This window comes from Adiantum capillus-veneris, chromosome 22, assembly GCF_014529385.1.
Source record: "Adiantum capillus-veneris isolate H3 chromosome 22, ASM1452938v2, whole genome shotgun sequence".
NCBI classification, from domain to species: Eukaryota; Viridiplantae; Streptophyta; class Polypodiopsida; order Polypodiales; family Pteridaceae; genus Adiantum; species Adiantum capillus-veneris.
In genome coordinates, this window is record NC_140952.1 from 108,560,317 (window position 1) to 108,704,495 (window position 144,179).

General features: G+C 42.0%; 1 protein-coding gene across 1 annotated transcript; it reads left to right on the plus strand.

Annotated features, from left to right (window-relative positions):
- Positions 1 to 10,409: 10,409 nt before the first annotated feature.
- LOC147429999 (uncharacterized) lies at positions 10,410 to 81,604 on the plus strand. The gene is made up of 6 exons (XM_086496276.1): positions 10,410 to 10,830; positions 36,129 to 36,200; positions 37,015 to 37,204; positions 80,820 to 80,866; positions 80,938 to 81,006; positions 81,458 to 81,604. The coding sequence occupies exons 1-6, from the start codon at positions 10,513 to 10,515 to the stop codon at positions 81,602 to 81,604; spliced, it is 843 nt and encodes a 280-aa protein (XP_086352402.1). The 5' UTR covers positions 10,410 to 10,512.
- Positions 81,605 to 144,179: the final 62,575 nt, after the last annotated feature.

A 144,179-nucleotide genomic window follows, 5' to 3' on the forward strand; every position in this document is an offset into this window, starting at 1 on the left:
CCCAAGCAACGAAAGAGGGAAAGAGAGGTGAGGGATACAAAGGATGGGAGTGGTAGACATCGGCACTGTGGGTGAACAGAGCGAGGAGAAAGAGAAGCACCACAGGAGGTGCAACTCGCATGCATCACCTGTTCTCTTAGTTAGTGCACCAGCCTAGGCAACCTTGAGTTGACGGCCATCCTCTTGTCTCTCCAGCTAGTCCACCCCCTCTATCAAACTTTATCTTCCTTGAGTTGGTGACATAAGGAGCTTCTTTCCCGTGACATAATGGTAAATTGCACACACGGAGAGAGAGAGAGAGAGAGAGAGAGAGAGAGAGAGAGAGAGAGAGAGAGAGAGAGAGAGAGAGAGAGAGAGAGAGAGAGAGAGAGAGAAGCAGGTTAAAGAGAGGGACAATCATTGCTGAGGGTTTGTTTCTTATTCTTCTCTCTCCCTCTCTCTAAACTCAAAATGACTGCAATATTGGGTTTGGGGTGGGGGGTGGGGAGATATGTATAGAGCAGACTGCAGACTGTAGAGAGAGAGAGAGAAAGAGAGAGAGAGAGAGAGAGAGAGAGAGAGAGATGTAGCCATTTGGTTGTGAGAGGGAGAAAGTGGGGAGAGACAGTGAGAAGAATCCCGACTGAGGTGGCTCCCATAGTAAGTGAATGATTGGGCTACCCAATTTATTTCTGTTAGGCCTCTTGTAGCCTGATCTAGCAAGGTTTGCCATGTCGACAATCTGAAAACCGTTTGCCCTTATAGTATCAAATAGATTGTGGTCTAGTGTTCGCAAAAAAAAAGGATTCAATGGCTAAAATTGGAAAATTTTATAGGATTGATTGAAAATGCAGGCACCTCCTCCAAGTTTTAACCTAAAAACTGGACTTTAAGTGTGTCCTCACATGCTCTTTGGTTAGAAAAGCCAAACTGTTATTGGTGGACCCTATTGCGATGCCCTACCCGAGCAGCGAAAGAGGGAGAGAGAGGTAAGGGATGCAAAGGATGGGAGAGGTAGACATCAGTGCTGTGGGTGAGCAGAGCGAGGAGAAAGAGAAGCACCATAGGAGGTGCAATTCGCATGCATCACATATTGTCTCAGTCGGTGCACCAACATAGTCAATCTTGAGTTGATGGCCATCCTCTGGTCTCTCAGCTAGTCCACCCCCTCTATCAAACTTGCTCTTCCTTGAGTTGGCGACATAAGGAGCTGCTTTGCCGTGACATTTTGGTGGGTTGCAACGGGGGGGCAGAGAGAGAGAGAGAGAGAGAGAGAGAGAGAGAGAGAGAGAGAGAGAGAGAGAGAGAGAGAGAGAGAGAGAGAGAGAGAGAGAGAGACATATAAAATTTCTTTCCTTGATTTTGTTAAGAGGAATTTTTAGAAAATTAGGTTATTTTTTGGGTTTCTACGCTATTTTCTCTATTTTGGCTGTAATTTTTCCTTTTCCCCTTGCCCTCAATCGACATTTGTGATATTGAAAACGACACGATATTAAGTTGAGACACATTTTTCCCGAGCACTGCTCCCATATGCCCGACAAGGCTTCGGCACGTGGCTAGAAAGAGAAAGAGAGAGAGAGAGAGAGAGAGAGAGAGAGAGAGAGAGAGAGAGAGAGAGAGAGAGAGAGAGAGAGAGAGAGAGAGAGAGAGAGAGAGAGAGAGAGAAGAAGAAGAAGAAGAAGAAGAAGAAGAAGAAGAAGAAGAAGAAGACACGAGGTGGTGGATAGCCTTGCATGTAGTTGATTTGGTAGTGGAACTCACAGGCATTGAGGCATGAAGATTGTCTGAGGAGTCGAGCTCGCCCAACCCCACCCAAGACTTACATCACTAGCAAGAGCACATTTGTAGTTCATATCTGAAGTAGAAAACGCGTCACTACTCGTTGAGCCGTTGCCCAATCAATGCCATGTTATCATTGTCCATTGCCTATTGTGACATGGGTCTAAATGGTGGCCCCCAATTCCAGTGATGCCTTACCCTGATAAGGTTGCATGTTGGCCTCATCTCAACGTGAAGCAAAGTGGCAACTTGGTTTACGTGGTGATTATAGAATGCGAGCGTGGTGAGTTCAAGTCTGTGCGGGTTCTGGCCCTCCAGTATCACATTACGTTTTCAATTTTGGACTGGAGCTTCAAATAGGAAGCATGAGCTTGCATACACACTCTTCCTCTTGGATGGTCTCCAACTGAGCGAAGAAGGATCTGTTGGCAAAAACAAGATCAATGTTTTGAGCTGATAAAGTGATGCACGTTTAGTTTGGTGCCGTATTGGCCCCGATAAAGTGATGCACGTTTAGTTTGGTGCCATATTGGCCCCCTCACCTTAACCATCGAAGGCATTTTCTACTATTGTTCCTATGCTCTTCCACCCCTAGTCTCTTACGGCTCGAACCTTAATACCTTCTTCCATCAGCCTGATGGAACCCAAACTAATTTCATCGGGAATTCTTTTTCCCATATCAACATCTTGCATTTGTGGGTTTTCCTTCTCATAAAGGCTTCATGACACTTGTTGGGGCAGTTCGCACTAGGCAAAGTAGTATTCCCCCCCCCCCTTTCTCTCAAGATTAATCTACTCCCATTTGGGATTTTAACTTTGTCAAAATTGACATAGTTCTCTTCAACCCCGCCAAAAAGACAATGTAACGGATCGATAGCTCTACCTACTTGTGTGTGAGAATTGTACTTGTGTACAATTCTCGAACTTTTAAGGGTGAATGTACTTTTCAGTTTGAAGGGTTTGAAGAAATTCCCTTTTTCTTTATACACAAATTACAAGAGTTACAAGTATTTTTTTAAATTTCTTAGGATTCTATTTTTGAAGGCTAGTGATCTAGAGGTAAAACGTCCTTGGAAGGATATCAAGTTCAAACATTTAGTGGCTCTTAGTATGGGTTCAGTGTGGACGGCGACAACAAACGGGACCTTACTAGCAGCCAATCACGGAAGCGCATGTCAATTGACCCGTTCACAGTGCACGGCGGAAAAGAAGCCTGCAAGCTGTCAGTGCATGGAAGAAAAACAATGCACAGCTTCCGAAACCCCCCCCCCCCGGCAACACCACTTCCACCCTCCACGTTGGCAACCCACCCTTCTATTTTCACCACTTAGCCTTAATCCCTACCGTTGGAAAAAATAAAAAAGGCATCTAACCCCTCCCAAAATACCCTCAATATTTTCTCATAAATTCCCTTAATGCCTTAAAATTTTTCAAAATTCCGATAGCTAGTTTGGCATCAAGGATGTGGTCTCAATAAGGAATATAGAGTTTTAGAAGACTTAAAGCTACCTAGGAGGAAAAAGAGGTCTGCGAGAAGCTCGCGCGAGATGCTTCACTTCTGTCTTTAACGAAGCGACTGAGAGAGCAGCGATGGAGAAGGGTTAACACAACGTGCAGGCTTCTGCTCAAGTGCTCACACCATCGAGCTGGCTTAGCTGAGAACCTTTCTTCTTTTGTTCCTTGGTTTTTGTTCTTGTGCAAGTGCTCACGCCCTCTTTCCTGCTTATCTTAGCCTCATAAGATCTTAGCTTCCTCGAGCGAGTGTAAGGCATTTTGGTTGTCTGCTTTTTGTGTCCTGCTCGCAAGCTTTGGAGCGATTATTTTCTAAGGGGGAAGGCCCGTTTGATAGCGCGAATATTATCTAAGAGGGAAGGTCTGTTTGATAGAGCGAATATCTCCTTAAGCCCTTGTGCCCTTAAGGTCTTGAATTTATCAGGTTTTGTAAGAAAGCCTCTTCCAGCCTTAAGTTTATATCAAACAAGCTATTATTAACCTTTTGTCTCCTTGCCATTTTTGTTTAAAAGGAGATCACTACTTGCTTATAGAGCTTATGTGCCTTTAAGGTCTTCTGCTTAATCAAGTGGTGTAAGTCTGCGACACTTGATAATGGAGCTCGACGTTCAAATTTTCACAAATATTAGTGGCGGGGAAAATATTCGAAATGGAACTAGCCGTGCCGATGGATGTAGGTGGGGGCTCGGTCTTGAGACCGATGCATGATACAGAAATGTCAAGCCCCAACTCGCCAAAGGCTTCAACCATGAAAGAGGACAAAACTGTCCCGACTGAAAAAGTTCCCTCTGAGGAAACAAGAGAGAAAATGGGCTCAGCGCAAGGGTTCAAATTTGAGGTAAAAACCCTGAAAGACGGGGTTCCTCTGGGTCCCATCTTTGCGAACGTAAATAAAGCGTCAAGTGCATTTGCTACTTGCAGGCCATGTATTTTGTTTGCTAGCATACTCAAGCGGCGTAACTCTAAGGATTATGGAAAAGGCTCAGCAGACGGATGTCAAGTGAAGGAGATATCAAAACCTGTAGAATACAAAAGCTAGACTTCAACAAGAGCTCATGGAAGTCAACAAAATGATTGAGTCCGGCCCTAACAACAATAAAAGAACTTGCTCCCATACAGAATACAGTGGGCTGGTAGAAGACGGTTGGCAGATTGAGCTTTCTCTGCTTTAAAAAAGTCTTTGCCACAGCAGGAGGAGGTTACCGAGGCTATTACTGTAGCGATTTCACCAACACTTATAAAAAAACAGCTAGCCAGGCAAGCTAAGCTAACGCTTGTATTTGGGTTCAGTGGAAGAATCCCGAAAAGGTTTGAGATGATTCAATGGCTTCAGGGCCCTTAAATTCTTGGACATGGAGGAGCAGTTGAAAGTACTTTTTACCAAGTTAAAGGTTTTTGTTCAGTGAGATTCAAAGAGGCCTCCGATGTGGAAGAGATCCTTGACAAAGGATCCCTAGTATTTAATAGGACTACGGTGTGTGTGGTGCCTTGGGAGCTAGTGTTTGACTCAACTAAATCTCTACAAGAGTTTCATCCGGTTTGGGTTGAGTTTGTGGGACTGCCTAGCTGGCTGTGGGAAAATCTCAGGATGCTTGCTAGCCAACTGGGCACCCCCTTATTTATACCTAGTAAGAGAGGGTTTGACAGAACCTCAAACAGGGTTTGTATAGGATGGGATACGTCTAAAATGCCATTTAAGAGCATGGTTATCAATGTTGGAGCTGGGCTTGTTACTATTCTGCTAAACTTTGGAACATACTTTGGGGCATGTTTTAAATGCAGCAACTTTGGACACTTCGCCAAGGATTTCCCCTTGAAGTCTAATGATACTGTAGCTCCGGCAGTACAGGCCCCCATTAAAATGGAATCCCCGATGGAAGGGTTGGACAAGCAAGGAGGCAGTAACGAAGGGACAAATGCAAGGAAGGATAAATGAGATATGGTATGTGAGAAAATGGATATTAAGATGCAGGAAAAGATTGTGGAGGAATCGATTCCCATACAACAAACTTCCGAAGGTGCAGGTAATAATAATAGGATCATTACTCCCGCTGCTACCCCCAAATTTATGAAAATGGCAACGGCGACGACTGTCCAAGTCCCTGGTCTGAAAAGAGCCAAAAGAATGAAGGCAATGGCAAGAGACTCCAAAGTGCTTCAAGCCGTGAGAACACTTGAGGTGAAAGGATCTAATTCATCCTCCACCCCTTCGAAAGGAAGTGGCTTCATTGTCCCAGTGCACAATCCATTTGCAGCACTGCAAGAAAAGAAATCCCCTGAATTGGAACCCTCGGATTATCCTAAGACCAAGGAGAGGGGGGGGGGGGGGGGGATGATTCAGATGCTGAAGAATTCGTTCCTCTATCCCAATGAAACCCTCATTAATGATGGAGTCTCTCACTATCCAATCTTGGAATGTAAAGGGGTTCAAAACCCGTAAGAAGAGTACCCTATTCTGGGAGGAAGTAAAAAAGGAGAAGACAATCAACTGCTGGGCCATCCAGGAACACCACTTAGATGCCCATAGCAAGAGAAATCAGGTGCTAGGAAAGAAACTGGTATTCTATGGAGAAGGAAGTAACGGTTTCAATGACGTCCTCAGCATTGTGGACAGAGAATTGGAGCCGAAGTTGGTTCTTAACCATCCATCCCGACAGAATCCCGGGGATTAGAATCAGATGTGAAGTGCATCCCTACACCATTGTGAATGTGTACGGCCCTTGCAATGCAAAAGATAGAGCTAAACTATGGATGCATCTTAGAGATACTCCTATTGAAGGGGAGTGGCTGTTGGTTGGCGACTTTAATATGGTAGAAAAGAGCAGGGATAGAACAGGATCCTTCAATATGCTGACTGGCTCAGAAAGGTCTAAATGGCAAAGTTTGTGCGAAAAGTGGGCAATGATCGACTTATGGGAAGTTGGCCCATGGAACAGCACACCTGGTTTCACCTACACAAGCCTTTAGTATGCCCGCACTGCCTCCAGGTTGGACAGATGCTATTGCTCGCACCAAGCTGACTGGATACCGGCGTTGATGGAGATGAAGATAGTCCCAACAAAAAGCCTTTCGGATCACATTCCTCTGCACATACATTTTAAGAAGAATAAAGAGGAGGAGCATACCCCAAGAGGTGAGAAAAAACTGTTAGGAACAGGGGCACACCTATTCAAAGACCCTCTTTTCAGGAATATAACCAAGAAAGCACTGGGTAAGCTCAAAAAAGATGTCGGCCTCAACAAACAAAATGCGTGGGACCTCTTTGCTCGGAGCATCCAGAAAGCAATCAAAACCTCGGGCCCCCGAATCAAGAAAGTTAGGGAGGTACACCTTTTGCATCTTACAGCGGAGGTACGATTGCTTACCTTCATAAAAGCCAATGGGCATGCTATTGAGGAGGGCACAAACGATGGCTCGAAGCCAAATCTAACCTTGCTAATGAGCAGTTAGAAGATATAAAAAAGGGTAGACTTCTCTCCAGGGAGACTTTTATTCAACCTGAAGCCTCCAATCAAGCTCAGTTTTTTAGGGCTTAAAAAATCAAGAAGAGCCGGGGCCACGTCTGCTCGCTCAATGATGAGAAAGGGACATCAGTTCATAACCAGGATGAAATGGCTGGTCTGATGTTGAGCTATCTTAGTCAAATCGTTGTCCACGGCCGGAGACCCAGTCCCAAGAAGTGGAAGAAGCCAGAGGGATCTTACTTCAGAGTGTCAAGAAGGAAATTTCCCGCTCAGAAGCTAATAGCTTGGAACGTGCATTCTCCGAAGACGAATGTTCACTAGCATTGCAAGCCCTTGGCAAGGAAAAGTCCCCTACTTGGGATGGGATGACGGTGGAATGCTATAGAGAATTTCGGGATGATCTCAAGGCCCCAATCACAAGATTGGCCAATAAAGCCATGGTCAAAGTGTCGTTGGAGATAAGTGTAAAGAGAGGGCTTATCAAACCCATCCCAAAACAGATCTGCTGTTCTGAACTGAAACATTGGCGCCCTATAACGATGATGTCGGTGGCCTACAAAATTATATCTAAAGCAGTAGCCCTCAGACTGGCCCCCTTACTAACCAAGATCATCTCTCCGCATCAACATGGGTTCATCAAAGGAAGGTCCATTTACGATAACATCTTGGCAACAATGGTGGGCATCGAATACGCAACTGTCACAAAGCAGGAGTGCATTCTGCTATAGTTGGACCTGGACAAGGCTTATGACAGAATAACATGGACATATATAGAAGCCGTCATGGAAGCTCTGGGCTTTGGGCCTCGCCTATGTCGGCTGGTACGTGTGATGGGGGCTGGAAGCCAGTCAGAGCTCCTATTCAACGATAGAATTGTGGGCTCTTTTGAGGTCAAAAGGTCTATTAAGCAGGGATGCCCTCTGGTCCTCTACTTTTCGCCATAGGATCACATCCTCTAATCACGACGCTCAAAGCTAGTGCGGAACGAGGGGAGTTGCAAGGCCTTGCCTTACCAGGAAATAGCCAACTTCTGGCAAAACTTTTTGTAGACGATTCGCTCCTCTTCTTGAAGGCGTGCCCCCAGGTCATCAGAAAAGCTCTAGAGATTGTACAAACATTCTCAGTAGCTTCAAGGTCCCAATGTAATATAGACAAGTCAAGGCTGATCTCCCTATCGGAAAATGACTCATTTTCAACCCTTCTATCTGGTCGGGGGAGATTGTCACAAAAGGGAATATCTTTAGACATCTGGGAGCCCCCTTGGGGGTGGACGTAACTCACAAGCAAAGATTTGAGTGGCTGCTTGAAAAAATCAAAACAAAAATGCGTAGGTGGGAGCATGCTCTTCTCCCATTCCCAAGTTGGATAAAAGTGATGAATGCCTTTACGATTCCTTATATTGCCTTCACTAGCCTGCTTCTCAAGATGGCCAAGTGTCACTGGAAAGAGTTCTTAAAACCAGTAAAAAGGTTTTTATGGAAAAGTAACACGAAATCATCCAGGCCATGGCAATGGGCCCGTTGGGAATCAGTTGCTCGATCGGGGAATCAAGGAGGCTTAGGAATTCTCAACCCTGTGGCCCATGTAGAATCTTGTTGCACCAAATTTGTTGTTTCCTTGGCTAAACAGGATCAAGTTTGGGCTGTCATGATCAAAGATATGATAGAAGCAACTAAACTTGGCTCGAAGGGTGGGAAGTAGAGAGTGGTGGAGGTTCATGACAAACTGTTAGCCCCGACGTGGTCTACCTTAAGACTGGGGGCATCTCAGGAGAATTGATTAAAAAATGCAATAGAGTAGCAGGAGTCTTAAAGTGGGGGGAAGAAGCCAGATACTTCAAGAACTCCATTTTGCATTGGTCCCCCTGGCTTTCCAAAGTTGTAGATCCACCACAAACTCCCTATTGGATTGAGACAGCCAGGAAGCTAAATAATAAGGGTCTGAAGCAACTTGGGAACTTCTGGGACAGTGGCAACAAGAGTTGGAAAACCATTGACCTTATGGTTACCCAGTACCAACTTAATAGCTTGGAGGTCTTGCTTGTCCACAAAGTGATGAAAGAGCTTGACAATCTAGTGATGCCAATCTGTGATTCAGAGTTGGAATGGAATGCCTAGAAATGGCCCGGAAGCAGTCTCTTGTGGAAACCCCATACTAAAAGCATTTATCAGACAATGATGCAAAAGAAGAATTGGTCTAGCCCCCTTAACAAGCTATGAAAAAAGCAATGGCAGGAGGAAAGGTGGGAGCATGTAATGGAGAACATATGGAAGCCAAAGGTTCTACCGCACATGAAGGTTTTCTTCTGGAAGGTTATTTGGGGTGCTCTACCGACGGGGGTGAAGATTCAAGAGAGAGGGATTGGGTCAAATCGATGCTTGGGGTGCAGGTTGGCTAGTGAAGATCTGGCCCACCTATTCATGGACTGCCCAACTATCAAAGGCCTTGCAGGAAAAATATGCAAGTGGGTCTAAAGAACATGGAAAATTAGTTTTTTCAAGACTGACCTATTCCTTGGAGGTAAGGATTCAGGTAGTTCTGCACTCCTCATCAGCACTCAGATCGTCAGATACTTCTTCTTAGATAATGTATGGCAGACAAGGAACCGTCGTGTGCTTGAAGGAGGTTTTGAGGTGGCAAGCTTCGCAGAAATTATAAAAGAAAGCAAAGTGCTAATATGGACACTCGGATGCAAGCAACACTCGGAGGATTGGTCTAGGACTGCTTGTGCCTTGTTGTCAGCAGATGGAATGCCTAAGATGGGGAAAAATCTTGGCCATCGGTAAATAAAAGATCTCAGAATGACAAGATTATGGACCTTGTGTATCAAGGATGAGGGGGTGGGTTGGTAGGGGTGGCTGCCCTGATAGCCGATGTAGTTATGGTCCTTGGATGTTGTCATGGCTTAACATGAGCATGACAAGACCTTGAAATTTTTTGGGCTGATCAATATAATTCACTCACAATTGTGAGTTTTGCTATAAAAAATATTTTTTTTTTCAAAATTCCCAAAACACCTCTAGATTAAATATTTTGAAAATACCCTCAAGATTTTCTCATAAATTTCCAAAATACCCTTCAAATTTTTCAAAATTCTCAAACCACCTCTAGTTGTGAGATTAAATATTTTTAAAAATAAAAAAATTATAGATGAATTGCCTCAATTTAAAAATATTTTATGCTATGGTTTATTGAAGCAATTGGTAAATACTTCTTCCTTTCACTCTTTGTTCTGCCGCCGCCCACTAGACGGCGGAAAAATCACTTTTTCTTCCACCCTCTATGTGAACAAATGGGTGACGAAAGTGTGCATTCCATAACTCTTCCACCCGGAAAGTCAGTTTTTGGAGCGTTTCTTTCGTCTCCTCGATGTGAACCCACCGTTAGCCATTTTGGTTAACTGGGAGGCCTCGCGATTTCATCACTTGTTAACCGAGAGAACACTTTTGGGTGAACGAAAAAAATTTAAATATTCTTTATAAGGGATGAGTATAGCACAACATTGCAATTTGCAACGTCTTTCTTGAATTGAGTCTCTCTCTCTATCTCTCTCGAGCAGCGCAAGAAGCAAACTGCATCAACCTGGTTCTTCTCTCTCTCTCTCTCTCTCTCTCTCTCTCTCTCTCTCTCTCTCACACACACACACACACACACACACACACACACACACTCGACTATCCCATCTCTGTCTCTTCTTTTACGTCTCTCTCTCTCTCTCTCTCTCTCTCTCTCTCTCTCTCTCGCTAACACATGCTGTCTCGCCTCTCTCGACGTGAGCATGCAAGCAGAGAGAAGAGGAAGTGCGCCAGCAACACTGAATGAAGAAGAAGGGGTTGATGGGCCCAGCTGCCCGAAGGGAGAGCTGCGAGCTGCCCGAAGGCTTCTTTCCATCAAGTCGCGCCTAAAGCATCACCATCACCATGCAGAGCTTAATACAGTCGATGCAGAACGCGCCATGCCTTGGATGGATAGCTTCTGCAGATATTCCCTTGGAGGCATGACGATGATGCAGGATGACGATGATCGCTTGCCCCCCAAACTGGTTTTCCAGGTCGTGGAGACTCTATACCGCGACCACCCTGGTGCCGTGTGGCGGGTACTCCCCTCTCTCTCTCTCTCTCTCTCTCTCTCTCTCTCTCTCACACACACACACACACAATGGAAAGCGCGCGCTCACACATCAGTGTTCGGGAAAAATCATTTTTTTCAAACATTCAAATTCTTTTCCTTGATTTTGTCAAGAAATTTCAAAAAATTAGGTTACTTTTCCAGTTTTAACGCTATTTTTCTCTATATTTGGGGCTGAATTTTTCCTTTTCCCCTTGCCTTCAACCGACACTTTTGAAATTGAAAACGGCACGATATTAAGCTGAGATACATTTTTCTCAAACACTATCACACATACAAATTGCACACACCCACACACACACAGAGAGAGAGAGAGAGCATAAAAAATGTTGAAACAATTAAGGCGGTTTAGCTATGATTGAAGAGAGTTCAAACTGTGTTGAGCACCACCGCTCCCCCGCCCCAAGGACCTCATGTTTTTTGCAGTAAAAAGAATTACATAGGAAGCCATGCTCAACATGAGCCATGACGTTAAACAGACTTGACTTAGACATCCATAACCAAAAGACCATACCCCATTACAATTCATCCAAACACAAGACATGGAATCCGATAGGTCTGGCACCCCAATGAAACCCCCCTCAAGATCTCCATGTAGCCTATCCATGTGGCAATGAACATCGTCTATTGCCGTGGCTTGCCTTTCCTAAAGCCTATTCATCATGAAAGGGTGAACTATTCCTATCATGTGATCATGTGCGCATTATCTTGTCCTATCATGTGATCATGTGCGCATTATCTTGGGAGACTGTTTTTGGTTCTACTGACATGGGTGGATAGTCACTTGTGGATATTCCAGCTTTCTTAGCTTTATCTATTATTAAGTATTGCTTTTGATGACTTTTGTGTGGGTTCAGTGTACTGTGCAAGAGGTGGCTGCATGTAGTGACACCCGCACATGCAGTTTTGGTTATGGCTTCCAAAAGCTACATGCATCGAGCACTTATGAATTGTTCGTCTTTCTCATATGTCCCTCATGGCTATATTGTCTTTGCATGAGGTTGGTTGTCCATTTTTTTCCTGCAATATATCGTCTTCCTATCTCTGAAGGTCACTATGTATAAATTGTGTATATCGTGTGCATTCAAAGAGTATTTATACAACTTTTTATTTGCGAATTTTTTGATAAATAAAATACACCTTTTTCTTGTTCAGTATGTAATTTTTGTTCCCAAGTCTATTTTACAGTACCCTTGTGCATGTGAAATGCAAAAAAAAGAAAAACCCTTCTATTGTACTCAATGCTGTTCAAAACCAAAACGTGGTTGCCTCTAGGTACTAGGGATAAATTTTGCAATAGCCTTGGTACTCAAAGACATCAACGACTTTGTTTTGAATCAACATTCTTGTTGATGTTTCATTACACCTGCTTAGAGTAATTCAAAATGCCTCTTAAGTTGTGTTCAATTGATTGTCCATACATTGTTGGCAAGAACAGCTCCAACACTCCCCCTTAAGGCATATCTGCATATAAGGGAGATGTATATCGATTAAGATAATTGCACAGTGGTGTTAAAACGTCGCAACATGCGCTTTATATGTTCAATGAGGCGCTTTCTGATTTTTGTACACTTTACCTTGCCTGATGATACTTATGAGGAGCTATTTGTAAAAAAATGGTGTTGTCTTCAAATTTGCAATCTTATGGTGCTGTTTTTTTTCTGTGCTATATGTGTGATGCCTAGGTTGAGTCTACAGTTAACAAGTGGCCATGTTCTCGGCATACTAAAATATTTTGGACTACACATACCTCTAATTTTCATGCATGGATAAGAACACAAGAAGTTTTGAATAAATTCTCACAATAATTCCCACATTGTGACTTACCTCAACATCACGAGTTTATGTGAGGGAGGCACCATATACCTAGATGGGAACGATTGGGGGCAAGGGACCGCCGGCCCGGTGGGGGGGCCGGTGGTCCCCTGTCCCAGTCGTACCTAGCTAGGTATGCGGTGCCTCTCGAGTAGAAGCTCATGATGTTATGCATTGTATGAAAAACATTGAAAATGTTTTCCTACATGAGAAAATTTCTAAATCTTCTTGTGGAAGATGGGAGTGTTTTTTCTTTGAGATAAATTAATGCAACAAGGCACAAAGACAGAGAGAGTGAAGATCCTTGCTGTAAAAGCAAGAATTAAACAGACCTTGCTCACAAACAGAGAGCCCAAACAAAGGTCAAATCCTAAAATAGATAGAAATATATTAACACTCTAAAGACAAAGCTAACCAAAGAAGAAAGTTTCTTGTTTCATGTTATCATGAGCATGTTTCTATAAATGGTAATTTGTGGGATTCCCACATATTCTAGCTTTCACATAGAGAAGGGCCAGGTGTAGTCACTAGTGAAACATAGAGAAGGACCAAGTGTAGTGAAATACTCTAAAATTTTAATTTTGGACTGCATAGGGCCGTAGTAAAGGGTTGCATTTTGGGTGCGATTATGGATCATTGGATAAAGTTTGTTAATTAGTGCCGCATGGCAACAAACTTTCTTTTTTACTATTTAGTGTTGCTTTTGTGAGAGGGTGTTAACATTTTTATACCCCTCTCTATAAAAAGGGGCATTGAATACTCTGTCACACGCAAACTTTCTTATTCCTTTTCACCTTTCATTTTCTTTAGTTTGCTACAATTCTTCCAAGTGTTTTTCAGTCATTATATTTTAAGCTTTTTAAATATATTGTAGTTCATTGTTACGCCTTGCTGTCAGCAAATGGAATGCCTAGGATGGGGGCAAATCTTGGCCATCGGTAAATAAAAGATCTCAGAATGGCAAGAGTATGGACCTTGTATACCTAAGATGAGGAGGTGGGTTGGTAGGGGTGGCTGCCCTGATAGCTGATGTAATTATGATCCTTGAATGACATCATGGTTAAACATGAGCATGACAAGACCTTGTAATTTTTTGGGCTGCTCAATATAATTCACTCACAATTGTGAGTTTTGCTTTAAAAAACAAAAACATAATATTTTATTACGATAACAAATGTTTTAAAATATTAGTGTTGCTTTCTTGTTTTTTCACTCAAAGTAACAACTTATTATTAAATTCCTCTCAATAGTCCTATTGGAATTAGGGTTGCAGAGACACACACAGCTTGGAGAAGACGAAGGAAGCTCAAGTCACACAATAGAGAGTGTATTACTTAGTGTGCAATGGAAAGATAGATAGCCCTAGAGTGATGGGCGTATATACAATGCTCGGGAGAAAAAACCTCCTAAAGAGGGAAAAAATGCCCCGGCGGTCCTAGTGTGTTCACACACATCACTACCACATGTATATGGTAACAAATCCCCCTTGGAGTGATACGGTGAACGAGAGTTGGCACATGAGTAAAGGGAAGTGCCATGCCCTGAGGACATGATCAGTCCACAAAGGGGAGTAAGCCCAAAGCTTTGTGGAAAGCTTCAAGCTTCTCACGAGACAATGCCTTTGTGAAAAGATCTGCAAGGTTGTCCTGTGTTGGCACATAAGCCAAGCTGATCTCTCCTGCTAAGAGCCTCTCCCTGACATAATGGTAATGCACCTCAATGTGCTTTGTGCGAGCATGAAAAACTGGGTTCCTCGCAACTGCCAATGCGCTTTGACTGTCAATGTAGATAGTGTTGGCAGTGTCCTGTCCAACACCCAAATCAGCCATAAGGCGTCTGAGCCATACACACTCAACCGTAGCTGTGAACACTGCCCTGTACTCAGCCTCACAACTCGAAGTGGCCATAGTAGGTTGCTTCTTGCTCAACCATGATATACATGAACTGCCAAGCATGAAACAAAAACCACTTGTGGACACTCGCGTGTCAAAACAACCAGCCCAATCTGAGTCCGAAAAAGCATGTAAGTCTGGCGGCAATGATCCCCCCTTGGGATAAAACAAGCCAAGATGTAAAGTGCCACTAAGGTAGCGGAAAATCCTCTTGACAGCCTGCCAATGCTTAGACCCTGGGTTGCATAAATCTGCTGACCTATGAGATTGCAAATTGAATATCCGGCCTCGTGTTGCATACATAAATGAGGCAGCCAACAATAGTTTGGTAAAGAGTGACATTAGCAGGATCGCCAGCTTCAAACCTATTTCCATGGGAGTGACAATAGGTTTGCAATGCTCAAGTCCAAACTTACATAGCAATGTCTCTATGTAACTTTTCTGACACAAGGCAATACCACCATCACACTGCTTAAACTGTATACCCAAGTAATGATGCAACAGCCCCAAATCTTTCATTTTGAAAGTAGCATTCAAACCAGCCTTAAATTCAGCAATATATCTCTCGTTTGGTCCAATGATCTGGAAATCATCAACATAAAGAACCACAATGAGAAGTACATCACCCTCACGCTTTACATACAATGTGCTTTCTGTTGGACTGTTACAAAAGCCTCGTTTAACCAAATGAGTGTCAGCTTTCTCATACCAAGCATGAGGAGATTGCTTCAACCCATACAAAGCCTTGTTACATTTGCACACTTTGTCCTCTTTTCCTTTTATGACAAAACCGCGAGGCTGTGTTACATAAACTTCCTCAAATATGTCACCATTCAAGAAAGCAGTAACAATGTATGATTGATGTACATCCCAACCAAAAAGAGCTGCCAATGCACATAGAAAACGCACGTTAGTCATACGACAAGTGGGAGTAAACGTCTCTTCATAATCTATGCCTTTTTGCTATGCATAACCCTTTGCAACAAGTCGAGCCTTATGGCGATCAATCTCACCATCCGGCTTGCGTTTCAACTTGTAAACCCACTTTGTACCAATGGCCTTTTTGCCAAGAGGCAAATCACATAAAGTCCATGTGTCATTTTCTATGAGTGCATCATATTCTGATTGCATGGCAGCCATCCAATTTTCTGAATTCTGTGCTTCATCAAAAGACAGAGGCTCCTCAACATCATGTAAGCTAGACACAACCAAAGCATAACAATCTGATGCATAAGATGCATGGCGAGAGCGTGAACGAGTACGACTAGACAAAGGTGCATCCAATTTACTGTCACGCAAAGTGTGCACCAGCCATTTTGGCATACCTCTAGCCTGCTCATTTTCAGCCCTTTCGTCATCAAGTACATCATGTACATCTGCATCAGTAATAGGCTAATCTAGAACATTTTCAGAAACCCCCATAGGCTATACATTTACCTCATTGGAACTTACATTCGTATTTCCACCACTGAAAAGAGGCAACAAAGTGTCATAAATGGCCTGTGAGCTTACATTACCGTCTCTAGTACATGACAGCAAGGGCTGAACAGAATCTTCCACAAACACTACATTTCGAGAAACCAGAATATGTTTTGTTTGCGGATGATACAACCTGTAACCTTTGCTTTCAGCACTATAACCAACAAAAATACATTTGACAGCCTTATCATCCAATTGTCTACGTTGCACTTGTGGCACCAAAGCATATGCCAAACAACCAAAAACACGCATGCGCTCAATAGAAGGCTTTCGATCATGCCATGCTTCATATGGAGTAATAGACTACAAAGCTTTCGTAGGACACCTGTTTAGTACATAAGTGGCACACATGATGGCCTCAAGCCAAAAAGAATGCGGCAAAGCTTGACTTTTGACCATACATCGTGCCATTTCCGTTAGTGACCTGTTTTTCCTCTCAGCAACACCATTTTGCTGAGGTGTATAAGGCACTGTACATTGGTGTTTTATCCCATGACTCACCAGAAATGCATTAAATTCATGAGACATATACTCCCCACCTCGATCGGAATGGAGGGTGTCCATAGTACATTTCAAGACATTTTCAGCCATAGCCAGAAATTGTTTGAAGCGCATAAAAACTTCGAACTTCGCTTTAAGCGGAAATACCCATGCATGCTTGGAGTAATCATCAATGAAATTCACGAAGTACAGGTAACTTCCCAAGGATAGAGTTTGCATGGGCCCAGAAACATCACTATGCACAAGCTGCAACCTACATGTGGCCCGAACTGAACCATCCTTTGGAAACTTAGAACGCTGCATCTTACCCAAAATACAGCCTTCACAAACATGTTTGACATGTGCTTCAAGAGGTGGCAAAGAAGCAACCATATCAGATTTCTGTAAACGCAGCAAACTGCCAAAATTCAGACGACCAAAACGTGCATGCCAAAGTTTTGTATCTGAAATAGCCCTTGAATCTGCAACAGCATTTGCAAAGTTTTTTCCACACTTGTCATACAAAGTGAGCTTATACAGCCCACGGCACAAAAGGCCAGATGCAACAATTTCATCACCAAAACTGAGATCATGAACTGTACATCTGTCATCCACAAATTTGACTACAAGTCCAAGTCTAGCAAGTGTGGATACAGACAAGAGATTCTTCTTGATCCCAGGTACATAAAGTGCATCAACAAGTGTGAAGGAGCTGCCATTAGCAGCAGTGAGCACAATCTTTCCAACTCCCTGAACTGGATAAGAGGCGTTGTTGGCACAAGTGACTGAATTTCCATGAGGGACAGACTCGAGAGAGGTAAACAATTCACGATGTGAGGTAATGTGCTTTGTAGCACCACCGTCGAAATACCACACATGTGAATTTGCAGCAACTGACAAGCATGCAGGGACAGACTCGAGAGAGGTAAACAATTCACGATGTGAGGTAATGTGCTTTGTAGCACCACCGTCGAAATACCACACATGTGAATTTGCAGCAACTCGCAAGCATGCATCATGTAGAGGAGGATTGTAAGTGCACTCTGTGCTAAAAGCCCATTCTGCATCAACATCAGCATTACAGTCTCCTTTCACAGAAGACTCAACAATGGCTGTATTTGTAGTGGAACCAGCATTTGCAGTGGAACCACCCTCTTTCTTCTTAGCCTCTTTGGCCTTCAACTTAGGACACGACTTGATCAAGTGATCATTAGCTTTACAATAATGGCAACACATCTTCTTTTTGCCCTTGTCACCAGAATTGCTAGACGAAGTGCTGCCAGCAGAAGCATTAGGAACAGTATTTTTGCCGCTCGCAGCAGAACCATAAGAAGTGGCTGCATTGTTGTTACCACCCTTTCTTTTAGAAGCAATAAAAGCCTGTTCAACTGCACGCTGCCTAGTCCTGTTTTTTTTGGAAAGTGACTCTTGCAACAGCAATGTGCATAATGCATCAAACTTGACAAATTCAGGATTTCCTTTGGTCATCAGTCTCCAAGTACTAACAAATGTCTGGTAAGAATCTGGTAAGGCATCAAGAACAGTCTGCACAAGGGAATTGTCTGAAATGACTTCACTTGCAGAAATAAGTTGCTCATTGATATCCTTGACACTAGCAAGGAAAGTGTCCATATCATCTTCCTCATGCATAATCTTCGACTCCAGTTCTTTACGCAGCAAAGCAATTTTAGCCTCATTGCGACTTGCATAAAGACCAGCCAAAATATCCCAAGCCTGTTTTGCAGATTTTGCTGAACGGATGTGAGGAACAATGGTGCGCTTCACAGATAACGAAATCAATGCATGAGCCTGCGCATCCTTAACATCCCAACGAGCTTGTTCTGTCGTAGGCAAAACAACTCTAACAACAGCAATCCTTGCAGCAAGACCTGCAACATCCTCAACATCCTCAGAACCAGGACGTAAATCAATGCCCTGCACAATGTTCCAGACGCCCTTTGACACAAGAACATGTTTCATCATATAAGCCCACATAAGGTAGTTGTACCCATCCAACCTGTCCTTAGCAGCAAACATCTTGAACACATCTGTGTTGTTGTTGTCAGCCATGGTAAATGTTGCACCCGATGTGAAAACTGCCCGAAAATAGGAGAAACGCAGCGGGAACAACCTGTGCTATATAGCACAAACCGTAGAAGACTATAAGGCAACTGTTATGCAGAAAACAGCACTCACAGAAATTTTGCACAAAATGTCGAAATAGCCTTTGCAGTACTGCCTATAGTGGAAACGGAGGCCGAAATGAGCCCAAATCAAAATTCTGAGTAGACCGAGCTCTTTGAGCCTTCCCAAAATTTTTGTCGACCTGCGAACGCTCGCCAAAGCTCACTGAAATCGGAGAAAGTGAACAGGCGTGTACTAGAGCAGCTGGCGACTAAGCCCGAGAGGACGCAACCTGTTCTGATACCAATTGTTGGAATTAGGGTTGCAAAGACACACACAGCTTGGAGAAGACAAAGGAAGCTCAAGGCACACAATAGAGAGTGTATTACTTAGTGTGCAATGGAAAGATAGATAGCCCTAGAGTGATGGGCGTATATACAATGCTCGGGGGAAAAAACCTCCTAAAGAGGGAAAAAATGCCCCGACGGTTGTAGTGTGTTCACACACATCACTACCATATATATATGGTAACAAGTCCTATGGAGGCCATAGTGACTTTCACCTTATTTGACTCTTCTTTTTTGGCTTTCTAAAAGAAACCCTTAGTGTTGTGTTGGGTTTGGGAGACTTTCATTGTTTTTAGTGCATGATGGAAACTTACCTTTCATTTCACATCGGGACATGTCTTTACTTTTCTTGCATTCTATTGTTTTAGAATGTTATAGTAAAGCTTCACTTTGCATAATTTTAGTAAATTTTACACACACACATATATGTTTTTTTTTGCATTCTATTGTTTTAGAATGCTTAAGTGAAGCTTCACCTTGCATAATTCTAATAAATTCTATACACACACACAATATATTAATTAGTTCTTTTTATTTCACCTTTCATTTCACAAATTTACATGGATTTACATTTCTTGCATTTTATAGCTTGATTCCAGTCAGTGTTAACGTTCGAGAAAGTCTCTTTTATTAAGCGGCTTCTGATCAAGTTTTGTTCTCATCACAAAGAAGAAAACCGAAAATACTATTTTTGGACAACTTTCTCACATATTTCATCAATTTTTCTTCCGTTTACCATGGTTTACAGTTAGCTAGTCTCGATTTTCAATCGGCTCAAGACTAAGCTGAGGCAATCCTTTTCCAAACACTGATACCAGTTTAATTCAACCTAACAATTTTATCACTTTCTTATTGTTTTTGAAAGCCGTCGTGACCCTTTCACTTGTTCTTTTGGGTAATGCTCAATTTTATAGAGAGCTAATGTATTAAGAAAGAAAAAACCCAAAAAGAATCACATCACTAGTCCATGCAGACACACTGCCATGGAGCTCTACAATCATCAGAGTCCCCAGGCTTTTACACTTGGAGCTCCAAATTTCAACATTAGCATAACCATAGAGACTACTACCGATACATTGTCTAACAAGAAGAGACACCCACAAACATACCAGAGAAACTATGTGGACCTTGAGTCAGATGCCACCATTGGATGGGGCTAACACCTTGCCATCCAACATCCACCACACCATATGCCAAGCTAACGTAAGTAGAGATGATCTACTGGTAGCACCAAATAGTCTGAACTGAAAGCGATAACATCACCAAAAGCAGTCCAAAGAAGGGAGTGTTTGGAGAGCCAAGCACCAATATGAGATCGACTCGCCAAAGCCACCATTACGAAGCATGGCTTGCCACACACAACCCACATGCAGGAGAGCACCAAAGCTCTGGACTTCAACTTCCTCACGAACACGAGGTGGGAGGAAGCCCACTCCCACTCACCTTGTTTGACTTATTTTAATGATATAGATTAATTGTTGCATGGGTAGTAGTGAAGTAGGACTATCCATCTTGGCATCCTATGCTGGTGTCAATAAATTTGAAATATCATTTTTAATTCAGGCATTGTATTTGCCCTAGTTAGGCAAGTAAACAAAAGCAAGAAGCTTGCAATGCTTATTCCCAAAGAGGCATAAAGGTCCTTAGAAGCCATACAACGAGTAGGACCTGCCAATTTTTGAAAGCGATTGTTTTAAATAGAATCTAGGCAGATCCTTTTTATGCCTTGGAGGAGAAAAAAGTGAGGTGAGGCCACATGGAGGCAAGAGAGAGAGAGAAAGGGGGAGAGAGAGAGAGACCTGTCATGTGTAGCCCAATGGCCGAGCGACAAAGAGGGATTTTTTCCTGCAGTCATGAGGCGTGCGAGGCGAGACGTCTCTCTCTCTCTCTCTCTCTCTCTCTCTCTCTCTCTCGTCTGCAGGGAGGGGCCCGAGCGTTGGACGTGATGGTCATAAGGAAAGGTGAGATTTTCCAGGCGCAGCTGCAATCGGGAGCGGGGGATGAGGCGATGCTGGGAGGGCGCCATGCTATACAACAAGGTGGAAATAACAAGGTCGTCCAGTGCGTGCTGATGCACAGGAGAACAACCCACAGGGGGAGGACTTTACGGGGTGGAGGAGTGCACAATTTGGGGGTAGGTGGGTGCGAAGAGCAAGGTGGATGATGGCAAGCCAGGGCACGGTGTGCTTCTCTCTCTCTCTCTCTCTCTCACTCAGTGTGTCCACATGAGTATGTATACAGTCTTGGTCTCTGATCTGTCTGTCGTCAATGGAGAGTGTAACAAGTTTTTCTTGCAGGGCATAATTAATGGGTAAGCGGAGGTGGGTGCGGGGAAATCTTTTGTTTCACTACGTGTGCTATAGTTGCCATGCGCAGGGCGGAGATGCAAAAACAATAGGAGGAGGGGAATCCATGCCTTTGAGGGGAAGGGCATGCTGCCTGGTGGATAGAGGTGCGCGGAAAGGACCAAATGGTGAGAAACGGGATAGTGGGCGGACAAACACAGAGACATGGCAATGCGCGAAGGCATGTGCAAGCATAAGGGCACGAGAGAGGAGACATCCTAGGTCCAGATTGGGTTGTTGCAGAGGTAGGGGAGTAGAAACGGCCGACAACGGCGACGGGATGGGCCGCGCCTGCACAACAATGATGCGCACAGGGAGTTGGGACTGAAGTGGCGCACGCGACGGATGCTTTTGCTTTGAATTGAAAATATTAGTTCGGAATCTTTGATACAAATTAATCGGTTTCTTAAAAGTAGACCCAATAGTACAAGGCTGCTTCTTAGGTAAAATTTTCCCAATGAGGCATAAAAGTCTACAGAGGCCATATATTGATATATAGTCCTTTTCCTTACGTCTATTATTGAACTATTTCATAATCTGTTTGAGAACTTAGAGGCAAAATTCAAAATAGGAAAGATATATTGATAATAATTTAAGTAAAGCATAAACCTTTCACATTGTGGATAGCTAGAACATTCACATGACCTTACAATAAAGCAAAAGCAGGGTTGAATAGTCTCGAGTTTAATAGTCTCTGGCTCACCGTAGAAAGGTCTTGAGAAATTGTATACCAAACACTATAATAAAGGGTTTTTAAGACATTTAAAGACATTAATTCTATCGAATAAATTGATACTTAAGTAATCTTCTTTTTATTATCTGTGACCTCTCACCATAAAGGGAGAACATCTGATCAAGGTTAAGAGATTCAAAAGTATCAAGAACAAATATATGGTCTCAACATCATCTCTAGACATAAATTGAATGAAGATATATTTATTAGGACAAGTGTTTTTTTTGTGTGGCAAAACTCACAATTGTGAGTGGATAGTATTAAGAACATCAGAACTATACACCAACCTTGAGCTCAGACCGAGCCTTGAGGATCAAAGGATTACAAGATTTCTGCTTCACAGAGAAACCACAACTACTCCTAGGCTTTACTTATTACAAGATGTCATCATGACATGTATTGTTCTGGACCACTCCTCTGATGCTTGTTTGCCTCCGATAATGTGGATCAGCATTCTGCTCTCTTGTATAATTTCACAAAAGCTTGCCACAGGCAAATCCCCCTCAAACACGTGACGGTGCCTTGCTTGCCAAATATGGGGAAAGAAGTACTACTTGATTATTTGAGTGTGGACAAGAATAGCAGGACTTCCCAACCTGTTACTACCAAAGAACAGATCAGTCTTGAAGAACTTAATTTGCCATGTCCTTTGAATCCACTTGCTGTTGGAATTAGGGTTACAGAGAAACGCACACAGCTTGGAGAAGACGAAGGAAGCTCAAGGCACACAATAGAGAGTGTGTTACTTAGTGTGCAATGGAAAGATAGATAGCCCTAGAGTGATGGGCGTATATACAATGCACGGGGGAAAAAACCTCCTAAAGAGGGAAAAAATGCCCCGGCGGTCCTAGTCTGTTCACACACATCACTACCACATGTATATGGTAACAAATCCCCCTTGGAGTGATACGGTGAACGAGAGTTGGCACATGAGTAAAGGGAAGTGCCATGCCCTGAGGACAAGATCAGTCTACAAAGGGGAGTAAGCCCAAAGCTTTGCGGAAAGCTTCAAGCTTCTCACGAGACAATGCCTTTGTGAAAAGATTTGCAAGGTTGTCCTGTGTTGGCACATAAGCCAAGCTGATCTCTCCTGCTGAGAGCCTCTCCCTGACATAGTGGTAATGCACCTCAATGTGCTTTGTGCGAGCATGAAAAACTGGGTTCCTCGCAACTGCCAATGCGCTCTAACTGTTAGTGTAGATAGTGTTGGCAGTGTCCTATCCAACACCCAAATCAGCCATAAGGCGTCTGAGCCATACACACTCAACCGTAGCTGTGAACACTACCCTGTACTCAGCCTCACAACTCGAAGTGGCCATAGTAGGTTGCTTCTTGCTCAACCATGATATACATGAACTGCCAAGCATGAAACAAAAAACACTTGTGGACACTCGCGTGTCAAAACAACCAGCCCAATCTAAGTCCGAAAAAGCATGTAAGTCTGGCGGCAATGATCCCCCCTTGGGATAAAACAAGACAAGATGTAAAGTGCCACTAAGGTAGCGGAAAATCCTCTTGACAGCCTGCCAATGCTTAGACCCTGGGCTATGCATAAATCTGCTGACCTGTGAGACTGCAAACTAAATATCCGGCCTCGTGTTGCATACATAAATGAGGCAGCCAACAGCAGTTTGGTAAAGAGTGACATCAGTAGGATCACCAGCATCATGTAGACTCAACTTCAAACCTGTTTCCATGGAAGTGGCAATAGGTTTGCAATTCTCAAGTCCAAACTTACATAGCAATGTCTTTATGTAACTTTTCTGACACAAGGCAATACCACCATCACAGGTGCTTCAAGAGGTGGCAAAGAAGCAACCATATCAGATTTCTGCAAACGCAGCAAACTGGCGGTGAAGGAAGTGACGGTTTCAGTGGCGTCTTGTTCATTGCTGACGTAGATTTGGAGCCAAAGATGGTTCTAAACCACCCCTCCGGAAGAGTCCTTGGTGCTAGAATCAGATGGGATGATCAACCTATCACCATAGTAAATGTTTATGACCCTTTCAACGCAAAGGATAGAGCTAAACTGTGGATGCAGCTCAGGGATACTCCGATCGAAGGGGAGTGGTTGATGGTTGGAGATTTCAATATGGTCGAGAAATCAAGGACACAACAGGCTCTGCCAGCATACTGGCTGGCTCTGAAAAGTTTGAATGGCTGAGCTTATGTGAGAAGTGGGCTATGATTGACTTGTGGGAAGTGGGCCCATGGAACGGCATGCCTAAATTCACCTACACAAGTTTTCAGTATGCTTGCACTGCCTCCAGGCTGGACAGATGCTACTGCTCTCATCAAGCTAACTGGATCTCATCAACGTTAGAGATGAAGGTAATCTCAACAAAAAGCCTCTCCGATCACATGCCATTACACTTACAACTCAAGAAAGATAAAGAGGGGGGGCGGGGGGGGGGCAATCCCCAAGTTGGGAGAAAAAGCTTCTAGTTACAGGGACACACCTGTTCAAAGACCCTCTCTTCAAAAGCATCACCAAGAAAGCGTTGGGAAAGCTCAAGAAAGATGTGGGGATGAATAAACCTAGTGCTTGGAATATATTTGTTCGGAGTGTACAAAAAGCTATCAAAACTTCGGGTCCTCGTGTTAAAAAAGCCAATGAGGCACATATCACATCTCATAGAGGAGGCAGGGCGATTAGCCTCTAGGAAGGATGCCGGACTGGCTACCGAGGATGAGCACAAGCGATGGCTTGAACCTAAATCTCACCTAGCCAACGAACAACTAGAGGAAATCAAGAAGGCGAGATTGCGCACTAGGGAAACTTTCCTTCAACCAGAGCCTTCTAACCAAGCACACTTTTTTAGGGCTTTGAAAGTGAGAAAGAGTCGAGGCCTCATGCAAGTGCTTGATGATGAGAAAGGGAATACAATTCAAAACCAAGATAAAATGGCTGGACTTATGCTCAATTATCTCAACCATATTATCGGCCAGCCAGATAGCCAATCTCAGGAAGTGAAAGAAGCCCGAACGTCTTTATTTGGGAGTGTTGAAAAGAAGGTTCCCCAGGAGGAAGCCAACCGCATGGAAATGGCCTTCTCTGAGGAAGAATGCTCAGTGGCACTAAAAGCTCTTGGCAATGAAAAGTCCCCTGGTTGGGATGGAATGATGGTTGAATTATTCAGGGAATTTTGGGATGATCTCAAGGGTCCAGGCACACGGATGGCCAATCAAGCTGTTTTCAAAGAGTCATTGGATGCAAGTGTTCAGAGAGGGCTTATCAAGCCCATCCCCAAATAGATCTGCTGCTCTCAACTTAAACATTGGCGTCCCGTTATGATGATGTCAGTAGCATACAAAATTATTGCCAAGGCGATAGCTCTCAAACCTCCCCCCCTCTCCTGAGTCGGATCATTTCTCCCCATCAACGTGGGTTCATTAAAGGGAGATCTATATATGACAATATCTTGGTAGCAATGGTAGGAATAGAGTATGCATCCTTCTCCAAGCAAGAGTGCATCTTGCTGCAACTGGACCTCGACAAAGCCTACGATAGAATAGAATGGTCCTATATAGAAGAAGTCATGGGAGCTCTGGGCTTTGGGCCTAGCCTTTGTCGCCTCTCATACGCACACTAGGTGTTGGCAGCCAATCAAAGCTCCTGTTTAATGACAAAATTGTGGGCTCCTTTGAGGTTAAAAGATCTATCAAGCAAGGATGCCCCCTTGCTTTTTGCCATCGGGTCACATCCTCTCATTATGATGCTCAAAGCCAGTGCTGCACGGGGAGAGGTTCAAGGTCTGGCATTACCGGGCAACGACCAGCTATTGGCCAAAATGTTCGTAGATGATTCGCTCCTATTCTTGAAGGCGTGCCCTCAAGTTGTCAGAAGAGCTCTGGAGATTGTGCAAACATTTGCCGTGGCCTTGGGATTAGGACAAGTGTTTTTAATCATTATCATTTAAAGTCCATAATGAATTAGGAGGTGTAATCGAATGAATTAGGAGGTGTAATCGTCGTCTTGAGTTTTGATCTCTTCATGAAGCATAAATAAGAAATAATCTCCTTCATGTCACCAAATTTGAAGGACCCTAAGTCCAAAGTCTAGTCTCTAATCTCAAAGGTAATTAGGATAGGTGTCAGACATTGCAAGTAGAAACGTCACCTTTGCACTCTGACTTTTTGTGTTTAAACAATAAGAATGTAGACATAGAAAAAGGAAGGAAGAGATTCACGAAGATGGTAGATGACATTGACATCATATCATGGCTTGATTTTTTTGGATTATTTATATATATATTTTTGTGACTCTCTTTCAAACAATAGATTGGTATACCTATGGGCATCAATTGTGATGGTTTTTTTTCTAGTTTTTGTGGACTACATTAGATTTTGGGTGCATCTCTAGACCATTGGATAAAGCTTGTGTATTAATGCCACACGACAAGCTAATAATGACAAACTTTCTTTTTTATTATTTTTTGTAGGTCATTATCTTTTTTAATGACATCATTAATATGTTCTTTTGTTTTAGTTTTTAATGTGTTTTTTATTTTATTTCTTCTATTTTATTTTTAAATAATAATGTGTAATATGCATCCTTTACTTTATTAATTAAGTGGAGCTTTTTGATATATGAACCATTTGAGATTATGATTGGGTTCACGAGAGCCGATGAAAGACATTCAAAAAGGAATGTGCCTTCACCATGGAGGCTATCCATTGGCACAAAAAGAAATTATACTTCTCTAGACTCACAAAAAAATTAGCAAGTCTTCTCCCCCTCGAAAGAGCAGCTCTATAGTTCGCTTTTCAGCACAAAACATGGATCATTGTGATTAAATTGAATTCTACAGCTACGTACTCAACAACATTACAGCTCATTGGATGTCAAAATTGTACATAATAAATTTTAATGAAGCTACCTCCATCCCTTGTGAATGAAGAGAGAGGTGGAAGAAGAGTATAAGGTTTTTGTCGCCAACACTTGTGAATTTAGCTTGTGTATGTATAATGAATAATATAATGTATATTTTTTTATTTTTTATTTCTTTATTTTGTTTTCAAATGATAATATGCAATGTGCATCTTGCACCTCAGTATTTAAGTGGTGCCTTTTCTAATATATAAACCGTTTGTGATTATATATGTATAATGGATAGTATAATTATATATTAAAACACAATAAAAATTTCATGTGATTGTAGAGAATCATTTAAACTTACTTTCCATAAATCTCATTCCTCCCTTAGCTTAGCGGGCCTTGTGCCTCTTCACCTTGTTTCAATTTTTTACGACACCTTCAAGTGTTTTTCCATCCATCATTTTTAATCTTTTGGAATATATTATAATCTAAATGGTTCATTGTTACATTTCTTTTCAATAATCTAACACTTTCTTGTGACAACAAACGTTTATCTAACATTAGTGATGGTGTGAGCAAATTCAGGAGGACGACGTGAGCAAGTGTTTGTTGGCAACGAGTGTATGATTTGTGAGTGGGGGTCCAACCCCCCGTAGTGTGCTTTAGGCTTTCTTTGCAAAGCTAATGGGTTTCTCTTTGAAGTTCTTTACAGTTGATATTTCTTGCTTTTTAGAAGAGGTGGCGGTGCTCTGAGACCGAGCTTGTACCCTTTGATGTCTGCTCATGACACTCGCTGCTCCGCTTAGTACCTAGGCTTTGCATGGCATTTTGAGCGCGCCTGAGATAATTTGTCTTTGGCGCTCTGTTGGTGTTTATTCACGCTAGTCTTGTCATCTTCCAAAGCCAACAATAGCTACCCACTCGCCTTCCCTTTAGCTCTATGAGCACTCGCTATCTTCGGTGCTCCTTCTAGTATATAGTATATTCCATGCTAACTATGCGAAAGGACAGGACGCCAGGAAAGTGGGCACAATAGGAGTGTCTTAGGAGGTGGAGGAGTTTGTTCCCCTATCTCAGTAATAGAGGAGTTGATTATCCAGTCATGAAAGGTGAAGGGGTGCAAGACCCAGAAGAAGAGCTCCCTCTTCTGGGAGGAAGTTAGAAAAGGAAAGGAAGTTAACTATTGGGATGTCCAAGAACATCACCTCGATTGCACAAGTAAAAGAAAACAACCACTGGGGAAGAATCTTGTATTTTATAGAGAGGGTGGTGATGGATACACTGGTGTAATGACGGCTGTGGACAGGGACCTAGAACCCATGGTAGTGCTCAATCATCCCTCTAGGAGAGATTTGGGTGTAAAGATCAAGTGGGGGGACCAACATATCATCATTGTCAACATATATGGCCCTTGCGTGGTGAAGGAAAGAGCAAAGCTCTGGGATCACCTGAAAGGCATGCACGTGGAAGGGGAATGGATTCTAATGGGAAACTTTAATATAGTGGAGAAGAGAAAGAATAGAACAGGTTCCTCGAGCATGCTTGTGGGATTATAGAGATCCAAATCGCAATGATTGTGTGAGAAGTAGGCTTTAACATACTTGTGTGAGGTGGGTCCATGGAATAACATGCTAGGATTTACGTAGACCAGCCTGCAATATGCTGGCACATCATCTCAATTGGATAGATGCTATTGTTTCCATCAAACCGACTAGCTGTCGCCTTTGCTTGATATGAAGGTGGTAACTTCACAATGCCTGTCAGATCACCTACCATTTAAGCATGATGTTCCAAAAAAATAGAGAAGAAGGTTATTGACTTCAAGGAATGAAGAAGTTACCAACAACAAGGGCACATCTCTTTAAAGACCCACTCTTCAGAAGCCTGGTTATAAAAGCTATAAGAAAGATTTGTAAAGATGTGAATCTGGCAAGCCCTAAGGCCTGGGATATCTTCGCTAAGAATATCCAAAAATCATTCAAGACAGCAGGCCCTAGAAGGAAGAAACATCACGAGGAGCAATTTAAAGCAACTCGAAGATGAAGTAGAGCTGTTAAACACCAAAAAACAAGAAGGGTTGGCTTCCAAAGCCGAGCACAAATGGTAGCTTGAAGCAAAATGAAAACTGATTGAATAACAACTCGAGGAGGTGAAGAAGATGAGGATTCTATCCAGAGAAACTTTCCTCCAGTCGGAGGAGGCTAATCAGTCTCACTTCTTCAGGGCCCTCAAAGTCAAGAGAAATCGGGGCATCATCCAGACGTTCTCCGCAGATGGGGAAGGAAAGGAGATTAAGGACCCGGATGAAATGGCTTACATGATGCTTAACCACTTGCAACAAATTATTGGCTAGCCTAAGGCTCGTGCCTCGAAAGTGGATGGAGCCAGAGACGCTCTTCTGGGAAGTGTCAAAAAAATCGTATCACACTCAGACACCAACATTTTGGAGAAGGCATTCTCCAAGGAGGAATGCTCTCACGCATTGCAAACTTTGAGTAAAGAGAAGTCTCCTGGATGGAACGGCATGACTACGGAGTTCTTCAAAGAATTATGGAAGGAGCTTAAGTTTTCGATCACGTGAATGGATAACCAAGCCCTAGTCAATGGAGCTCTCGACTTGAGCGTCAAAAGAGGCCTTATCAAACCGATCCCTAAACAAGTTTGTTGCTCCCAGTTGAAGTATTGGCGCCCTATAACTATGATGTCACTGGAATACAAAATAATCACCAAAAATGTTGCTTTCAGGCTCTCGCCTCTTCTTTAAGGTCATCACCCCCCACCAACATGGATTTATAAAAGGAAGATCTATCTACAACATTGGTAGCAATGGTCGGTATAGAGTATGCATCATTCACTAAGCAAAAGTGTGTATTACTTCAATTGGATTTAGATAAAGCGTATGATAGGATCACATGGTCTTTCATCAAAGAGGTCATGAAATCACTCGGTTTTGGAATGAGGATGTGTCGATTGGTTAGCACATTGGGCGTTGGTAGCCAATGTGAGCTCTTATTCAATGAGTGGATTGTGGGGGTTTTTGAGATAAAAAGATCAATCGAGAACGACTACCCACTTGCTCCCCTTTTGTTTGCCATTGGATCTCATCCCCTAGTGACAATGCTTGAAGATAGTGCTTCAAGAGGAGAGATTCAAGGGTTATCCCTCTCGAATAACGACCAACTATTGGCGAAACTGTTTGCGGATGATTCACTACTCTTCCTCAAAGATTGTCGTCAAGTGATTAGGAAGGCTCTAGAGATTGTGCAAACGTATGCCATTCCATCAAGGTTGAAGAGCAATATTGAAAAATCTAGATTGATATCCCTCTCAGAAGATGACTCGTTCAATCCGGCAATGTGGTATGGGGAGATTGTGTCCAGAGGGAGGGGAGGCCCTCTAGGGGTGGATATAACCCACAATCAAAGATTCTAATGGGTGTTGGATAAGATTAGGAGCAAGTTGCATAGGTGGGAGTTTGTGCTTGTCCCTTTTGCAAGCAGATTAAAAGTGATCAATTTGTTTATGTTCCCATATTTAGCATTTACTAGCCCACTGCTTAATATAGCCAAATGCAGGTGAAAGCAGTTCTTAAAGCCGATGCAAAGATTCCTATGGAAAAATAACAATAAAGACTTGTTGCCTTGGTAGTGGACAAGCTGGGAGACCATAGCGAGGCCGGTGGGGCAAGGCGGTCTCGGAATCCTAAACCTTAGTACTCACGTGGAGGCCCAATGCGCCAAGTTTGTGGTTGCAATCATGAAGCAAGATCAAGCCTGGGATGTTATGACAAAGGCCATGATAAACAATGCCAAACTGTACTCACAATATGGTTAGTGGAAAGGGCTGGATCTACAAGAAAAGTTGCTTGTCCCTTGGTGGTCTAACTTGAAGCTTGGGGGCTTAACTGACGAGCTGGCACAAAAGTGCAAAAGGGCATCATAGACCTTGGAATGGGGAGAGGTAACTAGATGCTTTCACAATTCGATGTCTCATTGGTCCCCTTTGATTTCTAAGGCAAGAAGCGTCCTGTTGAACCCTTCTTGGAGGGAGGTGGCCTGAAAGATGAATAACAAAGGTCTCCTTTGACTAGGTCAGTTTTGGGACTTCAGTACCAGTGAACTGGAAAGGATCGAACCAACTAGCCTCCCAGTTCAATCTTAATGGGACTGAAAGATTGCTGGTAAATAGAGTCTTAGAACGACTCGTCGGTTGCTGCCTACTGACCTACGAGTCTAGGTTTGATTGGAAAGCATGGTGGTGGCCTATATATAGACACTTCAATAAACCACACACCAAGGAGGTGTACAACATCCTCATGGTCTTGCTAGATTGGTTCTCCCCCTTGAACAAGTAATGGGACAAGCAATGGCCGAAGGCAAGATGGGTGGCAATTGTAAAGAACATCTGGTGCCCACAATGGCCACTTAGGATGAAGGTCTTTGTTTGGAAGGTACTTTGGGAGGGCTTGCTGATTGGGGTGAAGGTACTAGCTAGAGGTATTGGTCTAGATAGATGTCTGCAATGTAGAGCTCCAAGCGAGAACCTCCCCCACCTTTTCAAGGATTGTCCGAGGATCTGTGGCCTGGTAGAAAAGATATGCAAGCGGGTTCAAATGACATGGAAGATTGGGTTATGCAAGAATGATCTTTTCGTGGGTGGGAAGCTGATCATGAGCCAATCGCTTCTAGCCAGTACACAAATTGTCAGTTTCTGTTTCTTTAAACACGTCTGGAAGGCCAGGAACTGTCAACTCTTCGAGAACTTCATTGAAATAGCAAGGTTAAAAGAGATCGTTCAAGAAAGCAAGGAAGCGATTATTGCCATTGGAAAACGGATGAACTTTGAAGAGTGGGACAAGGTTGTGATTGCAGCTATATTAGAACTGCATGGGTAAGAATCTAGTGTTTTACCTCTACCACAAAGTGCCCCCCCTATTAGCAGATGTACTAATATTTGTTGGAAGACGTCATGGCTCGACACACGAGTATGACTAGTATTTGTAATTCTTGTGGGTTGCTAATATATTTTACTCACGATTGTGAGTTTCGAAAAAAAAGAAGTCAAATGGTCATGGTGGCTTTCTAAAAAAATAAGAAAGTGATAAATTCATTAGGTTGAGTTTAATTGGAATCAGTGTTTTGGAAAGGATCACCTCAGCTTAGCCTTGAGCCAATTGAAAATCAAGAATAACCGGTTGCAAACCATGGTAAAGGGAAGAAAAATGGCGAAATATGTGAGACAAAAGTTCAAAAATCTTGCAAATTTATGCTAGTATTTTTTATTCATTTCTTTGTGAGGAGGAAGTTCAGCGGACGGCCACTTAATAAAAGAGGCTTTCTCAAATATTGACTTGAATTAATTTATAGACTACAAGAAAAGTCAAGTCATGTGAGGGTGTGAAATAAAAATGAAGGCATGCTAGCCTATGTTACAACGGGGAGGATAAGATTTATGGAGAGTAAGTTTCAATGAGTGCCTATCTTTGCACCACAATTCAAAGATGCCTCAAGCATGTGCTCTTTCTCCCTCTATCGATTGTTTTTTTTTTTAAAATTCGGATGGCGTACCCTTGGCAGCTACTAAATGTGGGAGCCTCGCTGGCAACATGTGTGAAGGGCTAGTTGGGGGCGTACAGTCTGTGTGTGTGTGTGTTGTGTGTGAGAGAGACGTACGAGCTATTGCCTCTCTCTATCTTGATCTGCAGATAATTGCATTTCCATGTGTGTGTGTGTGAGTGTTGCAAAGCAGCTCCTGCATCCCTCCCCCTCCTTTTCCTATTGGCCCTCGGACATTCAAGCCACGCCCTCGCTCGCATGACCCTCGTCTCCTCCCAAGCGCTATGTGCAAAAGATCCCGGAAGGACTCGTCGACCTTTGAATTCATACAGCTTGAAAACCCCCTTGATTTCTTGCAAAGATTCCATGCTCCCTTCCTTTACACTAAGAATGTGGATTTGAGATTCTCAAGAATCTCTTCCTTTACACTAAGGATGTGGATTTGAGATTCTCAAGAATCTCTTGCTTAATGAATTTGTTTAAATCACATGGAATTTTTGTATGGAATTTTTGTTGTCTTTTAATATAAGATTATATTATCCAGTAGGACCTGCCAATTTTTGAAAGCGATTGTTTTAAGCAGAATCTAGGCAGATCCTCTTATGCCTTGGAGGAGAAAAAAGTGAGGTGAGGCCACATGGAGGCAAGAGATGGAGGAGAGAGAGAAAGGGGGGAGAGAGAGAGAGACTTGTCATGTGTAGCCCAATGGCCGAGCGACAAAGAGGGATTTTTTCCTACAGTCATGAGGCGTGCGAGGTGAGACGACTCTCTCTCTCTCTCTCTCTCTCTCTCTCTCTCTCTCTCTCGTCCGCAAGGAGGGGCCCGAGCGCTGGACGTGATGGTCATAAGGAAAGGTGAGATTTTCTAGGCGCAGCTGCAACCAAGAGCGGGGGATGAGGTGATGCTGGGAGGGCGCCATGCTATACAACAAGGTGGAAATAACAAGGTCGTCCAATGCGTGCTGATGCACAGGAGAACAACCCACATGGGGAGGACTTTATGGGGTGGAGGAGTGCACAATTTGGGGGTGGGTGGGTGCGAAGAGCAAGGTGGATGATGGCAAGCCAGGGCACGGTGTGCCTCTCTCTCTCTCTCTCTCTCTCTCTCTCTCAAATGATGCAAGCCAAAAGGAACTCATCAATATATGTGTGTGTGTGTGTGTGTGTGTGTGTATCTATAGAATTTACTAAAATTATGCAAGGTGAAGCTTCCCTTTAACATTCTAAAACAATGGCCACAATGTATGAAGATATTTATGTGGAAAGTACTTTGGGGGGCCTTGCCTACAAGAGTCAAGATTCAAGTGCGTGGTATCAGACCCGATAGATGTTTAGGGTGCAAATAGGCTAGCAAAGACCTTGGCCACCTTTTTTCATGGAATGCTCGTCTATTAGAGGCCTCGCATGAAAGCTCTGCAGGATTCAAAGGACGTGGAAAATATGTTTTTTCAAGAGCAATTTATGCCTTGGTGGCAAAGAGTTTAGAAGTTTAGCATTGTTAATTTATATTCAAATTGTCAGATATTATTTCTTCAATAATATATGGATAGCCATGAATTGTCGTGTTTTTTATAGCGACCTCTTTGGGACTAGCTTCTTAGAGATTGTACAAGAAAGCAAGGAGATTATATTTGTGGTAGGAAAAGAGAAAAACTCGGATGACTGGATTAGGGTGACTCTCGCCATCCGTTCGAATTAAATTCGAATTAGTTTGATTTTATGGAGCTTCTTGTCCTTGCTAAACTCTTGCCCAGCATTTTTGCACGACTTATGCAATTCAAAATAGTATATAAATGCACTCCTTGTTCCTAATGCTCCTTTATTTCAAGATTTTATGTACTTAAATTCAAGTTTTCTAGATAGAGGAATTTATCCTAAGGAACTTTGTGAATTTGATTCTACCATGAATAGTGTTCTTGTGCTTTTTTAGACCTAAAGATATTTCAAACTCCCCTTGGGTATGGAAGTAGATATCTATGATAAACACCTTGAACACGCATATGCCCATCTAAATATTATTTGTTTTCCTCATACTTCTTTGAGCATCTTTGTTTTTGCTAAATTATGGCGTTATTTATTTTGGTCTTTTTTGTGCTCACAAATCTACATTTGTTGTTCAATCGTGCCGTCTTATTTCTTTACTTATGCTGAGAAAAGATCATCTGTCAAAAGAATCACAAAAAATATTCGTTCAGTTTTGCAACGTAGTATGTAGATTTTCAATGTTTCTCCTTTTGGAATGTTCGAGAAGATTAGTAATAAATTCAATAAAAGTGGGAAGTTTAAAATCCCACTTATCATTTAGCTTAGCAACACACTAATTTGTTGCTTAGTTTTCTCCACAGTGTGATAGAATCTCAGTTCATTGGTTTTATATCACCACCTACTCTAGAATCTCAGTTCATTGGTTTTATATCACCACCTACTCTTGGGCATTGATGACGCTAGTCAGGATGTCATAGTTGTTGTTGAGGCTATACATGCTTAGCCTTAACTAATAATTCATGTTTGGACAAGTTTTGAACTCTATACTAGTTATATTTTGCCTCTTCTTAGTAGCACAAGAAGTTTTGGACAAATTCTCACAATAATTCCCACATTGTGGCTTACCTCAACATCATGAGCTTTTGTGAGGGAGGCACTGCATACCTAGCTAGGTACGATTGGCAGCATGGGACCGCCGGCCCGGTGGGGGGTTGGTGGTCCCCTACTCCCAATCGTACCTAGCTAGGTATGCGGTGCCTCTCGAGCAGAAGCTCATGATGTTATGCATTGTATGAAAAACACTAAAAAAGACTCTGCTTTCCTAGACGAGAAAATTTCTAAATCTTCTTGTGTAGGTACATGGTAGTTTCTAATTATCCTTTGGATAATGCAATTATTCCTGTTTGAACAAGTAGATATTGTCAAGTTTTCAACTCTATACTAATTTGGTTATATTTTGCCTCTTCTTAGTTTCTCATTGTAGTATTTAGATTACATTAGGATTAATATTTTGTCGACTCTTAGTCCGTTTTTTGTAGTGTCAAAATTCTAGGATCAAGTCTAGTGATGTCTTTAAAAAAAAAAAAAAAAAGCAAAACTCACAATTGTGAGTGAATTATATTGAGCAGGCCCAAAAATTACAAGGTCTTGTCATGCTCATGTTCAACCATGACGTCATCCAGGGATCATAATTACATCGACTATCAGGGCAACCACCCCTACCAACCCACGCCCTCATCCTAGATACACAAGGTCCATGCTCTTGCCATTCTGAGATCTTTTATTTATCGATGGCCAAGATTTGCCCCCATCCTAGGCATTCCATCTACTGACTAGTCTAGTGATGTCTTATCCTTGTTTGAGTAATTGTTTCAAAGTTTTAGTCAGATTTTTTCTTATGCCTTTCTAAAAGCATTTTCAATTGAACAATGGTTTGCTTTTATGTATTTTGTTTTTCATTATTAGTTTTCTTCTGTCCCTTGCTTTCATGTTATGGTGATTGTTTAAGCCTCATAAGAACATACCTTCTTGATGTTACGAAGACCGCATATCATTATTAAAGTTCTAATCTGCACTGTAGGTCTCTCGGGATTCCTACAATGCTAACAATCTTCTTCTTCATCTCTTCCCTTGTCGTAATGTTGATTTATCACTGTAATGTTCATGTGAAGCTTATTCACGAGATTTGTGTAGGCGGCAAGCAGAAAGGCATTTGATGGAAAAATAAATCAAGAGAATGGGGCAAAGCACCTTGTCTATGGAGAGGTGAACATGTCTTCTCCTTACTTATGTGAGCTAAAACAAGTAGCAATAATTTTTTCTTATCAATATTTGAAATGGTCCAATGTCTTCACAAGAACTTTTGGACAAATTCTGACAATAATTCCCACATTGTGACTTTACCTCAACATCATGAGCTTCTGTGAGGGAGGCACCACATACCTAGCTAGGTACGACTGGGGGCACGGGACCGCCGGCCCGGTGCGGGGGCCGGTGGTCCCCTGCCCCCAATCATACCTAGCTAGGTATGCGGTGCCTCTCGAGCAGAAGCTCATGATGTTATGCATTGTATGAAAAACACTGAAAAAGACTATGTTTTCCTACATGAGAAAATTTCTAAATCTTCTTGTGCTTGTGTGGGGGCCGGTGGTCCCCTGCCCCCAATCGTACCTAGCTAGGTATGCGATGCCTCTGGAGCAGAAGCTCATGATGTTATGCATTGTATGAAAAACACTGAAAAAGACTGTTTTCCTGCATGAGAAAATTTCTAAATCTTCTTGTGCTTGTGTGGGGTACTCTAAAGGTCCTGTTTTCATTATATCATTGGACTCATTTTAATATAATCATCATCACGAAGATCATATGTGACCATTAAATCAAGCGAAACGAGTTCAAAATAGCATAGTTTAAATTGTGAGTTTTACAATGTTTTTTTTATAAAAAAAAGGAGCTATATGTCTAGGCATTCTTCATCTTTAATAATAAAGATGAGTGCCATATTATGATTATTTTTAAATAAAATGTATGTGGTTGTATTATGGCAAAACCACATTTAATGCTCCTTTATAAACTATAGCAGATTAGCTTTATAGCTTTGGAGAGTCTTTTGTCCAAGTACGTGCCTTCAGCAAATTTTGAAAGAAAAAATAGAGGGCTAAGTGATGGCATCACCTTCTATGATCTTGGTTGTGGAGCCGGTCGAGTTGTCTTCTCGGCCTCTCTGCTACATTCCAACATAACAAAAGCATGTGGAGTCGAGATTTTGCCAAGTATGTGTGGCCTTGTTCCTTATCTTGCTTATCTACATGTAAATAAGTAGATTTTCATTTCTCCCTTTCTATAAGATCATAAAAGAGTGGAGAGTTGTATTAAATGTTGGGGGAAAACTGACATGAAGTTTCCCTTGTCCATGTGTAACATGTGGTTGGATAATTTTTTTTGGTTGTTAACATCATCATAAAGTTGTTAAACCCATTGACGCCAAAGATTTTCGATAATAAAACTTGCCACCTTTTGTGTGCTTGATTGCAATGCTTGTCTGTTGATGTAGCCTTTTCAAATTCACGCCCTTTATTCACCTACTACTATTTGCTCCACTTTTGTTTTTCATTAGATAGAATCTCCCTAAGATCCTTTAACATCTTCAATTAGCATGTCCATGCACGTCGCCACTTAAAACCAATATTAATGAGTAGCACTTGAACTCATCACCTACATAGTATGAAACTCAACGTAAACCACTAGGCCATATGCCTACGTTGGTCCTTGAGCTCCCTTTGAGCCATAAAAAAAAAGGATACATCCCCCCCCCCCCCCCTCCTTTCCCTTTTTTTCCCCCACCCTTCCCTTTTCCTTTCTTCCCCCTCCCCAAACTAATTAATGCATTTGTGAAAAAGTAGTTTTTGCTGCCTACTTGCTTACTCTCGATTGGAACCCTTTTATGCCCACAATATCACTTGCTTAATACAGTGTGCACCATAATGATTACATATTAAGCACTTTCGTAAGAGAGAGAGAGAGAGAGAGAGAGAGAGAGAGAGAGAGAGCATTCAATGCAAAAAGGTAAGTTGTCTTAGCAAATAGGCATACATATATACCATCTCCTCACCTCAGGCCCCAGGGGTATGCCTTGCATGTGGCAGGTTGAGACAAGCTCACTGGTAGTGAAAGCCTGCTATTCAGTGGTACACCCTGGCTTGTTAGGTTATGGTCACGCGAGGCTTAGTTATCGAAAACTGCTGACAAGCGCTCAGAGCAAGAACCGGGAGCAACATGTAGAGAGAGGCAGAACCGGACGCATAAGGAGAGAGAAGCAGGGCAGTGAGACAGGCAGTGGAACCGCTTAGTTTTGTAACTATGCTTGAAAAGGCATAGTTGCAAAACTATGCCGGTGAAAAGCTGCAACTTGTCAGACAGTTTGGGCGCAACTAAGCCTCGCGTGACCATAGCCTTAGCTACTGTTGTTTGCTTGTGGGCACGAGTGGAAGGGACAATGATGTTTGTCTTGCTTCGCTTCTTGGCGTTTAATACTCATGTGGCTGCTACTTGGGGTTGTTGTAAGTTTCTCTATATCTAGTTGTCTATTTTCAATGTAGTCACTAGTGGGCTATTGGCTTCGCTGTGTTTTGTCCTCCTTGTTCTCGATCGATGCCCTGGCTTCGTTCGAGCAAGGTTGTGTTTGTAATTCTTTTTAGGTTTTCATCTAATCTTTCTTTTTTTGTAAAACTCACAATATTAGCAAAACCGAAAAATACATCGATAAGCCATGCTACAAATTGAGCCATGACATCATAAATTGGCTTAAGTGGGAGCCACCCATCAAAGACAAACCAGTCCCTGCATGAGTGCCACAAGAAGTATATCCTCTGCCACCGACGGATATACCCTTCCCAAGCATGAACGACCCCACACCGAAGTAGATAGATGTTGCGGGAGCCACCCTCCAAAAAAGAAGATATCATATAGAGGCAAAACGAGGGGAGCCTTGTACTCCATCACCTTGAGTCACCACACACAAAAGGAAATCTTGCCACCAACAAAGAAGCATCCCACTGAACTTCACGTTTTTATGGAGAGGCTTGCACCGTCCAAGAGCCTTGGGAAGCCGAACCACCACCGAGGACAAGCAGGCCAAATGAACAGGGGGGCCAAGCCCCAACCCTTGCGAAGATCCGATGCCACCAGAGTGAAGGGCCTACCATGCACCAATGCGGAGAGAAGACCAGCCGGGCATGGTGCATAGGGTTTAACACCGGATGAGGGAGGGGTTGCTGCCATACCTCGAAGAAAAAAAGAAACTTATACAATGAGATTGCGCATGGCAGGAGGCAAAGAATGACTAGGCTCCCCAACTTGGGGAGATCCCCCAGTCATCTGTCCCATAGAACCTCCCTATGCACGAAATGATGCCACCATGCCTGGCGTCCCCTAACGCATTCCATTGCATCTATCGCCTACAACGATTGTTCGCGAACCCTTTCTTAACTTGCATTAAAATATAGAGCTATAAAAAAATAAATATAGAGCTATGAAGGATTCAAGAATGAAGACATGATAATTAGTGATATATTGCAAACAACCTTGAGGGGTCCACCTCAAAACATGCAAGTGTCTCACTTGAGTTCATTGGAGGGTTTTTTAATATTTCAAAGAGTTAGAGAATTACATGCACAAGAGGCAGGCCTTAAATTTGGAGGCCATTTTGGGCGTCATTGGCATTTTGGGCATCAAATGAAGGCTAGAATGGTCCACAAAGGCTTCACCGTGAAGCTTTCTTACTAGGGGCAAGGTGTCATTAGACTCCCAAGTATAAGGAGTAGGGTGTCATATATATATATATATATATATATAAAATGTGTTGTAACTTGTGTATTTTTATTATCTCAAGGTTAGATACTTCAAAATACTATGCAATTTTGAATATGAGCTCTCTCATGTTTCAAATGTTTATTATGAATGCATGCATGTGTAGAGGTGTCACTTGTTAGATTGTAGTGACATAGTATCGTACAATGTTAAGCGTCATTTGAATTGCACAACTCAAAAATCGAATGACGCCCAACTTTTATAAGCTGAGTGTAATTTGAAGCTCGATAAATGTAAACTAGGAGTCATATATATTTAACCAAAATCTAAGGGAGGGAGTGAACTTTAAGGCCTGACAAGAGGGGTTAGAAATGAAAGCTAAAAAAAAAAGACGTTGAAGTTTGTGTGTAAGGGGGTTTTATAAACACCTTTTGAATGCACGTGCTATAGATATTTTTGACAGGTGGACCTCTTTAGAAAACAGCACGGGCAAACAACAAGAAGTAGAACATTAAATCAAAGACAACCTTATGCTCTACATGAGCGAAGAGAAAGAGAGCTTTGGTAATGTATGCGACCTTGCAACTCTAAAACTCTTCAATATACCAAATGTGAAAGTAAAGCTAGTGGGAGAGTTGCCACAAGAGAAAAATATAGCTATATGGAAGTCCCCCTCCCTTCCCCCTTATCTATATATCAATATAGACACAACCAGACATGCATGCATGCACGCACGCACACATTTTTCCCTTTAAAAAAATGTTTTACTCTTTATTGGTGGGCATGTGGGTTCGGAGTGGTAGTCCTCTCGCCATGGTGGCACCCCCCTGTGCAATTCTCTCCTATAGTATGCTTTAGTTTCCTTATGGCATGCACTTGATTCTCTCATTTGATATGTTTCGGTGTGTCTTTGGTTATTGCCTCCTTGTAAAAGGCAGCACATGAAGAAATTTCGTATCAGTTGGATTATTCGAATCTATTAACATAATATGACGGAAGGGGGAGCCCTTTACACCTGTCGCAATCTGCGACCTGAAGGCTAAAGTTCAAAACAAAAACAAGCCCCTTTGCACGCGATAAAGAGGGAGAGAGGGGTAGAGAGAGAGGCCGCCGTACTAGTAAAAGGGTATGTAACTACATCAGCCTCCATGATCTAAAAAGACATGGCCTCTACCCACAAATTGTAAGCGACCATGTTTTCTTTAGCCTTCTATTTCATTTCTTTCAACAAATACATGTGCGCTTGTAAAACCTTATTCATTTTATTGCTCCTTGTTTGCCACTTCTGTGATTTTCTTCATATACTTGCTTTACTATTTTGTCCTCTGTGATTCAAGTTTGATGTACTCTCTGGCATGCTTTTAGATTACTCTATCTACCTCCTATATGTAGTACTTGACTAGCACTTGCAGGTCCATTGGCTACTATGAACCTTGTTCAGCATGCTTCATGCATCCCTATTGATGTGCTGATCCTTCGATTGGTTAATATCATTGCCAAGGGTTCTATGTGCCAGTATTTGCTTGTTTGGCTATACTACTTCTTCCGAAAACAAATACCTTATGCAAAGTAGTGCACAAGAAGATTTGGAAATTTTCTCATGTAGGAAAATGGAGTCTTTTTCAATGTTTTTCATACAATGCATAACATCATGAGCTTCTGCTCGAGAGGCACCGCATACCTAGCTAGGTACGATTGGGGGCAGGGGACCCGGCGGTCCCCTACCCCCAATCGTACCTAGCTAGGTATACGGTGCCTCCCTCACCGAAGCTCATGATGTTGAGGTAAGTAGCAATGTTGGAATTATTGTGAGAATTTGCTTCTTGTGGTGCTGTCGCTAATGCCTTTCAAGAAGAAGATGTGCAATAAACACTGTAGAAGTTGTTAGGTGATGCCCTAGCTGCCTCTCTACATGGATAGCATCATTTCATTACACAAAAAGGAGCACAAGTGTAGTTTATTTGCATCAGAGCGATGGCCTTGTAGCAACGATTAACCCTCCCTTTCCACCCAAAAAGAAATGGCGCTCTCCTCACCAATAAGGGGCTCCTTGCCTTCCCAATGCTCCTGGAATAGCACTCCATCTCCCTCAGAAACCTCTTTCTTTGATCACAAGAAGATTTAGAAATTTTCTCATGTAAGAAAACAGAGTCTTTTTAAGTGTTTTTCATACAATGCATAACATCATGAGCTTCTGCTCTAGAGGCACCACATACCTAGCTAGATACGATTGGGGGCAGGGGACCACCGACCCCCCAACCGGGGCGGCGGTCCCCTGCCCCCAATCGTACCTAGCTAGGTATGAGATGCCTCCCTCACAGAAGCTCATGATGTTGAAGTAAATCACATTGTGGGAATTATTGTGAGAATTTGTCCAAAACTTCTTGTGGATGTACTTTTAGCATGGTGCATTGAGTTCTTTGCCAACAAGACATCCAACGTTAACAATGTTGTAGAGAAGCAACTTTATAGCTTCCTAAAAGTTGACAAAAGCAGTTCAAAAAGAGCAAGAATTGATGTAAAAAATGGAGCCAAATTTCTCAAAAGGATCCTGGGCAAATCTACATCTCAACAACCCTCATATGGTGATATTAATGTAAGTTACCTCTTTAGTAATGCATTAACACTTCCAATTCATGAAGATCCTAAACATCACCTTCAACCTCCAACAGTGTGCCTCAGGCACCCTACTCTCCTTGAAAGGGGAACAACTTTAGCTAGTGCAAGTTTGAGCATGGTGCTCAAAGCCTCGAGTCAAGATGAAGCAAAAACCTTGGATGAAGCAGCTCGCCCCCACAAAGAAAAGGACAGCCGAGTGGGTACTCCAAGAAGCTCACTTCCTCGACCTAGTCTAGCAACCTTTCCATGAAGAATTTATCCTATTTCTCATACACATCACGGCTATCATTGGATGGCACAAAAAAAGATATCTGCACATAGGCACCACTTCTCGCTCTCTTTATGTCTATCTTTCTATCTCTGTCTCTACCCACTTCTTTTTCTTTACCTCTGTGACTTTATGGTTCTTTATTTTTGTCTCTTCATGGAATCGGAGCAGCGTTCATGTTGGCCTGCTCAGTCTCCTCTTTTTGCTTGCTATGTTGTCTTCCTACCTCATCCTTTTGCTTGTTTTGCTTGCTATGCTAGCCTCCTACATGCTCTATCCATTGGCTATCCAAGGAGGAATCTTCCTACTTTGAAGGCTAATTGTCGTTAGGCAGTAACATCACATCATGTCAACCTCCATAGGGATGAATTATACTAGCCATAAGAAAGATCATTTAACTAATATGAATTATGACACATGGTCTATTTGTATGCACGTGCTCTTAGTCCACCTTGAGCTATGGACTTATGTTAATGGCACAATGCCATGGCCTACCCTCGTATATGTCGCTAATGCTGGCCCCGATGACCCTCTAACAAACTAGATTGACATAAGTGGATGGAAGAAAGTAGATGCTGAGACTATGGATGATACATTATTAAGTGTAGGAGATCGAAAAGTAGAGTTAGTTCACCATCTCACTACATCTCAAGCAATTGAAAATAGGTTAAAATTGCTATATGATTGCTCAGACACAGTCTCAACGCACCGTCATCTAGTAAAATTATCTCCTATAATTAATTATATATGGCCATACATAGCTTTATAATTTGCTTTTTTCCAAGCACTTATGTTGGCTTGGTTTGTTAGGGGGGTTATCAAGGCCGACATTAACGTACACAGAGATGGAACATGGTATTGTTCCATTAACCAAAAACCATAGCTCAAGGTAGACAAAGAGCATGTGCATATGGATCATAGACCATGTGCAACAATGAATATAAATGAGGTGATATTTCTTATGGTTAGTATAATCATTCTCTCTAGAGGCTGACATGATGTGATGTTAGTGCCTAATGATGAATAACCTTCAAAGTAAGTAGATTCGTCCTTGGATAGTCGTTAAAGTAGGTCCAAATACAAGCAATGTATGCATATGATGACTTACATTTTTTTCCTTTGTAAATTAATCTATTCAATTATCTCGGTGAAGGATTTTTTTTTCGGCAAAACTCACAATTGTGAGTGGATAGTATTAAGAACATCTGCAATATACAACAATCTCGAGCTCAGACCGAGCCTCGAAGGTCCCAGGATTGCACGTTATCTGCTTAGCAAAAAAATCACTACCACTCCTAGACTTTCCCTATTACAAGATGTTATGTATTGTTCTAGACCAATCCTCTGAGGCTTGTTTGCCTCCGATCATGTGAATCATCACTCTGCTCTCTTGTACGATTTCACAAAAGCTTGCCACAGCCATATCCCCCTCAAACACGCGGCAGTTCCTTGCTTGCCAGATATGGTGCAAGAAGTAGTACCTGATTATTTGAGTGCAGACCAGAAGAGCAAGACTTCCCAACTTATTACTACCAAAAAAACAGATCATTCTTGAAGAACTTAATTTGCCATGTCCTTTGAATCCACTTGCATAATAAATTATCTCGGTGAAGTTAATAAGCAATATAAGTATAGGATTGAGAAGCTTAGCTAATTTCTCGTCGTATGTTTTGGGCAACATGAAGAAGTGGAAACTAATTTATGATGTCCATAGCGATGTAATGTGAAAACAATTCCTTATCAAAGTAATAAGGTAGGAGGCTTTTCATTTTAGGCGCAAGCATAAGGAGGAAGTAGGAGGCTAGTATTTCAAGCAAAACAAGTGCGTGACTTTTTTGGATATGTAAACGTTATGCTACTGGCCGGTGTGGGCACAAATTGCCTTGTGTAAGGGGGTTCTCTATGGTGCCACCTTGTGTAACCATGCTCGGTTGTGTTTGTTTGATCTAGTGGGTTATTGACTTCCCTGTAAAAAGCCAATCATTATGGACTCATTTATGCTATGTTTTGTCCTCCTTGTGCTCGATTGACGCCCTAGCTCAATTTGAACAGGCTCTGTTTGAGTATTGGAAAACATTAAAATATAGAGCTATAAAGCATTCAAGAATGAAGATATGAAAATCAATTATATATTTGCAAACAACCCCGGGTCCATCTCAAAACATTAAGTGTCACGTGAGTTCACCGGAGGGGGTTTTTAATAGTTCAAAGAGTTCCATAATTACATGTATAAGAGGGCTTAAACAATGAAAGGTTTAACAAAGGTTACATCCCTGTGAAAGAAAAGGGGTCTTTTAATCCATAGTGCACAATGAAGTGTGTGTAGAACTCTGTACAAAGAGAGGTTGCACATGGAGAAACCCTGAAATCAATTGGATCATTTGAATAAAGAAGAGAGAACCCCTACAAAATTGAACCCTAGGGGCATGTAAACTACACCAACGGACATGCTCCATGATCTAAAAATAAGGCCTCTACCCACATAGGGTAACTACTTATTGCTGGTTAATGGACATACCCATTAACACCCCTTGGCACATCAGGGGGGTCCAAAGGAAATTTTGATAGCTTTGAACAAAAGACATAAGGTGTAATGGAATTGGCCTATTTAATTTGAGAGTAGCAGAAATTAATGAGAGTACTTTTGAGAAATGACTTTGTGAGCATAGCGGGTGAACATAATTGAAGATAGCAACATAATCATAGCAATTAGCTAACTTGGCATGAACAATACTTTTGCAAGAGAGAGCATTTAGAGAACATGACAACAGTTGTGGACTAGATTATGCGGAGCCGGTCCCCCCTCCAATAGGCATTTGTATTATGATTTCTCCCATTAAGAGAGACTTATTACAATACAATCTTTGTGTTCCTTGTGACCTAGGTGATGCAATGAAGATGGAAAGCTTCATGCATCACAAACATAACATAAACTTGAAGAAAGCTTTAACTATCCCAAGCCTCAATCCCAAGACCTCAAACACCTTCGAATGTGGAGAGAGCTAGTAGGGAATGAGGGTAGGGAAGAGGAAGAAGAAACATTTCGTAGGAGAAAGAATTAGTTCCTCACTTATCATAACTCTTGTTTCTAGCATACATAATAGCATAGTAATGAAGAAGAAGGAGATGGCAAGCTTAAGCATTGAAGCATGGCTCTTGGTTGGATTTGCACTCCATATCCAAGAGTGTTGGTGTAGGCTCTCAACCTCTACTTGCTTGGAGAAGGAGAGGGAGCTCTTGCACTTTGCATAGCACACAATGAGAGTGTTTGTGAGTGTGTGTGGGTGAGTATACCCCCTAAGAAGCCCCCTAGATTGCTTGGGTCGACCCCCCCTTGCAGCTCATGCTTGAAGCTCATTGGATCCCTCCAGGCCTAGCCAATCACAAGCAGGAGGCATTACAAGCAGCAAGGGTAGCCTTGAGACAAGTGTCCCCCTTTCCCCTTTGAGAGAGAGGGCTAGATAAATGCTAAATCATTTAATTAAATCTCCTAAATTATTATTGGACCCCTTGGGTGGCCAACCAATAGGCTTCAGGCACACCATGAGGGCAACATGAGGAGGAATTTGTCAAGTGTCCCTTTTGCTTTCTTTGTACCATGCATGCCTTGTGTGAGTGTGTGGGTGTTCTCTCTCATCCCCCCTCATGTAGGGCTCGCCCCCTCCTTGTAGGGATTGAATCTTTGACTTTTTGACACCTCAAGCCCCTCATGCATAGGCCCAGTTCCCACCACAAGCTTGGCTCATAAGCACTTTAACCTTGGGCTGGGTTCTCACCTCAAGTGCAACCCTAGCATCTCAAGCATGTCAAGCACCTTAAGCATCTCAATAATTAAGCACCTCAAGCACCTTAGTCATCAAGCATGACAAGCAGGACAAGCACCTCGAGCTGGGTCGGGTTCCCGCGCCTCAAGCTCAGCCCTAGCTTACCTAAGGTCAAATGACTTTTACACACATTATTGGAGGTCTTCAATGAAGCTAACCGTAAGCTCTTATGCTCCATTTGTTAGCCTTGCTCTTTGATAGACCATCTCTCATTTGGGACTGGCCTCGTGTTGAGATAGATCTATAAGCACATGTCTATATCTTAACACTTGTTCCCGTTTATTCTCCCATATTAAGTGATCAATTTAATATGAGAAAATCATTTGGGTTGGGTAGATATTAGATATTAGATTTTATGACATTACCTCTCTCTTGAAATCATAGTCGTCCTCGACTATGAGGTAGAAGAGATAAAGCCTCAGTCATTAGTCAATTTTACTTAGCGGGTAGAGGATCCCTTTTTACCCTACGACATCTTTCCAAGATGGATGACTAATCCATTTGGTGCTTGGGAGACATAGCTGCTGCAAGCATGTCTTCTCTTTAGTCCATTTCATTCTCCCAAAGTAGAGTGACAGATTCTACTTGGTGTTTGAGAGACATCGTCATCACAAACATGATTCTAAGCATGCATACTAGTTAAATTTGTGCACAATTAAAAAGAGGACTAGTCTTATAAAACAAAAACATGAGTCATTTAAAAGAAATTTGTACATTTGCTTACTCTAATGTAGCATTCTAAGCATTGACAAGGTTCATATTGTCCTTAAGCTATATTCCTTGCATCCATCTAGCATCTTCAAAAGGATAATTTTTAAACTTAATAAGATACCGTCGGATAATCTTACCATGTCGTAGTACCTTGTCTTCATGCCGAAGGACAGCTTCGGGTTGTAGCACCTCTTCTTGGTCTTCAACTTCGGGAGGGTCTTCAATAATTGGTTCAGTTGGTGGCTCTCCTTTGTAGGGCTTAAGTAGGCTTACATGAAAGGCATTGTGTATGAGCCAATGGTTGGGCAACTTGAGTTGATAAGCCGTCTCATTGATGGGCTTCAAGATTTGGAAAGGACCATAGTATCTTTTTGCTAGTTTAGCATAATACTTTTAATGGCCCGTAGGATTTTTGCCCGTCGTTTGCCTTAATCGAGCCTTAGGAAACTTGAGTAAGACCCAATCATTTTCTTTGAACATTAAGGCTCTTCTATGCTTATCAGCAGCAACTTTTTGCCTTTGTTGAGAGATGGATATAGCCTCCTTAATCTTTTGAAAAGATTCTTGTAGGTCACGGCTATACTCATCGGCGGCGAAGATCTTCCCATGTACTTTGAGTGGCAAGGGACTTTTAGGTCTTCCCTCAATGATCTCAAAAGGTGCTTTTTCCATAGAAGTATGTACAATATTATTGTAGGCATACTCTACAAGAGGTAAGTACTTTTCCCATTGTGAGCGTTGATCTACTTCGGTAACATAAGTCTTGAGTAGATCGAGTATCGTAAGATTGGCTATCTCACTTTGGCCATCCGTTTATGGGTGATAGGCCAAAGAGGAATTCAATCTTGTTCCTAGATTTTCAAAGAGACCTTTCTAGAAATTACTGGTCATTCTAGGATCTCTATCTGACATGATGGATGTGGGTAATCCATGGTGCTTGAAAATCTGAGATATGAAGAGAGTTGCCATTTGATGTGCCTTAATAGTTTTTTTGACAGGAATAAAATGTGCTTGCTTGCTAAACCTGTCAACTATTGTCCATATTCCTGTATTCCCATGGATAGACTTGGGTAATCCAAAGATGAAATCCATGGATATACTCTCCCATGGTGAATTTGGGATAGGCAATGGTTGGAGTAATCCAGGTTGCTTCCCTCTATCATACTTGGTCTTTTGGCATACTACACATTTTGAAACATACTCTTGTATGTCTGCTTTCATGGTAGGCCAATAGAAGTACGTCTCTACTCCTCGGAGAGTCGGTTGAATACCTCTATGCCCCGCATATGGAGGAGCATGGGATTCATACATAACTTTTGAAGGGAATGGGTAACACATAGCCTATTGCCGTGGAGAAGATAACCATCCTGCAAGGTGAATGGTTCCTCTTTCTTCCCCAAAGCAAGGGCTGACATTATGTCTCTAAAGTCAGGGTCAGTAGCATACTCATCTATCATAGAGGATAGATCATTGTGAGTAGCTATAGACACCGCATTAACTTTGGGTCGTCGTGAAAGTGCATCGGCCACTTGATTGTGCTTACCAGCTATGTGAGCAATATGGAAATTGGAAATTAAATTGCGAAAGAAAATTTTCCCACCTCATTTGTTTGCCGGAAAGCTTGGTTTGCATCATGAAATACTTGAGACTTTGGTGGTCGGTTCGTAGGATAAATGGAGTCCCCAATAGGTAGTGCTTCCATGTGTCTAGGGCATGTAGAACAGCTAAAAGCTCTTTCTCATAAATGCCCAAGACTTGTTCATCAATATTGAGCCTTCGGCTCTCATATGCTATGGCATGCCCTTCTTGAAGCAAAACTGCTCCAAGGCAATCACCACAAGCATCACATTGGACCTCAAATGGCTTTGAGAGATCCGGAAGCACGAGGACTGGTTGGGAAGTAAGCTTCTCTTTGAGATTTTTAAAAGCATTTTTCTCCTTAGCAGTCCATACAAACTTAACGTTCTTCTTAGTTAAGTTGTGTAGTGGTCCTGCTACTTGAGAGAATTTTTCTATGAAGCATCTATAGTATGCGCACATACCAACAAAGCTTCTTAGCTCATGTAGATTTTTTCGGTTAGGCCATGCTTTTATTACCTCTAACTTTGATGGATCCATTCGGATACCATCTTTAGAGATAATATGACCTAGGTATTGAATCTCTTGAAGGAAGAATTCGCTTTTTTTTTGGTTGAGAAAATGCTTGTTCTCCCTCAATGCTTAAAAAATCACTTGGAGATGTTGCTTATGTTCCTCCATAGAGTTGGAGTAGATGATGATATCATCAAAGAACACTCCAGTGAATTTGCGGTATGGTCTAAAAATTATCTCCATCAAACGATTGAACGTAGCTGGTGCATTAGTCAAGCCAAAAGGCATGACTAGATATTCATAAAGACCAAACGTTGTGTGAAATGCGGTCTTTAAGATATCTTCATCCACTATCCTTATTTGATGATAGACACTCTTAAGGTCAATCCTACTAAAGTAGGTAGAGCCTTGTAGCTTATCAAACTGATCTTCTACCCGAGGTACGGGAAATTTGTTTTTGATAGTGATATGGTTTAGTGCTCGATAGTCCACACACATACGGTATGTACCATCTTTCTTTTGCACTAAAAGGACTGGAGAACAAAAGGGAGAGGAACTAGGCCTCACCATCCCTTTGTCTACCAGCTCTTGTACTTGCCTCATGATCTCCGATCTCCTCTTGTTGAGCTTGTGAGACTAGATAAGGAGGCTTGTTAGGTGGTGAGCTTCTAGGAAGGAGCTCAGTGCGATTGTCATCATCCCCTCATTTTGGAGGTAAGTCCATAGGGATATCATCGATGAACACATCTTGGAATCCTTTTAGAAAATTAGACAAGTCTACCATTTACATTTGATGAAACATTAGTATCTTTTAGAGAATCTTTGACAAAAATCATGTACGCAGAAACTGAGCTCTTCATTGACTTATCAAAACCAAGAGGATTTACAAGTGGAATAGTGCGACCACGCTCGCTAGCATCTATATACATGTTCTTTCCCATGTAGGTGAAGTAGATTCTCCTTTCAGGGAACTTCATGTTGGCAGCCATGTGATCAAACCAAGGTGCCCCTAGGATAACATCCTCATGTTGGAGAGGAGAGATGAAGAAGTCTTCTTTGTCGACATAGCTTTGGACATGAAGCCTCAACTTTCCAATCAAGGGAGTAACGGAGGCTTGTTATCCCTTGAGAGCTGCATCAACCACTACTATATCTCCCATCTCAAAAGCTTGAATGCCCAACTTGGTGGCCAACTCAGTTGATATGAAGTTGAGAGTAGAGCCAGGGTCAAACAAGATGTAGGCATCATGCTCTCTTACCTTTTCCCAAGCATAGGAAAGTGATGATCCTTTGCAATGAGCATCCTCTTTTGGAGCTTCGATGGTGGAAGCCCTATGAGTCTCATTGCGAGTATTCTTCTTGGGGCAAGAACGATAGCCATGTCCTTGCTCCCCACACTTGAAACACTTATGGTGCTTGCGAAAAGCTTCAAGCTCTTCAGGAGAGAGTTTGTTTTTAACTTTGTAAACTCCCTTCTCCTTGGACCAATTGTTGTTGTTGCTGGAAGTGACTTGGGAAGTATTTTGAACATTGGTTTTCCCCTTTGCATCATTTTTGTCTTTGTTTTCCATGGGCTTGACATTATGTCTAGCCCCTTGATGGAAATTGATGCGTGAAGCAACCATGGTGTGATGGATTACTTCGCTAATAGTACCAGACCGTTGAGAGTTGATATATTCGGCCATCTCTTTGCACAGAATTGCTGCCTTTGCTCGGCAAAGTCTATCTTTTGAAAGACAGTAGCCTTGAGATGTAAATCCCAAAACTTGTCTACGTACTTGTGGATAGACTCATGAGAGAGAAGCTTCAAGCTGCGCCATTCAGTAAACACTTTGTCTTTTGCATCGCTTGCAAAGAATTGCTTCATGATGGAAACTCGTAGAGTTTTCCATGTCTTTGGGGCTTCACCATTTCCACGAAGGCTAGCCCACCATTGACGAGCTGATTTTTGGAAGTGCATAGCTACATGACGTAGCTTGGAGGACTCTGTGAAGCCCTCGTCTCCAAAGGCCGCATCAAATTGCTGGATGAAGGCCAACACTTTGTCGGTAGCACCAAAGGTGCCATCATAGGTGAGAAAAGAGATACTCTTTCCTCCCTCCTTGAAGTTCTTTAGCTTTTGTGACCTTCGCCATGCAGGAAATGATTTGCGATGTCCTCCCCTCTTGTATTCTCTAGGCAAATAGCCATAACTTTCATCGGAAGAGGAGGAAGGTGAAGAAGAAGGAGAAGAGGGTGACCTCTTCCTAGCCCTTTTCTTCCTTTGTTTCCTCTCTTGCCTTTCAGAGTGATAAGGAGAAGGACTATGTGTTGATCTTTTCCTCTTGGGAGGAGTGGGCGATCGTCTAGACCGCCGTCTTCGTGGAGCCACATCTTCAGAGGAACTTAAACTTTGATTGCTTTCTTGCTCTTTGGATTCCTCCTCTCAAATGGGAGAGAGTCTTCTTTTGGGGGTCTCTTCAAGAGGCCTCCTAAGCTCTCTCTCCTCTTGGAGAGAAAGGGAAATTCCATAAGCACGAAGTTGTTGAGTAACTTCGGCTTGCAAAGTAGGGTTGCCCATAGCTTGCTGCAACCTAGTGAGTGACGAGATAATTCACAAACATGGGAGCATCATCATTAGCACCTTCATGTTCAAAATCAAAGCTATCAATGTTCATTCTACTCTCTTGATTATTGTCAGCCATGTTAACAAAATTTATGTACTTAGTGTATGCTTTGGCAATTCAAAACCTTAGTTGCCACTCCTCTTAGCCTTTGAAAATTGGCTCTTAAGTATCTACACCCACGGCTCGAAGTGGTTAATTATAGAGAGTAGAGGAGTAGGTCTAACATAGCAGAGTTGTCGAGGGCTAGCTCCTTTCGGACTTCTTATGGCTCAATAATGGTAAAGCCGTAGGCAAGTCTAAAAAGACTCCATTATTAGGTCCAAAGCTCCCGAGGTGTGCACCATCTCCCACATAGTGGGCTCAACAAAATCGATAATAGATCCCAGTTCCACTTACCCTAATATAATTAACAACATCAACCATTTATAGGCTACTTAAGGACCTCTCTTCTTAAGCAAGAAAAGAGAAACCAAATGCTCTGATACCAATGTAATGGAATTGGCCTATTTAATTTGAGAGTAGCAGAAATTAATGAGAGTACTTTTGAGAAATGACTTTGTGAGCATAGCGGGTGAATATAATTGAAGATAGCAACATAATCATAGCAATTAGCTAACTTGGCATGAACAATACTTTTGCAAGAGAGAGAATTTAGAGAACATGACAACAATTGTGGACTAGATTATGCGGAGCCGGTCCCCCCTCCAATAGGCATTTGTATTATGATTTCTCCCATTAAGAGAGACTTGTTACAATACAATCTTTGTGTTCCTTGTGACCTAGGTGATGCAATGAAGATGGAAAGCTTCATGCATCACAAGCATAACATAAACTTGAAGAAAGCTTTAACTATCCCAAGCCTCAGTCCCAAGACCTCAAACAACTTCGAATGTGGAGAGAGCTAGCAGGGAATGAGGGTAGGGAAGAGGAAGAAGAAACATTTCGTAGGAGAAAGAATTAGTTCCTCACTTATCATAACTCTTGTTTCTAGCATACATAATAGCATAGTAATGAAGAAGAAGGAGATGGCAAGCTTAAGCATTGAAGCATGGTTCTTGGTTGGATTTTCACTCCATATCCAAGAGTGTTGGTGTAGGCTCTCAACCTCTACTTGCTTGGAGAAGGAGAGGGAGCTCTTGCACTTTGCATAGCACACAATGAGAGTGTTTGTGAGTGTGTGTGGGTGAGTATACCCCCTAAGCAACCCCCTAGCTTGCTTGGGTCGACCCCCCCTTGTAGCTCATGCTTGAAGCTCATTGGATCCCTCCAGGCCTAGCCAATCACAAGCAGGAGGCATTACAAGCAGCAAGGGTAGCCTTGAGACAAGTGTCCCCCTTTCCCCTTTGAGAGAGAGGGCTAGATAAATGCTAAATCATTTAATTAAATCTCCTAAATTATTATTGGACCCCTTGGGTGGCCAACCAATAGGCTTCAGGCACACCATGAGGGCAACATGAGGAGGAACTTGTCAAGTGTCCCTTTTGCTTTCTTTGTACCATGCATGCCTTGTGTGAGTGTGTGGGTGTTCTCTCTCATCCCCCCTCATGTAGGGCTCGCCCCCTCCTTGTAGGGATTGAATTTTTTGACTTTTTGACACCTCAAGCCCCTCATGCATAGCCCAGTTCCCACTGCAAGCTTGGCTCGTAGGCACTTTAAGCTTGGGCTGGGTTCTCACCTCAAGTGCAACCCTAGCATCTCAAGCATGTCAAGCACCTTAAGCATCTCAATAATTAAGCACCTCAAGCATCTCAAGAACCTCAATCATCAAGAACCTCAAGCACCTTAATCATCAAGCATGACAAGCAGGACAAGCACCTCGAGCTGGGTCGGGTTCCCGCGCCTCAAGCTCAGCCCTAGCTTACCTAAGGTCAAAGGCCTTTTACACACATTATTGGAGGTCTTCAATGAAGCTAAACCTAAGGTCTTATGCTCCATTTGTTAGCCTTTCTCTTTGATAGACCATCTCTCATTTGGGCCCCTTTAGCATTGGCCCCGTGTTGAGATAGATCTATAAGCACATGTCTATATCTTAACACTTGTTCCCGTTTATTCTCCCATATTAAGTGATCAATTTAATATGAGAAAATCATTTGGGTTGGTTTGATATTAGATATTAGATTTTATGACATAAGGGTTGGAGAAATTATTTTTATAGCTTGAAAGATGCACTTTGTAAATTGGTGAGTGGTTCTTACACCTATTACAATGGGGAATGTGAGGGATTCTGACTTTATTTTGCAACCGTGGAAACCTTTGACATGTCCCTCATCAATCTCGTAGTGGAAATGCAACTACATTTTCCAATGGAGGATCTGGAGGAGACACTCCTCATATGTTGCCTCTAATAGGCGGTGGTTGGAGAGGACAAAATTGTAGGCATGGCATCATGGTGATATTCTCTAGAAAAAGTTGTATGTTGTTTGAATGCCTTGGATTTGGCATTACAACATTATAGTAGAGGATGTCTTGACAAATATATTTGACGTATTGCATTTCCAATGTAAATAGAGATCTTAGCATTACATGTTGATGGTAAGAGTGTCCTTATCGGCCTTGTAAGAAACCATGGAACTCTACATGTTTTTGTCAGCTTTCTACTTCCATCTCTGTCAACCATCATGGTGCTCTATATGTTTTGCTTAGCCTTCTACTCCACATCTCTTGTGTTGTAGTTGGTTTTGAGGGGACTTGTTGGAGTTCAAGCCTAATTATGCATGTAAATCCACATAAGGAGTCCACATCATCATCAACAATCATAAGGCATGACCCCATTATCATACCCTTTCATGCATGCCCTTTGGGACCTTATATAATGTACATAGATGATTAACTATCACAGGTAACTGAAATGTGTGTTCCATTCTTCTTTCTCTTTCTCTTTTCATGCAACTTTGTTTGTGTGTGTAGGCATAGCAATGTGGCGCCCCATGCTATTTTTCTACATGTGGCCCTCGTAGCTTGATGGGCCCGCTACATACCTCCATCAACCTTCAAGTAGGTCCTCCTAGAACAACAACTCTCTTTTCACCCCAAAAACATGGCACTCTCCTCACCGATAAAGGGTTGGTCACCTTTATAGAACTCATGAATGATGTTGCATCTACCTTCTATTTTTATGTACTTTTAGTATGGTGCGCTTAGTTCTTTGTCAATAGGACATCCAACACTAACAATGGTGTAAAAAAGCATAGTTATAGATTCCTAAAAGTAGATAAATAATAGTCTAGAGAAAGCAAGAATTAATGTAAAAAATGCAGCCATATCATATCCTCTCAACCTTTTTCCTCAAGCATCCTACTCTCCTAGAGGGGCAAACAACTTGAGCCATTGCAAGTTCGAGCATGATGCCAAAAGGAAAAACCTACTCTATCTATCAACTATCAAAGGATGAATCTACCTACTCTGAGGCTATTCATCATTAGGTACTAACATCATATCATGTTGGTCTCCATAGGGATAGATTATACTAACCAAAAGATAGATTGCCTAACTGATACTAATTATTGTGGAGTTGCACTGGGTGTGGAAGCGGTGTGCTTTGCGTGCAAAGTGTGAGATATAGGAGGAGCAGACACAGACTAGGGTGGAGCTACTCTCACATACTTTGTGAGAGAGCCCTATATTATATGTCAATTAAAGAATAAGGTGTGTACAAATGATCGACGGGCTAATGCTTGGGTGAATCTCACCAGGGTAAAAGGCACACAGGTTTTACCCAAACAATCTCCCACTAAGTGGTACTACTATAGGACCTAGTAGTATGTACATGAGCTACAGGGAGGAGTCTCATCTCAATCTATGTCTTGATATTGACACAATATTTTTCACAAAATCACTGCTTGCCTTCATAGTGCTCTATTTTGCATAGATCTTGATGTATGCCTAATGTGGTTTGGTTTTTGTCATGCTTAGCCATTGACGGCTCACAAGCTACCTATTTTATTAGTTTTCCAAACTCACAGGTCTACAAAGCTACAGGTTTACAAGTTTTCTTGGTATGCATTCCTACTACTGATCTGTTGTTCTTGCACATGAAAGATGTCAGATTATTACATGGGTGGCATCTGTGGTTTGATTTGCCTAGCCTAGTTGGCTACAATTGATAGGTTCTATGAGTGATAGATTCTAGGTTCAGTGGGATATTTTTGACCAGTGATTACTTCTCTTTGGGAGTCTTATGCATATGGATATGCATGATTAGCACCTTGTGTGTGCTTTTGCTATGTTGAGAGATGTTCTTACTCCCTGTAGGGAGCTCACTTGAGTCCAAGTTTTGCTTGCACCTCAATGATGCCTGTTTAAGTGCATGTCTTGTGGTAGTTTTGATTGTTTTTGAGACTCGATTTGAAAGAGCCTTTTTTGAAATTGTGGCTAGTCTCTGCATAAACCTTTTGAGGGTCGATGTGAAGACGAGCACTAGGGGTTGGGTTACCCAGTGCGAGGTGGATTAGGTTGTCGGAGATTCCCATTCATGGCCTCGCCATAGGACATGTATAGACGAGTGTAGGTGCTTTGATGCCAAGTTGGCAGACTTTCAATAGTTCTTTTGTGGACAATATGTCATTATATGCCCGGTCAGCAATCTCTCTATAGTTTGTGCATTGATTGGATGAGGTTTACTTGAGAATTTTATCTCTAAACAGAGTAGACTTTGTCGGATTTTTCTCGTGAGTCCTCTAGTTTGCTTACAGTACTCTTTTGCATTGACATTGTAGTGATTTTGGTGAGTTTCTTGTTGAGATTTTGATCTCTATGTAGTGAGACTCTTCCAAAATATTTTGTCAAAGAATTCTCCATAAGTTCTTAGCGTTACTCTCTTCTAGTTAGCTCTTGTCACTATGGACGGATCTTCTGAAAAAGAAGATTATTACATTAAGAAGTTTGGTGGCACAAATTTCACTATATGGAAGCAAAGAATGCTTGATGTGCTAATTAACAAAGAGCTTGCAATGCCATTGAAAGAGTGTAGAGAGGGTTTGTACACTGCTGATCAATGGGAGGAGATTGATGCTTATGCCATGGAAACTATTATGTTGCATCTTTGGTGAGTCTATATTCTTCATGATTATGGACAAGATCAATGCTAAAGAACTATTGAAGTCTTTAGGCTTGGCATGGGATGTTAAGAGTGCATTGAACAAAGTGTTTTTTGATGAAGAAGCTTATGCTTCTTAACATGAAACAAGGTAGCAGTGTCAGTTCACACTTGAATGAGTTTAACAGTGTATTTACTGAGTTGACATTAAAGGAGCTTAATCTCGATAATGAATTGATTACCATTTTCTTGCTATGTTCTTTGCCTACATCATGAGAATATTTAACATTGCTATTAGTAACTACTTCCCTAAGAGCAAGTTCATTCTCAGCGATGTTACTAGTGCTTTGATCACGGAAGAGATTCGACGTCAATCTCTTGACACTAGTGGGCATGGTGATGCTCATATGGCAGGTGTAAGTAGCCTAAAAAAAAATCACAGGTAGAGAGGTCATAGTCACAATCACGATTGTTCTTAGTGTTACCATATACATGTGGTAGTGATGTGTGTGAACACACTAGGACCCCTGCATTTTTTCCCTCTTAAGGAGTTTTGTGGCTGATTTGGGTGTTGGACAGGACATTGCCAACACTATCTACACAGACAGTCAGAGCGCATTGGCAGTTGCAAGGAACCCAGTTTTTTATGCTCGCACAAAGCACATTGAGGTGCATTACCACTATGTCAGGAGGAGGATCTCAACGGGAGAGATCAACTTGGCTTATGTGCCAACACAAGACAACCTTGCAAATTTTTGCACAAAGGCATTGTCTCGTGAGAAGTTCGAAGCTTTCCGCAAAGCTTTGGGCTTATTCCTCTTTATGTATTGATCATGTCCTTAGGGCATGCAACTTCCCTTTACTCACGTGCCTGCTCTCGTTCATCGCATCGGTCTACACTGACAGTCAGAGTGCATTGGCAGTTGCAAGAAGCCCAGTTTTTCATGCTCGCATAAAGAACATTGAGGTGCATTACCACTATGTCAGGGAGAGGCTCTCAACAAGAGAGATTAGCTTGGCTTATGTGCCAACACAGGACAACCTTGCATATATTTTCACAAAGGCATTGTCTCGTGTGAAGTTCGAAGCTTTTCGCAAAGCTTTGGGCTAACTCCCCTTTGTGGATTGATCATGTCCTTAGGGCATGGAACTTCCCTTTACTCATGTGACAACTCTCCTTCACCACATCACTCCAGGGGGGATTTGTTACCATATACATGTGGTAGTGATGTGTGTGAACACACTAGGACCCCTGCATTTTTTCCCTCTTTAGGAGTTTCCCCCCCCCCCCCCCCCCCCCCCCCCCCCCCCTGCATTGTATATATGCCCATTCATTCTAGGGCTATCTATCTTTCCATCGCACACTAAGTAACACACTCTCTATTATGTGCCTTGAGCTTCTTTCGTCTTATCCAAGCTGTATGCGTTTCTCTGCAACCCTAACTCCAACACTTAGGATTGCAAAAATGCAAGTAGCAAGAGTCATGGATGTGACACGAAGAACATTGTGAATGCTACCATTGTCATAGGAAAGAAAAATGAAAAAGGATTTCCGTTTGGTGCAAAGAGAGAAGGGTTAAGCCATTGTTGTAAGTTTTGCACCTCCTAAAAGAAGTGTGAAGATAGAGAAGCTCAATGTTGTTGAGTTTCCACATGTTGGTGTTGTTCCTGTTGTGTCGTAGTCATTAGATGTACTAGTCTTCATTTTTTATTTGAGTCCAGAGGGCCGTTGTTAGCTCTTGACAGATGTTATACATAAAATTGGATTATTGATTGGAGGTACCAATTTTCATGTTACTCCTCACAAGGAGAGATTCTCTAGTTATTCTTCTAGACATGGTTCAATTAAGCTTGGTGATTTTCATCAGTTTGAGATATGTGGCATTGGAGATGTGAAGTTGCATATCCACAATGGTGTTGAGTTCATGCTGCAAGGTGGTAACATGTATCAAAGCTAACTAAGAGCTTGGTTTCACTAGGACAACTTGATGACCTTGGATACACTACACTATTTGGCAATGGTTCTTGGATGATCTGAGAAGGTAACTTGGTCATGCTCAAAGGCCAAAATTCTGGTGTAATATATTCTTTGTATGTCTCTTCCATGAAAAAGAAATCCATTTATATAGCCAAGCTACCTTCTATTGAGTTGTGGAATGAAGCAATTACAACGTTTGGCTATATTCTTGTGTTTATCTATTTTGATTTTAGTTTGTGTGAGCATTGCATATACGGGAAACAGACTACACTTACCACTTTCCCATTGAACATAGACTTGGTTCATAGTGATCTATGTGGGCCTATGCCACATAAATCTCTAGGGGGGGCATTATATTTCCTGACTTTCATAGATGACTCTACTCAAAAGGTGTGGGTCTACCTCTTGACGGGGAAAGATGAAGTCTTTAGTGTCTTCCAAAATTTCCTAGCTATGGCAAAAAACTAGTTAGGCAAGAAGTTGAAAGATTTGCACAATGACAATGGGAGAGAGTACATATCCGTTGAGTTTAAGGACTTCTATAGAAAATGAGGCATTCAGAGGAAGTTCACTATGTTGTACACACCTACTCAGAATGGAGTTATTGAGAACATATAGGATTATTCAGGGAGAGGGTCACTTATATGCTATCTATGGAAAAATTACCTCAAGAGTTTTGTGGAGAGGTTGTTAGGACAATAGTGCATATAATCAATGAGTCGCCTAGTACACCATTGGACTACAAGATTCCGTAGAAGATGTGGATATGCAGAAGCCTAATTATGATAGACTACGTGTGTTTGGGCGTGAGTCATTCTCACATGTGCCTAAAGAGCTTAGACATAAGTTGGACCCCAAGTCACACAAATGCATCTTTATTGGCTATGGTGCAGTTGGAGAGATGGATTATCGTCTTTGGCATCAAGAATCTTGTCGTAGCTCACAAGTGATCTTTAATGAATTAAAGATGCATAGATAGCCCATAAAAGAGTTTAGCGTAAAGTGAGATTTGAGGATGTACTCTCAAGTATAGCCACACAAATAGTTTAGTCTACGTGAAATGTACATACCGCTAGTAGTGCTCCAAAGAGATCCAGTGATGCTCTTGAGAGAGCAGAGTCTAGTAATCAAACGATGAGGAGATCTACAAATATATCTTATGCCTCTAAGTGGTTTCAACCAGAATTAGGCTATCTACTAGTCAGTGACTACAGAGATCCTACCTACTACCAAGAGGCTATTAACATGGCAGATAGATGAGCAAGCAATGCAATTTCAATATATCTTGATTATGGCAAAATGAGACTTGGAAACTTACATAGTTACTAGAGGGCAGACAAGTTTTGCCTTGCAAATGGGTGTACAAGAAGAAGTACATGGCAAAGGATTCCAAGCCTAAGTACAAGGCCAAATTGGTTGTTAAGGATCCCAAGCCTAAGTACAAGGCCACATAGTTGCTAGAGGGCAAACAAGCCTTGCCTTGCAAATGGGCGTACAAGAAGAAGTACACGGTAAAGGATCCCAAGCCTAAGTACAAGGCTAGGTTGGTTATGGTTTTAAGCAAAAGAAAGCCATGGATTTTCATGAAATCTTTTCTCTTGTGGTCAAAATGACTACATTGCATCTTGTGCTTGGACTAGTAGCCAATGAGGACATGGAATTGGTCCAAATGGATGTGAAGACAACATTTCTTCTTGGGGATCTTGATGAGGATGTCTACATGAAACATGCAAAGGGTTTTGAAGTCAAACTTGAGCAGCCTACAAGAGAAAAATTGGCGTGTAGCTTGCATAAGGCATTGTATAGATAAAAACAAGGCTCAAGACAGTGGTACATGAATTTTGACAAGTACATACAGTCCCAAGGGTATCAAAGGAGCCAAGAAGATCATTGCTTGTATAACAAAAAGTTGAACGATGGTTCACTTATCATCTTGATACTTTATGTTGATGGTATCCTCATTGCCAAGAAGTCTAAAGACAAGATTACCATTTTGAAACAGTCACTCAACACACAATTTTCTATGAAAGATTTGGGAGATGCGAATCATTTTTTTGGTATAGGAATCAAGCGAGATAGGAAGCGTAGAATACTAGAGTTGTCATAGGTAAAGTATATCCACAAGGTCTTGCAATGTTTTCATATGCAGAGGGGGAACGTATATTGAGTACCCCAATGTAGGAATATACAAAACTTATAAAAAGTGATGCTCCCAAGTTTGATGCTAAGAAAGCGGGAATGGCCAAGGTGCCATATTCTTTAGTAGTTGGCAGTCTTATGTACGCCATGGTAGCCACAAGACAGGACATTGCTTTTGGAATGGGAGTGGTTAGCAAATTTATGGAAACTCGTGGCAAAAAGCATTGGGAATCTATGAAGCACATCTTGAGAATTGTGAAAAATACAACATACAAGTGCTCATGCTCTAGGAATAGTGGTGTATCCATTGTGGGCTACACGGATGCGGATTATGTGAGTTGTGTAGATAGTCAAAGATCCATGTCTAGATATGTTTTCTTATATGCTAGAGAAGTTGTGTCATGGAGATCATGTCTCTAAGACTGATTATATGTCATCTTCCACCACATAGGCAGAGTACGTGGCAATTTCTGATGCTAGCAAGAAAGCAGTGTGGTTAGCTTGCCTAGTGGGAGATCTTGGCATTACTCAGGTTCCAGTGTTGCATTGTGATAGTCAGTCATTGTGTTAGTGAAAAGCCCCATATTTCACTCCAAGTCAAAACACGTAGAAGTCCCTTATCATGTGACCATGACACATTGGCTAGCAAGCACATTGAGCTAGTCAAGGTTCATATGGATGACAACCCTGCAGATGTCTCACAAAGAGCCTATGCTCAGAGCAGTTTGCATATTGCATGGAGATGATGTGTGTAGGCCAAACCCACTTGAATGCTTCATGGTTCTATGGATGTACATACTTACACATATAGCCACTTGATCCACATTGGCCTTCAAGTGGGAGATTTTTAAATTTCAAGACAACTGACCGAACACCCATCACATTGATCGTACTAAGGGCTAGCCCCATTCCCCATCTCAGAGAGAGAGAGAGAGAGAGAGAGAGAGAGAGAGAGAGAGAGAGAGAGAGAGAGAGAGAGAGAGAGAGAGAGAGAGAGAGAGAGAGAGAGAGAGAGAGAGAGAGAGAGAGAACCGGTCTGCATCTACATGGTTTGGCTTCACTCTCAACCCTGCAGTTCGCCTCCGCTTCCTGCTGGCTCCTCTTTGATCTGCTTTAACCTCAGGCATCTCTCTCGCGAGCTATCCTATGCATGCAATGCGTTTCAGCTGCACAACCTCGTCCTCTACGCATGTGTCTCTCTCGGTCTCTCTTTCCATGTGCCATTTGTTCCCCTTTTCCTCAAAACTATAGGCCTGAGATTTGTTTCGTCTTTCCTAAAGCCCACGACATCTTCCTTGATTCCGCTTAATGAAAACGGGGTACCACCCTACTGGTGGAGTGTTTGAAGCAATCTAACCTTGTTAGTGTTGTGTATATGACTCTTTGCCTTTTTGCTTTGATACCATGTAGAAATTGTTAGTGGGTCATCTGCATCGATGCTTGCTTATATATGCAATGCAGTGTATGTGCACACCAAGAGAGCTCACCAACGAGAGAGAGAGAGAGAGAGAGAGAGAGAGAGAGAGAGAGAGAGAGAGAGAGAGAGAGAGAGAGAGGATGTTGTAAATAGTTACATGATTGATTTTATTATGCAAGTGATTACATCATTATTGCATGCTCAAAGGGCTAATTTAAAAGGTTGTGCTCCTTGGATGTTGGACAATAAAAAAAATGTAAGTGTTCAATGGGGCTTAATCTCCACCATGCCATGGATGGCCGCCTACATGCAAGACAACGTGCACACCGAGAGAGAACCAAGAGAGAGACACAAAACTAAAAACAGCTAAGTGATTGATACATAATAAAATCAATCACTTACATTACAAGTGATTGATTTTATTATGTAAGTGATTACATCATTATATTGTGCCCAAAGGGTATATATAAAAGGTTGTGTGCCCCTTCGATGTTGAGCGGTGGACAAGTGCCCAATTGGGATTCACTTCTAACAACCCCCCTCCGGTGCTAGAAAAATACAATTTTTTCTAGCCGATCCAAATAAGGGGAAACTTGAAATTCTTTTGGGTTTTTTATTTTATTATGTGAGAGATTACATCATTAGGGAATAAATGAAACATTGTGTGCCCCTTGGATGATGGGCCATGGACAAGTTTGAGTTCCCACTTGGGCTTGACCTCCAACAACCCCTCTCACATGCAATGTGGCATGAACCATGGAAGGAGAGAGTCGGAGACCTATTGAAAGATGTGTCTATGAGCAGGCCTGGAAATTGAAGGGTGCCCTTGTCCTTCCTAGGGAAGGGGAATTCCCTTAATTGGGCTTCGGAGAGGAAGGGCCATCATACACTTTGCCGGTCATCATGCAAGGCAAAAATGCACCAACCCGTCACTTGATACCCCTTAATTTTCTTGATCCTATGAAATATTCACTTGCTTTTGGTGTATCTTTTGTTGTTCCATACTTGAGAGGAGCTAGCATTAGGTATTCTTTAATTAAATTTGATGGCTAGTAATTTTTTAGAATATTTGTATATTATACTTTATCTCTGTTTGTGTCTCTTCCCCCCAAAAGCATCGATATCACCATTAGTTTTCTCTCTCTCTCTCTCTCTCTCTCTCTCTCTCTCTCTCTCTCTCTCTCACACACACACACACACACACACACACACACACACACACACACACACACACACATCTTGAGAGCACTCACTTTAGCCAACATGTGCCACAAGGAGAGTATGGAAGAGTGTGCAAGTTTGAGGGACATTTGTGAGGTGAGGCCCTCTGAGAAAAGGAAGAGGAGGGAGGCAATTCAACGAGGTAAGACCCTCTAAGAGGAAGAAAGAGGAAGGTGTCTTGGTCAATGCCTATTGCAACCAAGGCATGGACGACATGATCCAGGAGTTTGTGCAAGGGTAGAGGGGCCAAGATGTGGTTCGAGATTCTGTTGGCATATAGTGGCCCTTCAACGGGCATGCTCCTACTTGCATGCTATAGATGCAAGTAGGAGAGAGGGAAGTGGGTGGCGCAAAGAGAGAAAGAAGTGTACATGAAAGTGTTCATCTCTCATGTGAAGCCATGCAGAGGCTTGAAATGCGTTGAGAGAGAGAGAGAGAGAGAGAGAGAGAGAGAGAGAGAGAGAGAGAGAGAGAGAGAGAGATCGTGACTTGTTTCCTTGAGTCTCAATGCTATCTCCTCATTTCCTTTAAAAGACTTATGGCCAAACTCAACTTCAGTCACACATGCGCTAGAGGCTAGGACATTAGAGGAGGAGCTTAGAGATCGCTAGATTCTAGAATCATCATACACATTGTGAGAGGCGGAAGTGAAAAAATAGACCCAGTGGCCTCTACACCAAGACTATGCACAATGGCCTCATCATGGGGGATACACAATAGGGGCACCACCTAGCAAGATATGCGGCTAGGACGCATACATATACACAATGAAGCATGCCATGGAAAACAATTTCGAGATCCACGCCCAAATTTTGAATGGGGTGGTCGGAGAATAAGGTGAGAGGAGGGGTGAGTGAGTGAGAATGGGCTCTCTACTCGTGCATGTAGTAAGGAAGATAACGAGGTCAGGGATACATGCAAGTATGCTCACTTCCCATACAACAGGTGGCGAATCCGCACACCTCAACATAAGCAGAAAAAAATGGCAAGGAACAAGCATATACCATACTCACAATGAGATGTATCCAAAGAAACACAAAGTATGGCACCAAGATGGAGTGTGTTGATTGCTTGCAAAAGATGAATACAATAGGTAGTGTATGGCACGAAAATGAGAAGGGAACAAGATCGTAGGAGGCATAATGGAGAGATGGGAGTTGATGGCGAGGAATATCACGAGTGTGTCCACCCTTCTTCTTCTTGAAATTGTGCCTTCAACCCTTAATTACAAGTGGTTTGGAGGTGTGGTGCTCATCTTTTGTGCATGGTGATGGTGATGATGATGGTGTTGTGATTATGTGATTCGGGTTCATGCTACAAGCATGTAGCACAAGAGTGTGTATGGATAGGTGTGTGTGAGTGTGTATCTCTCCCCCCAAGTGAGCTCTCATGGCCTCCTTATATAGGGAAGGAGGGAAGGATTTAGCAATATTTCTATTTGAGGTGAGTGTCCCACTTTGGTGACTAGGAAAATGGGGTGCATGTGACTGTGGCTCCCATCTTGTCTCCTCATTATTTAAAATACCAGAGTCAATAGAGAGAGAAGAAGAGAGAATGTGGGTAGGATGTAGAGGATAGGAAATATTTACAATAGTTTAGCTTTGGATAGACATAAGCTTATTAGGGAGAGAAGAGAAAGGTAAGAAAATTATAAGAGAGGTTGTCGAAGGTGGATATTTGTTGATGAGGATGGATCCTCCAAAAATGGTGATAGAATTACTCTAGACTAGCCAAGACCTCATTAAAAGAGCCTTGTCTCTTGTAATCATGCTTGAAGACTTGTAGAACCATAGCCATTCTAGAAGGAAGAAAAGTGGGGATGGCTTGTGTCACCATTACACGAGAAAACTGGGGTCCACTACAAAAATCATATCTCCGTGTTCATAACTCCAAAAATTCTGAAAAAATTTGAGCTAAAAGTTGAGATCACGAGCTACATCTTTCATGTTGAACGCTCCTTCAGATTCGGGGTTCTTCTTTACTTAAAAAATTCAACCAAATAATGTATTATTTGTGGCTGCAAAAGTCTTTTGGTGGTCCCCTTTGAGTGAACTTCTCTCTTGCCTTCAAGTGTAAGCTCCTTCATGTGTATGAAAACATGACCTAGAGTGTTGAAAAGATTGGCAATCATCTAGATGGAGGTATTATTGAAATTTGAAAGTGGGGTTGAGGTTTGAAAATGAAAACTAGTGAATAAAATATTTGGTAGAGTGGAATAATATACATACATGAAAAAATATATTAGAAAATACTAAAATATATATATTTAATATTTTTAAGGTCAAAAGAGAGATCAACAAAGAAAGCTTACTTATTATGCTACATCGTGATTGATTAGCATAAGTATTATTTATTTAATAAAGGCTAAAACGTTTGTGAAAAAGGAAGAAAAAATCAAAAGTAACTTATATAATGGAAAATATTTTGATAAAAGGGCAAAAATATGGGGGGGATTCCCATACATGGAAAAGCATGCCTCATTAGCCCTCCCCTTAAGGCTAGAGGTATTCATGCCTCTAGCTCTTTTCTTGAGCATGTTGAAATAGAGTAGGATTTCTCCTTGGTGGCTGGTAGATCCTTGTAGGGAATAATGGATCCCTTGGAAGCATGAGGCTCCCCAACGTTCTTTTCGGTGTCCACCTGGGTCCCACACTAAGCGTAAATCCATTGTATGCAATAATGTCCTCTTCAGAAGATCACACTTATAATGATTCTTGAGTCCACAAGCTGCACAAGAATTAACTCTTGCATAAGTGATAGAAGGTATGGAAAGAACTTGATCATTCCTTGAAAGTATTCCAAAGCGGGACCATGCATGGCTTCCTCGTCCAGACACATAGCCAAAAGGGAGTAAGAAACCATAATCCTCATATCTTGCTTGTTTTCCTTCTTCATGCCAAATTGATAGAGACCTGTTGCCCACATGGATAGATTGCATGGTTGATGCCTGTTGCACAAGAGAGCCCACCATGTACAAAAGATAAAATGCAAACCACATTTTGAAAAATGACTCCATGTTACCACTAGTATGCAAAACCATTCTTCCTTGATTGGTGTGTCCTAGATCGATTCCACTGGTTGTTGATGTCAATCCTTCCACTCTTGTCGCAACCCAACTTAAAGAGCTTCCCAAATTAATGTTACACACAATGTTCACAACTAGAAAGGAAAACCTAAAGTGCTAGTAGACCTCAATTGCATTTCTCTGCATGAGTCTTTCTCTAGAAAGGACTTGCCAAGTGGTCGTCAATATAACTTTTGGTCGTCTTCCACCAATCTCGTGCCATAGGGGTAGTTGAAGTGTCTTCACCACTTTCACCTGTGGTTGCAAATTTGAAGGGTCCACCTTGTTGTGGTTGAATGTGAGGCCCATTACCTCAATGGAGCTATCACTTCCTTCACTCACTGTTGACTCCTCCTCTGAAGCGGTTGAAGATTCACCACTAGAAAACTCATCCTCGGAGGTTTCTAGATCCATGTCGCGTTGTTGACCTATCTTCATGTCGTAAAGTATTGGCCTTCCTTTTGCATCCTTCATCTGGATTATGCCGGTGTCCCAGTCCTGCTTAGCTCTCATAGCCATAAGCCAAGGCCTCTCTAGAATGATAGGATAGCCCTCCCCTTTGTGTGGCATGACAAAGATATCCACATCTACCTCGGTGTTGAATGCCTTTATCCTAACTGCATTTATGACACCAACACATTGAACTTTTAAATTATTTGCCATTTTGGCTCGGCATGGTGCCGGCCGACTCACCTCTAAACCCAAACGGTGCATCATTTTTTCACTCATGACGCATATTTGTGCGCCACCATCGATGTAGATATTGGAGATGTGTTGCCCTTTGATGTAAGCATCCATCACTGGTAGTATGTCGTCTAGATTCCTCCCGGAGATAGCCCCAGCTATCTTTTGCTTTGGTCGCCTCGTGTTAACCATCTTTGTCCATTGTCTCCTCACCCTAGGTGCTAGGTGGAGTAACTGGGGCCAGGTGATTTTTGGGCCCTGCACAGAAACATCTTGAACCAAATCATATGGTTTAGAACATTCACCCAAAGAGAAATCTACAATGTCAATTTTACGTCGTGACTTGGACGGCTTTTTGCTAGATTCCCCTTTAGTCTTCATCTTTTCTTCCTTTTGAGAAGATTCACCATGCCTAGCGCGTTTTACCCCAATGGCATCCACTCCTTTAACCTTGGTCTTATCCTCCTCCACTTTCTCCTTTCCTTTACCTTCAAGACTGATGACGCTTACTGTTTGATTGCCAACTGGTGGTGGGGGTAAGGGTGGAATGAGAGGTTGTGGTGGTGGTGGTGGTGGTTGTGGTTGAATGGGTGGTTGTAAGATTTGCATGGGTGGTGCTTGTCGTGGTGCCCTCGGTGGTGGTGGTCTTGCTCTTGGTGGTGAAACCTGGTTTTGTCTGGCTCCTCTGTTGAAATTCTGCCTCCTTGGTTGTGGACAGTAGTACATGCCATGACCATCCTCCCCACAATTGTAGCAGTGGTATTCTTGGTTTTGCCTTCGTTGTCCTCTCCCTTGCTCTTGGTTGCGATTGTGTGCATGCCCTTGTTGTATCAAATGGACTGAGAGATTCTCAAGTTGATTGGTGATTCGGTTGAGCAGGTCTTGCTGATCTTCAATTTGTTCTTGTGGTTGAATCCTCTGGGCGACTGTTGTAGGTGGTGCTAGAGGTGGTGGGGTCCTAACGGCTTCCTCTCCATCGATATTCCTGGCTTGTAGGCGCAACTTCTTGTCTTTAAGGCGGGCCACTTCAACTGCTAGCTCATACGTAGCAGGAAACCTTCCCTTCACCTTCTCTTTAAGAGTTGGCCATAACCCAGCCACAAACCGATCCTTCTTTAGGAAATCAGGTGCCCCCTCATCCTCTCTTAGCGATGCAACCCATCGCCCCCATAAATCTACAAACTTTGACTCATATGATGCGTATTCCAGCATACTTCCCTGCTTCAACTCTGTCAACAATTGCCATAGTTTCTCTGATGTTGTGCCCTCTCCAAAACGCTTGACAAAGGCTGCCCTTAATAAGTCCCACCGTTCCTTGGTTTCTTGTGCCAAGGCATTGTACCATGATCTTGCCTCCACCTTCATTAGAAGTGGGAAGATGCGCAAGCGCGAAGCATCATCATCTCTCGCAGAGATGACACATGCTATTTCCAAGTTGTCTAGAAAGTCTGCAGCATCCTCGCCCACCTTACCAGTAAAGGTTGGAAAGGCTACACTTGCCATGATTACTAAGAGAGAGCTAGAAAGACACACTTCTTAACTTGAAAATTTTTTTCTTCTTTACAAGGAGGCGTGTATACCCTATTATACTAGGACATAGATTAAAACTTCAAATGGTACATTGCCTTGTACCAAAGGTAAAACAAATGGCTGATCTGATGCCAGAACCTCAAAAAACCGCTCCCTACCCGGCATGGTGTCAATGACGTGCTGGTAGTGAATCTTCAAGTCCAATATTACCTTGATTGAGCGTACACGTGTTGGTATGTGTGATCTGTCTTGAGGTAGGTTGTCCTGATTCATGTGAAGCTTAGAGGTGCTTAGTCACTGTCCAAGCTTGTAGGAGAGGGTGGTGTTCTTTCCTGAAACAAACTCAGTAGATCCCTAGTTTCTCTAGTGAGAGTGTGAGCCAATGCTTCTGTTATCTGTGCTGCAACATCAGGTGCGACTTGAAAACTGACTATGATAATTACCTCGGTGACTTGAGTTACCCGATTCTCAAAGTAGAATAGTGTTGATTCTCTATTGTGCAGAGCTCCTTCCATTTTGTTGTTGTTGGTTGGTTGTAGGTTGCGGACATGGTTTCCACCTCCTCCTTCTTCTTCTTGGCACTTGGCCTATGTATATCCACTGGGTTTGGCGTGTTGGTTGACTCTCCCACTTCAAATCGATTACCGTTACGCCTGGCAGTCGAGCTTCGATGGAGATGCGGAGTTCGTCTAGTTGTGCTTGGAGCTCTTCTTCTTCTGTCGTCCAGTTAGAAAATCCTTCATACTCATTCATCCATTCACAATAGTTTAGGGTTTTCAGTCTTGTAAACTGAAGGTCTTGAGTTCGATCCTCAGTGGGGGCACCAAATGAGAGGAGGAAGTGAAAAAATAGACCCGGTGGCCTCTACACCAAGACTATGCACAATGGCCTCATCATGGGGGATACACAATAGGGGCACCACCTAGCAAGATATGCGGCTAGGACGCATACATATACACAATGAAGCATGCCATGGAAAACAATTTCGAGATCCACGCCCAAATGTGGAATGGGGTGGTCGGAGAATAAGGTGAGAGGAGGGGTGAGTGAGTGAGAATGGGCTCTCTACTCGTGCATGTAGTAAGGAAGATAACGAGGTCAGGGATACATGCAAGTATGCTCACTTCCCATACAACAGGTGGCGAAACCGCACACCTCAACATAAGCAAAAAAAAATGGCAAGGAACAAGCATATACCATACTCACAATGAGATGTATCCAAAGCAACACAATGTATGGCACCAAGATGGAGTGTGTTGATTGCTTGCAAAAGATGAATACAATAGGTAGTGTATGGCACGAAAATGAGAAGGGAACAAGATAGTAGGAGGCATAATGGAGAGATGGGAGTTGATGGCGAGGAATATCACGAGTGTGTCCACCCTTCTTCTTCTTGAAATTGTGCCTTCAACCTTTAATTACAAGTGGTGTGGAGGTGTGGTGCTCATCTTTTGTGCATGGTGATGGTGATGATGATGATGTTGTGATTATGTGATTCGGGTTCATGCTACAAGCATGTAGCACAAGAGTGTATATGGATAGGTGTGTGTGAGTGTGTATCTCTTCCCCCAAGTGAGCTCTCATGGCCTCCTTATATAGGGAAGGAGGGAAGGATTTAGCAATATTTCTATTTGAGGTGAGTGTCCCACTTTGGTGACTAGGAAAATGGGGTGCATGTGACTGTGGCTCCCATCTTGTCTCCTCATTATTTAAAATACCAGAGTCAATAGAGAGAGAAGAAGAGAGAATGTGGGTAGGATGTAGAGGATAGGAAATATTTACAATAGTTTAGCTTTGGATAGACATAAGCTTATTAGGAAGAGAAGAGAAAGGTAAGAAAATTATAAGAGAGGTTGTCGAAGGTGGATATTTGTTGATGAGGATGGATCCTCCAAAAATGGTGATAGAATTACTCTAGACTAGCCAAGACCTCATTAAAAGAGCCTTGTCTCTTGTAATCATGCTTGAAGACTTGTAGAACCATAGCCATTCTAGAAGGAAGAAAAGTGGGGATGGCTTGTGTCACCATTACACGAGAAAACTGGGGTCCACTACAAAAATCATATCTCCGTGTTCATAACTCCAAAAATTCTGAAAAAAATTGAGCTAAAAGTTGAGATCACGAGCTACATCTTTCATGTTGAACGCTCCTTCAGATTCGGGGTTCTTCTTTACTTAAAAAATTCAGCCAAATAATGTATTATTTGTGGCTGCAAAAGTCTTTTGGTGGTCCCCTTTGAGTGGACTTCTCTCTTGCCTTCAAGTGTAAGCTCCTTCATGTGTATGAAAACATGACCTAGAGTGTTGAAAAGATTGGCAATCATCTATATGGAGGTATTATTGAAATTTGAAAGTGGGATTGAGGTTTGAAAATGAAAACTAGTGAATAAAATATTTGGTAGAGTGGAATAATATACATACATGAAAAAATATATTAGAAAATACTAGAATATATATATTTAATATTTTTAAGGTCAAAAGAGAGATCAACAAAGAAAGCTTACTTATTATGCTACATCGTGATTGATTAGCATAAGTATTATTTATTTAATAAAGGCTAAAACGTTTGTGAAAAAGGAAGAAAAAATCAAAAGTAACTTATATAATGGGAAATATTTTGATGAAAGGGCAAAAATATGGGGGGGGTTCCCATGCATGGAAAAGCATGCCTCAATTGCACACATCACAAGTCTGGCTGCATCAAACTTTGCATTGCAAAGCATCTACATCCGTATAAAAAGCATAACTAGTGAGCTGTCACTCTCAAATCTTGTCGCATTTTGATTTTTTGAAGGTTTTCATTAAAAATAACATATTAAAAGTGTTATCTCTACCATTAGTTTTCACGTCTCTCTCTCTCTCTCTCTCTCTCTCTCTCACACACACACACACACACACACACACACACACACACACACACACACACACACATCTTGAGAGCACTCACTTTAGCCAACATGTGCCACAAGAAGAGTATGCAAGAGTGTGCAATTTTGAGGGACATTTGTGAGGTGAGGCCCTCTGAGAAAAGGAAGAGGAGGGAGGCAATTCAACGAGGTAAGGCCCTCTAAGAGGAAGAAAGAAGAAGGTGTCTTGGTCAATGCCTATTGCAACAAAGGGATGGACGGCATGATCCAGGAGTTTGTGCAAGGGTAGAGGGCCAAGATGTGGTTCAAGATTCTCTTGGCATATAGTGGCCCTTCAACGGGCATGCTCTTACTTACATGCTATAGCTACAAGTAGGAGAGAGGGCAGTGGGTGGCACAAAGACAAAGAAGTGTATATAGAAAGTGTTCATCTCTCATGTGAAGCCATGCAGAGGCCAGAAATGCGTTGTGAGAGAGAGAGAGAGAGAGAGAGAGAGAGAGAGAGAGAGAGAGAGAGAGATCATGACTTGTTTCCTTGAGCCTCAATGCTATCTCCTCATTTCCTTTAAAAGATTTATGCCCAAACTCAATTGTAGTCACACATGTGCTAGAGGCTAGGACATTAGAGGAGGAGCTTAGAGGTCGCTAGATTCTAGAATCATCATGCACGTTGCACACATCACAAGTCTGGTTGCATCAGACTTTGCATTGCAAAGCATCTACATTCGTATAAAAAGCATTACTAGTGAGCTGCCACTCTCAAATCTTGTTGCATTTTGATTTTTTGAAGGTTTTCATTAAAAATAACATATTAAAAGTGTTATCTCTTCTTTGATTTAGGTGGTGGGATTCAAATTTCAATAAATTTGAACTTATATTCTACCACCTTAGAGCTTAGGCTTTGTTTTTTTTTCTAATATATAAGCAATGCTCAATAGGAGCTACTTATATTAAAGAAGAAGAACACTACAAGTGCCTTGGCTTTTATATGGGCCCGCAACCCACCATTACGGACCATGAAAACCCCACGTGTATCACATGCCACAAGGAGCATAAAAACCATAAAGACTAGGATTTTACAAACAATATATTTGGACACAGATCTTGAGCAGCAGATGCCACCACATCGAGGTCCTTGCCACCCCACCCCAACATGTCCAATGGATAGGAAGACAAAACGACATATAGAAGCAAATTATAATCTATCGAAGAAACTTCCTACCACCACAAAGCTCAAACTAAAACGAGTCAATCCTGAATGCAGCACATCCGAGTTACACCTTAGAACTTAGGCTCATGTTTTAACTAAGCAACCTTTTACTTTGATAATTTTTTAAATATTTTATAGAATTTATCTTTGAAGGGCATTTTCAAAACTTGCCCTTCCTAGTGAAGGCTTATTTTCAAAGGACCCGTCTATTGGGAAGGGGCCTCTAAACAACATGCTCTTCACCGAGAAGGCCTATCACAAAAGTGCCATATATGCATGTGCAAGGCTAGACCCTTGAGGAAGGGTGGGAAGGGTTGCAATTTCCAGCACTGCCTATGAGTGGATGCTATAGTGTGTTATTTTTGTGCCATCGAAGAACAATGGTGTTGTACATGGAAAATAGGATACATTGTTGATAGTGAGGCTACCTTGGGTGGAGATAATGGGATTCTTGGAGTATCCACTTGATTGTCCTTTTCTTTGTACGATCAAGCTGCTTCAAAAACCTCAAATGAAGTAGCTTGATTGCACCCAAAAAAAAAAAGGACAATTGACTCAGTATACTCTTCAAAGAACACTTCCTTGACCAAGAATAGCCTTGCCATCAACAATGTATTCTATTTTCTCTACACAACAGTGCTATCCTTGGATGACACAAAAAAAAGAACAAACTCTTATAGTTGTACACAAACGCAACTTTCAATAAATCTCTAGCTCCCTTTCTTGTGCCACAATTGTGTTTAAGGGGGGCAGTGGTAGAAAAAAACCGGAGTCTAGTGTATTTTAATCAGCTGAAATTATAAAATCCCAGTTAGATTTTGAGCTTACCCTTAAGAAAATTGGCAAATTTACACAAGTTTTAGTGTAATTACCGACAAAACACGTAACTGCTTATAGTGTCATCTCTCTCTCTCTCTCTCTCTCTCTCTCTCTCTCTCTCTCTGTGTGTGTGTGTGTGTGTGTGTGTGTGTGTGTGTGTGTGTGTGTGTGTGTGTGTGTGTGTGTGTGTGTGTGTGTGTGTGTGTGTGAGAGAGAGTGAGAGAGAGATGTTGGATGTCAAACACCCAAGTGGGTACTCGCACTTCCTTTCCGTCCAACATTTTCCAAGGGGCACACAAACTTTTATGCATGCCCTTTGTGCATTTTAAAATGATGTAATCACTTACATAATAAAATCAATCACGTAACTATTTACAACATATCTTCTTTGTGTGTGTGCACGCGTGCATGCATGCTACCCTACGTGTAGGCAAACACCCGTGGTGCCCTCTTAACAACTTCTACATGGTATTAGAACAAGAAGGCAAGATGGATCCATTTACACAACATCAAAATGGTTGGGGCATTTTTTCCTTTTTGTTTTTCAAAATCTCGCTTCCAACATTCCTCCCTATAGTGGCTTTTCTTGAAGTAATATGTACATATCATATCATATTCTATGTTTGTGGTGATGGTGACGACCTTCATGAGGAGTAACATGATGCTAAAGGATGTTTGCAGATTAAGAAGTAGAAGCACACTATCTACAGGATATGCTCCTTCTCTGTAGAGAAGGTGAAAAGGATTTAGGAGTAGCATACATCATTAGCATAGTCGTCCTATGAGAATGGACAAGGTTAAATTGGCTATTGTACCAAAGAATTCCAAAATGGGAACAAGTCACTCAAAAGCATTATTACAATTTGGGAATCAGTGAAGTTTAAGCCTGCGGCGGTAGCACCCTCATTTGAGAGCTCTTGCTAATTTTCTAAGAATGTGGGCACATTGAAGCTCTCAATCAAAGATAAATTTGCTAACTGATAGTGCGTTGAGCCTTGGGAGGTTGTGTCTGAGCATTCATATAGTAGTTTTAATATTCCCAGCTGCATGAGATGTGGTGAGGTGATGAATTAACTGAAGGGACGTCAATGTGGAAGCATGCATGTGCAGTGAGGGTGAGTGTAGAGAAGGAGACAGTGTGTGGGTGGAGTCCCCACTACTGAGAATAAATGAGACCTCTTATTCTTTTGTGTAGAAAGAATAAGGTCAGTCAATCGGTCAATCGTAAGTGGATCCTAGGCATCCGTCTTAGGGTGAGGCACATCTACCTTTATCCCAACTTAAAGGCGAATGTACCAAGAAGTGGGTCCTACAAGCTACCTACAAGTATATGCAAGATATAGGTGAGAGAATCTCTCAACTTTCGTCCATTGGCTCCCTCACTCGGGGTTTCTATATAGCCGTATCACCTTTAATGATATACAAGTATGCATATCCATGCTAGAGCTTGCATGCAGAACTTGCGAACATCGCTATCCCAACAATCTCAATGCTATCTACATATTTTGTATCATCATGACTATATATTACGTATGAATTTATCAAATCTGACACTAAGATGGGCATCATGTCCCTATCATCCATAGGTGGATGTACATGTCCTTACATCACCATATCAATCTCTAGCATGACATACCAACGAACTCCATATCGTCCATCTTTTTCTGTGTCTGTAGGGAGAAAACTTGCTCTACCTCTATCCGTGTGGACTCTGATGACACCGTCTATGTCTCACTAGATGTAGAATTATCGCTCTACCTCTACCTCAACACAGTCCACTGACATTTCTTACACAACTAAATACCTTGTCTCTTGAGCATACTAGAGCTCACCCACAAATGAGACATGTTTTATCTCTCGCTCATCACATGTGAGTGTCGTAATCAAGACTATGCCATCTTGTATGTGAGAAATGTGTAGTGAGTAGATAATGTAGCTTCTAGCTCCTCACACAATCACTAGAGAACTCATTTGCATGCAAAATGGCTGCTTTGCGAGTAGTACCTGACATTCACTATCTGTCAAGCATCTCATTTTACACTCTATGCAATCTCAAGAACATAACAAACATGTCATAATGTAAATGATGCACCACCGGGTAATGATAAGCATACATCTCCTGCTCTCACATCTCATACACCAAACCGTCGGCTAGATGCATACAACCAAGAATCCCACTAGAGGTAACCACCGAGAGAAAGTGCCACCTCTCAAAGACATTAAAGCGAGAGAAATGCTAGAGGAAAATTTGACATCACCGTCACTAGCATACTTAGCCACCTCTCTAGTATGAGGCAAAACCATTTCTTCATCATGCATACATTAGGCTACTAATACCTCATAATTTTGAAGCAATGATTCTTAGTATGCTTTATGTGACTACAATGCCAACATCATAGATATTGGCAAGGGTGAGACCTCCGTCTCTCATGAGCCATCACTATCGACTCAGAACCATCAACATGATGGATGTCATAAAACTAGTGAAAATTCCATATGCATCAAAGTGCAGGATCACTTGACCACTATGCTGATGACACATGCTCATCACATCAATCGGATGCTCGCATATATGCAATGTATCTCAATAAGTTTCAAACAGTATAGCTCTATCGAAATGAAGTACAAAAGTAGTGTCCAAACCTCAATGTACAAGAACAAAGTAACGTCTGCTAAACCAAGCAGAATGTGGAAGTAATCAAGCGTCAAAAGATAACATGAGCACAAGGAGTGCCTATGACTCAAAATAGGGATAAATAGCTCTCAATGGAGCATAAAATACATCACCACATGCAAAAGCAAAAAGCAAATTCGATGCTTACTACACATCCAAACTAAATTGCATGTAAAATCCAACAACTGTTATTTAATTTGTACTTGTATAATTGTACAACATGTAGCTACCTACAATCTATAGCCAAAATGAGCATCCGAAAATGCTCTCTCCTAGAATTCGCACATAATCCGAAGTCTGACTCAAAAATGCAAAAAAATTTATAGGAATTCCTATGAAAATATATCTTTGAACCAGGCCATACACATAAACAGAGATCAAATCCCTTGTCCACAAATGTCATACACCAAGTCAGAACCAATTTAATGCACTCCAAATCCCAATGAAGAGAAACAAAACAACATGCAAATCAATCTAATACTCCTAAACCATGTCAGAGACAAGACATCTCATAAAACATGCCAGAGACAAGACACGACACTTACAGACCAACATGCCTATGATGCCACTCAAGCTCATGTTTTCCACCAAGGTGCCAACAATTTGTCATGAATCTCTAACTCCTTCCATGGGCCCCCTTGAGAGGAGAGCTTCACTTTGTCGATCATGTCCCTTGTCATAATGGCCCAAGCCTGGTCTTGTTTGGCTATTGAAACCAAAAATCTAGCACATTGGGCCTCTGCATGCTGTTCAGGGTTGAGGATCCCGATGCCACCTTGCTCCTTGGGTCTCGCAACGTACTCCCATTTGGCTCAGTGCCAGGGGAGTGAAACTTTGGTATTGTTCTTCCAAAGGAATTTTTCACCGGTTTTAAGAATTCCTTCTTGTTACATTTAGCTATTTTTAGTAGCATACCGGTGAAGGATATGCACGGGATCATAACGAGTTAATCACCTTCACCCTACCGTGGAAGAGGAGGAGCACATACTCCCACCAATGCATCTTGCTCCTCAATGTGTCCAAGACCCACATGAACCTTTGCTTATTAGTGATGTCGACCCCAAGTGAGCCCCTAGGTGGCGAAAGAACTTTCCTTTAGAGACGGCCTCTCTCAACCATTCAAATGGGTTGAAAGATTAATTTTCTAAGAGCGAGATCAATCTAAATTTCTCAATATTGCAGTTTGATATTGAGGTGGCAAAAATTTGAACAATCTCTAGACCCTTTCTTAGCACGTAGGGACTAGCTTTCAAGAATAGGAAGGATTCATCAACAAACAGCTTGGCTAGAAGTTGTTTGTTACCTGGTAAAAACACTCCTTGAACCTCTCCTCTTGCAGATTTGCCTTTCGACATGGTGACAAGGGAGTGAGACCTGATGGTGAACAACAGGGGGCAAGAGGGCAACCCTGTTTGGTTGATCTTTTTTCTTTGAAGGTACCCACAATTCTATTAATATAAGCAGTAACTCAAAGTGGTTGACCGCTCCCAGGGTATGAACCAAACGACATAGCGCTTATATGAAATCTTTAATGAATGACTAGGTGATTTGATCATATGCTTTATCAAGGTCGAGCCGTAGGAGATTACATTCTTGACTGGTAAAGTTTGCATACTCAATGTCGACCATAGCTAATAGAATAATGTCATAAATTGACCTCCCCTTGATAAATCCATGTTGGCGAGGAGCGACAGCTTTATCCAGGAGGGTAGAGAGCGTGAGAGCAACAACTTTGTTAATTATTTTATAAGTTACTGTCATCATGGTGATGGGCTGCCAATGCTTCACTTTGGAGTAACAAGCTGGCTTAGGGATAGGTTTAACTGGACCCTTTTTAACGCTTGTATCAAGCTCCCCTTCCACTAGGACCAGGTTAGCCATATGCATAACTGGGGCCTTAAAATCCTCCCAAAACTCAATGAAGAATTTAGTCATCAAACCATATCATCCAGGGGACTTCTCCCTGCCTAGTGATCGAAGAGCTAGGGAGCATTCATCCTCAATAAAGACCCTCTCAAATATATTCCCTTATGTTTATGAAATCGTTCTTTTGACATTACTGAGAAGAGATGCTTTGGCTTCATTCACTTCTTTGGATCGGGATTCCGATTGATCTATGATATGACTTAAATAATCCGGCATTACCTTAGCCATATCATTAGGGTCTTGCACAACTTTTTCCTCGTCAACTGGCAAAGTTTCCCTAACTCCTCTTAACTTTGGGTATCTTTTACGAGGTGTTTGCCCATGACCAAATTCTTCTTTGATCCTTGGGGGTACGGCCCATACCCCTCGGCTTTTCTTAATTTCATGAAGAGCGGTAGGTGATCTGACAAGCTATGTGTAAGTTACTACCCTTATTTCAAGTATTGCTGATAGGATTCAATCAGCTCGATGGAAGCAATATCATGTGTCAAGCCAAGAAGTCGTGTGAGCATACTGGAGGCTTGTGTAACTAAAGCCCGACGTGCTATTCCATGAACCAATCCACTAATGGTCCACCATTGCCCATTTCTCACACAAACTTTGCCATTTTTCTTTCTAAGATAACAGACTTGAGGAGCATGTTCTATCCTTTCCCTTCTCCACCCTATTGAAGTCTCTTACTAGGATCCATTCCCGTTCCATAGTGGTGTCTCTAAGATTCATACACAATTTGGCTCTATCTTTGGTAAATGCAAGGGCCATAGACATTGATGATGGTGATTAATTGTTCAACTCATTTGATTGTCACCCCTAGGACTCTCCGTCATGCACGATTCAAGACCACTTTTGGCTTGAGGTCCCTATCCACAATGGTAAGGATGTCCCTATACCCATTAATTCCTTCACCGTAAAAACCATATCTCAATCTCGAAAGGTTAGGTAGGAAATGTTATGGAGCAATAGAAAATTGATGTTTTTTTTTGTGGTGTTATCTTTGTGAAAAGTCAACGTATAAAATGCTTCTTTATAAACCTCTCTCCTCTTCTTCCTCTTCGCTTTTACACTTAGATGCATTAAAATCAATGCATTTCAAACCATGGTGCTTTTGACGAGGAGGCAAGAGAAACTTGCATTTCTTTTCAATAGTTTTGATCCATGCAAGTAGGCCCCCAACCTCACATTCTATCAAAACATTTCAAATGCATAAGTGAACTGTAAGTATAGAAAGCCCATTAAAATGGAAAGTCAAAAGACATTTCATCTCCGTATAAAATAAGTGGTCGAGTGCATTCCTTCTCCCCATTACCTTCCTTTTAACATTTCCTTCTCTTTAGAATTTCTTTGCACTAGTAGGTAGAATTTCCTTGCATATCAGTAGGACTCCTCTATGTAGGTTTAGTGTCATCCCACCATTTATAAATGAGATTACACTAAATCTAGATTTTTTGAATGTTTTGAAATCTTTGACTTTTTGCCCTTTTAATTTTGTTGAAGCCATTAGGAATACCTTTTAGTTTTAGGTCTCTCTAATCTCAAAAAAATAAATAAAACAAAAAGCCTTTCAAAACATATCAAGGACACGTCATAGAGCATTGCGTGTGAGTTTGCGAGTACATCTCTATCTCACACACGACAACCAAGATCATAGAGCAGAACGAGTTCAACTCAGAAGCAAATGTGTGCGCACTTCGTGCAGCGTTGCAAAGCACGGCGGTACAAGGAAGTGTGTGTGGGCAGGGGACGCAAGCAACAAATGCATAGGTAGAGCTATGAACGACTATAGGTAGCAGAGCCTCTTTTACCTCAGCATTGCTTTTCTTTTCCGCATCGCGGCCAATTGGAACACTCATTCCTAGGTTTCTCATTAGGGAGCAAACAAATATACATACATACACATACACACAAATTGGTTGATGGTATTTATAAGGATCAAAGGTATTAGTGCTTAGTACCTCTACTGCAAATGACCATGTTGCTGCTTTTTGCCAAAGTTGTTAGTGCTTGGCACATATGTGATATATCCTTTGTCCTCTCCCCCCCCCCCCCCCCCCCCAAAAAAAAAAAAAAACACACACACACACAGAGAGAGAGAGAGAGTGAGAGAGAGAGAGAGAGAGATTGTTTTTCCAACTATCACATAATAAGTCCCACATTTTCCATCTCACTTTCCAACCTTAATTTTTGAGGTCAATTGACAGTAAATGAATCCATATAAATAACTGAAAGCTATGCAATTCCTGGTCATTGAACTAGTCTAGCCTCTAAAAACATCTTTTTGTAACAATTGCTTATCATATACACAATTGTTCTATTGCATCTTAATTTAAGTTCTGAGTATTCCTAGCATGAAGCCACCTAAAATTGATAGTTTTCAAGTTTAGTTTGGATTTGTGTAGGTATGCATCACATGAATAAAGATCTCTTGTGCTTGTACAAGCTAGAGGTAACGCTTGTATGCAATTTTTGTTTTCATGTAAATATAGTTCTTCTGATTTTTTCTACTCTATCACATAGGTCCTTCCAAAATTGCATAAAGTAAAGCAACACCAAGACATCAAATTTATCTGTGGTGACTTTTTAGAGGTTTGCACTTACCTTTGTTTTTAACAATTTGTGCAACAAGCTTTGAAACGTGTGTGTTTACTTTTGTGTCTAAATTTAGGCACAAGCATACATAATGCATGGAGGTATGGCTAAAACCCACACACTGAGGGCTCAGGAAAGATCAATTTCATAAACATACAAAATTCTCTTCAGGGTAGATTCAAAGAGAAAAAATTTCAAATAATCTGCATTTTTTGCAATTTTACTTTATTTTCTTTAAATTTCTAAGCGAATTTTTTCCTTCTTCCCCTCTCTTCAACCGGCTGTTTTGATTTTCAACCAGCTCAAGGCTAAGCTGAGGCACATTTCTCTCGAACAATGCGTGACACACACACAAAAACATACACATGCCAAAAAGAAAGAAAGAGAGAGAGAGAGAGAGAGAGAGAGAGAGAGAGAGAGAGAGATTCATGCTATAAGGACTAACTAGGTGGATTGGTCGGATGCGGATCTCATATTTTCAAATGCTACTTGTTTTGAAGATGGCCTTTTTGAAAAGATTGAGGTACCTTACCTTTGTTTGAAAGAAATATCCCTTGTTTTATATGACCATGAGGTTGTGGATGATAACAAGTGATGAAGTCTACTAGCTTAGTGTCCAATTAAATCGTTGAAATGAACTTGGTATAGGTACTTGTAATCCTTTTGAAGAAGCTCTCTCTCTCTCTCTCTCTCTCTCTCTCTCTCTCCTTCTCCTTTTTCACGATACATGCCAATAGGAGACTATGTGACCAATTGCAAACGGCTGAAGCGGGATGGGGTACTGTCATAGACAATAGGGCACTTCTATCATGGAGGGTACTCAAAGGCACCATGGGAATTGCAGGAAGCAAATAGTAGAGGCTAATGCAATCGACGAAGGTGCTTAGGGGCAACTCAATAAAAGTCAAAAGTGGCAGAGCTGAGGAAGGGTAGAGCTTTGACGCATGATGGCTAGGCCAAAGGCAATGGGAGATGGCATGTTTTAACAATGGTGTCCTCAACCAAGGTAGCAAAAGGCTATGGGTCAAGGCACCCGAGGGCACCCACTGCTTGTTGAGGTTGGGTAATGCTTGGATGAGGCTTAGGACTAAGGGGTTTTAATGGGGGTATGGGAAAAGGGAATCTTAGTACTATTGATGTGTGTGTGTGTGTGTGTGTGTGTGTGTGTGTGTGCTTTTTGCAAAACTCACAATTGTGAGTGATTGAATTAGAATGCCACCAAGAAATATACAAATCAGCCTCAAGCGTATGCCGAGCCTTGACGGGTAGATGGTTACATCAGAGCCTAGTTAGAAGTACCTAGTAACGTACTATTACCAAAAGCCCAATCCTTCACACATCAAGGCTCGATCGACTGGCAGGGGTTGCCCTAAGCCAATCATCTGAGTTTTACCTATCACATATATTATCTCCTTACTTGTACAATCTCTAAGAAGCTAGCCACAGAGAGGTTGCTATTAAAAACACGGCAGCTCATTGCCCTCCATTACTCAAAAAACAATATCTAAAAAGCACATATCCTTCTTGAAAACCCCTATCTTCCACGTTCTTTGTATCCATTTGCACACCTTCCCTACCAAGCCTCTAATTGTCGGGCATTGTATGAAAAGGTGGGCGAGGTCTTTGCTAGCCAATTTGCACCGTGAACATCTATCGGACTCGATACCACGTTGTCGTGCAACTCCGCTCCCATGCTAAGAAAGATGCCAGAAAAATACACATCAAGCTTCTTTGAAGCCTACTTGATTAATGGTCAGTGATCAGGGCTTGTTAACATGCCAAGTTTAATGATTAATGTATGCTAGATGCGGCTTAAAAGGGCCAACTGATGCCTTAATGATGCCAAAAAGGAGTATGCCTCAAGTGAGCGCAGATGACAAATTATGATCTAGAACTGCAGTGCTTGAAGTGCTCTACCGGCCTGTCTTTATGGCTCGTCGATTGGAGCTACGGTGCAAAAATTATGATAGTTTGAAGTTTAAGTTGATTGCAGATCCGTATTGGATTGGGCAACTGCAGCTGAGGTGATAGAAATGATATGAATGCAGGGGCCTAAAGTGCTCACTTTGTGGAGCGCATCGGTCTTTTCATATCAATGATCGGAGTTCCGATCGCCAAGATATTGGTCGTTAAAGATTCACTGGGGGCCGGTTCCGTACTGGTCCTGTCGGCTCGGTTGGTGTCTCAGCTGGGACTTTTTGTCTTTCGTCCAGGTTTTGGAATGCGGGAGCAGTAATAACTTGAGGAGTCTCATGTCCGGGATGCCATTTCATGTAGTGCTTGGTGGGCAATAGTCGTGATTGGCAATACCCGGCTAGCAGGAACAAAACTCTGACACTTTTTATCGAATGTGATGGGAAGGCCTTACTTCAAATGCAATCACTCATACTTGCATCTAGCAGGCTTGTGGTACTATTCAAGACCATTTACGGGCACAAAAATTCACAGTGATATTACTAGTCAGGGGATGTTGGAAATGATGTTATGCAAGGCATTGCCTTGGCCGATATGAATGCCAAATGTGATGCCCTTCAAGGGCCCATACATACTGGCCGTCCAAAGGCACACCAATCGGCCGCCCACTATGGGATATCAATGACCGCCCACTTGTAATTAGTAAAGGGCTTTAATGTGAATGGGAAGGGAGAAAACGGGCCATGGCATGGACAGGCAGCGAAAGAGGATGCGTAGGGAAGAACGAGGACGTAGCGGCGGCTACGGTGCTCGGACAAGCTTGAGCATGAAGCGAAAAACGTGAAGCTTCACCAGGTGCTCCTCTTCAGTGCTACTTTTGTTGCATTCCGTGGAATTCCACCCCCGGCCCTGCCACATCATTGATGGGCTCCCATGCCACGTCAGTCACGGCACCGTGATTGCGTGGTGGGGAAAATTTTTTGAGGGGCTATTTTAGGGTGTCTTCAACGAGTGAATGAGAGGAAGCATGAATGTGAGGAGGGGTAAAAAAGCATGAATGTGAGGAGGGGTCAAAAAAGCAAGGCAAGCTGCTACGAAGCAAAGGGAGGAGAAGGCTCTCTCTTCACTTGGCCTCGGCAAAGGGGGGTCGCTCTCTCTCTGTCTCTCCGTCTCGACCTTGATGTGACAAAGGTCTTTCTCTCACTCTCAACCTTAGTGAAGCGAGGAAGGCGAAGAAGGAGAAAAAAGTGAGGAAGCGGAAGGCAAGGAAGCAAGGAATCGGGGAGGAAGCTAATAGGTGGTCTCTCTCTCTCTCTGAAATCTTAAGGAAAGAAAATCCAACTCCCTCTCATCCCATAAGGAGCAAGTAAGCCGACTCTATCGAGCTCGGTAAGAGAAATCATCAAGGGCACACAAAGCCTAAAGATAATTAAAGCAGAAATTTGCAGCTTATTGTTGGTAATTGAGGCAGTAGGACAGAGAAAGCTCTTGAGTGCTATCAAAGCAGGGAAAGATCGACATAGAAAGGGAAAAGTTGTAGAATCCAAGGGCAGTTAAAGTGGTAGAAGAGAATTTGCATAACCGTCATGAGCTAGAGATTGATTAATCATCATGTTAAGTCCGGTAACGGCCCTGTTAATCCTGTAAAACGGGAGCTTAAACTCCTAGTTAGCAGATGATCCAAGTGACGGTGTTGTTAACAGCCCGCCTTGTCTAAAGATTAAGTTGTACTCAAATGTATTAATCGATGAATTGATGATTGCGGTGATTGCCAGAGTCAGTTGAATCAGTGTCTCTTGTTCTCTCTCTTTCACACCTCCCACAGCCAGAGGCCCGGCGCCTGCCCCGACTCACATAGCAAACACATATTCCTCGAGATCTTTGGTGAACCCGACGCAAAACGAGCCGGGGTGGGAGGTAAAGATGGAGAATTTAGAGCAAATGATGAAGATGATTGCAAAGCTAAGTGCAAACGGTTTTGATGATAAGTCAACAGTTCCAGATTTTTCAAAGATGCTTCAATTGGTTCAAGGATCTCTACTTGAAATGGAGACCGTAAAGAAGAAAAATCAAATGGATGAAGCTTTGGATGCAGCTTTAGATGCAGTATACGACGAAAGGCAAGTTTTTGATGGATACGAATCCAGAGGGCTACCTTGAGTGCTATGAGTTGGAGACCAAGGTAAGAGGGATACCAAAATAGTTGATGATCAAATATTTTGGGCACTTACTGGGTTTGGATGTGAAGGAGCAGATTCAAGAGGTTACCAGAGCTTGCAGCGGCAAATGGGAGTATTTCAAAGAAGCTATTGTGCAAGATGCTACCTTCTTATAGGCTAATGATGAAGACATAGTCAAAGTTGTGTATGAAAAGTCGGGGTTTGCAGATGCCTTGCATGAAGTAGAAGTCTTTGAGGGTGAGTCTCTACAGCCTCAAACCACACAGGGTGAATTTTGCAAAGAACATATACCTGTATAAAAGAGGAAAAGAAATCAAGGGATCAAAACAACAAAGCAGTTAAAGCTCAAGAAGATATTTTGCAGGTGAATGAGTGTAGCCATATTCAGGTAGACATGCAGGAAGATTCAGTTACAGCTGATACTTTTGCTAATGACTCAGAATTAGAGCAAATTTTTTCTCGCACGGATTCTACCATAGAGGTGATTGAAGATAATGGTACAGATTTTGCCAAAGAGTTGATTAATGATACAGATGTTATAGGTCAAAGCAGGGCTGCTGTTGAAAGCAGCAGGACCATGGGTTTTGGTATACCAGATTTATCGAATTTGGATGTACCACATTTAGAGGACTTGGTTAAGCAAGAGTATGTGCTTGAAGATCTGCAAAATGCTAATTCAGAGGGGGTGCAGACTCCTTCATTGAAAAGTTGTTGTGAAGCACAGCTACCAAATTGAAAAATTGATCTTGAACGTGATTATGATGATTCAAAGGGGGTGCAGACTCCTTTGACACGCTTCTGTGACCTAGAGCTACCGATCTCGCAGACTGATCATGAATTTTTTGATGATGTAGAAGGGGAGCAAACCTCTTCTCTATCAAGAATTTGTGACACAGGGCTCCCACTATGGCAGAATGATCATGAACTTGATGATGCTGATTCAGAGGGGGTGCATAATGAAGTGCAATCTCTTGTTGATGAATATGATTGGTTTCATTGTGCCAATGATACAGACAGGGCAGTAGATGAAATTTTCAATGTGCATGCTGAATTTGTGCTACGGAAGTGCAAAGATATTTGGATGAGGGTGAAAGACTTGAAGAGAAATTTACTGCAGATGCGTTTAGTATGCATGTCATATGTGGAAATCTTAGTTTACTGCAGCAACCTGAGATGTGCAAGATGGAGGAACCTTCTCTAGCGGTGGACCTAGATCTTATGTGCTTATTGGACGAAGCTTTGGAAGGGTTCTCAAATACAGATGCTAAGGATACCAATCAATCCACAATCATGCATGAGTAAGTTTGTACAGAGGCAGCTGATGATGAACTTGTCCAGCTATTGCATGATGCGCTACTTGATTTTGAGTTCAGATGCATCTTTTGAGCCTAATGAAGAGGATTTTACTAGAGACTTGATGTATTCAAATATGCATGATTTGGATTCCAATACTAGTGAGAGTGAAGGTGCACTACCAATGCTTTTACCTGTGATTAATGATAGATAAATGGATGAGCCAGTTGCACAAGGGATATGGCAGTATCTAGTGCTACCTGATGCTATATGGGATTTGATGTTACCCTATGATGTAGGGGATTTTGAGCTAGCTTTTGACCCAGGAGGTGAGAGATATATGCATGGTCTAGGGCAATTGACTTATATGCCATATGATCCAGGCGGTTTGCATGAAGATTTGTGGGTTAATTTATGTTTATGCTCTATTGATTGGAAATTCTTGTATTTTCCCTATGATCCTGGAGGATGGTGCAAATTTTTTAAAGGAATGCTCACAGTGGGGCAAATGATTGGTTTTCTATTTGATCCTAGGGGTTACTAAAGTGCAAGTTGCAGATTTAGAGGACACCAGATGTCTGATGTAGCAGGTTGTATGGTACAAGGTTTTGTTTTCTAGATTTATGCTGAGTCAGAAGAGTTTTTGGTTATGTAGTCAATAAGATTACATGGTTGGCTTCTAGATAGCTTCTTTGGACAATTGATGAAGTATCTTCACATATTTTAATTTGGTTCTGTTACCAAAACTTGAGGTAAAGGACTTGACGGCCATTCTGTGTGCAAACAGAGTAAGGCATACTTGAGCTTGACACGGTTCCCTTAAGAGAGCTTAATGGTCAAGCCGAATGCATCATTAATTGGAGCACTTGAGTCTGGCGGAGTTCACTAAACAGGTTTCCATAATTGAATGCTTTGCAGATACGACAGATACGATTCAAAGATTTTTGATGAGCAACTACCTAATGATTAAGTTAGCATATTGATGATAGGGTATAAGCCTTATTTCATTTTTTGTTACCAGTTACATGAGTTTGATGATGGCAAAAGAGCTTAAGGTACCTGTAGCAGATGTAGATTGAGGTGTTGTTGGCATAGACCGGAGGCTGTGCACGTTTAGAGGGGGTGGATGTCATGCAGCTCCGCTCACATGCTAAGAAAGATGCCAAAAGAATGCACATCAAGCTTCTTTGAAGCCTACTTAAATAATGGTCAGTGATCAGGGCTTGTTAATAGGCCAAGTTTAATGATCAATGTATGCCAGATGCGGCTTAAAAGGGCCAATTGATGCCTTAATGATGCCAAAAAGGAGTATGCTTGAAGTCAGCACAGATGACAAATTATGATCTAGAACTGCAGTGCTTGAAGTGGTCTACCGGCCTGTCTTTATGGCTCATCGATTAGATCTACGGTGCAAAAATTATGACAGTTTGAAGTTTAAGTCGATTGTAGATCTGTACTAGATTGGGCAACTGCAACTGAGGTGACAGAAATGATATGAATGCAGGGGCCTGAAGTGCTCACTTTGTGAAGCGCATCGGTCTTTTCAGATCAATGATCGGAGTTTCGACGCCAAGATATTGATCGTTAAAGATTCAACGGGGGCCGGTTCCGTATTGGTCCTGTCGGCTCAGTTGGTGTCTCAGCTAGGAGTTTTTGTCTTTCGTCCAGGTTTTGGAATGCGGGAGCAGTAATAACTTCAGCAGTCTCATGTCCGGGATGCCATTTCATGCAGTGCTTGGCCGGCAATAGTCGTGATTGGCAATACCCGGCTAGCAGGAACAAAACTCTGACACTTTTTATTGAATGTGATGGGAAGGCCTTACTTCAAATGCAATCACTCATACTTGCATCTAGCAGGCTTGTGGCACTATTCAAGACTATTTACGGACACAAAAATTCACGGTGATATTACTAGTCGGAGGATGTTGGAAATGATATTATGCAAGGCATTGCCTTGGCCGATATGAATGCCAAATGTGATGCCCTTCAAGGGCCCATAAATATTGGTCGCCCAAAGGCACACCAATCGGCCGCCCACTTGTAAAAAGTAAAGGGCTTTAATGTGAATGGGAAGGGAGAAAACGGGCCATGACATGGACAGGCAGCGAAAGAGGATTGAGGACGTAGCGGCGGCTATGGTTCTCGGACAAGCTTGAGCATGAAGCGAAAAAAGTGAAGCTTTACTAGGTGCTCCTCTTCGGTGCTGCTTTTGTTGCATTCCGTGGACTTCCACCCCCGGCCCTGCCACATCATTGATGGGGATTCCACGCCGCCACGTCAATCACGGCACCGTGATTGCATGGTGGGGCAAAATTTTTGAGGGGCTATTTTAGGGTGTCTTCAACGAGTGAATGAGAGGAAGCATGAACGTGAGGAGGGGTCAAAAAAGAAAGGCAAGCTGCTACGAAGCAAAGGGAGGAGAAGGCTCTCTCTTCACTTAGCCTCGGCAAAGGGGGGTCGCTCTCTCTCTGTCTCTCCCTCTTGACCTGGATGTGACAAAGGTCTTTCTCTCTTGCTCTCAACCTTAGTGAAGCGAGGAAGGCGGAGAAGGAGAAAAGCGAGGAAGCGGAAGGCAAGGAAGCAAGGAATCAGGGAGGAAGCTAAGAGGCGGTCTCTCTCTCTCTCTGAAATCTTAAGGAAAGAAAATCCGACTCCCTCTCATCCCATAAGGATCAAGTAAGCTGACTCTATCGAGCTCGGTAAGAGAAATCATCAAGGGCACACAAAGCCTAAAGATAATTAAAGTAGAAATTTGCAGCTTATTGTTGGTAATTTAGGGAGTAGGACAGAGAAAGCTCTTGAGTGCTATCAAAGCAGGGAAAGATCGACATAGAAAGGGAAAAGTTTTTAAGATGTCTTATCCTTCTTTTTTTTTTTGCTTAAAGTTGAGTACTTGTTTTAAGCCAAGTAAGTTGCGTCAACTTATTTTACACATACCTTTTTTGAAAACATTTTTAAGTTAATAATGTTTTGTTTTATCTAGTTTTGTTTCGAAGCAATCAAAGTGATTTAGTTAGTTAGTTTGTTTGTTTTTGTTTTTCTTTTCTTTTCGTGTGTCCCTTGCTTTTATAGTTTTATGAGTGCTTTATTCCCTCTTATAATTCGTGAGTTCAGACTATTCTGAACTTATGAAGGTATATGTAGAATCCAAGGGCAGTTAAAGTGGCAGAAGAGAATTTGCATAACCGTCATGAGCTAGAGATTGATTAATCATCATGTTAAGTCTGATTTCATTAATGGCCCGGTTAATCCTGTAATAAACGGGAGCTCAAACTCCTAGTTAGCAAATGATCCAAGTGACGGTGTTGTTAATAGCCCGCCTTGGCTAAAAATTAAGTTGTACTCAAATGTATTAATCGATTAATTGATGATTGCGGTGATTGCCAGAGTCAGTTGCATCAGTGTCTCGTGTTCTCTCTCTTTCACACCTCCCACAGCCAGAGGCCCACGCTCACGTAGCGAACACATATCCCCCGACAATGTGCTTGAATCTTGCGGCAAAGTCCCCCTACATCACCTTCCACAGAAATACCTTCATAAATGAGGCCACTGTGGATTTCAATTGTTCTTTGTGACCTCAACCCATCAAGCTTCCGACCATTGTTTCTTCCAGTGTTTGTTCAAAGGGGCAAACCAATCAGCCTCGTGCATTAACACTTGGTAAATGCCCATGGTATGAGGTTTAAAGAATGGGCTACTCATGGTTCTCTTCCAAGATTTCCACTCAAAAGTAGATTCCCATATTAGCATTACAATATTGTCCACGCATTCTACAACTCTGTTGACAAGTAGATTCTCAATGCCATTGAGTTGAAACTGGGCAGTCAACTGGTCAAAGGATTTCTAGCACTTCTTGTTTCCATCTCAGAAGTGGATCAACCGCTAGAGTCCTTCATCCTTCTTGCAATTTCTCTCCAATAAGGGTTCATGATTACATCAGCAACTATAGATAGTCAAGGAGTGTGAGATGGAGTTCTGGAAATATCTCGTTAATTCACCCCATTCCAGTACCCATGTTTCTCTATTGCACTTTCGCACCAGCTCTCCCGTGATACCACCTAGTCTCAAGGTAGACCACCTCGGGGCTAATAGTTTGTGGTGCACCTCGATCCCTTTCCACTAACCACCTTTAGAGAAAAGTTTTGCCTTGTCTATCATATCCTTGGTCATGATAGCCCAAGAATGGTTTTGTTTTATGATTGAGACCACAAACTTGGCACACAAGGCCTCAACATGAACAACAAGGTTGAAAATTTTGAGGCCACCTTGGCCATCGATCGAGCCATAACTTCCCACTTTTCCCATTGCTATGGAGACAAGGCTTTAGTGTCATTCCTCCATAAGAATCTTTTAACAGGTTTCAAAAACTCCTTGCAGTTACATTTGACTATTTTGAGGAGCGGGCTAGTGAAGGCAATATAATGAAGCATAAATGAATGGATCACTTTGACGACTCGGAAAGGGAAGCAACACATACTCCCACCTTCTCATTTCTCTTGATCTTCTCCAAGACCCACTATAACCTTTCTGTGTGTGTAACATCCACCCAAAGGGGGCGCTCATATGTAGAAATATCCTTCCTTTAGACACAATCTCCCCTGAATAGACTAATGGGTCACATGAGTCGTTTTCTACCAGGGAGATCAATCTAGATTTCTCAATACTACACTTCGACCCCGAAGCCACATTAAATGTTTTCACAATCTCTAGAACCTTCCTAAGTACCTGAGGGCTAGCTTTTAAAAAGAGGAGGGAGTGTCTGTGAACATCTTAGCCAAGAGTTGGTCGTTGTCGGGCAAAGTTAGACCTTGAATTTCACCCCGTGCAACAGCAACTTTGAGCATTGTTATTAGAGGATGCAACCCAATGGCAAAGAGAAGAGGGTCCAAGGGGCATCCTTGCTTGAAATATCTTCTAGCTTCAAAGGAGCCCACAATTCTATCATTGAGCAAGAGCTTAGATTGACTGCTTGCACCCAGAGTGTGTATAAGTTGACAAAGGCGAGGCCCAAAGCCTAGTGATTTCATGACATCTTCAATGAAGGAACACGTAATCCTATCCTACGCCTTGTCTACGTCCAGCTGAAGGAAAATGCACTCCTGCTTCGTGAAGGTTGTGTACTCAATGCCAACCATTGTTGCCAAGATATTTTCATATGTTCACCTTCCTTTGATAAACCCGTGCTGATGAGAGGAGACGACATTGTCGAAGAGGGGGGCAATTCTAAGAGCGAGTGTCTTGGCAATGATTTTGTTTGTCACAAACGTCATAGTTTTGGGCCCCCAATGCTTAAGATGCAAGTAGCAAACCTGTTTTGGGATAGGCTTGAACAACCCTCTTTTCACACTAGGATCCAACGACCCCTTGACAAAAGCTTGGTTAGCCATATATGCGATTGGGACCTTGAAGTCATCCCAGAACTCCCTGAAGAATTGAGTGGTCAGACCATCCCAATTGTTGGAATTATGGTTGCAGCGAAACACACACAACTTGGAGAAGACGAAGGAAGCTCAAGGCACACAATAGAGAGTGTGTTACTTAGTGTGCAATGGAAAGACAGATAGCCTAGAGTGATGGGCGTATATACAATGCTCGGGGGAAAACCCTCCTAAAGAGGGAAAAAAATGCCCCGGCGGTCCTAGTGTGTTCACACACATCACTACCACATGTATATGGTAAAAAATCCCCCCATGGAGTGATGCGGTGAACGAGACTTGGCACATGAGTAAAGGGCAGTGCCATGCCCTGAGGACATGATCAGTTCACAAAGGGGAGTGTTGAGCCAACAGAGGATCACACCCACATTTTTGCTCACACTCATCATTTTGTAACCATTGATTGTAATAAATGTCTTTTCGACATTAATTTTGATTTGAGCCATTCATTAAGTAACGGGACTCAATTGATTTTCTAGCCTGTAATCCCGAAGTAATTTCACTTGCTGATGTAATTAGTTAGAGATGTTCTCACCTCCAAGGCTGAGGTATATAAGCCAAAGTTTTTGTAGCCTAAAGGAGGCAGATTATTAATCAAAGTGAGTTTTTTGGAGTGCCGTGACTGTGTCTGAGAGAGAGAGAGAGAGAGTGAGTGAGTGAGAGTCTTATCTACTTGCTACGCGAGCTACGGAGCCGCCATTGGAGAAGCGACACCGCCATTGTGTTAGCAATGGCGAGAGCTACGCACAGATACCAAGAGTGCGCGCTATCGGCTTCTATGTGTGGTAAGTTCCTACGAGCTTCGGTGTGAGTTTTCTTCCAACTCGTGTGTCGGAATGGAGCGTGCAGCATATCTATAAAACCACAAGGAGTAGAGCTACACATTGGTACCATCGGGGTCAAGTTTCAATCACCTGTATTTTTCGGCCTATCTTCATATGCGTTTACCGCATGGAGTGGTTATAGGTTGATTTTGCAGTTCATGTCTTTAGGGTGTTGTTCTTACCTAGTGTATAGACTTCCCCTTGAGTTTGAGATCGATTCAATGATTCTTGATCCTGTTTCGTATAGCATTCGTTCGTGGTACGGATTTCAGTCACTTGCGTATTTTAGAACTTAGATTTGATTTCCTTAGTAGTGATTGTCATTAGAAGGTCGAGTAGGTGATTTGACACCCACCTAGTTGTTTCCATGCGCCTGTGGGTCAAGCTCTGTCCTCGTCTGACAAATTCTGTTGTTGGTTGAGTTCTCGCTATTTAGCTTCCGCTAGCGGCGTAACCGCCTTAACATTTGGCACCGCTGCCGGGGACGAGAGCCCTAAGTAGGTGACCTTAGACTAATCCTACGAGGTGAGTCGTATAAACTACTTTGTATACTTTAGTTAGAAAAGATCTAGGAGTGGTGGACTCCGAAGATCTCGAGAGATACTAGGAAGTGGGGTATTCTTGGGTCTTCCGTGTTGACAGTATTTTTAGTTTAGCTTAGATTTGTTTGTTGTTTTGTTGGTGTTGAGTAGTTGTTGATAGAAGAAGAATTTGCTAGTCCGTGAGTGACAGTGGATCTCTTTAAAATCACAATTACCAAACCCATTTTATGATTAGGAATAGCTTAGGTAGGACTTCATTTGATCCTGATCTGGAGCTAGTAATCATTCGAGTATTTGCTTGATATGGTTGATTGCATGATAGATCACTAAACCGTCGAGTTAGTAGTGAAACTTGTAATAAACAAAAGTCAGAGAAATTTTTTGTGTATCTGGGAGCTGCTGAGCACTTGAGAAAGCTTTAGGAAGGATTCTGTGCCAAAAAACTGGAAATCTGCAACTTTAGACATCATACGCGTATGATGTCTAAATGACCAAACAGAGACCAAAACAAAAAATTTGACTTTACCAGAGTGTTCAAAAGGGGGGTTATACCCTAATTTCAACTTAAAACAAGAGCATTAACACTCAAAGAAACCCAAAAAGACAAGTCGGAGCCCAAGAAACGCAAAGAATAGAAAATTTTGGATTCAGATCTTGTTTTTACATTCAAACCTGACAAAAACACTTGAAACTCAATTATAAACATTGGAGAAGGCTTAAAACCAAGAATAGTCAAAATCTGGGACAAAAGACATCATACGCGTATAATGTCTTTTAGCACATTCACTGCTTATTTTTGATATCTGACCTGACAAGATTGTTACAAACACTGTAGAAAGCATAAATATCAAGTCTTGACCCAAATTGATGAAAAAGACATCATACGCGTATGATGTCTTTGACCTAATTTTGGACATATTTTGATACTTTGCCAACACAGATCCATTGTAATAGTTGTCTAGAGGTTATATTTCAAGTTTCATCCCATTTGGATCACAATTGACCCAAAACAAGTCAAAAGAGGAAAATTGCCAAGAAAAGTCTAAATTAGCCATAACTTGCTCAAACAGAGTTCAAACTGAATTTTGTGAGTGGACAGAGCATAAGGGGGCTACTGAGAGTGAGCATAACCAAAATAGTCCAAATCTGTGAAAAAAGACATCATACGTGTATAATATCTTTTTCAGCATAACTGCAACAAAATTCTCACTTGATGAAACAGAAGTTGTCCAACTGACAAGATTAAACAATTGACAAAGTATCAATCAGTTTGGATCAATTCTGACCACAAAAACTTGGGAAAAAAAATTTCCGAGACGGAAAAGTTAAAGTCCTTTAGGGGAATTGATGAATTTGAGATCGGGCAGGAATCTCCAGAATAACCAACCAAAACAAGGGGAACAAGCAAGTGTCATATTAACCGAGGGAAGTGTAAACCAAAGTTGGGTGCAACCATTAGAGCCGATCTTTGAAGGAAGTGTTTCTGATACTTCTTCGGAGAGATCTTACGAGATTTTCACCAAACACTTGGAACACTTGAACCTGAACAACAGAGAAATTATGGCAGCAGGATCATCAAACCCTTCCGCCACAATGAAGCTATTGTTCATAAAATACCAGTACGACAATGAGCAAGGTGCCAAGATCTACAAAGATGGAATGGACCGCTATTGTGTAAAGATAGAAGATAGACCTAGTGAGTTCAAGGACTTAGTGCATGTGAGCTATAGCGGAGATAGATATCTAGATGACGAGGGTACCATGTACTTGGTAGTCCTAAACCCTAACATTGTGGACAAGTGGGGATTGATGGGCACCAAAGCCAAAGTAGATGAAGAACTTGAGGAGAAAGCACCAATAATGAACTTCCCTGATGCGAGGTTAAGAAGAGAGAATGAAACTACAAGGATCAACACTGACAACATCTATGTGGGGCTATACAAATATAATAATGGGGAGCAAGATCTCTATTATAGATGTGAAGAACCCTACATCGGAGAGTTGACAGACCAAAAAAGACTTTATGTCTTTACCTACACAGAGGGATCGGAAGTGAAAATTGCCGCTTACGACAAGTATGGGAGGCAATACTCAACAATGGGCAAGAAAGAATTAGAAGGATATACATACTTTGGGGGACCACTACATCAGTATTATGTTACTTCTAGCTCACAAAGACCAGCACCAACAAATGGAGTGCAAAACCCAATGACAACAAGAGGACAAAGAATTCAGGCTGCTGACTCTTTCAGTCAACCTCAGTACTCGAAGCCAGGACCAATGGGATCATTACATTCCAGAGAGTCAATGGATACGAATCGAGGTAGTGCAGTTCCAATCCCCACGTATACCACTCCAGGTCCACGGTTCGAAGCAGAACCATCACATTTACCTCCTAGTAGTAGACTCAGGGCAGGGGAACCGACAAGGGTAACCCATGAAGTCCATGATGCTAGAGAAAGCTTTAGCCGGGACACAGGAGCAATGAGATTGGTAGCAGACCATAGACGTATGAGACCATCTCAAGTAGCCAAGTGTATGCCAAAGAAGTATGGTGGTTGAGGAGATCCGTATGCACATGTGTCACTCTTTAAGCAAGTCTTAAGAGCTGAGCAGATAACAGATTTCCATACACAATACGAGGGATTTGGTCTTACTCTAGAAGGTACGGCATTGACATGGTTTCAACCACTGAACAGAGGGGGATTCCATGACATTGACCATTTGCTAAGAGAGTTTGCTGAGGAATTCTCAAAACGAGGGATTAAGCACAATACGGTCTCACAAATATATGCTTTTAAACAAAGAGAACACGAAAAAGTGAAGGAAGCTTCACTTCGCTTCAAACAATACATTGAGAGATGTCCAGTACGTGAATGACCACAAGATGACAGACTATCTGTTCTCTTTATTGAAGGATTGAGAAACGACACTCTCAAGAAGGACTTGCACTTGAAAGCTTGTACAAGTTTCGAGCAAGTAACGAGAGCAACATTGTACTTAGTGGATAACTGTACGGTTTATGGAGAGGTGTCAGCGGATACAGATTTTGCATCCAGTAGCTCTTCCTCCATAGCGAGCGAGACTACCACTAAAAAGAATGTTCAAACAACAACCATGCCAAATGTAGAGCAAATGATAGAAGATGCTCTAAAAAGGATGGCACCATACCAAAAACCATTGCCAAAACCACTGAAATGGTGTGCGATTGAATAAAAATGGACAAACCATCCAACAGAGGAGTGTTATTACAACAAAGGGTATGTAAGGGAGCGTCAGTATGCACCTCCTCCTCAATTAGCACCACCTCAGGTACATCCAGTACCTCGATACCCAACGGGAAATGTACCAGGACCTATGGGGATAGAAAGACCGCAACCGGTATTGGGACAACAACCACCTTTACCAGGAGCAAGACCAGTGGACATTAGATATGCACCAACCTTAGAGAATCAGGAAGAACAAGCCTTAGTGCCTGTTCAAGCCTATTATGAAGAATCTGGTGCACACATGTCTCCAACTGTGTATTACCCACCAGAAGAACCCAAACAACCAGAACCATGGGGCATGATTGGGAATGTTGGAATACCAACAGTTACAAGTGCTTCTGATGAAGAGAGATACAATTTGGACGCAAGAACATTGATGTTCATAGCTCATGGAGGGTTAACAGGACAAAGACCATCCTATCCACAAAGGACGAATCAAGTGGGACCAAGACCAGCACTAGGACCCTGTTACAAGTGTGGAGGTGACCATCTGATGAATGTTTGTCCACATACGGAAATCATTAGAATTAATGCTTATTGCACTGAGTGTGGGGTTACTCACTTCATTGAGGATTGTTAAAAGAATCCAAAAAAAGTGCAAAAGACGACATTGAATATGCTAGAAACTATTCCTACCAGCAGTGGGTCTGAAAATGAAACTCTGATACCAACGCAAGTTGTTACTAGAGCTCAAGCTAAGAAAACCACTAGAGAACCTGAGAATGGAAATTTAGCAACTAAAGTGGTTAGTCAAGGACCGCGGAGTCAGAGAAACACATGGAAAGCTATAAAAGCACGCATGAAGTTGAGAAAAGAACGTGAAGATGCTATTCTAGCTGAGGAACTAAAGCGAACTAAAGATAGATTAGAAAAACTTGAGAGTCAAAACGGGAAACGAGAGATGAGCCTGGAAAGAACGAAACAAAAGAGTATCAAAGAAACAACGAGCTTAAGCTCAGGGGGATCAGTGCTAGTCGACAAAGTACACGAACCATTGGACGCACTGATGAGAGCTTACGAAGCTAGGTTAAAGAACAACCAAACACAAGAACAGAGGTGGATGACATACCCAAACGCGGAATTGGAAAAGCAGAGACTTGAAATGTGCCAGAGAATGATCGAGACTGCACAAGCCTTATTAGAACCACCAAGAGAAACAATGAATTGTGGAACGGAAAACCCAATTCAGCAAGAGACTATCATTTCACGGGTAGCTGAAAAGACTCACAGTGCACAAAAGTCTGAAGATACACACAGGGATGACCGCATAGTATTGAACACAACCGATCAGGAGATAGAGAGTTTTCATCCATTCATACAGAGGTCTTACGGAAGAGATGAGGATTACAATGAATTTTGGAAACAAGTGAGAGAGGCAAACTTTGCAAACGAGCTAAGTTGCCAAGCTAATCAGACAAATTGGGAAAAGAACATCAGGAATCCTCCCATAGTGGAATTTGAGGCAAGATCTCAAGTGGACTTGGATCTACAATCTTACTGGGGAGATGGGGGCTCTGTTAGAACAATGGAGAGCAAACCTCATTCACTGAATACCTTACCTTCATACTTAGGAGAGTATGAAGCAAAATCCGAGATTAGAGCACTTCCCTCACGAAGAATCTCATCAGAAAAAGTCATGGACTCGCAAGGATTGATAGAGATCTTGTCAACACCAGTGACATGCACTATCACTCTAGCTGAGCTTTTGAGGCTAAGACCACATATGTGGACCACTGTAGGAAAATGCTTGGAGAAATTTGGGATAAAAGACCCAACATCGAGACTGCAAGAGGGTATACAAGAGCTGAGCAGACCACAAAAGAACGCTAAGCATGTACCCTTAAACAAGGTCGGAGAGTATTGCGAAGGTGAAGAGGGGAATACAACCTTACCAGTTGAATTCCAAGGAGTGAACACGATGGCAATACTAGACAGCGGAGCTAGGGTAGCCATTGCTACAAAAGAAATCTGGAAAAAATGGGGGAAACCAGCAATAAGGAAGACTAGGTTGAAACTCCAATTAGCAGATGGACACATGGAGAAACCTATGGGGTTATTAGAGAAAGTCGTAGTGACTTCTTGCGGCATTGAATACGAACATACTTTTGCTATTGTCGATTTTGGCAAGGAGAATAACTATGATATCATACTGGGAAGACCATTCATGAGACAGTTGAAAATGGTCCAGGATTGGGGCTACGATCACATATACCTGAGAAATATGGAAACCACTACACATGTGAACCTGAAATACCATAGCTACGAAGATGTGAACCGAACACCGATACAGGAGTTTGATTCAGCTACTTTGGCGGGATCCGAATTTCCAGCTTGGTTAGGTAAGCCCAAGGAGTTATGGATGTGTGGGGCCTTGAAATGTGGAAGTCTGAGGCGAGAAGAATATGTTTTAGAAAGGGCTATCGAAGACGAAACTTATATAGGAGAACCCTTTCCAGAGGACACGCTTGAACCATTAGAATGGACACACATTCTAGCAACCCTAGATGTTTGTGCAATTTTGGATGGTCCCACAACAAAATTTTGCGACAAGGACGGGTACGACGTGGTTCCGTACTTCATGTTGAGAACTGTACTTGAAAAAGAAACTGAAAAGAACGATACACTGGAAAAGGAAGATGAAGAAGAGGTTTTTGACGACATTCCCGATCATCCAAAGTGGGGAAATGAAGCAGACAACGAGTCAACGGACAATTCAAGCGGAAACGAAGAAACTATAACGGATGTCAGATTTTATGATTTTTCGAACCAAACTAAACAACGCCAGAAACGCTATAGAGCAAAGAGAAAAACAAAGGGGGTTAGAACCAATCCGATGCCTAGAATAAGAGGAAAAAATCAATTCCTAATGCTATTTAAGGCGGAAGATTGTGTTAAGGACAAGATTTCTGGAAGAATGAGAGGCAATGATCAAAAGAGCTTACAAAAAGACAAAAGAAGCTCAAGAAATCAAGTTCAAAGGAATGAAACGAAAACTGAAACAGAAAAATCAGAAAAGAACAAGCGCAACAGAGAACACACGGAGTCCAAGTTAGAACGTAGAAACAAGTACAGAGAGCTCAAGAAAACTCTGAAAGAAGTTTGGACGACAGAAACTGAGAGTGGAGAGGACGAAAACGCCAAAATCAAGGAAAACATGGATGTTCCCTCTCACTACAGGAAATTCACAATAGAGGATAGGAAGGTGGTATTAACCCAACCTATTCGAGAGAGAAAGGCGAACGAATCTTATGACGGACCGGAGGATGCAAAAAAAGTTGATTTAGCAGCTCCAGGTGAGACACCTAGACCGGTGTACATAGCCACAGATTTGTCTCCAGGCGAGGAAGAGAGACTTTTGAGTCTTCTGCGAGAGTACAGGGATGTGTTTGCATGGTCTTATAAGGACTTAAGGGGAGTTGACCCATCGATATGCCAACACACAATCCCACTAAAACAAGATGCAAAGCCTAGCAGACAGAGACCATACACATATAATGATACGTTTGCTAAGCGAATCAAAGAAGAGATAGATAAGCTAATGGAAGCTGAATTCATATACGAGATTGAACACACCGATTGGGTATCTCCGATTGTGGTGGTACCCAAGAAGAACGGAAAACTCCGAGTGTGTGTCAACTTAAAGAAAGTGAAGGCTGCAACAATCAGGGACAATTATCCCCTGCCGATAACTGATCATGTTCTAGAGCGTGTATCAGGGAAAACAGCATACTCCTTTCTTGATGGTTTTTCAGGATATAACCAGCTAGCCATAGCACCGGCAGATCAACATAAAACAGCTTTTGTAACGGAGTGGGGAATTTATGCTTATCGGGTTATGCCTTTTGGTCTAACCAATGCTCTCGCAACCTTCCAGAGGCTGATGATGCATGCTTTCAAAGAATACTTAAGGTTGTTTCTAGAAATATACATGGATGACTTATGTGTACATTCTCTTCTGAGAGATGAGCATCTAGAACACCTAAGAAAAGTATTTGAGAAATGTAGGACATATCGCATTTGTCTCAATCATGAGAAATGTGTGTTTATGGTCCAACAGGGCAGAATTCTGGGACATATTGTCTCACAAAACGGAATATCCACGGATTTAGAGAAGATAAAATTTATAGTGGATATGCCTAGACCCACCAATGCGAAACAAGTACAGAGCTTTATGGGACATTGCGGATATTATAGACGATTCATTTACATGTACGCTATAATAGGCCAACCACTTTAGAGGCTAATAGTGAACTTTGAATGGACAGAGGAGTGTGAGGAATCATTCAAAAAATTGAAAGAGGCACTCATTACTGCTCCAGTCTTGAAATCACCAGATTGGGAGAAGATATTCCATGTGCATATAGATGCTTCAGCATATGCAATAGGATGCATTCTGGCTCAGCCAGAAGAAGGAAACATGGATTTTCCTATCTGTTACGCCAGTCGACAGCTCAACAATGCAGAGAAGAATTACACCACAACAGAGCGGGAGGGATTAGGAATGATATATGCTGTGAAGAAACTCGGCATTATCTTCTAGCCAACAAGTTTGTGTTTTTTACGGATCACCAAGCCTTGCTCTACCTGGTGAATAAACCATGCAATACCGGGAGAATAGTGAGATGGTTCATTATCTTACTGGAATTCGACTTCACGGTAGTAGTAAAGAAAGGAAAAACACATCTTAGAGCTGATCATCTTTCACGATTGACGAATGGGGAAGACCCTATAGGAGTAGATGACGACATGCCAGATGCGTACTTGTTCAACATAGAAATGATACCGAAGTGGTCTCAAAATGTCGTTAGCTTATTAACCTATGGAGGAGAGTTTGATAGAAGAGAATACAACCAGAAACATATTGCTATTCAGCAATCCAAGAATCTTCAATTGGTTGCAGGAAGGTTGTATCAATTGGGAAATGATCATGTTTTACGACTATGCATCAATCCTGAGGAATATAATATATATCTGCGCGAAGCACATGTTCAGGAATGTGCATTTCATTGTTCAAGAAGGAACACATATAGGAATTTGTTACAATTGGGAGTCTATTGGCCAAGAATGAAAGAAAGCGTACATGAATATGTCACTGTATGTATTGTATGTTCATCAAAACCGCCAGCAGAGTATTCGACATTATATCAGATAATGATAGCTCCGGAATGGAGTCAGTATATTGTTGAATATCTCACAAATAGAACTTTCCCAGAAGGAACGTCAAAAGCTCGTCAGAAATCTGTAGAGACAGAAGCTAGAGATTACGCTTTAATAGGAGATCAACTCTATAAGAGAGGTAAAGACAACCAGCTTAGGATTTGCGCATCAGAGTCTGAGTATATGATAATCCTGGAGCAAGCTCATGGAGGAGTAGGTGGAGGCCATTTCTCAGGTGATAAGACAGCAAAACTTGTCTTAGCCGCAATATGGTGGCCAACATTACATATGGACGCTGAGGAATACGTTAAACGGTGTGATGACTGTCAGCGGACCAAAGTACCACTTAAAAGAGATGATATGCCGCTTAGACCAATGATGGGGGCAAGAGCTTTTGCAAAATGGGGGATTGATTATGTCGGACCCATTTCACCTCCTGCATATAAGACTCATGCACAATACATCGTTGTGGCTACAGACTATCTAACAAAGTGGGTCGAAGCAAAGGCAACTCAAAAAGCAGATGCCAGGACCACGGCACAATTTCTATATGAATACGTCTTTGTACGATATGGATTGCCAATAGAAATTGTGAGTGATCGAGGCACACATTTTATAAATGAAGTGATAGAGATCCTTCTAGATGAATTCATGGTAATCCATAGGAAATCAGCCCCGTATCATCCACAAGCAAACGGACAAGCTGAAGCAACAAACAAAACCATATGCACGGTCCTTACGAAGATTGTATCTGAGTCGAGAACTGACTGGGACCAGAAGTTGCATTCAACATTATGGGCATATAGGGTAGCATATAAAACATCAATAGGAACGACCCCATATAACATGGTTTTTGGGCTAAATGCTATCTTACCAATAGAATTCTTGATTTCAACCTTAAGGGTGGCTAAGGATCTAGAGTGGACAGGGCACGAGCTTTCTGATAGAATAGATGACCTGGAAAAGCTAGATGAGCTTCGCCTAAAAGCAGTAGCTTCTATCTACGCTCAAAAAAGGCGACAAAAGGAATTTTTTGATAAGCATGTGCGGACTAAAGAGTTTAAGGTTGGGGACTATGTCCTAGTTTACACTCTGAAACAGCATGCTAAGAAGCTTAAAAAGCGAGGGATGGGACCTCTGGTGATTAAAGATCTATCACCAAGTGGAGCCGTCAAGCTTGCTACATTAGACGGAGAAGAAATGCCCAATTGGATTAGTGGATGCAGAGTGAAAAAGTATCTTTTGCCGCTAACCCAAGACATGCTTCTCAAAATACATCAAGAAAAGCTGCGTGTCCAGAAAAAGAAAAAGATTGTGGAGGAAGCGCAAGCCGAGGCGAAGGAAAGAATGGAGAAAAGAAGACTACTACGTCAGAAACAGCGCAATGAAGGAGCAATACGAATAAACGCAGTCAGTATAACAGAAATGGATAATGACAAAGAAGAACCCATCATTGAATGCAAAGTAGGAACCAACCAAATCAAAGCCAGAGCACTATTGGATTCAGGAGCTCAAACTAACCTACTTTCACTCAGTTTGTATAGACAATTGACAAATGACACTAAATTACAAACTGCCAAGCAAGAGTTAAAGAGTTACTCTGAGAATTCAATCAAAACTGTCGGATGCACAGTTTTACATATACAGATTAACCAGTATGTGTATCCTCATATGTTTTACGTGGTTGAAGACCAAGCTACACAACATCCATTATTGCTAGGACAACCATGGCAGAAGCAATACAATGCAATGATTGACTGGAGTTCTAAATCAGTGCTTATCAAATACGAAGGTGAAAGTCAATCAGTTAAGTTCACCAAAGGATCAGAGCCAACTCCAAAGGAAGAATCCAAGAACAAAGGTAAACAACAACCAGAGAAAAAGAAGAAGCAATGGCAACCAAAAGTTTCTATACAACTGGATTGCTCTTCGACGAGGAACTCTCAACATTGGATAAGGAAGACAAGCAATAATATAACAGCTCAACCTTGGGAAAAAACGGAGTCAAAGTTGGTATGGAGACCAAAAAAGGTTGTGCCAGAGAACACAAAAGTGGAAAACAGAGTCTTCAATACCAGACAACAGAGTGATTCCAGACAATCAAGGACAGTGAAACAGATCTGGATTCCAAAGAAGTTCATGACGGCACAAAGCTATAGCAAGCAAATTTGGATCCCAAGGATTTGTAAACAGGAACTCCCTTCAGTACAATCCACGAAAACTCCTAGGTATTTCAAGGCGAGGAAATCAACACAAAGAACAAAGCAGGTTTGGGTCGCAAAGAGTTTGTGGCAAGCACAAGCGAAGCGGAAGCAGATTTGGATTGTGAAAAAGAACAACAAGGTAAAGAAGAATCCATCTACTGATTCTACTACCGAAGTGCCAAAACCAACCCAAAACCCGACCACCAATCCTTCAATCAAACAAAGAGCAGCTTTATTGGAAAGACTGTTGTATCATCGCTCTACAATTGCATTGGGAACTTATGACCAAAACAACTACAATGCTTCGCCCACAGACACTTCATAGTCGTCCAGGAGGACTCAGACTAGGAGGGGGGGGGGGGTATACAGGTATACAGGAGCTACAAAGCAGCTACAAGCGACAAAAACAAAGAAAAACAAAAATTATATTACAAGGGCAGTGTCTTACATGATTTCGCAATTTTTATATTTGATTGCGGATATTGATAATATTTATGCCCTTATATACCTTGTTTTGCAACAAGAAGAGATCAAATGATGAATTTGGGTCTCTAGACGTGTAAATATCACTAAATAAGAGTGTTTTTGGAGCTAAAAAGTGAAAAAAAGTGATAATCCAAGTCCAGAAATCACAAATAAGTGTATATTCACATACACAGGGTTACCAGCTATTTATTGTGTATGTTTGGAATTTTTTGGCTTCAATTTGCTATTTTCTTTTATTTTTTATGATTTTCTTGATAAAAGTAAAAGAAAAATAGAAAAGCAGGTGAAACGAGATCAGAAAAAAGAAAAGAATAGATGGTGATGATCCTAATGACAAGGGCAACCCATGGTAAAAATTGAGTACAATTCGGGAAAAGTTGCGAAAAGCCCGAAATGACAGAATTTTGGCAAAGTGAACAGATTTCTCAGAAACAGGTCAAACGGAGTCCAAATTGAGAAATTTCAAATGCATTTCACGACGAGATAGGAGCACATGTCAAATTTGGTAACAAGTGATCCGGGAAGTCCGAAGTTAAGTATTTTTCACATCACTTTCAAGCTCATTTCCACTAATACCTTCTTGGAGAGAGCAAAGAGCACACAGGAGCATCCAACCTTCTACAGCCTTCTACGACTGCTACGAGAGCTCAGAGGACACCAGACATGAGAGGTAGACTCGTTGCCATAAGCTTTTGATGCTTATCATTAACTTTTGTCGCGAAAACTGACCAAAACCAAGAAACAAGAGCAGACAGGGAATGCGGTAGAATGCTAGGTAGTGGCACAACCGCCTAACCAAACCTTGCAAGAACTTATAGGTGGGTTACCCTAGTATAGAAGATGGGTTTCTAACACTCAAAGCTCGAGAAAGAACGACTGAAAAAACCCTAGGTCAACAGAGCCTGCAAGAGGCAAACAGGAAAAAGTTGTCGAAACGACACAAAACTTCTCAGAAAGCTTAACAACATCGAGGGCAATGCAACCATGGAGTATCTTCAGGTTTGGACCACAAAAAGTGGGTCAAAACAACCGATTCGACGACAGACACACAAAGCGTCATTTTGGCATAACGGCTGAAATTGACGACCGAATGAAATGAAACTTCACAAGCAGCTTCAAATAACTATGGATGACTTATGTTTGCAAGCAAAACCCAAAAGAAAGCTGATTCACTTACCGATGGTGAAAAAGACGCTTTCGGGCAACCAAAAGGAGAAAGATGGAGAACGGGGAGCCAAAGTCAAGTTCAACCAAATAGATGGCTTCACAACATATCCAATGAGCTGGAAATGCAACTCTCGAGAAGAAAAGTTGAAGAAATTCAACTCCAAGGCAAAAAGACGACTTCGGAGACTGAAATGCCTATAAGGGGGCTTTTTAGCTAAACTGATGACTTTTTAAGTTGAAAACTAGTTAGCAGGGCTTAGGGCACTAGCACAAAGCATTCTTTGCACAAAAAGACCAACATTTCAAGAAAAGACATCATACGCGTATGATGTCTCACAGCATGAATTTCACATCCATTTCAACATTTGAGTGCATAGCCTCATTCCACATGTTAATCACATCCTATGAACCAAGTATCATGAGAATTGGAGTTAGAAAACCCAAGGAAAACCAAAAAGACGCAAAGTAGGCCATAAAATTGATTTTTGGTCCTAATTTTGTCAAAATAACTCCAAACTCATTGAAACTTTGTAGGATTGTTGATTAACACATCTACAAGCTATCTGGAACCAAAAAGCACCATTTTGACACAAAAGACATCATACGCGTATGATGTCTATTTGCACTTACAGAGCCAAAACTGCTCATTTGTCATCATACATCCATTATATATATCTAATACATGCTACATATGAAATTTGGAACCATTTGGTCAAGAGGATCACCCCATTAGCCCAATTGAGGGAAAATCCTTCACCTAAAGCCTATTTTTGGCCCAAATCCAACATACTCAAGTCCAAACCAAGATTTGAGTAGAAACAGTCCTTCACTAGTACATGGGGAGTCCACAGAACCAATCCCATGCAAAATTGATGAAAAAGACATCATACGCGTATGATGTCTCCAGAGCCATTTTTAGCCCAAAATCTATCCAAACTTCATAAATCCACTGAATAAGCCTATCTAAAGCCAAATCCAAGCTTATAGAGAAATTTGATCCAAAAATACACTAAAAGACATCATACGCGTATGATGTCTCACTATGTGATTTTGGCACCTCAGGGCTTCAACCACCAAACAGAAGTGATCTACATGCCATTTGAAAGTGAACCACCAAGTTTTATCCAATTTGGATCATAAAATCCAAATCCCTTTCAAAATTTTGCCAAGAGCCGGAACTGGACTAAACTGGCCAAAACTTGACCAAATGGGATCCAAACTCAAATCCAAGCATATGATACTCATGTATACACTATCAGCTACGAGCACAACCAATATGAAGTCATTTTGACACAAAAGACATAATAAAGTAAGATGTCTCCAGCATGATTTTGAGCCCATTTTGCATATTTTTTCACCTACCTTGCATCCTTAGGCCCTGAATAGCTCATGTTTCAATTTTCAAGTCATTTGAATGGTTAAAAGCTTCATTTTGGCTTTCAGTACTAAAAAGACGCTAACTTCTGAAATTGGAGTTACAGGATCCATGGATTCCGCCAAGTCATCGGCAACGAAGAGAAAAAGACCGACAATCAAAGATGCTCTTGCAAAAGCGGAACCCTTTGACATTCCAACAGAAACCCTCAAGCCAACCAAAACTTGGGTGGAGGAAGAAGTATTGGAGAAAGAGGGAATAAAGATCTACCAGGGGACTTTCAGAGATCCTCAAGGGCAAGCGGTGGATGTACCGATGATCCCACAGGAATTGGTAGATTATAGCAGGTCAGAAGACATCAGCAGGTACCTGGAAAGGGTAGACTTGCACAGTTTCTTCACCTCGAGACCATCAGGTGTGGATACAAGAAGAGTGTACGAGTTGGCAACATCCATTCAGAAGGATGGAAAAGCCACATTGACAGCCATGGATGGAGAGAAAGTAGAAGTACAGATCACTCCACAGCTCATTGTAGACGCATTGAAGCTCCACAACAAAGGGAGCTCGGTCAGGGAAAGAAGGGAGGCCATAGAGGTCTATGGGCCCAAGAAGCAGAATGCAACCTATGGAGATATGGAGGACCCAAGAGCGGCAACCCTTTGCCGACTGTACAACCAATTTCTTCATGTTTGCAGTAAAAGATCGCAAAAGTATACGACACCACCTCATGCCATTGCGACCACCATCACATGGGCATTAAAGAGCAATATGCCCAAAGAGGTGAATTACGCTCAACACATCCACGAGCAAGTAATTGCCATGCACAACGAGAAGCCAAAGTACATAGGAGGAGCGGAAATTCTGACAAGAATAGCTTATGAAGCTATTGGAGCTAGAGATCAGTGGCCAAAGGTTCCCTCCCAGAATGAGTGGCTTAGAGAAGCCGACGAGGAGGAAGAACAGCCCGAAGTATCCAAGAGGGCATCCACAAGAGCATGCCGAAAACTAGAAGTAGTTTCAGAACCTGAAGAGGATGTGGACGAGCCGCTTAAGAAGAAAGTAAAGAAGAAGGTTGCTCCCAAGCAAACCAAAAGTCAGAAAGCGGCAAGAATGGAAAGACTAGTGGAGCAGTTTAGAGCGGAACGAGCTCTAAAGGGTGACTTTGAAGAAAAGTGGGTGCCAGACCCCACTAAAGTCGGAACTAGCTCAGCCAGGCCACATACTGATCAATACGATCAATATATTAAAGCTTATGAGGAGTCAGAGGCTATTCTGGAGCAGCAACCTATCGAGCCATACACTGAAGAGGAGGTACAGCAATTAAAAGCTGAGCTGAAAAAAGACGACAAGGGGAAAAGGAAAGTAGATGAGTCTACTAAGCCTCAAGAGAAAGATGGGCAAGCCGACAAAGGGAAAGCCAAGGAAGCTGAGGACAGATATCCCTCTATGACTGATGTACCAACCCCTAAGAAGACGGAAAAAATTGTGGAGGAGACCACAGTAGAGGTGGACACAAATGATTTGGAAAAGCCAGAGGCCGAGACCAAAGAAAAGAAGATAGATCTAGTTCAGCAAAAGAGAAATGATTATGAGGATCTGGTAGAGATAGGATACACCGAAGAAGAGGCCCTTGAGGCAGTTTATGGGATCACCATACAAAAACAAGATGAACGGAAAGGAACGGAGAAAAAACAAAGAGTAAAAAAGAAAGTGAAGAGAAACTGGATGAACCGAAAGTACTAGAAGAGCCAAAGCCAGTGGAGGTGGTGGCGGAAAGAGCTTTAGAGTTGACAGATGATGATGAAAAAGACATGCACATGGTTCATGAACTGCTCAGCAAGATAAAAGAAAGGTCCAAGGCAAAGGAAGTAGAGATTGAGACAGCCAAACAAAGGGAAGCGGAGTTGCAGAGAAAATTAGAGAATGCTATGACTGAATTTGAAAGTCATAAAGCATCACTCTATGACGCGGAAAACAAGAGAGACGGCTTGATACTCCACCTAGCCGAGGCTTCAAGAGAAGTAACAAGTGCACAGGAAGCAAGGGAGCGGATAGAGGATGAGTTGGAGGCGGCTAAGGATGAGCTCATTGAGCTAAGGGAGAGAGTCGAGCTCCAAGAAAGAACAATCACTAGACTTAGGACTACCCCTAGAGCTAGCAGAGCAGGAACCGAACAAGAGGGAGCTATCATACCAGCTTTGGAAGACTAGGTCCGAAGCTTACAAAGAGAGCTGAGATTAGAGCAAGTGCAAAGGTTGCACATTGCGGAGGGATCATTGGCTGCAGAGGAGAAGCTCAAATTAGAAAATCAAACACTACGGACAGAGAATGAGGCCCTCCGCAAACAGCTCCAAGATCTACAAGAGCAACAAAGAAGAGAGACAGAGACACCACAAGAAGAATCAGGTGGAGCAGCCATAGAGCTACCAGAAACTGGAGAGGCAACCACAATTGAAGATCCAGCCCCAGCTCAAGAGGTGGCCTCGACTTCAAGAATCTCTGAAGAAGAAGATGAAAGGCTCCATGACCAAATAGAATAGTCAGCAGAGGAGAGTGCCAAGGAGGAAATGGAATGGGAGAGGAGACTCCTAATCTCCATTAGACTTCAGGGACTAGACACAAAAGTGCTCCATGAACAGTGGATGCAACCCAGCCTGCCTTTCCCTTTGATGAAATTTGAAGTGCTAAAGACGAAAAAGAGAATAGAGGAGGAGCAGTATGTCGCTCTTTACGAAGGCGACATCACAAAGGAGGAACAATCAAAGAAGATAGTAGATTCACAACCTAGATGGAGGAAAGGTTGGCTGAACAAATACCCAGCCTACCTCATCTACTTGGTGGAGGCACCAAAGGAGATTTGGGAGTATGCAACCTTCTGCCCGGTGCCAAGAGTCAGAAACTGGAAAGAGCATGGCAGGATTGCAGAAAAGAAGCCAAATTGGCTTAATTATCCCAGGATGCCAGGACCAAAGGCAGGAGAGAGAATAGGTAAAGCCTACATGGTGAAAACCCTAACGGGCACCATCAAGCTCTTTACTGGCTCTCCTGACCTTTCATGTCAGATGCTCAAGAAAATCTGCAGGACTCTCTTAGCTTGCATTGAAGTGTTCGCGCCAGATAAAGCCACGACCTCGAGTCTACTATCGACGGCCGACACAGTGACTGATATGATGTACGATCTTTCATTGCAGCCTTCTCCAAAAGTGTTACACCTCCTATACCAAAGGATTATGTTTTTGCCTAGCTTCCACATGCAAACATTCGAAGAAGCTTTCTACACCGGCTTTTTCACCCACGAAAGCAAAATATTCGGCCCAACCTTGACCATCGGCAACCTACGATACGAATCACATTTGCAGATGCTCAAGACGACAGGACTTTATTGACCAAGCATAAAAGTCATGTCAGGGACGACATGAACGCGGAGGGGGGGAGTGTTGAGCCAGCAGAGGATCACACCCACATTTTTGCTCACACTCATCATTTTGTAACCATTGATTGTAATAAATGTCTTTCCGACATTAATTTTGATTTGAGCCATTCATTAAGTAACGGGACTCAATTGAGTTTCCAGCTTGTAATCCCGAAGTAATTTCACTTGCTGATGTAATTAGTTAGAGATGTTCTCACCTCCAAGGCTGAGGTATATAAGCCAAAGTTTTTTGTAACCTAAAGGAGAAGATTATTAATCAAAGTGAGTTTTTTGAGCGCCGTGACTGTGTCTAAGAGAGAGAGAGAGAGAGAGAGAGAGAGAGAGAGTCTTATCTACTTGCTACGCGAGCTACGGAGCCGCCATTGGAGAAGCGACACCGCCATTGTGTTAGCAACGGCGAGAGCTACGCACAGATACCAAGAGTGCGCGCTATCGGCTTCTATGTGTGGTAAGTTCCTACGAGCTTCGGTGTGAGTTTTCTTCCAACTCGTGTGTCGGAATGGAGCGTGCAGCATATCTATAGAACCACAACGAGTAGAGCTACACATTAGTACCATCGGGTCAAGTTTCGATCACCTGTATTTTTCGGCCTGTCTTCATACGCGTTTACCGCACGGAGTGGTTATAGGTTGATTTTGCAGTTCAAGTCTTTAGGGTGTTGTTCTTACCTAGTGTATAGACTTCCCCTTGAGTTTGAGATCGATTCAATGATTCTAGATCCTGTTTCGTATAGCATTCGTTCGTAGTACGGATTTCAGTCACTTGCGTATTTTAGAACTTAGATTTGATTTCCTTAGTAGTGATTGTCATTAGAAGGTCGAGTAGGTGATTTGACACCCACCTAGTTGTTTCCATGCGCCTGCGGGTCAAGCTCCGTCCTCGTCTGACAAATTTTGTTGTTGGTTGAGTTCTCGCTATTTAGCTTCCGCTAGCGGCGTAACCGCCTTAACATGGAGTAAGCCAAAGCTTTGCAAAAAGCTTCAAGCCTTCTCACGAGACAATGCCGTTTGGTGAAAAAAGAATCAGCAAAGTTGTCCCTGTGTTGGCACAAAAAGCCCAAGCTTGACCTTCTCCCCTTGCTGAGAGATCTCCCCACCCCCCTCTTTTCCCCTGACATAGTGGTTATGCAAAACCTCAATGTGCAATTTGTGCGAGCAAGAAAAAACTGGGTTTCCTCGTCAACTAAAACCAATGCGCTCTGACAGTCATTGCAAGTATGTTGGCAATGTCCCCTTCCAACACCCAAATCATCCATAAGGCGTATGATCCATACACAATCAACCGTAGTTGTGAAGACTTGCCTTGTACTCTCAGCCTCAACACTCGAAGTGGCCACAATTAGGTTGCCTTCTTGCTCAACCATATATACAAGAACTGATGAAGCATGAAAAACAAAAACGCACTTGTGACCACCTCCGCGTTGTCAAAACAAACTAGCTCCAAATCTGAAGTTCGAAAGGCATGGAAGTCTGGCGGCAATGATCCCCCCCTGGGAGAAAAACAAGCAAGATGTAAAGGCCACTAAGGTAGCGGAAAATCCCTCTTTGACAAGCGCTGCCAATGGGCTTAGAACCTTGGTCTATGCATAAATTTTGTTGACCTAAAGAGACTGCAAAAATGAATATCTGGCCTCGTGTTTGCATACATAAATGAGGCAGGCCAACAACAATTTGGTAAAGAGTGACATCAGTAGGATTCACCTGCAAACATGTAGACTCGAACTTCAAACCTGTTTTTAAAATGGATGTGGCAATAGTTTTGCAATCCTCAAAGTCCAACTTACATAGTAATGTCTCTATGTAAACTTTTCTGACACAAAGGCAAATACCCACCATCCACCACTGCTTTAAACTGTATACCCAAGTAATGATGAACAACCCCAAATCTTTCATCTTGAAAGTAGCATTCAAATTAGCCTTCAATTCAGCAATATGTCTCTCATTCGGTCTAGTGATCAGCAAATCATCGACATAAAGAACCACAATGAGAAGTACATCACCCTCACGCTTTACATACAATGTGCTTTTTGTTGGACTGTTACAAAAGCCTCGTTTAACCAAATGAGTGTCAACTTTCTCATACCAAGCACAAGGAGATTGCTTCAACCCCATACAAAGCCTTCTTACATCTGCACACTTTGTCCTCTTATCCTTTTATGACAAAACCGCGAGGCTGCGTTACATAAACTTCCTCAAATATGTCACCATTCAAGAAAGCAGTAACAATTTCTAATTGATGTACATCCCAACCAAAATGATCTGCCAATGCACATAGAAAACGCACAGTAGTCATACGACAAGTGGGAGCAAAAGTCTCTTCATAATCTATGCCTTTTTGTTGTGCATAACCCTTTGCAACAAGTCGAGCCTTATGGTGATCGATCTCACCATCCGGCTTGCGTTTCAACTTGTACACCCACTTTGTACCAATGGCCTTTTTTCCAGGAGGAAAATCACATAAACTCCATCTGTCATTTTCTATATGCATTATATTCTGATTGCATGACAACCATCCAATTTTTTGAATTTTGTGCTTCATCAAAAGACAGAGGCTCCTCAACATCATGTAAGCTAGACGCAGCCAAAGCATAACAATCTAATGCATAAGATGCATGGCGAGAGCCTGAACGAGTAAAACTAGACAAAGGTGCATCCAATTTACTGTCACGCAAAGTGTGCACCAGCCATTTTGGCATACCTCTAGCCTGCTCATTTTCAGCCCTTTCCTCATCGAGTACATCATGTACATTTGCATCAGTAATAGGTTGATCTGTAACATTTTCAAAAACCCCCATAGGCTGTACATTTGCCTCATTGGAACTTACATTCGTATTTCCACCACTGAAAAGAGGCAACAAAGTGTCATAAATGTCATGTGAGCTTACATTACTGTCTCTAGTACATGATAGCAAGGGCTGAACAGAATCTTCCACAAACACTACATCCCGTGAAACCAGAATACGTTTTGTTTGCGGATGATACAACCTATAACCTTTGCTTTCAACACTATAACCAACAAAAATACATTTGACAGCCTTATCATCCAATTTTCTGCGCTGTGTTTGTGGCACCAAAGCGTATGCCAAACAGCCAAAAACACGCATGTGCTCAATAGAAGGCTTTCTATCATGCCATGCTTCATATGGAGTAATAGACTGCAAAGCTTTCGTAGGACACCTGTTTAGTACATAAGTGGCACACATGATGGCCTCAAGCCAAAAAGAATGCGGCAAAGCTTGACTTTTGACCATACATCGTGCCATTTCCGTAAGTGACCTGGTTTTCCTCTGAGCAACACCATTTTGTTGAGGTGTATAAGGCACTGTACATTGGTTTTTTATCCCATGACTAGCCAGAAATGCATTAAATTCATGAGACATATACTCCCCCCCTCGATCGAAACGGAGGGTTCCCATAGTACATTTTGATACATTTTCAGCCATAGCCAAAAATTGTTTGAAGCACATAAAAACTTCGGACTTCGCTTTAAGCGGAAATACCCATGCATGCCTAGAGTAATCATCAATGAAAGTCACGAAGTAAAGGTAATTGCCCAGGGACGGAGTTTGCTTGGGCCCACAAACATCACTATGCACAAGCTGCAACCTGCATGTGGCCCGAACTGGACCATCCTTTGGAAACTTAGAACGCTGAATCTTACCCAAAATACAACCTTCACAAAAATGTTTGACAGGTGCTTCAAGAGGCAGCAAAGAAGCAACCATATCAGATTTCTGCAAATGCAGCAAACTGGCAAAATTCAGATGACCAGAACGTGCATGCCAAAGTTTTGCATCTGAAATAGCCCTTGAATCTGCAACAGCATTTGCAAAATTTTGTCCACACTTGTCATACAAAGTGAGCTTATATAGCCCACGGCACAAAAGGCCAGATGAAACAATTTCATGAGATCATAAGTTGTACATCTGTTATCCACAAATTTGACTACAAGTCCAAGTCTAGCAAGTGCGGATACAGACAAGAGATTCTTCTTGATCCCAGGTATATAAAGTGCATCAACAAGTGTGAAGGAACTGCCATTTGCAGCAGTAAGCACAATCTTTCTAACTCCCTGAACCGGATAAGAGGCATTGTTGGCACAAGTGACTGAATTCCCATGAGGGACAGACTCGAGAGAGGTGAACAATTCACGATGTGAGGTAATGTGCTTTCTAGCACCAGTGTCAAACTATCACACATGTGAATCTGCACCAATCAGCATCACAGTTTCACAGAAGACTCAAAAATGGCTGCATTTGTAGTGGAACCAGCATTTGCAGTAGAACCACCCTCTTTCTTCTTAGCCTCTTTGGCCTTCAACTTAGGACACTGCTTGCTCAAGTGATCATTAGCTTTACAATAATGGCAACGCATCTTCTTTTTGCCCTTATCACCAGAATTTCCCGACGAAGTGCTACCAGCAGAAGCATTGGGAACAGAAGTTTTGCCACTCGCAGCATAACCATAAGAAGTGGCTGCATTGTTGTTACCACCCTTTCTTTGAGAAGCAATAAAATCCTATTGAACTGCATGCTGTCTAGTCCTGTTTTTTCTAGAAAGTGACTCTTGCAACAGTAATGTGCATAATGCATCAAACTTGACAACTTCTGGATTTCCTTGGGTCATAAGTCTCCAAGTACTAGCAAAAGTCTGGTAAGAATCTGGTAAGGCGTCAAGAACAGTCTACACAAGCGAACTGTCTGAAATGACTTCACCTGTAGAAATAAGCTGCTCATTGATATCCTTGACACTAGCAAAGAAAGTTTCCATATTATCTTCCTCATGCATAATCTTCGACTCCAGCTCTTTACGTAGCAAAGCAATTTTAGCCTCATTGCGACTTGCATAAAGACCTGCTAGAATATCCCAAGCCTGTTTTGCAGATTTTGCTGAACGAATGTGAGGAACAATGGTGCGCTTCACAGACAACGCAATCAATGCATGAGCTTGCGCATCCTTTACATCCCAACGAGCTTGTTCTGTCGTAGGCAAAACACCTCTAATAGCAGCAATCCTTGCAGCAAGACCTACAACATCCTCAACATCGCCTACATCCTCAAAACCAGGACGTACATCAATGCCTTGCACAATAGTCCAGACGCCCTTTGACACAAGAACGTGTTGCATCATATAAACCCACATAGGGTAATTGTCCCCATCTAATCGGTCCTCAGCAGCAAACATCTTGAAGACATCTGTGTTGTTGTCAGCCATAATAAATGTTGCACCTGATGTGAAAATAGGAGAAACGGATCGGGAACAACAGGTGCTATATAGCACAAATCGTAGAAGACTGTAAGACACCTATTATGCAAAAATTGGCATTGACAAAAATTCTGCACAAAATGACAAAATAGCCTCTGCAGCACTGCTTGTAGTGGAAACGGAGGCTGAAATGAGCCCGAATCAAAAAACTGAGCAGACTAAGCACTATGATTTACCCGAAATATTTGTCGACCTACGAACGCTTGCCAAAGCTCACTGAAATCGGAGAAAGTGAGCAGGCGTGTGCTGGAGCAGCTGGCGACTAAGCTTGGGAGGACGCAACCTGCTTTGAGACCAATTGTTGGAATTAGGGCTGTAGAGAAACACGCGCAGCTTGGAGAAGATGAAGGAATCTCAAGGCACACAATAGAGAGTGTGTTACTTAGTGTTCAATGGAAGATAGATAGCCCTAGAGTGATGGGCGTATATACAATGCTCGAGGAAAAAAACTCCTAAAGAGGGAAAAAATGCCCCGGCAGTTCTAGTCTGTTCACACACATCACTACCACATGTATATGGTAACACCAATGAGGGGACTTCTCCTTGCCAAGAGCTTGCAATGCAAGAGAGCACTCATCTTTAGAAAAGGTCATCTCAAGACGATTGGGTTCAAATTGGGGAATTTTTCTATTGACACTCTCGAGCAAGGTCGCTTTGGCTTCATCCACTTCTTGAGAGCGGGTCTCTGGTTGGCCAATGATTTGGTTTAGATGATCAAGCATCATCCTAGCCATTTTGCCTTGGTCTTGCGTAGCATTCCCATTCTCATCTATGAGCGAGTGGACGGAGCCGCAGACTTTTCTTCATTTTCAAGGCCCTATAAAAGTGTGCTTGATTAGTGGCGTCTGGCTGAAGGAAGGTCTCCTTGGATATCAATCTCGCCCTCCTGACCTCCTCGAGCTGCTAGACAAGCAACCTCCTGTTCAAGCTGCTTCCAATGCTCTTTGAGAGCCTTTTTCATCCAAGGGCCGAGCTTTTGATCACTTTCTATATACTTACTTGTGAAACCACCGGGTGGGCACATCACATAATCAACCGACCATGACCACTCGAGCCTCAACCCAAGGCAAGCCTACTGGGGTGGTGGCAACACCCTCGAAGCTCGGGAACCCTACCCACCTTCAAAACAAAGTTGAGAGACTTCACAAGGAAAACAAGGAACTGAAAGAGAGACTCATCTCAATTGAAGCCAATCTCAGTGCAGTGGAGGAAAGAAAAAAGGAAACAGAGAACATGGAAGCCATGCTCACTAAAGCAAAAGGAGAAGTAGCCCTGACGCTCACAAAGGAGTTCAAGATTCAAGTACATGAAGAGATCTCTCACAAAGATTGAAGATGGTGTGGCATCTATGCTACGCGAACAAAGACGATAAGAAGATATAGCTCTGAATGTCCGCATTGGTGGGCTCTCCAGCAATTAGATAGGGGAGGGGGACCTCAAGTTCAAAGAGTCCCTTGCCCGAATGCAGGCAATAATCCCTGCAGGTGTACAATGGAATGAAGCAATAATTACCACCCTCATGCATGAACACCACACCAACCATGTGATCCTCACTTTCAAGACGAAGGTGTATATATTACAAAACCAAAAAAAGTTACATAATAAGCCATCCTCTTTCCAAGCCATGGCATCAAACGGGACACAATCAGCAAAGAAATTTTTACATCGACTGACTAAGGGAGCAACCCTAAAATCATACGTGAAGGGGTGTGCGGTGGCAAAGCTGAGGACTATTAGCATATTTTGTGGATGTTGCAATTGTCAAGTTACCCTATAACAAGAGTGTTGATGGTGGGTTTTTCACAAAGGTGACTTATTGGAAACACGACTCATAAGCTCTCTCTCTCTCTCTCTCTCTCTCTCTCTCTCTCTCTCTCTCTCTCTCTCTCTCTCTCTCTCTCTCTCTCTCTCTCTCACACACACACACACACACACACACACACACACACATAATAGAGCTTGAATTCAACACATATGAGGTAGATTTTTGAGGTTTCTTGGGATTTTTTGTCTCTTTAGCCATTTTGCAAAAAACCTACTCTTTGTTGAGCTACGTAGTAAATTATCCAAAGTTGACAGTCTAATTTGAGTGCAAGTCTTTTATACTAAAAATATTTAATAAATCATTCTATATAGTTGTAAATGAATTTGCGAGTCATAATTTGATTTTTCTTATGAGCAGGGGCTTGCAAGCAGATGTTTGGAAAAAGGAGCTATCTTTATAACTGTGTCAAGATGCTTTCATGACCATAGTGTCTGGGAGCTATTGGAGAAGCATGAGCGAAAGATGAGCTGGTCCCATGCAATTGTTTATGTGCAAAGGAAATTGTAGATTTAATTGACTCCTCTTATATCACACATGTGATTTTCAGTATAAATTCTTGAATACCAATGTGTTCAAATGTCACCTAGAGGCATGCTAACGGTTATGATAGGTTTTGATTATTGATGCTCTTCAAAACTAGAATATAATATTATGATGTCATTTTAAGCATATTTTTGCAAAAATTAGCACGTACATCTAAAATCAATTGCACTATTTGTAGGAAGGTTTTCACATCAATCAATCTTTGTTTAGATAATTTGATATATATAGCTACAAGCATTTTGGCTACAATATATGTCCAATGTGCTTTTCTAAGGTGTGCTATTTCACTTGCAGATGTGGTATACTCAACTAAAAAAAATACTAAACACTAATCAACACTTCCAACTGAATCTACAATAGTTTCACGTTTTGGCTACCAGAAACTAGTAGCTATTGTGTGTTAATGGCCTCTACGATGGGCTACGGAGGGGCTACATAGCATGTCTTCGTAATAAAATTTGATAGACCTGTAGAAAAACATGTTTCTATAAATGGTTTTTTAAAAGTTATTTGTTGTGCTATGTGCTTTTGGTTGGTTCCATTTGTTTTATGAATTATAGAATTAGGTCTCCCCGATCTCAGAAAAATAAAAATTCTTTCAAAACATACTAAGTGCATAAGTGAAGGGCGAGTTTAGGAAATGAAAAGACAGATGAAGGTGGAAAGTCAAAAGACCTTTTGTGTCCATATAAAGAGGTCGTCAGCTTCACATTGGTATGTTTGTTTTCTCTTCTCTTTTATTTTTTCTTTAGCGTTTTCTTCTCTTTAAAGCGCCCTCTCTCTCTCTCTCTCTCTCTCTCTCTCTCTCTCTCTCTCTCTCTCTCTCTCTCAATGTTGTATCCATCCTTCCCAGTTGATACTGTTGCAAATTTAGGTGCTTTGTCATTGCCTGTTGCTATAACTATAGACTAGCGCATCATTTTTGTTGTTGTTGAAGGAATCTTTGAATTAAGATACCTTTAAATTTTTTTAAAAACCATTAGAAGTAGCATCAAGTTCTTGTTTGATTGTGTCATTGAAGTGTGCTATTTTGGTGCTGCCTTTTGGAAAATTCTATAATTTGGCTTGTGCTATGGTGCATGTTGAGTACCATATGATGGATGTCACAAACACGCATTGCTTTGTTGCATTGTGTTCTATTGACTTGCACTGCGTGCTATGAAAATATAGTATGCTATAATCATACATTACTTATTTGTCTCCTACTATAAATGTAGACTACATGCTATTGTTATGTGATTAGTACTATAATATGAATGACACTAGATTATGGTTAGGTGTTATGTTACACACAATGAAAGCACATAATAGATACTATCATGTGCTGTATTTTCATAGCACTACCATACATTGGTTGTTGGTTTGTGCCATGTGATATTGGCTTGTGATGAGTGCTACATGATACATGGCACTAGAATACCCTTTTTGTTTATGATATATTCTCTCTCTATAATGGAAAGTAGGAGCATTCAATAAATCATTGTTTCTTATTATTTTGTTTGCTATAAGCTATTGCTTAATTATGTTTTATATGTTGCATGGTAACAATAAGAGCTGGAAAACCATTGACCTTCTTGCAACCCAATATCAACTAAATGGCTTTGATTCATTGTTAGTCAACTGAGTGATAAAAGAGCTTGACAATGTTATAATGCCAATCTGTGAATCCTAGTTTGACTGGAATGCCTGGAGATGGCCAGAAAGTATGCAATCATGCATGAGAATAATTGGTCTAGCACCCTCAACAAAATATGGAAGAGACAATGGTCGGAAGAACAGTAGGAGGAATCCATGGAGAACATCTAGAAGCCAAAGTGGCCGCAGTTTATGAAAATAATTTTATGGAAGGTGATGTTGGGGGCTCTACCAACGGGCATAAAGATCCAAGAGAGAGGAATTGGGTCAAATCGATGCTTGGGGTGCAGTTTAGCTAGTGAGGATTTGGCCCACCTATTCATGGAATGCCATGCGATCAGAGGCCTGGCAGGAAAAATCTGCATGTGGGTCCAAAGGACATGGCAGATCAGAATCTTCAAGAATGATATGTTCCTTGGTGGCAAGAAGTTGGGAAGTCCTGCTCTTCTCATGTGCACTCAAACTGTCAGGTACTTCTTCTTTCATCATGTATAGCGGGCGAGGAACCGCCGTGTGTTTGAAGGAGATCTTGGTGTGGCAAGCTTCTTAGAGATTATACAAGAAAGCAGAGTGGTGATTATATGCTCGGACGGAAGCAAGACTCGAAAGATTGGCATAGGGCTACCCGTGCTGTGTTGTCAACCTGCGATAACTTATAAGTAATGCCTAGAACTATTGTTCACCTACTTTGTTAAGCCGGTGATGTAGAGGCAGAGACACGTGTAATCTTCAACACCTTAAGACTCGGCCTGAGCTTGAGGCTGTGTTGTAATTTTATGGTGTGCTTAATACAATTCACTCACAAATTGTGAGTTTTGCTATAATAAAAAAAATTATATGTAGCATGGTTTTTGTTCCACGACTGTGGTAAGTTGGTAACGATGGGGTAAGTCAATAGAACTTGTGCGCGTTGAGTGGATTGGTAGAAAAGGCACGCTATCTTTTGGTATAATTAGCATTGGTTTTTGAAAGTCCTTTTCTTATTTTGCACTTCTTAGCCTTATTTTCAATGCCTTATAAATAGCCTTATCTTCGGCATTGCTTTTTGCTTGTATCCCTTCATCTAAGAGCCATTCCCCCGGGGTTGCTTGCCCTTGTCCCCCTTCTGACCTATTGCTTTTGTGCTAAGCGCGTCTAGTATTCAAGTCCTAGGCACTCTCCTGTTGTGTTAACAATGGAGGTGGACACTCTACCCATGAGGAGGACATTGTTAATCTCTCGCAAATACTCGCGCGGCTAGGAAATTGCCCTTGAATGAAGAAATCACTCAATGGATGAAGGCGATGGGTCATCAGCATGACCGTCGATCGGAGCCTTGTTGGGGGGTGTTGCTCCGACAAGGGGTCTGACTGTGACCTTGGTGGTTAATAAAGCTAAAAAATTTGCTATGCTGAAGACAAAGGAAGAATGATTGACGAAAATGCTAAAGGATGTAACTTTGAGGTGAAAAACCTCAAGACAGGTAAGCCTCAGGGCACGATCTATACGGATGGTAACAAGGTGGGAATGGTTTTAACAGCTCTCAGACCAGGAATCTCTTTCACAAGCATCTTGAAGGGTCCTGACTCTAAGGATAACGCTAAAGCCACAACTGCTGAGACTCCAAGTGATGCACGCCATGAAAGTCTGAAGAATGTTAAGACTCGACTTGAACAAGAGCTAAATGAAGTTAACAAGCATCTAGTTAGCAGCCCTAATGGTAACAAAAGAACCTGCTCACATGCAGAATGTAGTAGGTCATTTGAAGATAGGCTGGCATATCGAGCCTTTAGTGCTCTAAAGAAGTCTCCGCCTCATGAGGTTGAGGTTGCGGAGGATTTTCTATCGTGATTTTTCCATCTCTCTCATTAAAAAGCAGCTAGCCATGCAAACTAAGCTAACATTGGTGTTAGGCTCTAATGGGAGAATACCTAATAGATATGGGCTGATACAATTGATTCATAGGCTGCAAATCCTCGAGCATGGGGAAACAACTCAAAATACTACTTACCTAGCCAAGGGTTTTTCTTAGTTAGAGTCAAGGAGGTGTCCGACATTTCAAAGATCCTAGACAAAGGTCCCCTTACATTTAACGGGACTATAGTCTGTGTTGTACCATGGGAGCCAGTGTCATAAAATATAATATATAACTTTACCAAATGATTTTCTCATGTTAAACTGATCATTTAATATGGGAAGATAAAAGCAGAACAAGAGTTAGGATATAGACATGTGCTTCTAGACCTATCTCAGAGGGGACCAAAGGAGAGATGGTTGCATCTCAATAGGGACCAAGAGGAGATGGTCTACCAAAGAGCAATGTGCAATAAGTGCTTCTAGACTTATCTCAACAGGGGACCAAGAGGAGAGATGGTTACATCTCAATAGGGATCCAAAATGAGGTAGTCCATCAAAGAGCAAAGTGCATCTAATGGAGCTTAAAAGACCTTAGCGTTAGCTTCATTAAAGACCTCCAAAGTTTAGTGTTAAAAGTCCTTACACCTTAGGCAAGCTAGGGTTGTGCTTGAGGTGGGAATCTGGCCCAAGATTGAGGTGCTTGTCATGCTTTGTGACTAAGGTGCTTGAGGTGCTTTTCATGCTTGATGAGTAAGATGCTTGTCGTGCTTGCTGACTAAGGTGCTTGAGGTGCTTGTCATACTTGCTGACTAAGGTGATTGAGGTGCTTGAGGTGCTTGAAAAGCTTCCCATGCATGGGGGTTAAGGTGCTTGAGTCAAAAAGAGACCCTACAAAGGAGGGGTAAAGCCCCAAAGTTAGGGGAACCTTTGACTTAACCTCCCACTCACCCAAAGGGAACCCCCTTTCTCAAGAGGCACATGGACACATGTCAAGCTCTCCCTATGCTTAGCCACATGGTGTGCTTGAATCCTATTCGCTGTGATAAAGAGGGTTCCAATGAGCTTCTAGTTCATTCCAACAAATATCTAGATATTTTCAAGCTTTCTTTCTCAAAGGGGTAAGGAGGACACTTGTTACGAGACTGGGCACCCTCCTGTTGTAGTGGTTAGCTGTAATTGGGATAGCTGGGCGTAATGGGGGTAAGGAGGACACTTGTTACGAGACTGGGCACCCTCCTGTTGTAGTAGTTAGTTGCAATTGGGATAGCTGGGCGTAATGGTTAATTATGTGCTGTCTATTTTACTAATTGAGTTGATGATGATTTTGTAGAGTGAAATGCGGGGAGTTGATGAAGAGGCGACGGCAGTTACTCTTGGCCATTTTATATTTGCACAGTATCTTAGAACATCATTTCAATAAGCCACTATGGCTATGTAAATAGTTGTAGTGGGAACTCCCCTTATGGGTCATGCAAGAACTAATGAGCTTCACTCATTTGCAAAAGTAAAGTGGTTGTAAACGAGGGGCCTCAATTTTTGTCACCTTAAACTCAAAGTAATATATTAAATACCAACTCCACAAGAGAGGTTCCCTGGAGTTTAGGGCTAGATTTAGGCCTTTCTCTTGCAGATTCTCTTCTCTACTCTCTTAAGCTATGGTTATTTTACTGTGTACTCTCTAATCTAGTCTCCATCTCTTACACCTCTCTTACACTCTCTTACAAGTTTGTCTATGTCAATTCTATGTTTACTGTGTGTGTGTGTGTGTCATAGTCTAGGTGAGTGTGTGTGCTTGGAAATTGGAAGAAGAGGTGGACAGTTTGATGGTGATGGCTTGAAAGCTTGTGTTGAATATTTTAAGCGGTCGATCTCCCCCTCGTCTCCCAACAACACTTGCCCAAAGGCTACCCATGTTGCTTGAGATGCATTGTGCATGTGATTGGCTAGTCTTAGAGGGGTCCAATGAGCTTCAAGCTTGAGCTACAAGGAGGCATCGACCAAAGCTAGCAAGGGGTGTTCTTGGGGGCATACACCCTCTCACACACTCATTTTTTCACTCATTCTCACTTGGTGAAAGTGCAAGAACTCCATCTCCTTCTCCAAGCTTGTTGAGAAGTTGAGAGCCTACACTAACACTCTTGGCTATGGAATGCAAATCCAACCGAGAGCCATGCTTCAATGCTTGAGCTTGCCATCTTCTCTATCTTTGTTACTATGCTATTATGTACGCTAGCAAGAAGAGTGATGATAAGTGACGAATTATTTCTTTCTCCTATGAATGTTTCTTCTTCCTCTTCCCTACCCTCATTCCCCGCTAGCTCTCTCCACCTTTGAAGGTGTTTGTGGCTTTGGGACTGAGGCTGGGGATGGTTAATGCTTCTATAAAGTTTATGTTATGCTCATGATGCATGAAGCTTTCCATCTTCATAGCATTACCAAGGTCACAAGGAACACAAAGATTTCATTATACCAAGTCTCTCTTTATGGGAGAATCTATGATACAAAAGCCTATTGGAGGAGGACCGCCGGCTCCACATAAATCCGGTCCTCAACTGTTGTCAAGTTCTCTAATTCTCTCTCTCTCTTGAAAAAGTATTGTTTATGCCAAGTTAATTAAGTATAATGGTTATGTTGCCACCATTAATTAAGTTCACCCTCTATGCTCTCAAAGTAGTCTCACAAAAATTCTCTCTTTGTGCGCGTATGTCACACGCGTCAATGCAAGGAACTTGCCGATACACCGCGTGCGAGCCACTCCAAGCACACAACAAGCCTAAACTAGTAAGCTCAAAGATGACGATGGTGTGTCACTCACCGCTCTACGCTTGCTTCGTGGAGGATTCCTCGCCGCCGCAAAGAAGAGGGAGACGCCGCTATGCCGCACTCAACCACCTCGCCGTCGCCGTGCCGTCACAATGCTCGATCTCACTCTCTCTCTCTCTCTCTCTCTCTCTCTCTCTCTCTCTCTCTCTCTCTCTCTCTCTCTCTCTCTCTCTCTCTCTCTCTCACGCATACACACACACACAAGGAGATGAAGAAGAAGGAGATGGAGATGGAGCAAGAGCACTCTTCAATTGCACAAATGAGAGAATGAGTGAATTTTAGGTTTAGTTGACTTTTATATGAGCTCGCCCCATTCACACTTGGGCGCCCATGCTTAGCCAACTAATCCCTTGAATGTTCCAGTTAGAGTGCGCCTCTCATCGGCGATCACTCTTACTCTTTTCCTATTGGACCGACAAGCCCGGTACCTGACTCTACCAAGTAAATAATACAACGTCCGTCGTAGGTGATAGGGTGTCCGTGAGCCATGAGGGTTAACATGCCCCCCTTGCTGATGTAGATTCCGTCCTCGAAAGCTATTGAGTTGAAGCTCGTTCGTCGAGGTGGAAGAGCATTTGAGATGAATGTCCTTAGCCTTCTTCAGTCACTGCAAAATCAAACAACATTGGCACAGTAATTGCATTCTCATAAGCGATTAAAAATCATATGCAGTTTTAGGTAGACAAATTGATTGGTAACAGAATTTTAAATAATTTGTCAGCAATAAACATTAAATTTCAATATAATCAAATGCATAAACAGATGTAAAGGTAAAAAATTAAACAAGTCTGGGGTCGCTAATTAAACGGTCGAAAGGCACTAGAGATCGACTATTAATACCATGGGTAAGCTTCTTAATTTTCTCTGGTCAATTAAGTTGTTTAATCGCGAGAGCCAAGTATTTCATGTTCGAAGGCTGACTAGAGGCTATAGCTAGAAGACCTTGTAGTTAAGCTACGATAAAAGGAATTTCTCATGAAATCATCGCCTGACTGATAACCTTTTCTTTGACCCCCCAAAGTCTTTTTACAGTGATTCAATTTTGATATGTATGCTTATTTTGTATGCCTTGGGTTTTTTGCTTTTCAAGGAAAAGCGCCCACATTGGGAACCTCTAGGGCTCTAGTACTATAGGCGATACATGTGAGTGAAGTACCAAATCAAGCTGAGATTTCTCTTCCAGCTTAAGATTTTACATTGTGGCACTTTGATATTTTTGTTTTTTCGTTTTCAGCATTTTAATTTTGTAACTTTGGGGGGTCATATAACACTGTTACACCTCCCCAGGCTCATCACACTAGTAAATTCCCTTTATAATACTTAAGCTAAAGGTCAATAGGGACTAAGCCCACTAGAAAGCCCTAGTATATTTCACACAATGTTGCCTAAATCAGATTAAGAACCTAAGTAACCATTGATTATCAGGAAGGCATTCCCCATGGTATTAAGAGAAGATCTCTAACACCTAACTTGGTCAAACTAGCTTAGTCGGACTGCTTGATTTTTAAATCTAGATAAGTGATTATGACAAAAAATTCATTGAATTTAATGTTTGGTACTAAGCAAATGCGTTGAAAATTATGCTACCAATCACAATCAAAGCAGATAAACATGGATGCAAAAAGATAAGGGGCAATGCTAATGGACAAGAAACACCTGTTTGTGTCAATGGTCGTGCTTGATTTGAAGTGTGAACGAGAGAAAGATCCCATGAAGGTCCAAATGCTAACCACAGCAACACGTTCCTGTACACACGAGGAAACACAAAGAATACCTCTAGGAGGCACATCAGTGGGAAGAAAGAACTTTGCTAATCACTCAACTCTAAAACAGAAACACTCCTATCGTACTAATCTTACCTACCTTCCATCACTTGAGTGTTGAGGATCAAAGGTGTTTTATGACATAGGTTTCTGTTTCAGTGTACCGGATGTGAATGTGTAGGTCTGGGTCATTGTTTTGACTTTTCTTGTGCATACTCGTTTGCTAATTGCTCTTGCTCTTTATTATTTTTGTTTTTTGTAAGTATAAGGCTTTATATGTACATTCCCTAAGATTGGGAGATTGAGAGGTCAGGGAGGAAGGTTGAGAGGGAAGCACGTGAATGATGGATGTCAACAAACACTCCCCCCTTCCTTGGGTAGATCATACCGTTTGAAATGTACTCGTCACCCTTTGAAACCAATTGTTCCAGTTGGTAATAGGTGAGGATTTTTGCCAGTAGTTTTCTATTACCTTAGGTACCTCATTGAGTTGCAAGGGTGGTAAGGTACTCTCCTAGGATCGAACTTGAAGTGGTTCATCAGATGATTCTTGAACACTGGGAAGTGTGGAATCCTTTGTAGCTTTATGGAGGTCCACTATTGTAGGTGGAGGCTGTGGGGAAGCTTTTACCTCTATGGATGCATTACATGAGGAGCTAGAAGCTTCATGGGACTCCCCCCTTCCTGAGCTAGGTGGAACAAATCGTTCCTTCTTCGGTACCCAAACTAGCTCTAGAGCGGGTGTGTAGCATTCTGTGATTTTTTTCTTTCCGCAATCGTTGATTTGTTTTGGAGCTACGGGATTGGGCACACATGGGTCAGGTGATAAGTAAGAACACAATCTACGTTTTGGCACCCAGATTTGATCATTTCCTTTATAGTCATTAGGAGATTTCGAAGGCCTTTTGGAGGGCCTTTTGGAAGAGAGAGGAAAATAAGCTCCTCCAATGAGAGAAGATCCTACATTACGTAGAAAAATAGATTGATATTAACAAAAATATAAAAGGTGTCCCTCTCCTCATTTAATAATCTAGTAGTCCTTGAAGACGATCACTCTCTTTCATTTAATGCGAGCACCTTTTTCAGAAGGTAGATGCGGTGCATTTGATACGGCTTACGTCATCACTAGAATTCAAAAAGTTACAAAACTATCAAGTGGTGGAAGATTTTGAAACTTTTGATACTGACAATGCGTCCGGAACGCCCAAATATCCTAGAAATGAATGTCCAATTGCCTAGCTCCGACATCCAAAGAGGCAAAGAATGTCAAAACCCCTAAAAGAATATTTTACTAACGGCGCGCGAAGGGGCATTCCAAAATTTTGAAATGCCTCATCGCGTCCCGTTAGGAAAAATCCCCTTTTTTCCTTTTTTAGAGAGCTTTTTGAGAGGAAAATGTCAAAAAATCTCTAAAAAGGCCTCCATCTATCACATAGGTTTTTTCTTCATCATCTTAGCCTTAGAGATCATAATTTGGGGTCTATAAGAGTGAGCACGCACACCCATTGTTACAATTCTACAAAGTGCATTTTGATCACACACACACACACACACACACACACAGACAAATATAACATACACACAAACACACAGAGACACAAATATAACATACACACACACAAACACACACACACAGAGACACACACACACACAGACACACACACTCACAAACACACAGACACACAAATATAACATACACACACACACACACAAACACAAAGAGCCTCTCTCTCTCTCTCTCTCTCTCTCTCTCTCTCTCTCTCTCTATACTATAGGCGCGCGTAGAGAGGCACAACCGGTGTGCATGTCTCTATGCGCGCCTTTAGTACTGTGCATCCACCAGTGTATGTGTTTATGTGTGTATATGTGAGTGTTATAGAGAGAGGAAGTAAGGCGGGGGAAAGAGAGAGAGAGAGAGAGAGAGAGAGAGAGAGAGAGAGTCTTTCTGTTACCTTATACTAACGGCGCGAGGAGTTGTTTTTTGAGGTCAAAACATGCTCCACGCGCGCCGTTAGTAATGGGAGTCTCTCACTCTCTATCTCTTTAAATATGCTAAGCTATAGAAAGGAGAGGGAGAGGGAGAGGGAGAAAGAGAGAGAGAGAGAGAGAGAGAGAGAGAGAGAGAGCATGGTGCAAAAGTGCAATAGAGAAACATGGGTAGGCTTTCTTGAAAGATAATTGTCCAAAAATCACTAAAAAGAGCTTTGTACTAACGGTGCGCAGAGGGGCATTCTAGCATTTTAAAATGCCTCCTCGCGCGCCTTAAGTAAAAAGCCCATTTTTTGGGGTTTTTGGACATTTTTTGCCTCTCTAGATGTCGGAATGAGACAAGTAGACATTCGTTTTTAGGGTATTTTGGCGTTTTGGATGCATTGGTGGTGTCAAAAGCCTCAAAATCTATCACTATTTGACAGTTTGTGACTTTTCAACTTTCAGTGATGACGTAAACTACCTTGAATGCGCCGCACCTGCCTCCTGAAAAAGACGCTCACATTACATAAAAAAGTGACCGTTTTCAAGGACGATTGGGAATATAAATCTACTTTTTAAAGTGTCTGGTTGTCCTTTTGGACGTAGTCACAAGGTGCAAGTGCATTTTAAAAAAAGTTTCTAGAGAGAGAAATACAATTTCTTACAAGGCCCTCCAAATGGCCTCCGAAATTTTCTAATGAGCCTTGGGCTTCCAATAGTCGTTTAGGAATCCAACGCAACATTTCTTTACATTTCTTGGGGCAAATGGGACGTCTCTTACCAGGCTCCTGTCTTTTAGCATTGGCTATGGTTGCTAAAGAAGCTTTAGGGACCCACTTGTATGTTTTCTTCGTTATATTGGGATGGGTCTTGTGTGTCTCAAGCTTTATTTCAGCTACATCAATTGAAGCTCTAGAGACTTGGGCTATGGGGACATATGGTTCAACCTCTTGGACATGCAATGTTTTGGGTTTTATTTCCTTAAGAGGCAATATCTCAGGGACTATGGCTTGCATGGCAAGGCTACGAGTTGGTTTTTGTGTTGTGACACCCCCTGTCCCCCAATCAATAGTGCATTTGGTGGCTATCATCCACGTGCATCCTAGGTTTATATTACCCTCCATAGTTCCAACAAGCATGACCAAAAAGTCTTGAGCTACAACCCCATTGTCATAACTGACGGAAGTGTGTCAGATTCCAAAAACTGCAGTTTTTTTCCTATTGACACCCTTGACTTGGATAATACTCTCAAATAGAGGTGGCTTCCCTAACCGACACCACACCCCATATGATAGCAGATTATATTTAGCACCCGTGTCCAATAAGGCATTTTATAGCACTTTTCCATAGGTGATGTTTAGCTCAATAGGGTATCGTAGAGGTGTGTCACAGTCCAACCAATCCTCATCGGTTTCAACGTGGAAAGCATGTGTGACTCCAAGGTTAGCCTCTCGTTTTTGTCTTATGCGTTGTTGTCGCTCCTTAGCCTCGGCTTGAGCTTGTATCTTCTTCAATTATGTTTATGCCTTAGCTGCCTTTTTCGTATGGATGGCACGTAGCTCCTCTTGGCTTAAAGGATCATAGTATCTTTTAAATTTGCTCCCATTGAGGAATCCAATGGTTTCAACTCCATCAAGAGTCTCCACATGAATGGTTCCTTGTGGGGTGATCTCACATACTCTATATGGTCCTTTTCCCGCATATTTCAAGTTTTTCTTTTCATTACGCACTCCATACATAAGGACTTTATCACCAACATTGATATCTTTGTTCTTTAGATGACGGTCAAACCATTTCTTCCTCCTATCTTTCTCCACAAGTGCATTTTGCACAGCTAATTGCCTCTCTTCATCTAGCCTTTCAAGGATATATAATCGCTCAACTAAGGGGTTACCATCCCAACCTTCTTGAGAAGCTACTCGAAGACTAGGAACGACAAACTCCCATGGCATAACCGCTTCTTGGCCATACACCATCTTGAATGGTGTGCAGTTAATGGCAACTTTGTACGCAGTACAATAAGCCCATAGAGCTGATGTTAGCTTTAAATCCCAATCTGTGCAATGAGCTTTCACCGTTTTGGATAAGATAGAGATTAAGGTCTTATTGGTGCTCTCAACTTGGCCATTTGCTTGTGGATAATAAGGTGTGGACTTATGGTGAGCTATCATAAAATTGGTAGTGAGTTCTTTTATTACTCCATTTATAAAATGAGTACCATTGTCACTCACAATCTCAAAGGGACAACCAAATCTTGTAATAATGTTCTCAAAGAGAAACTTGGCAGTTAACCTCGCATCGGCCTTACGTGTCGCCCTAGCTTCTGCCCACTTTGTCACATAGTCATGGCAACGATAATATATCGAGATTGAGTGCTACGAGCTGCCGGACTAATTGGGCTACAAAGTCTAAACCCCATTTTTCAAATGGTTGAGTCACTTTAACAGGATGTAAGGGCATCCTATCCTTTTGTTGTGTGATCTTGTAACGTTGGCATTCATCACATCCTTTTGCAAAAAGTGATGCATCCTTGAATAAGGTAGGCCACCAATAGCCTGATTGCAACACCTTTCTAGCTATTAGTTCCCCTGAGAAATGTCCGCCGGCTATACCCATGTGGGCTTCTTGCAGTATGTATAAATACTCATCCTCACGGGCACAACGTCTAAGAATATCATCCTTCCCTATCCTATAGAGAGTTCCCGCAATGAGAGAGTAAGATTCACATTCTTTTAACAGTTTTCGAGCTCTGTCTTTATGAAGCTCTTTGGGTGGAAAACCATTAACTAGAAAGTTCACAATCTTCTCACTCCATTCAGGTATGGTTTCGAGTAGGAATAGAGAAGTATCAGGCAATTCATCATCGACTCCAGTAGGGGCTTCACCATTGGGTATGCGAGACAAACGATCAGCCATGACATGTCTTTTACCAGGTCTCACCACAACGATAAAATCAAACTCAAGGAGAATTAACAACCATCGTATAATTCTTCCCCCGTGGAACAAGGTTTATTTACTAGATACAACAAGGCTTGATGATCAACATAGAACACAAACTTGTTGGCCAAAAGGTAGTAACAAAATTTCTTCACTGTATAAATCATACCTAATTCTTCTCGCTTTGTAGTGGTGTAGTTTCTTTCGGCATCATTCAACTGACGACTTGAAAAGCTAATGGGGTAGTCCAGTTTATGTTCTCCTGGTTGAGCTAGAACACACCCAATAGCAAAGTTCGATGCATCAATATGCACATGAAAAATTACATTCCAATCGGGCACTCGTAAAATAGGAGCGGTAGTCAAGGTCTTTTTCAATGACTCATAAGCATGGTCACACTCCACAGTCCATTGGAACTCAATAAGAAGCTTGTACAAAGGACGAGCTATCTTGGCAAAGTTTAAAATAAACCGTCGGTAATAACCAACTTGGCCCATGAACCTTTGAACTCCTCTATAATTTGTAGGTGGTGGCAATTCAGCAATGGCTTTAATTTTTCTCTCATCTGTGGAAATCCCATTTTTGGACACTATATGCCCTAAATGACTCCATGTTTAACCCAAAATTGGCATTTGAAAGGGTTTAAGGAGATGCGATACAATCTACACTTCTCAAACACTTTTCGTAAGCATGATAGACGTTCTTTCCAAGAGGAATAAACACAAAGATCATCTAAGAAAGCTTCACAAAACTCCCTCAAATATTCTCTAAAAGCAGTGTTTATTAATCTTTGAAAGGTAGCAGGGGCATTGGTTAAACCAAAAGCCATAACACGAAATGCGAACACTCCAAATTCGGTTATAAAGGTTGTTTTAGCTTGGTCCTCTAAGGCAATTGTGATTTGATTGTAGCCAGAGTACCCATCTAAAAAGCTATAAGCTTCCTTCCCTGCAACTCTTTCAAGCACATGTTCTGAATATGGCAAGGGGTAATGGTCCCTCCTAGTGGCGGCATTGACCTTCTTGAGATCCACGCACACTCTGAGTTTCCCATTCTTTTTTGGCACAATCACTATTGGAGACACCCATTCTGAGTGCTCAATAGGATATATGAATCCGCATTCCACAAGCTTTTCAGTCTCTTCTTGAATGATTTTTGCATATTTAGGATTCATTGGGTAGGGTCGTTGCTGAACTGGTTTAGCCATGCTATTCATAGGGATTGTGTGTTGCACCAGGGAAGGTGGAACACCTTTCATATCATGATAAGTCCAGGAAAATATATCCCTGAATTCCTTGAGAAGTTCTTTAAGTACACACTCCTCAGTCTCGGTCAGATCTTGGGCAATGAAAACAGGTTTAGACTCTTCTCCTGGGTCTGCTAACTCTATTTCCTTAACTATCGCTAGACCATCATAGACTCCATTGCTCCCATCGATAGGTTTTCTTTGAGCCTTTGTATACACAACCTTACGTTCCTCTGTGGTATAGGATTTGAAATGTTCAGGTTGTGCAGGGTGTAAGTCTGTGGAGTCCTATTGTTCTGTGGATTGTGATTTAACTTCTGATTCCTTTTGTTGTTAAGCTAACTCTCGATTTTGTCGTCTCCTTACGGTACGGCTCAACTTTGGCTTCTCTGTAGCCTCTAGTTGTGTGATGTCAATGGGTTGTGGACTACACCACATAATGCTTTGAAGGTATTCACCCCAGTTATCTACCAACTTCCGATGAGCATCACATGCCCCTATATAATTAAGCCATTCTGCGGTAGATTTCTTTTCATTTATTCTAGCACGCACATTTTCTCGATATCGTCGCCTCTTATATCTCTTACTCTTCTTGTTTAATTCTCGATTATGGTCGATTTCTAGTGAAGACTCATTAGATGAATCACTACTTGTGTCTTCTGCTCCCTTGGATAGATTATCATCTAGGTTACCACTGGGCCCTGAATGGTTTGTCCCCACATTTGCACTAAGATTTAACTCAGATTCTTCATCCTCAGAGTCAATTTCAACTGATGATTTTGACCCCAAATCGTGTGGGCTATAGTCTTGTGAGGCGCTACTGGTTCCAATGCCGGTCAAACTTTCATCTTGTAGATCATCAGAAGCTATATGCATTGCTTCTAGCATATTTAAGGGTACCAGTGGTGGTATTTCATCCCCCTCAGGTGTTACCAAGGTCGTCCACCTATTTCCCCAAGTGTCTACAGTTGCTGCTAGGTGGACCCAATCCACATTGTTCTACTCAGTCATCCCAGGTAGTACATCCATATAAGGAGAATCTTCCCCAACATCAGTGACCGCTTTACACGTGTAACAATACTGCAATGGGGCCGAGTGAACTGTGGTGTCAAATCTATGATCAATTATAAACCTGTTTCCTAGAGGATGTGCTCGACAAGTAACAAGATCCACTCGAATGACAGAATCTTGGAACTACAAGTAGACATGGTTTTTAGACCAGTCATGCACCATTTTTGCTTCCCTCATGAAAGGACGTCCTAAGATCATCTCCGATGCCATAGTGTGTGTGGAGAAATCCATAACAATAAAATTAATCCTTATTTTATGTCCAAAGACCTTAATCTTGAGATCTTCTAGCATCCCAATAGGTTTAACAATAGAGCCATTGGCCATCTTCACTACTATGGTTGTGGTCGCAATGTGAGGTCTTCCCATATTTTCCCAACATTTTTTAGTCACAATGCTAACCCCAGCGCCACCATCAAGGATTCCCTTCAGAGTTAATCCCTTAGTAGTGATTGGTATGGTTGCATTGGATTCATCACCCTCAAAGTATTGTCCCAACTTGTTAACAGGTATTTCTATAACAAGGTTCTCATGTAGGTTGGGTTGTGGGTCTAAGTGTTCCTCTTCTATTGGCATCTCCCCAGCTCCATCCATCTGTGCAAATTGTGGTAGCCAAACTTTAGTTCTCCATTGAGGAAGGCTCGAAGAGCTGAGACTAGCTCAGGGTCTTTATATAGTTTGGACATGATGGTGGTTCTAACTTCTGAAGACCATCAATTTGGCAATGTTTAACGGCACCTTCTGGCCTTGAGTCCCTTGATAGGATCCATTTCTTCTATAGGATCAGGTAGTCCCTCTGTAAACATTCTTTCCATCAAGAAGTGAGTACTCCCACTTTCCCGTGACTTTAAGTCACTTTCTTCTTGGATGACGCTAGGTATGTCCAAGGGTCTATGGACTTGGTGAGGTTGTTATTGCGTAGGGAACACGGTGTCTGTAATCTGGATCTTCCTAGGTGTTGGTTCTAGATCCCTTTGGGTATCTTCTACCAAGCTCCTTAATTGCTTGACTCGCTCAATCTCCTCTGTAGGGTTTGGGTAAGTTCCTATCTTCTTTTTGGATCCTGGCCATTGTGGCTCATGAAGATCTTCCTTGTTGGTTTCTATGTGAGTGGTCGTTTTGGTCTCCATGGTTTCTCCTGAATCAGAATCCTCTTCAGTGTTATTCATATATACAGGGTCGTCACCAGTCCCTTTTTTGGTCTTTGAACTGGGGTCTGACTTCGACGCTGCTTTTTGCAATCTCTTCCTTCGTGTTTTCTTCTTTTTCTGAGATTGGGCAATTGATGCCGTGTCTCTTTCCTCAAGAATTTTTTTTTTTTTTGGAGCATCGATCGTGTGAGTACGTTTACTGCTACCACAGGTGTACTTGGTGATGGCTCCTCGGTAACTTCAATCATGTTTAATGGCGTGATCTTCGGTGCATTTGGATTATTTGGACATTGGGCAATCAAATGATCTATGCCACATCGATTACACATGAGTATCGGCATTGTAGACGTGCTCGCTTGATTGGTTTGCATTAGTGTGGCGTTCTTTTGTAGCCTAATAGGACACTCGGCTACACGATGTGGACCTCCACACTAATAGCATTGAAGAGGTGGACTCTTAGCAGCGTAATTGATATTTTGGCCCCTTGCCGCAAGAGCAGCTACTTGATATATAGGTTTGACTTGTCCCCAATAGTCCTCCATGTAGTATTGTGGACTTTCTTCAAGCACATACATCCCATAGGCGATATTAAGATCTATATCTTCCTCACAGCCTTCCAAACAAGAAATAGATGACTCACAACCCATTTGATTCACAGAAGTGATTCTTGGATGTGGTGGTTGCGGTCCTAGCACTGGAGGTGGTAAGGGTGTTGTTTGAACAACATTTTGGACCCTAGGGACCATGTGTTGTGTTGTTTGTTCAAGAGGTGGGGCCGGCATCAAGGCATCAATGCGGGTACTCGAGGTGTGTTTGTCCATTCTAAGGTTGGTCTATTGGCCATCGCGCGCTTAAATACTATACAATCCTTAGCTTGATAACCATACCTCCCACATGCATTGCAGTTCCCATTGAATTTTACTCTAAAAGTAGGGCATTCACTGGTACTATGCGGTCCATAGCATACTGAGCACCATTGTTGATCCCTTCTGGGATACATATGATTGTTTTGCAGAGCACGATTGTCTGTAAGACTCTCTTGAATAGCCTTGGTGAGATCTGCTAAAGTCATCTCAGATATCTTTGGCTCCTAATAGGCTTTAGGGTCATTGGCGAATGCCCCGATGCTTGTGAGCTAATAGATTTAGACTCAACAGACACTCTTTCTCCTTGAATTATTAAATTATCCTCCAATTGGATCGCATTGGTGGTGAATGCTTCCCAAGTGGTGATACCTCTAATGACTAGGCCATTGTAGATATCCTCATGTCGTAACCCCCTATTGAATCTATCAAGCAATTGGTTATTGTTGAAGCGCTCATTCGGATTACATCGAGAGTTCAAATGCTTCAAGCGACTAATAAAGTATCTCACCGACTCTCCTTCCTCTCGTTGGGCTTTCTAAAGATGAGAGGCTACACCCCAAATTACTCCCTCTCGTATGTATTCTTTCAAGAACAGTCTCCTAAGAGTAGGGTAAATCGTTTTTTCTTCCACTTAAGGTTAGGCTTAAAGAATTGCTCTTATGTAGGTCATAGTGTTATCCTAGAGAATCGCATATTTGTTCAAACACTTCGATATGCTTTCTCACATCCCCGTCTCCACTAAATTTTTGTGTGAGCTTGGCTATTTGTACTGCCTTACTTCTAGGCTCTCTATTAGGCGCGTAACGCATATTCTCAGCAATAGATCGACCGATAGCTTGAGCAAATGTTGCCAAGTCACCTAAATGAGTAGGCACCGTGGGTGGAGGTGCTCCAGAGACTACATGTGGAGTAGGTATTGGCATTGGGCTTGACGCATAGGAAGCCCTTGGGTCCCACGTTGGGTACGATGTTCTGCCATGTGGTGGTCCATAGTTCATATGTGTGGCCCTAGGCATAGCAGATGTCGGATGTGACATGCTAATGCTAGCCGGTATAGTCCCATGGAAATACGAACTTGTGTGTTGTGGTTGTGGAGCATAGGTAGTTGAAACAGTGGGAGGGGTAGGGACTACATGAGTGTGATGACCCATAGGTGCATATGATTGGTACACAGTTGTAGGTATTGTTGCAGGCATTGAGCTACCATGTAGTGGTGCTTTACTAACAAATGAGGTCCATGGCGTGTTTCTCGGCATGCCCATCATTGGGGTAGGCATGGTAGCCGTGGTGTCATCAAGGGAAAGATGAGCTAGACTTGGAAAGGTGAAGCTATCACTTGTGGGCTCAGATTGCACTGAGACCCCTGGAGAAACAACATATGGGGGATCCATCGGACTTACCGAGGGAGTCTCCATTTGCGATAAGGTCAGTTGTTTAGCCTTTCCTGTATCCAAGAATCTCATGAGACCCGTTGAAGGCATGTTGATCCCCTTGTTTTGTCTCTCTAACTCAACGACCCTATGGATGACCTCACAAACTCTTTGTTGTTGATCCTCCACACTAGTAGCACCCATTGTGGATATTAGGACATCTAACCAACCCACGTGATAGGTGTCACAAATGGAGAATTTACTTCCCCACCCCCCCTCATTTACATCATTAGCTCCATGTTCGGAGTGAGTGGCTCTACTAAAGGTTTCCTTCAGGCGGCTAAGCACACTCGGCCTGGATCGAGGACCCATGGCATGCATGTCTTGGCTCGAGCTATCGAGATTAGGCATTGGAAAACCCTCCATGACGTCGTAGTCAAAGGAAGAGTCACTAGCCACTATGTTTGGGTCTTGGTTTGTACTACCTTGGGTCCCCGCCGAGGGTCCAGAACCTAAGGTAGGTGGATATTGAGAACTCGCGTAAGTCGAAATTCTCTCTAGTTGCTCCGTCTCTAACACACGACCAAAGCGCAGATGCATGTGCCTTTGGCACCCTACAAACGTCGGCGAATAACCTCGAAGGTTAACCGCTTACCTTTTTTAAACGTCCGTTTTCACTCGTGTTTTTTACGTTTTTAATGTTTTTTTTAAGTTTTTTAATGTTTAATTTTTTTATATTAAAGTGTGTGATAGCTCGAAATGAGCGTATCACTTAGAGGGACGCTATGTGCTTTACAGCACAATTTTCGGGCATCTGAAGTTCCGTTGGTCCTCAAAAAATCAATTTTTAGCTACGTGTGAAGCTAAAATTCGTTTTTCTAAAAGGCGACTGAGGCCTAGGCCTGAGCGTGACCTTGGGCTTGGGTCTGGGAGATATTCCCGATCCCGGTCCTACCTTTAATTTTTATTTTTTATTTTAAATAAAATAAAATAAAGGATAAGGTCGCCGCGGACTGCGCGAGAGCACACACACACTCTATCCACCTACTTCTAATTAATACACCTACTGTTACACACTAACACACTCTATTAACTCTCACAGATCTACTTCCTACTTCCTGTACACAGAAAACTAACTACCTTAATACACAGAGAATAAACACAGTACCTTTGAAAACTCCATTAACAAAGAAAACTAACAACCTTAATACACAAAGAATAAACACAGTACCTTTGAAAACTCCATTAACAAAAAAAAAAACACAGTACAACACCAAATCTCTCTTCTCAACACACACACCCTCCTTCCTTACCTTTCCTACAATAGAAATTGCACCACGGAGAAGCGCAGAGTGCTACTCGAGCTTAATGTATGGCATTCCCCAGCAATGGCACCAAAAATGTGCGCGTATGTTGCACGTGTCAATGCAAGGAACTTGCCGATACACCGCATGCGAGCCACAAATGGCTCCAAGCACACAACAAGCTTAAACTAGTAAGCTCAAAGATGACGATGGTGTGTCACTCACCGCTCTATGCTTGCTTCGTGGAGGATTCCTCGCCGCGAAGAAGAGGGAGACGCCCCTACGCCGCGCTCAATCGCCTCGCCGTCGTCGTGCCGTCGCAATGCTCAATCACTCTCTCTCTCTCTCTCTCTCTCTCTCTCTCTCTCTCTCTCTCTCTCTCTCTCTCTCTCTCTCTCTCTCTCTCGCATACACACACACACAAGGAGATGAAGAAGAAGGAGATGGAGATGGAGCAAGAGCACTCTTCAATTGCACAAATGAGAGAATGAGTGAATTTTAGGTTTAGTTGACTTTTATATGAGCTCGCCCCATTCACACTTGGGCGCCCATGCTTAGCCAACTAATCCCTTGAATGTTCCAGTTAGAGTGCGCCTCTCATCGGCGATCACTCTTACTCTTTTCCTATTGGACCGACAAGCCCGGTACCTGACTCTACCAAGTAAATAATACAACGTCCGTCGTAGGTGATAGGGTTTCCGTGAGCCATGAGGGTTAACACTCTTTAATTTTCCTAATTTCACTATCCTCAAATTTCATAGGCCATTTCGATCATGTTGGTATTAGAGCTATTGTTTTCTCTTTTCTTGCTTGAGAAGAGAGGTCCTTAAGTTGTCCATGAAATGTTGGACCTGTTGATTGCAATAGGGTAAGTGTGACAGGGATCTATTATCTTGGTTGAGAAGGACTTAGTTCGAGGTACATCGTTGGGAACTATAGTCTTAATAACGGAGTCTCTCGGTGCTTGCCTTTGGCTTAACCATTATTGAGCTACTAGCAAGCTCAACAGGAACTATAATCAACTGAGAAATGTTAGACCCTCTCCACTAGTCTTTCAAAATCAACAGTCTCTAAACCACGAGTATGGCTGCTTGAGAACTAACTTTCAAAGGTAAACAAGAGTAGCGACTAAGGTTTTTGAGGGTACCAAAGCACAAAGTAATTTTATACATAAGTGTAATTAGCATGGGCTGACAATAACCAAAAGAGTAGAATGAATATTGACAACTTTGATTTTGCACAAGAAGGTGCTAATGATGATGCCCCCATGTTTGTTAATTATCTTGTTACTAGGTTGCAACAAGCTGTGAGCAACCCTGCTTTGCAAGAAGAAGTTACTCAATGACTTCATGCTTATGGGATTTCCCTTCCTCTCCAAGAGGAGAGAGAGCTTAGGAGGGCTCTTGATGAGACTCTCAGAAGAAGACTCACTCCCATAAGAGAGGAGGAATCCAAAGAGCGAGAAAGAAGCGAATCACTAAGTTCCTCTCAAGATGTGGCTCCACAAAGATGGTGGTCTAGACGGTTGCCAACTCCTCCCAAGAGGAAACGGTCAACCCATAGTCCTTCTCTTCATCACTCCAAAAGGGAAGAGAGGAAACAAAGGAAGAAAAGAGTAAGAAAGGGGTCACCCTCTTCTTCACCTTCCTCCTCTTCCGATGAAAGCAATAGTTATTCTCCTAGAGAATACAAGAGGGAAGGGCATTGCAAATCTTACTTTGCATGGCGAAGATCCCAAAAGCTCAAGAAGTTCAAAGAGGGAGGAAAGAATATTTCTTTTCTCACCTATGATGGCACCTTTGGTGCTACTGACAAAGTATTGCCCTTCATCTAGCAATTCAATGCGGCCTTTGGAGACGAGGGCTTCATAGAGTTCTCCAAGCTGCACCATGTAGCTATGCACTTCTAGAAATCGACTCGTCAATGGTGGTCTAGCCTTCGTGGCAACAATGAATCCCCAAAGACATGGAAAACTCTATGAATTTCCATCATGAAGTAATTCCTTGCAAGTGATGCAAAGGACAAAGTGCTTAGTGAATGGCGAAGTTTGACACTGCTCTCCAGCGAGTCTATCCACAAATATGTGGACAAGTTGTGGGATTTACACCTCAAGGCTATTGTCTTTCAAAAGATAGACTTTGCCAAAAAAAGCAACAATTTAGTGCAGGATTACCTGAAGAAATGGCTGAGTATATCAACTCCCAACGGCCAGGTTCTATCACGGAAGTAATCCACCACGCTATGGTTGCTTTGCGCATAAATTTCCAACAAGGGGATAAAAGGAATTTCAAGCCCATGGAAAACAAATATCAAAATGAAGCAAAGGGGAAGAACAATGCCCAAAACTCTTCCCAAGGCAATTCCAACAACAATCGGTCCAAGGAGAAGGGAGTTTACGAAGGTAAAAAAAAACTCTCTCATAAAGAACTAGAAGCTTTTTGTAATGACCACACATACTTTAAGTGTGGGGAGCAAGGACATGGCTACCGTTCTTGCTCCAAAAGAAATACCTGCAATGAGACTCCTAAAGCTTCCATGATCAAAGCTTCAAAAGAGGATGCTAATTGCAAAGGATCGCCTCTCTCCTATGCTTGGGGAAAGGTAAGGGAGCATGATGCCTTCATCTTGTTTGACCATGGATCTACTCAAAATTTCATATCAATGAAGTTGGCCACCAAGTTAGGCATTCAAGCTCATGAGATGAGAGATGTGGTTGTAGCCGATGGAGCCTTCAAGGGGCAAGAAGCTGCAATTACTCCTTTGATTGGGAAATTGAGGCTTCATGTCCAAGGCTATGTGGACAAATAGGATTTCTTTATCTCCCCTCTCAAACATGAGGATGCTATCGGTGGGGCAGCATGGCTGCGAACATGAAGTTCCTTGAAAGGAGAATCTATCTCACCTACAAGGAAAAGAGCATGTACATAGATGCTCATGAGTTAGGGAACACCATATCCCTGGTAAATACGCTTGCTTTTAATAAGTCAATGAAAAGATCTTTTTTTGCGTATATGATTTTTGTTAGAGAATCTATAAATGATTCTAATGTTTTCTCAAGTAGAAATAAAGGGAATCAAGAGAAATTAGAGTTGTTTGATTTCCTAAATGGATTCCAAGATGTTTCTATTGATGACATCCCTATTGAGCTACCTCCAAAATGAGAGATGATGACCATGCAATTGAGCTCCTACCATTAAGCTCACCGCCTAACAAGCCTCCTTATCAAGTTTCCCAAGCTCAACAAGAGAAGTTCATGAGACGAGTGCATGAATTGGAGGAAAAAGGGATGATGAGGCCTAGCTCTTCTCCATTCTGTTCACCAGTACTTTAGTGCAAAAGAAAGACGGCACATATCACATGTGTGTGGACTATAGGGAACTAAATCTTATCACTATTAAGAACAGATTTCCCGTGCTGCGGGTCAAAGATCTATTTGATAAGCTACAAGGTTCTACCTACTTCAGTAGGATTGACCTTTAAAGTGGCTATCATCAAATAAGGATCGTGAATGAAGATATCGAAAAGACCGCGTTCCGTACAATGTTTGGTCTTTATGAATATCTTGTCATACCTTTTGGCCTGACAAATGCTCCAGCCGCATTGATGGACAAAAATCTTCAGGCCACTCAAATTCTCTTGAGGAGTACAAGCGACACCTCCATGTAATCTTTCAGGTTGTGAGAGAGAATAAGCTTTTCATTAATCAAAAGAAAAGTGGATTTTTCCTACAAGAGATTCAAAAGACCAAACATTGTACGGACTACAAAAGTGCAAGAAGCTTTTGAGAAGCTTAAGGAGAATCTGATCTCTCAACGTGTGCTCACACTACTAGATTTTTCAAAGCCATTTGAGGTCCAATGTGATGCTTGTGGTGATTGCCTTGGAGCTATTTTGCTTCAAGAAGGGCATGCCATAGCATATGAGAGTCAAAGACTCAACTTCAATAAACGAGTATTGGGAAAATACGAAAAAGAGGTACTAGTTGTTCTATATGTCCTAGAAACGTGTGGAAACACTATCTCTTGGGGATTTCATTCATCCTACGGATGGTTCACAAAGCCTCAAGAACTTCATGACGCAAACCAACAAGCTCTCCGACAAAAAAATGAGATGAGTATGCTATTGACCAAGACTTTAAGTACGTAATTACAACCTTTGCATTAGGGAAGAAAAAAGAACCATTCACCTTGGAGGATGGTTATCTTCCAAATGGCAATAGGCTATGTGTTACTCACTCATACAATAAGAAAGAATCCCATGCTTCTCCATATGTGGGGCAAAGAGGGTTTCCATAATCTACTCTTTGAGGAGTCGAAACGTATTTCTGTTGGTCTACCATGAAAAGTAAACATACAAGAATATGTTTCAAAATGCGTGGTATGCCAAAAAGTTAAAATTTGACCGAGGGAAGCAAATTGAGTTGTTTCAGTCAACAAGCTTAGCAAGAAAAAACACTCTATGCATGTCAAAAAGACTATTAAGGCACATCAAAAGTGTCAACCCTCTTCAGATGTCAAATTTTCAAGTATCATAGCTTGCCAACATCCATAGTGTCAGACATGGATCCTAGAATAACCAGTAATCTTTGGAAGGGTCTCTTTGAGAATCTAGGAAGTAGATTAAATTTCTCTTTCGGCCTATGATCCCGAAACGGATGACCAAAGTGAAATAACTAATCTAACGAATTTTGAATCTACTAAAAGCCTATGTCATGGAAGTAGATCAATGTTCTCAATGAGAGAAGTACCTACCTCTTATAGAGTATGCGTACAATGACATTGTACATACTTCTATGGGGAAAGCACCTTTTGAGGTTAAAGAGGGAAGATCCCAAACTCCCTTACTACTTAAAGTACATGGGAAGATCTTCGTTGTTGATGAATATAGCCGAGACTCACAAGAATCTTTTCCAAAGATTAAAGAGGTTATATCCATCTCACAGCAAATCCAAAAAGGACTGCTGCTAATAAGCACAAAAGAGCCTTAGACTTTAAGGAAAATGATTGGGTCTTCCTAAAGTTTCTCAAGGCTCGTCTAAGGCATGCTACAGGGAAGAATCCTACGGGCCACCAAGAGTATTATGCTAAACTAGCAAAAAGATACTATGGTTCTTTTTAAATTCTTAAGCCAATCAATGAGATGGCTTATCAATTAAAGTTGCCCAACCATTAGCTCATGCACAATGTATTCCATGAGAGCCTACTTAAGCCTTATAAAGAAGCACTACCAAAAGAAGCAATAGTTGCAGACCCTCCAAAAATCGAAGATCAAGAAGTAGTACTTCAACCTGAGTCCATCCTATGACATGAAGACAAGGCATTAAGAAATGGTAAGATTATCCAACGACATCTTATTAAGTTTAAGAATTATCATTTTAGAGATGCTAGATTGGTGCAAGGAACCTAGCTTAAGGATAATATGAACCTTGTCAATGCTTACAATGATACACTAGAGTAAGCAAATGAAAATGCATTTTAAATGGACTGTTTTTTTCTTATAAGACTCATACTTTCTTTTATTGTGCACAAAATTTAAGAAGTGTGTATGCTTAGGATCATGTTTGTGGTGACGACGTCTCCCAAACACCAAGTAGAACTTGTCACTCTACTTTAGAAGTATGATATGGACTAAAGAGCAGACATGCTTGCGAAAACTAAGTCTCTTGAGCACCAAATGGATTAGTTATCCATTCTAGAATGATTTCATAGGGTAAGAAGGGATCCCCTACCCGCTAAGAAACATGGACTTATGACTAGGCTTTATCTTCTCTACCTCATAGTCGAGGACGACTATGATTTCAAGAGAGAGGTAATGTCATAATATATAATATCTAACTTTACCAAATGATTTTCTCATATTAAATTGATCATTTAATATGGGAAGATAAAAGGGGAACAAGAGTTAGGATATAGACATGTGCTTCTAGGCCTATCTCAGCTGAAGACCAAAAGGAGAGATGGTTGCATCTCAATAGGGGTCCAAAAGGAGATGGTCTACTAAAGAGCAATGTACAATAAGTGCTTCTAGACTTATCTGAACGAGGGACCAAGAGGAAAGATGGTTACATCTCAATAGGGGTCCAAAAGGAGGTAGTCTATCAAAGAGCAATGTGCATCTAATGGAGCTTAAAACACCTTAGGGTTAGCTTCATTAAAGACCTCCAAAGGTTAGTGCTAAAAGTCCTTAGACCTTAGGCAAGCTAGGATTGTGCTTGAGGTGGGAACCCGGCCCAAGCTTGAGGTGCTTGTCATGCTTGGTGACTAAGGTTCTTGAGGTGCTTGTCATGCTT

Excerpts from the sequence above, each read along its gene's own strand:
- LOC147429999 (XM_086496276.1), top strand. The coding sequence starts at position 10,513 with ATGCAAGCAGAGAGAAGAGGAAGTGCGCCAGCAACACTGAATGAAGAA. Across the intron at positions 10,831-36,128 it reads ACCCTGGTGCCGTGTGGCGG|GCGGCAAGCAGAAAGGCATT; the intron begins GTACTCCCCTCT and ends AGATTTGTGTAG. Across the intron at positions 36,201-37,014 it reads AGCACCTTGTCTATGGAGAG|ATTAGCTTTATAGCTTTGGA; the intron begins GTGAACATGTCT and ends AAACTATAGCAG.